At 42.0% G+C, this 121,896-nt stretch overlaps 8 protein-coding genes and 1 long non-coding RNA gene across 10 annotated transcripts; 1 reads left to right on the plus strand and 8 right to left on the minus strand.

The window, feature by feature from the left end:
• Positions 1-1,153: 1,153 nt before the first annotated feature.
• Positions 1,154-3,337, minus strand: LOC139567183 (uncharacterized). The gene is made up of 2 exons (XM_071388686.1): positions 1,866-3,337; positions 1,154-1,737 (listed from the first exon to the last, which is right to left on the minus strand). The coding sequence occupies exons 1-2, from the start codon at positions 3,177-3,179 to the stop codon at positions 1,402-1,404; spliced, it is 1,650 nt and encodes a 549-aa protein (XP_071244787.1). The 5' UTR covers positions 3,180-3,337; the 3' UTR covers positions 1,154-1,401.
• Positions 3,338-10,424: 7,087 nt separating this feature from the next.
• Positions 10,425-12,360, minus strand: LOC139567198 (uncharacterized). The gene is made up of 2 exons (XM_071388687.1): positions 11,140-12,360; positions 10,425-11,011 (listed from the first exon to the last, which is right to left on the minus strand). The coding sequence occupies exons 1-2, from the start codon at positions 12,355-12,357 to the stop codon at positions 10,676-10,678; spliced, it is 1,554 nt and encodes a 517-aa protein (XP_071244788.1). The 5' UTR covers positions 12,358-12,360; the 3' UTR covers positions 10,425-10,675.
• Positions 12,361-16,844: 4,484 nt separating this feature from the next.
• On the minus strand, positions 16,845-19,028 carry LOC139567214 (uncharacterized). Its single transcript, XM_071388689.1, has 2 exons — positions 17,557-19,028; positions 16,845-17,428 (listed from the first exon to the last, which is right to left on the minus strand). The coding sequence occupies exons 1-2, from the start codon at positions 18,868-18,870 to the stop codon at positions 17,093-17,095; spliced, it is 1,650 nt and encodes a 549-aa protein (XP_071244790.1). The 5' UTR covers positions 18,871-19,028; the 3' UTR covers positions 16,845-17,092.
• Positions 19,029-26,118: 7,090 nt separating this feature from the next.
• On the minus strand, positions 26,119-28,302 carry LOC139567222 (uncharacterized). Its single transcript, XM_071388697.1, has 2 exons — positions 26,831-28,302; positions 26,119-26,702 (listed from the first exon to the last, which is right to left on the minus strand). The coding sequence occupies exons 1-2, from the start codon at positions 28,142-28,144 to the stop codon at positions 26,367-26,369; spliced, it is 1,650 nt and encodes a 549-aa protein (XP_071244798.1). The 5' UTR covers positions 28,145-28,302; the 3' UTR covers positions 26,119-26,366.
• Positions 28,303-35,393: 7,091 nt separating this feature from the next.
• On the minus strand, positions 35,394-37,577 carry LOC139544131 (uncharacterized). The gene is made up of 2 exons (XM_071350918.1): positions 36,106-37,577; positions 35,394-35,977 (listed from the first exon to the last, which is right to left on the minus strand). The coding sequence occupies exons 1-2, from the start codon at positions 37,417-37,419 to the stop codon at positions 35,642-35,644; spliced, it is 1,650 nt and encodes a 549-aa protein (XP_071207019.1). The 5' UTR covers positions 37,420-37,577; the 3' UTR covers positions 35,394-35,641.
• Positions 37,578-44,656: 7,079 nt separating this feature from the next.
• LOC139567229 (uncharacterized) lies at positions 44,657-46,294 on the minus strand. The gene is made up of 2 exons (XR_011673277.1): positions 45,372-46,294; positions 44,657-45,243 (listed from the first exon to the last, which is right to left on the minus strand). It is a non-coding gene; the product is annotated as an uncharacterized lncRNA (long non-coding RNA).
• Positions 46,295-53,471: 7,177 nt separating this feature from the next.
• LOC139567240 (uncharacterized) lies at positions 53,472-55,604 on the minus strand. The gene is made up of 2 exons (XM_071388704.1): positions 54,187-55,604; positions 53,472-54,058 (listed from the first exon to the last, which is right to left on the minus strand). The coding sequence occupies exons 1-2, from the start codon at positions 55,498-55,500 to the stop codon at positions 53,723-53,725; spliced, it is 1,650 nt and encodes a 549-aa protein (XP_071244805.1). The 5' UTR covers positions 55,501-55,604; the 3' UTR covers positions 53,472-53,722.
• Positions 55,605-77,343: 21,739 nt separating this feature from the next.
• LOC139544159 (G protein-coupled receptor 137Ba-like) lies at positions 77,344-84,052 on the plus strand. Its single transcript, XM_071350962.1, has 7 exons — positions 77,344-77,940; positions 80,659-80,708; positions 80,865-81,087; positions 81,440-81,589; positions 81,808-81,936; positions 82,438-82,559; positions 83,456-84,052. The coding sequence occupies exons 1-7, from the start codon at positions 77,479-77,481 to the stop codon at positions 83,565-83,567; spliced, it is 1,248 nt and encodes a 415-aa protein (XP_071207063.1). The 5' UTR covers positions 77,344-77,478; the 3' UTR covers positions 83,568-84,052.
• Positions 84,053-86,448: 2,396 nt separating this feature from the next.
• LOC139544139 (ERO1-like protein beta) lies at positions 86,449-111,258 on the minus strand. Of its 2 annotated transcripts, none has more exons than XM_071350929.1 (16): positions 110,745-111,258; positions 107,693-107,812; positions 105,559-105,642; positions 105,122-105,163; positions 97,404-97,486; positions 97,164-97,237; positions 96,375-96,495; positions 94,947-94,993; positions 94,442-94,456; positions 94,303-94,329; positions 93,359-93,451; positions 92,682-92,928; positions 91,363-91,432; positions 90,732-90,818; positions 89,756-89,889; positions 86,449-88,614 (listed from the first exon to the last, which is right to left on the minus strand). In XM_071350929.1, exons 1-16 carry the CDS (start codon positions 110,913-110,915, stop codon positions 88,554-88,556), a joined length of 1,476 nt encoding a protein of 491 aa, XP_071207030.1. In that variant the 5' UTR covers positions 110,916-111,258; the 3' UTR covers positions 86,449-88,553. The 2 variants fall into 2 exon arrangements, with proteins under 2 accessions (XP_071207030.1, XP_071207040.1); XM_071350939.1 differs by lacking the exon at positions 110,745-111,258 and adding an exon at positions 109,565-109,777.
• Between the last annotated feature and the right edge of the window lie 10,638 nt (positions 111,259-121,896).

The raw sequence follows: 121,896 nt of genomic DNA on the forward strand, positions 1-121,896 counted from the left end.
CCATACTCTTTTTGGCCCAGACAACATCAGATACATGCGCTACACATACAGAGACAAAGGGACAATGTTTAGCTCTCACTCAGATGCTTCATTTTTCTTAACTAGCCAAGTCAGTAAGTACAACTTCTTATTTTCAATTACAGGCCTAAAAACAGTGGATTAACTGGGGCAGAACGACAGATGTGTACCTTGTCAGCTCAGGGATTCGATCTTGCGATCTTGCAACCTTTCGGTTGTTAGTCCAACACTCTAACCACTAGGCTACCTGCAGCCCTTTATCGGAGATTGATGCTTCTTTCTGTTTAAATATTGAAATATTTTATTTGGAGGGGCAAGCAAGTATGTTAAGAAAGCATCTTGATTAGCGGTGCATTGCATCATACCATTAAAAAAAAAAGATATATATATACTGTATATTTTCCTATTGACGTACAATCGGTCAGAAGCACCGTACATCAAATTGGCCAGGCCCTGATAGGAATGGGATGGTACGTTACTTCTGAATGTAGTGACTGTGTAAATTCCAATTAGCTTTCATTAAAGACAAACAATATAGGCTACATAAGAGAGATCGATCATCATATGTCGCTTGTCAATTCAAAGCCATGTTTTCTAGTACCTTTCTAGTTTAATTATCATATTATGATGAAATGCTTGAGGTAAACAGCATATCTAGTTTAGTAATAGAAAACGATATGCCATTTTACCAGCAGTTTTTATATACCCCAAAAAACATAGAATCCCTGGTATAGCTGTTGCACATGCAGCATACTCTTGTCATAGCCTAGCCTATATATTTATCAATTACTGTATGATAATATAGGGTGTAATCATTTAGTGTATATTTTACTAAACGTTGAAGAGGAATTAGAGTACACTAAAACACCCGACTTTTCAGGGGTTACACGTGTTGGCATAATACTTTATAGTCACTTGTCTTGCTTTTAGTAATGACACAATTCTAACTGGCTGGACATTACAAAAGTATGTCTTATCCACTATCAAATCATCTGCATTCAAAACTTGGTAATGTCACAATCATCATTTTTTACATAACTCATAAATGTAATGGTTATCAATTGATAATAGACAATTCGTGTAAAACCTGTCTTGTGTTTTAATTTTTTCTTTGAATAAAAAAAATACAACGTTATCAAGTTTCTGCATTTTATTTGTAACACAATTGGTAGGGTGCAAAACACAATGTTGAAACATCACATGCATACAGGAGAATTAGTGGCAATATATCCATGCTATAACACAGACTCGGTTGTTAATTCACTGGAGACAGTATCTTGTGCCTTTGGGATATGCGCCTTTAGCCTAACGCATGAAGTCATCTCTCGTCTTCTGTTGTTCTGGATATTTGCGTGCGCAAGACCCACAAGCAAATCCGTTGCACTACCCACAGCTTTCAGGAGCCTTGTTCCGTGTCGATCTGCGCACCTTGCTCCGGGTCTTCGTTTCACAGACTGTGTCCTGGATGGGTGGGAGGGGAGGAGGCGGTGCCGCACTGGCCCTCATGTGCTTCTCGCGAAGCTCGAATGCCAGATCCATGACGAAATCTCTCCTTGGCACTGTCTTAGCGGTGCATTGCGTGAACAAAACATATGCGTTGATTGCAGCCAGGTCAAGAAGGTTGAAGAATACCGCAAGGGGCCAGCGGTGTGAACCTCCTTTCTCCAACCCTGTCACAACCTCCACCGTACGCTCTCTTGTCATCCTATTTACGTCAACCTATGGGATAGAATACAATTGATTAGCATTACATCCCCAAATGAAAAACAACAACCCATTTGGTAGTCTGCAAGTGCATGACACGTGTATGGCATGATGTTTAAAAAATATCGTACTGTGAAACCTACCCTGTTGCTATTATAGAACGTCACGGTCTCCGGTTCTCTCGTTCGGTCGCTCCCGATGGCGACAGTCGGGTGCATAGTGCTCAGAATACAGACGTTCTTTCTTGGGTTACTTCTGTAAACCGTAAGGGTTGCTTTGTCATGCTTTAGCACGGTAGTGGAGTATAGCTTTGTCTGTGCCTGATTACGCATCACGGGAGGCAGCTCTCGTCCGCAATGACTCACGGCCCCGACCAAGTTGGTATTGTTGGCAATCAACTTATTTGCTAATGGCAGGGATGTGCAGAACTTGTCCGTAGTGACATTTCTCCCCGCACCGAGGTAAGGTTCCACAAGCTTCAATGCCACATTTTCAGGCTTCTGAGATTCATCTTCCCACGAATAAGGAACGACATGAGGAATGACATTTAGCACGTACTTGCTGTCTACGTCAGCGGTCAACGAAAACTTGATGACCTCCCCACTTGTAAGGAACCGTTGCTCCTCAACAGTGATGTTCAACCCTGGCTTGTAACATGCAACGCAGTTCCGTACAAACGCGTTCCAAACTTCTGAGACCACGGCGAATTTGTTAGAATTTGTCCGGGGGCGTCTGATCTCTCTTGTGTCAAAACGCAGGTACCGCATGATTTCTGTGAAGCGGTCCATTGGCATTGTGTCTCGAAAGAAATCTGATTTTAAACATGACCAGTAGCCATCCAAAGACGCTTGTCTATTGCCGTATAGCCCACGGACATACAGGACCGCAATGAATGCTTCCAATTCCTCCACAGACAAGTCCCATGTTGTGTTTTTTCCTTGCGCCCGGTGCGCCTCAGCCACAGTACAGTCCCTGATGCGCTGCAACATCTCCATGTCACACAAACAATGAAAGCTGGAGTAGGCACCGTCGATTCTGTCTTTTGCATATGGTGTAGGGCCTGATTCCACTCTGGTGTCGTTCTGTGTTAATAATCGACCCGTGGCGTTACCAACAGGCTGTTTCACCCAAACTGTGCCGTCCACCCCCTTGTTATCGCTCTCCATCTCAGTTGGTGACGGCTCCACAGTGGGCAACGTAGGGGCTTTTTTGCGCCCATGTTGACTGTAGCAACTGCGGGAGTTTTGCTGCTTGCGTTGTGGTGCCGCTGGCACCCTGGCAGGGATCCCATACGTCTCACAGTCAGAATCGGAATCTACTGAAAAAATGCCATATTTATCATCATAGATCTCTTGATACATCTCATCAAGTTCCCCCCTTCCGTCTGAATCCATGTCATCCAGCTCAAGCACCGCCAAACATTTTAGAACGTCCATTCGCATTTCCCATTTCGCCATTGTAAATTACGCACGCTTCGTTTTTACAGGTCACGTACGGCTCTTCTCCTGCAGGAAGACTCGTCTGAATTCGATCCCACCAGAGTGGACTTTATACACCATACCCAGACCCACTTCAGTTTAGATATTATAATTAGTCTACTGCACCCACAATTGATTGCCCCGCCCACGTCTTCATTCCCATTAAAGATGGGTAATTAGTAATGGATTGTTCATATTGTTAATATGTCTCTCACCTATAGCCATCAGACAGTGGCCAGCACCCCTCAATGTGATATTATTAGGTGTGGGGGGAAAGGCCGATACTAACGCTAGAAAAGTGTCATTGTCACTATACTAAGGAGTAAAAGCAGCCGAATAACAAGATATTTTTTCGTTTGTGATATTGAAATTCTCTAAAACGTCAGCGTCATAAAGACGGGAAGATGACAATTATTATAATTTTATGTTAGTTCTACACTTGTTCTTTATTCAAGGAAAAATCCACAAAAAAACGATATTTTGGTATTTTTTTCCATTAGTCCACTGATCTTTTTTTGTATTTGGGCAGATATTGAAATAGATTTTATCGCAATGATATTGTCTGTATGCCTACTAAAACAAATAGCCTAACTCAACATTAAAGGAAAACTCCATGCAAAAACTATCTTTTGGTATTTTTTATCATTATACCACTGTTGATACAGTCCCAAAATGTTTTGCATGTCAGCAGTCACGTTTTGCAGATATTGGACTTTCAAGAAGTAAAGTGTCACTTGCCACATCATCATGACACTTTGCTTATGAAAATCCTACATCTTGAAAACTATAAAGGTAATTTGAGGTCCGTGCTCCAGAATTATTACCAACACATTGACTGTCCTACCTGTGTAAATTGCAGGCTTGACTACCGCTACATGTCTTTTAGAAACAGGTAAGGCCGTCTCTCGTCCTCCTTTCAGTAAATCTGACAACGACGCCATTTTGCTTATCGCCGCCTGCAAACAAAGACTCAAAAGGAAAGTTCCAGTGGTCAGGTCTGCACAGCGTTGGTCCAACCATTCAGAATCCACACTCCAATATAGCGAAACACAAGCATAGGCACAAAGTAGAGGAGCAATCCAACGGGTCGGATACGAGGCGTATGTGGCAGGGGCTCCTAATGATCACGGATTACAAAAAGAAAGCCAGCCACTTCGCGGATGGTATGCTAATTAAAGTATTTATTTTTCCCAAAAATATGATTCTGCAAACCTCAAGAGGTAAAACTAGTTTATAAGAGTGCATTTTACTTTACTTATACCAACTAAACAAATCTAGTTCTCTTATCACTAACCAAATTCTATCCATTCAAGCCATGTATGGGCAGCTGAAAGAGTCTCCAATGGCTTTTTAATGGACTACAGTGGGATTGAATGAATGAAAGGGAATCAGCCTACTGAGCCATTTTAGTTTTTATCACCACCCCTTCTCACCTGCCCTCTTCTTCCTCTCTTCCCTTATCTCCACCACAGGAAACATCACATCAACACAGATTATTCTGGTATGGACATGCTAATGACCAGCATATAGCTTAAGTCTGAGACATACACATCCCTACATATTCATTTGGACAGTGAAGCTAAAACGTTTCATTTGGCTCAATACTCCAGCATTTTGGATTTGATATCAAATGTTTTTTATATCAGGCTACATGAATGCAATTTAGAAATGAATGCACTTTATGTATCTAGTCCCCCCATTTGAATATGTCTATTAGGCAACTAGGACAAATTTACTTTGAGTGTATTACATTTTGTCAAAAGTTGAGTATTTAGTTCCATTTACCTGAGTGAGAAAATAACAGATGCACAAAGATCATGAACCCAAGATGTGATAACCTCTCACCTTTACCATGGGAGTAACACGGGAGGTTAGCATTTTGGTGGGGGTATAATATTTACGCCTCTGTAACTTTCTCACTCACCATTTTTCATTCCTTTTTTAAATGTATGTTTATTTAACCTTTATTTAAGTAGGCAAGTCAGATAAAAACAAATTCTTATTCACAATAACGGCCTGCCCCAGCCAAACTCTAACGATGCTGGGCCAATTGTGCGCCTACCTATGGGACTCCGATCACGGCCGGTTGTGATACAGCCTGGGATCAAACCAGGGTCTGTAGTGACACCTCTAGCACTGAGATGCAGCACCTTAGACCGCTTTACCACTCGGGAGGCTATGATTATCCGTTATCATGGTAGCATCCACATTAATATAGAAGTGTTCAAAAATATATGAACTCTGAATGTAGTAAAAGTCAGCAGGTGGTAGTCTATGCTTTATTTAGAAAGGAGAACATTGAACCCTCAGGATGAAAGCTGTATTTGCCATAACCTGCTCATTAACTAAATCCCCAATGTTCTCCTCCTCCTCTTTGTATTTAAAGAGGTCCTCCAGCTATTTTTGAAATTGTACTGTTGAAACACAATATCCCAAGTATAAATATAGTAAAGTGAGCACACTAAAGTGTAAAAAAACAATAACATTTTGAGCAAAATAGTGTTTTTTTAGACACAACTTCAATGGAGTAGGGCACAGGTGTCAAACTCATTCCCGGAGAGCCAAGCCTGCGGGTTTTCGCTTGTCCCTTATACTTGACTGATGAATTAAGGTCACAAATTAGTAACTCCCCACACCTGTTTGTCTAGGCCTTAATTCCAAGGAAAAACAGGTTAGGAAAAACCAAAAACCTGCAGACACTATGCCCTCCATTGAATGAATTTGAAACCTCTGGAGTAGGGTATTCAATGAGTTGGTCCTGTTGGGAATCCTCTGACGTCATTGGCCTCCCTCCTATCTTGAGGAACAATAGAGGAGCAATAGAGAACAAAATAGCAAAGGCCCCCCCCCCCCTTCTCTCCACCACACACACACACACACATACACACCTGGACCATCTGTTGAGATGTGCCTTTTGTTAAGTAAACCAGGTGTTAAATGACGTGAAAAGGAGACTGGAGTGCCACTTGACATTCAGCTCCATTGTTTGACTATTTAACCTCTTGGTCCTCCCCTGTGCATGCCACACCCTCTCCCAATGTAGTGTACATGTGAACACATTTCAAACAATGGCTGCATTATGTTCTGTGGTGCTTGAAAATAAAAGGAACACTTGTGGTAGATTGGAGCCATCAGAGTTAAGTTCACAGCTCTTTCATACTGAGCATTTAGGTGATAATGTCTTACCCTGAAAAGGACCATTGATAAACAGCAGAGCTGTAAAAGATCTACATCTATTTGCACAATCAACTGGGTCAGTGATTTCAATGCAGTCTCACACTCAATTTGGAAAAATAACATGCAAATGTGTAAAACACTGCAAAACACCAGAGCAGAACCAGTTCACCTGCTTTTACAATATGATTTGACTAGATGTTCAATGTTTCTTTCGGGGGAAAAATAATTACAAATATAATTGTATTTCCATATTAAAACGAGAGTTCAGCTCACGTCACAGGGTTGACCTTAAACCGGATGGACAAATGTCATTTCATCATTAATCACATTAACCCTTTTCTCAACCAACTGCAGAACATGTTTTGACAGTGGATTTAGAAGTGGATATGAAACCATTCTTCACTTGAACTTGATTGTTCAACTCCCCCTGCACTTTCTTCTTCCTCTCTTCCCTTATCTCCACCACAGGAAACATCACATCAACACAGAATATTCTGGTATGGACATGCTAATGACCAGCACATGGCTGGAAATTAAATACTATGTCCCTGAACAAAGGGGGGGTCAAAATCAAAAGTAACAGTTAGTATCTGGTGTGGCCACCAGCTGCATTAAGTACTGCAGTGCATCTGCTCCTCGTGAACCAGATTTGCCAGTTCTTGCTGTGAGATGTTACCCAACTCTTCCACCAAGGCACCTGCAAGTTCCTGGACATTTCTGGGGGGAATGGCCCTAGCCCTCACCATCCGATCCAACAGGTCCCAGACGTGCTCAATGGGATTGAGATCCGGGCTCTTCGCTGGCCATGGCAGAACACTGACATTCCTGTCTTGGAGGAAATCATGCTCAGAACGAGCAGCATGGCTGGTGGCATTGTCCTGCTAGAGGGTCATGTCAGGATGAGCCTGCAGGAAGGGTACCACATGAGGGAGGAGGATGTCTTCCCTGTAACGCACAGCGTTGAGATTGCCTGCAATGACAACAAGCTCAGTCCGATGATGCTGTGACACATCGCCACAGACCATGACGGACCCTCCACCTCCAAACCGATTCCACTCCAGAGTACAGGCCTTGGTGTAACGCTCATTCCTTCAACAATAAACGTGAATCCGACCATCACCCCTGGTGAGACAAAACTGCGACTCGTCAGTGAAGAGCACTTTTTCCCAGTCCTGTCTGGTCCAGCGACGGTGGGTTTGTGCCCATAGACAACGTTGTTGCCGGTGATATCTGATGAGGACCTGCATTACAACAGGCCTACAAGCCCTTAGTCCAACCTCTCTCAGCCTATTGTGAACAGTCTGAGCACTGATGGAGGGATTTGGAGGGAGTTGTTGTTGCCATCCTGTACCTGTACCGCAGGTGTGATGTTCGGATGTACCGATCCTGTGCAGGTGTTGTTACACGTGGTCTGCCACTGCGAGGACGATCAGCTGTCCGTCCTGTCTCCCTGTAGCGCTGTCTTAAGCATCTCACAGTATGGGCATGGAAATGTGTCATGTTTGGGCTTCTTGTGGTCAATTTGCACTCTACAAATTATTTGTAATTATTTTCCGGCCCGGTGTCCATCCATTCATGAAAAAAATCGTCCCGCAGCTGATGATCCCTGATGTAGAGCTTAAAATCATGTTTTAAAAAAGTATAATTTTGCTCTCATTGGATGTCAAGTATTTTAACTGATTAAAGCATTACAGAAAGAGATATATTCAGAGACATCGGTTCAACAACTGCAGAGTTTGTGCCCCTGTTTAAGGTAGTTGTTGTGAAATTGTTAGATTACTTGTTAGATATTACTGCATGTTCGGAACTAGAAGCACCAGCATTTCGCTACACTCGCACTAACATCTGCTAACCATGTGTATGTGACCAAAAAAATTGGATTTGATTTTTTACTCACTATATGCCGATATACACTGAGTATACAAAATATTAAGAACATCAGCTCTTTCCATGACATTGACTAACCAGGTGGATCCAGGTGAAAGCTATAATCCATTATTGATGTCACTTGTTAAATCCACTTCAATCAGTGTAGATGAATGGGAGGTGACATGTTAAAGAAGGATTTTTAGCCGTGAGACAATTGAGACATGGATTGTGTATGTGTGCCATTCAAATCAAATCAAATTGTATTTGTCACATGCGCCGAATAGAACAGGTGTAGACCTTAAAGTGAAATGCTTACTTACAAGCCGTTAAACCAACAATGCAATTTAAAGAAAATAACCAAAAAATAATTAAAAAGTAAGAGATAAGAATAACAAATAATTAAAGAGCAGCAGTAAATAAAAATAGCGGGGTTATATACAGGGGATATCGGTACAGAGTCAATGTGCGGGGACACCGGTGTCGAGATAATTGAGATAATATGTACATGTAGGTAAAATTATTAAAGTGACTTCAGAGGGTGAATGGGCAAGACAAAAGATTTAAGTGCTTTTGACTGGGATATGGTAGTAGGTGCCAGGCGCAATGGTTTGTGTCAATAAATAAATAAATCAAATGTATTTATAAAGCCCTTTTAACATCAGCAGATGTCACAAAGTGCTATACAGTAACCCAGCCTAAGGCCCCAAAAAGCAAGCAATGCAGATGTCAAAAACTGCAGGGCTGCTGGGTTTTTCACACTCAACAGTTTCCTGTGTGTATCAAGAATGGTCCACCACTCAAAGACATCCAGACAACTTGACACAACTGTGGGAAGCTTGGAGTCAACATGGGTCAGCATCCCTGTGGAATACTTTTGACAACTTGAAGAGTCCATGCCCTGACAAATTGAGGCTGTTCTGATGGCAAAGGTTGGGGGGGGGGGGCAACTCAATATCAGGAAGGTGCTTTGTACTGTACACTCAGTTTATGCAGCCCATGTATCTGATGCTGTCTGGTTAAAATACATGCCATACTCTTTTTGGCCCAGACAACATCAGATACATGCGCTACACATACAGAGACAAAGGGACAATGTTTAGCTCTCACTCAGATGCTTCATTTTTCTTAACTAGCCAAGTCAGTAAGTACAACTTCTTATTTTCAATTACAGGCCTAAAAACAGTGGATTAACTGGGGCAGAACGACAGATGTGTACCTTGTCAGCTCAGGGATTCGATCTTGCGATCTTGCAACCTTTCGGTTGTTAGTCCAACACTCTAACCACTAGGCTACCTGCAGCCCTTTATCGGAGATTGATGCTTCTTTCTGTTTAAATATTGAAATATTTTATTTGGAGGGGCAAGCAAGTATGTTAAGAAAGCATCTTGATTAGCGGTGCATTGCATCATACCATTAAAAAAAAAAGATATATATATACTGTATATTTTCCTATTGACGTACAATCGGTCAGAAGCACCGTACATCAAATTGGCCAGGCCCTGATAGGAATGGGATGGTACGTTACTTCTGAATGTAGTGACTGTGTAAATTCCAATTAGCTTTCATTAAAGACAAACAATATAGGCTACATAAGAGAGATCGATCATCATATGTCGCTTGTCAATTCAAAGCCATGTTTTCTAGTACCTTTCTAGTTTAATTATCATATTATGATGAAATGCTTGAGGTAAACAGCATATCTAGTTTAGTAATAGAAAACGATATGCCATTTTACCAGCAGTTTTTATATACCCCAAAAAACATAGAATCCCTGGTATAGCTGTTGCACATGCAGCATACTCTTGTCATAGCCTAGCCTATATATTTATCAATTACTGTATGATAATATAGGGTGTAATCATTTAGTGTATATTTTACTAAACGTTGAAGAGGAATTAGAGTACACTAAAACACCCGACTTTTCAGGGGTTACACGTGTTGGCATAATACTTTATAGTCACTTGTCTTGCTTTTAGTAATGACACAATTCTAACTGGCTGGACATTACAAAAGTATGTCTTATCCACTATCAAATCATCTGCATTCAAAACTTGGTAATGTCACAATCATCATTTTTTACATAACTCATAAATGTAATGGTTATCAATTGATAATAGACAATTCGTGTAAAACCTGTCTTGTGTTTTAATTTTTTCTTTGAATAAAAAAAATACAACGTTATCAAGTTTCTGCATTTTATTTGTAACACAATTGGTAGGGTGCAAAACACAATGTTGAAACATCACATGCATACAGGAGAATTAGTGGCAATATATCCATGCTATAACACAGACTCGGTTGTTAATTCACTGGAGACAGTATCTTGTGCCTTTGGGATATGCGCCTTTAGCCTAACGCATGAAGTCATCTCTCGTCTTCTGTTGTTCTGGATATTTGCGTGCGCAAGACCCACAAGCAAATCCGTTGCACTACCCACAGCTTTCAGGAGCCTTGTTCCGTGTCGATCTGCGCACCTTGCTCCGGGTCTTCGTTTCACAGACTGTGTCCTGGATGGGTGGGAGGGGAGGAGGCGGTGCCGCACTGGCCCTCATGTGCTTCTCGCGAAGCTCGAATGCCAGATCCATGACGAAATCTCTCCTTGGCACTGTCTTAGCGGTGCATTGCGTGAACAAAACATATGCGTTGATTGCAGCCAGGTCAAGAAGGTTGAAGAATACCGCAAGGGGCCAGCGGTGTGAACCTCCTTTCTCCAACCCTGTCACAACCTCCACCGTACGCTCTCTTGTCATCCTATTTACGTCAACCTATGGGATAGAATACAATTGATTAGCATTACATCCCCAAATGAAAAACAACAACCCATTTGGTAGTCTGCAAGTGCATGACACGTGTATGGCATGATGTTTAAAAAATATCGTACTGTGAAACCTACCCTGTTGCTATTATAGAACGTCACGGTCTCCGGTTCTCTCGTTCGGTCGCTCCCGATGGCGACAGTCGGGTGCATAGTGCTCAGAATACAGACGTTCTTTCTTGGGTTACTTCTGTAAACCGTAAGGGTTGCTTTGTCATGCTTTAGCACGGTAGTGGAGTATAGCTTTGTCTGTGCCTGATTACGCATCACGGGAGGCAGCTCTCGTCCGCAATGACTCACGGCCCCGACCAAGTTGGTATTGTTGGCAATCAACTTATTTGCTAATGGCAGGGATGTGCAGAACTTGTCCGTAGTGACATTTCTCCCCGCACCGAGGTAAGGTTCCACAAGCTTCAATGCCACATTTTCAGGCTTCTGAGATTCATCTTCCCACGAATAAGGAACGACATGAGGAATGACATTTAGCACGTACTTGCTGTCTACGTCAGCGGTCAACGAAAACTTGATGACCTCCCCACTTGTAAGGAACCGTTGCTCCTCAACAGTGATGTTCAACCCTGGCTTGTAACATGCAACGCAGTTCCGTACAAACGCGTTCCAAACTTCTGAGACCACGGCGAATTTGTTAGAATTTGTCCGGGGGCGTCTGATCTCTCTTGTGTCAAAACGCAGGTACCGCATGATTTCTGTGAAGCGGTCCATTGGCATTGTGTCTCGAAAGAAATCTGATTTTAAACATGACCAGTAGCCATCCAAAGACGCTTGTCTATTGCCGTATAGCCCACGGACATACAGGACCGCAATGAATGCTTCCAATTCCTCCACAGACAAGTCCCATGTTGTGTTTTTTCCTTGCGCCCGGTGCGCCTCAGCCACAGTACAGTCCCTGATGCGCTGCAACATCTCCATGTCACACAAACAATGAAAGCTGGAGTAGGCACCGTCGATTCTGTCTTTTGCATATGGTGTAGGGCCTGATTCCACTCTGGTGTCGTTCTGTGTTAATAATCGACCCGTGGCGTTACCAACAGGCTGTTTCACCCAAACTGTGCCGTCCACCCCCTTGTTATCGCTCTCCATCTCAGTTGGTGACGGCTCCACAGTGGGCAACGTAGGGGCTTTTTTGCGCCCATGTTGACTGTAGCAACTGCGGGAGTTTTGCTGCTTGCGTTGTGGTGCCGCTGGCACCCTGGCAGGGATCCCATACGTCTCACAGTCAGAATCGGAATCTACTGAAAAAATGCCATATTTATCATCATAGATCTCTTGATACATCTCATCAAGTTTGTACGGTAGTGTACTTTGTGTAGAAACCTCTAAAGAATAATATTTAATAGGTTATGAACATATTTGGTTTTTATTGTTTTCTTTTTGTTGCCTCAGGGCAACGTTGTGCAGCTAGGCTACTTTTCAGGATAATATAACACTCATTGTAAATGTATGGCCATGATCAATGTTTTTTCCAACATATCCCCTGACATTCACAGGCAATGGACACAGGGACATTCTATGGGCGAAAGTAGCCTATTCGAGCAGTTAAGATGTATCACCCTCTGACTTCAGAGGACATTAATAAATGTTCTGAAAATTCCTCTGACGTCAGAGGGCTGCATTATGTTCTGTGGTGCTTGAAAATAAAAGGAACACTTGTGGTAGATTGGAGCCATCAGAGTTAAGTTCACAGCTCTTTCATACTGAGCATTTAGGTGATAATGTCTTACCCTGAAAAGGACCATTGATAAACAGCAGAGCTGTAAAAGATCTACATCTATTTGCACAATCAACTGGGTCAGTGATTTCAATGCAGTCTCACACTCAATTTGGAAAAATAACATGCAAATGTGTAAAACACTGCAAAACACCAGAGCAGAACCAGTTCACCTGCTTTTACAATATGATTTGACTAGATGTTCAATGTTTCTTTCGGGGGAAAAATAATTACAAATATAATTGTATTTCCATATTAAAACGAGAGTTCAGCTCACGTCACAGGGTTGACCTTAAACCGGATGGACAAATGTCATTTCATCATTAATCACATTAACCCTTTTCTCAACCAACTGCAGAACATGTTTTGACAGTGGATTTAGAAGTGGATATGAAACCATTCTTCACTTGAACTTGATTGTTCAACTCCCCCTGCACTTTCTTCTTCCTCTCTTCCCTTATCTCCACCACAGGAAACATCACATCAACACAGAATATTCTGGTATGGACATGCTAATGACCAGCACATGGCTGGAAATTAAATACTATGTCCCTGAACAAAGGGGGGGTCAAAATCAAAAGTAACAGTTAGTATCTGGTGTGGCCACCAGCTGCATTAAGTACTGCAGTGCATCTGCTCCTCGTGAACCAGATTTGCCAGTTCTTGCTGTGAGATGTTACCCAACTCTTCCACCAAGGCACCTGCAAGTTCCTGGACATTTCTGGGGGGAATGGCCCTAGCCCTCACCATCCGATCCAACAGGTCCCAGACGTGCTCAATGGGATTGAGATCCGGGCTCTTCGCTGGCCATGGCAGAACACTGACATTCCTGTCTTGGAGGAAATCATGCTCAGAACGAGCAGCATGGCTGGTGGCATTGTCCTGCTAGAGGGTCATGTCAGGATGAGCCTGCAGGAAGGGTACCACATGAGGGAGGAGGATGTCTTCCCTGTAACGCACAGCGTTGAGATTGCCTGCAATGACAACAAGCTCAGTCCGATGATGCTGTGACACATCGCCACAGACCATGACGGACCCTCCACCTCCAAACCGATTCCACTCCAGAGTACAGGCCTTGGTGTAACGCTCATTCCTTCAACAATAAACGTGAATCCGACCATCACCCCTGGTGAGACAAAACTGCGACTCGTCAGTGAAGAGCACTTTTTCCCAGTCCTGTCTGGTCCAGCGACGGTGGGTTTGTGCCCATAGACAACGTTGTTGCCGGTGATATCTGATGAGGACCTGCATTACAACAGGCCTACAAGCCCTTAGTCCAACCTCTCTCAGCCTATTGTGAACAGTCTGAGCACTGATGGAGGGATTTGGAGGGAGTTGTTGTTGCCATCCTGTACCTGTACCGCAGGTGTGATGTTCGGATGTACCGATCCTGTGCAGGTGTTGTTACACGTGGTCTGCCACTGCGAGGACGATCAGCTGTCCGTCCTGTCTCCCTGTAGCGCTGTCTTAAGCATCTCACAGTATGGGCATGGAAATGTGTCATGTTTGGGCTTCTTGTGGTCAATTTGCACTCTACAAATTATTTGTAATTATTTTCCGGCCCGGTGTCCATCCATTCATGAAAAAAATCGTCCCGCAGCTGATGATCCCTGATGTAGAGCTTAAAATCATGTTTTAAAAAAGTATAATTTTGCTCTCATTGGATGTCAAGTATTTTAACTGATTAAAGCATTACAGAAAGAGATATATTCAGAGACATCGGTTCAACAACTGCAGAGTTTGTGCCCCTGTTTAAGGTAGTTGTTGTGAAATTGTTAGATTACTTGTTAGATATTACTGCATGTTCGGAACTAGAAGCACCAGCATTTCGCTACACTCGCACTAACATCTGCTAACCATGTGTATGTGACCAAAAAAATTGGATTTGATTTTTTACTCACTATATGCCGATATACACTGAGTATACAAAATATTAAGAACATCAGCTCTTTCCATGACATTGACTAACCAGGTGGATCCAGGTGAAAGCTATAATCCATTATTGATGTCACTTGTTAAATCCACTTCAATCAGTGTAGATGAATGGGAGGTGACATGTTAAAGAAGGATTTTTAGCCGTGAGACAATTGAGACATGGATTGTGTATGTGTGCCATTCAAATCAAATCAAATTGTATTTGTCACATGCGCCGAATAGAACAGGTGTAGACCTTAAAGTGAAATGCTTACTTACAAGCCGTTAAACCAACAATGCAATTTAAAGAAAATAACCAAAAAATAATTAAAAAGTAAGAGATAAGAATAACAAATAATTAAAGAGCAGCAGTAAATAAAAATAGCGGGGTTATATACAGGGGATATCGGTACAGAGTCAATGTGCGGGGACACCGGTGTCGAGATAATTGAGATAATATGTACATGTAGGTAAAATTATTAAAGTGACTTCAGAGGGTGAATGGGCAAGACAAAAGATTTAAGTGCTTTTGACTGGGATATGGTAGTAGGTGCCAGGCGCAATGGTTTGTGTCAATAAATAAATAAATCAAATGTATTTATAAAGCCCTTTTAACATCAGCAGATGTCACAAAGTGCTATACAGTAACCCAGCCTAAGGCCCCAAAAAGCAAGCAATGCAGATGTCAAAAACTGCAGGGCTGCTGGGTTTTTCACACTCAACAGTTTCCTGTGTGTATCAAGAATGGTCCACCACTCAAAGACATCCAGACAACTTGACACAACTGTGGGAAGCTTGGAGTCAACATGGGTCAGCATCCCTGTGGAATACTTTTGACAACTTGAAGAGTCCATGCCCTGACAAATTGAGGCTGTTCTGATGGCAAAGGTTGGGGGGGGGGGGCAACTCAATATCAGGAAGGTGCTTTGTACTGTACACTCAGTTTATGCAGCCCATGTATCTGATGCTGTCTGGTTAAAATACATGCCATACTCTTTTTGGCCCAGACAACATCAGATACATGCGCTACACATACAGAGACAAAGGGACAATGTTTAGCTCTCACTCAGATGCTTCATTTTTCTTAACTAGCCAAGTCAGTAAGTACAACTTCTTATTTTCAATTACAGGCCTAAAAACAGTGGATTAACTGGGGCAGAACGACAGATGTGTACCTTGTCAGCTCAGGGATTCGATCTTGCGATCTTGCAACCTTTCGGTTGTTAGTCCAACACTCTAACCACTAGGCTACCTGCAGCCCTTTATCGGAGATTGATGCTTCTTTCTGTTTAAATATTGAAATATTTTATTTGGAGGGGCAAGCAAGTATGTTAAGAAAGCATCTTGATTAGCGGTGCATTGCATCATACCATTAAAAAAAAAAGATATATATATACTGTATATTTTCCTATTGACGTACAATCGGTCAGAAGCACCGTACATCAAATTGGCCAGGCCCTGATAGGAATGGGATGGTACGTTACTTCTGAATGTAGTGACTGTGTAAATTCCAATTAGCTTTCATTAAAGACAAACAATATAGGCTACATAAGAGAGATCGATCATCATATGTCGCTTGTCAATTCAAAGCCATGTTTTCTAGTACCTTTCTAGTTTAATTATCATATTATGATGAAATGCTTGAGGTAAACAGCATATCTAGTTTAGTAATAGAAAACGATATGCCATTTTACCAGCAGTTTTTATATACCCCAAAAAACATAGAATCCCTGGTATAGCTGTTGCACATGCAGCATACTCTTGTCATAGCCTAGCCTATATATTTATCAATTACTGTATGATAATATAGGGTGTAATCATTTAGTGTATATTTTACTAAACGTTGAAGAGGAATTAGAGTACACTAAAACACCCGACTTTTCAGGGGTTACACGTGTTGGCATAATACTTTATAGTCACTTGTCTTGCTTTTAGTAATGACACAATTCTAACTGGCTGGACATTACAAAAGTATGTCTTATCCACTATCAAATCATCTGCATTCAAAACTTGGTAATGTCACAATCATCATTTTTTACATAACTCATAAATGTAATGGTTATCAATTGATAATAGACAATTCGTGTAAAACCTGTCTTGTGTTTTAATTTTTTCTTTGAATAAAAAAAATACAACGTTATCAAGTTTCTGCATTTTATTTGTAACACAATTGGTAGGGTGCAAAACACAATGTTGAAACATCACATGCATACAGGAGAATTAGTGGCAATATATCCATGCTATAACACAGACTCGGTTGTTAATTCACTGGAGACAGTATCTTGTGCCTTTGGGATATGCGCCTTTAGCCTAACGCATGAAGTCATCTCTCGTCTTCTGTTGTTCTGGATATTTGCGTGCGCAAGACCCACAAGCAAATCCGTTGCACTACCCACAGCTTTCAGGAGCCTTGTTCCGTGTCGATCTGCGCACCTTGCTCCGGGTCTTCGTTTCACAGACTGTGTCCTGGATGGGTGGGAGGGGAGGAGGCGGTGCCGCACTGGCCCTCATGTGCTTCTCGCGAAGCTCGAATGCCAGATCCATGACGAAATCTCTCCTTGGCACTGTCTTAGCGGTGCATTGCGTGAACAAAACATATGCGTTGATTGCAGCCAGGTCAAGAAGGTTGAAGAATACCGCAAGGGGCCAGCGGTGTGAACCTCCTTTCTCCAACCCTGTCACAACCTCCACCGTACGCTCTCTTGTCATCCTATTTACGTCAACCTATGGGATAGAATACAATTGATTAGCATTACATCCCCAAATGAAAAACAACAACCCATTTGGTAGTCTGCAAGTGCATGACACGTGTATGGCATGATGTTTAAAAAATATCGTACTGTGAAACCTACCCTGTTGCTATTATAGAACGTCACGGTCTCCGGTTCTCTCGTTCGGTCGCTCCCGATGGCGACAGTCGGGTGCATAGTGCTCAGAATACAGACGTTCTTTCTTGGGTTACTTCTGTAAACCGTAAGGGTTGCTTTGTCATGCTTTAGCACGGTAGTGGAGTATAGCTTTGTCTGTGCCTGATTACGCATCACGGGAGGCAGCTCTCGTCCGCAATGACTCACGGCCCCGACCAAGTTGGTATTGTTGGCAATCAACTTATTTGCTAATGGCAGGGATGTGCAGAACTTGTCCGTAGTGACATTTCTCCCCGCACCGAGGTAAGGTTCCACAAGCTTCAATGCCACATTTTCAGGCTTCTGAGATTCATCTTCCCACGAATAAGGAACGACATGAGGAATGACATTTAGCACGTACTTGCTGTCTACGTCAGCGGTCAACGAAAACTTGATGACCTCCCCACTTGTAAGGAACCGTTGCTCCTCAACAGTGATGTTCAACCCTGGCTTGTAACATGCAACGCAGTTCCGTACAAACGCGTTCCAAACTTCTGAGACCACGGCGAATTTGTTAGAATTTGTCCGGGGGCGTCTGATCTCTCTTGTGTCAAAACGCAGGTACCGCATGATTTCTGTGAAGCGGTCCATTGGCATTGTGTCTCGAAAGAAATCTGATTTTAAACATGACCAGTAGCCATCCAAAGACGCTTGTCTATTGCCGTATAGCCCACGGACATACAGGACCGCAATGAATGCTTCCAATTCCTCCACAGACAAGTCCCATGTTGTGTTTTTTCCTTGCGCCCGGTGCGCCTCAGCCACAGTACAGTCCCTGATGCGCTGCAACATCTCCATGTCACACAAACAATGAAAGCTGGAGTAGGCACCGTCGATTCTGTCTTTTGCATATGGTGTAGGGCCTGATTCCACTCTGGTGTCGTTCTGTGTTAATAATCGACCCGTGGCGTTACCAACAGGCTGTTTCACCCAAACTGTGCCGTCCACCCCCTTGTTATCGCTCTCCATCTCAGTTGGTGACGGCTCCACAGTGGGCAACGTAGGGGCTTTTTTGCGCCCATGTTGACTGTAGCAACTGCGGGAGTTTTGCTGCTTGCGTTGTGGTGCCGCTGGCACCCTGGCAGGGATCCCATACGTCTCACAGTCAGAATCGGAATCTACTGAAAAAATGCCATATTTATCATCATAGATCTCTTGATACATCTCATCAAGTTCCCCCCTTCCGTCTGAATCCATGTCATCCAGCTCAAGCACCGCCAAACATTTTAGAACGTCCATTCGCATTTCCCATTTCGCCATTGTAAATTACGCACGCTTCGTTTTTACAGGTCACGTACGGCTCTTCTCCTGCAGGAAGACTCGTCTGAATTCGATCCCACCAGAGTGGACTTTATACACCATACCCAGACCCACTTCAGTTTAGATATTATAATTAGTCTACTGCACCCACAATTGATTGCCCCGCCCACGTCTTCATTCCCATTAAAGATGGGTAATTAGTAATGGATTGTTCATATTGTTAATATGTCTCTCACCTATAGCCATCAGACAGTGGCCAGCACCCCTCAATGTGATATTATTAGGTGTGGGGGGAAAGGCCGATACTAACGCTAGAAAAGTGTCATTGTCACTATACTAAGGAGTAAAAGCAGCCGAATAACAAGATATTTTTTCGTTTGTGATATTGAAATTCTCTAAAACGTCAGCGTCATAAAGACGGGAAGATGACAATTATTATAATTTTATGTTAGTTCTACACTTGTTCTTTATTCAAGGAAAAATCCACAAAAAAACGATATTTTGGTATTTTTTTCCATTAGTCCACTGATCTTTTTTTTGTATTTGGGCAGATATTGAAATAGATTTTATCGCAATGATATTGTCTGTATGCCTACTAAAACAAATAGCCTAACTCAACATTAAAGGAAAACTCCATGCAAAAACTATCTTTTGGTATTTTTTATCATTATACCACTGTTGATACAGTCCCAAAATGTTTTGCATGTCAGCAGTCACGTTTTGCAGATATTGGACTTTCAAGAAGTAAAGTGTCACTTGCCACATCATCATGACACTTTGCTTATGAAAATCCTACATCTTGAAAACTATAAAGGTAATTTGAGGTCCGTGCTCCAGAATTATTACCAACACATTGACTGTCCTACCCGTGTAAATTGCAGGCTTGACTACCGCTACATGTCTTTTAGAAACAGGTAAGGCCGTCTCTCGTCCTCCTTTCAGTAAATCTGACAACGACGCCATTTTGCTTATCGCCGCCTGCAAACAAAGACTCAAAAGGAAAGTTCCAGTGGTCAGGTCTGCACAGCGTTGGTCCAACCATTCAGAATCCACACTCCAATATAGCGAAACACAAGCATAGGCACAAAGTAGAGGAGCAATCCAACGGGTCGGATACGAGGCGTATGTGGCAGGGGCTCCTAATGATCACGGATTACAAAAAGAAAGCCAGCCACTTCGCGGATGGTATGCTAATTAAAGTATTTATTTTTCCCAAAAATATGATTCTGCAAACCTCAAGAGGTAAAACTAGTTTATAAGAGTGCATTTTACTTTACTTATACCAACTAAACAAATCTAGTTCTCTTATCACTAACCAAATTCTATCCATTCAAGCCATGTATGGGCAGCTGAAAGAGTCTCCAATGGCTTTTTAATGGACTACAGTGGGATTGAATGAATGAAAGGGAATCAGCCTACTGAGCCATTTTAGTTTTTATCACCACCCCTTCTCACCTGCCCTCTTCTTCCTCTCTTCCCTTATCTCCACCACAGGAAACATCACATCAACACAGATTATTCTGGTATGGACATGCTAATGACCAGCATATAGCTTAAGTCTGAGACATACACATCCCTACATATTCATTTGGACAGTGAAGCTAAAACGTTTCATTTGGCTCAATACTCCAGCATTTTGGATTTGATATCAAATGTTTTTTATATCAGGCTACATGAATGCAATTTAGAAATGAATGCACTTTATGTATCTAGTCCCCCCATTTGAATATGTCTATTAGGCAACTAGGACAAATTTACTTTGAGTGTATTACATTTTGTCAAAAGTTGAGTATTTAGTTCCATTTACCTGAGTGAGAAAATAACAGATGCACAAAGATCATGAACCCAAGATGTGATAACCTCTCACCTTTACCATGGGAGTAACACGGGAGGTTAGCATTTTGGTGGGGGTATAATATTTACGCCTCTGTAACTTTCTCACTCACCATTATTCATTCCTTTTTTAAATGTATGTTTATTTAACCTTTATTTAAGTAGGCAAGTCAGATAAAAACAAATTCTTATTCACAATAACGGCCTGCCCCAGCCAAACTCTAACGATGCTGGGCCAATTGTGCGCCTACCTATGGGACTCCGATCACGGCCGGTTGTGATACAGCCTGGGATCAAACCAGGGTCTGTAGTGACACCTCTAGCACTGAGATGCAGCACCTTAGACCGCTTTACCACTCGGGAGGCTATGATTATCCGTTATCATGGTAGCATCCACATTAATATAGAAGTGTTCAAAAATATATGAACTCTGAATGTAGTAAAAGTCAGCAGGTGGTAGTCTATGCTTTATTTAGAAAGGAGAACATTGAACCCTCAGGATGAAAGCTGTATTTGCCATAACCTGCTCATTAACTAAATCCCCAATGTTCTCCTCCTCCTCTTTGTATTTAAAGAGGTCCTCCAGCTATTTTTGAAATTGTACTGTTGAAACACAATATCCCAAGTATAAATATAGTAAAGTGAGCACACTAAAGTGTAAAAAAACAATAACATTTTGAGCAAAATAGTGTTTTTTTAGACACAACTTCAATGGAGTAGGGCACAGGTGTCAAACTCATTCCCGGAGAGCCAAGCCTGCGGGTTTTCGCTTGTCCCTTATACTTGACTGATGAATTAAGGTCAAAAATTAGTAACTCCCCACACCTGTTTGTCTAGGCCTTAATTCCAAGGAAAAACAGGTTAGGAAAAACCAAAAACCTGCAGACACTATGCCCTCCATTGAATGAATTTGAAACCTCTGGAGTAGGGTATTCAATGAGTTGGTCCTGTTGGGAATCCTCTGACGTCATTGGCCTCCCTCCTATTTTGAGGAACAATAGAGGAGCAATAGAGAACAAAATAGCAAAGGCCCCCCCCCCCCTTCTCTCCACCACACACACACACACATACACACCTGGACCATCTGTTGAGATGTGCCTTTTGTTAAGTAAACCAGGTGTTAAATGACGTGAAAAGGAGACTGGAGTGCCACTTGACATTCAGCTCCATTGTTTGACTATTTAACCTCTTGGTCCTCCCCTGTGCATGCCACACCCTCTCCCAATGTAGTGTACATGTGAACACATTTCAAACAATGGCTGCATTATGTTCTGTGGTGCTTGAAAATAAAAGGAACACTTGTGGTAGATTGGAGCCATCAGAGTTAAGTTCACAGCTCTTTCATACTGAGCATTTAGGTGATAATGTCTTACCCTGAAAAGGACCATTGATAAACAGCAGAGCTGTAAAAGATCTACATCTATTTGCACAATCAACTGGGTCAGTGATTTCAATGCAGTCTCACACTCAATTTGGAAAAATAACATGCAAATGTGTAAAACACTGCAAAACACCAGAGCAGAACCAGTTCACCTGCTTTTACAATATGATTTGACTAGATGTTCAATGTTTCTTTCGGGGGGAAAATAATTACAAATATAATTGTATTTCCATATTAAAACGAGAGTTCAGCTCACGTCACAGGGTTGACCTTAAACCGGATGGACAAATGTCATTTCATCATTAATCACATTAACCCTTTTCTCAACCAACTGCAGAACATGTTTTGACAGTGGATTTAGAAGTGGATATGAAACCATTCTTCACTTGAACTTGATTGTTCAACTCCCCCTGCACTTTCTTCTTCCTCTCTTCCCTTATCTCCACCACAGGAAACATCACATCAACACAGAATATTCTGGTATGGACATGCTAATGACCAGCACATGGCTGGAAATTAAATACTATGTCCCTGAACAAAGGGGGGGTCAAAATCAAAAGTAACAGTTAGTATCTGGTGTGGCCACCAGCTGCATTAAGTACTGCAGTGCATCTGCTCCTCGTGAACCAGATTTGCCAGTTCTTGCTGTGAGATGTTACCCAACTCTTCCACCAAGGCACCTGCAAGTTCCTGGACATTTCTGGGGGGAATGGCCCTAGCCCTCACCATCCGATCCAACAGGTCCCAGACGTGCTCAATGGGATTGAGATCCGGGCTCTTCGCTGGCCATGGCAGAACACTGACATTCCTGTCTTGGAGGAAATCATGCTCAGAACGAGCAGCATGGCTGGTGGCATTGTCCTGCTAGAGGGTCATGTCAGGATGAGCCTGCAGGAAGGGTACCACATGAGGGAGGAGGATGTCTTCCCTGTAACGCACAGCGTTGAGATTGCCTGCAATGACAACAAGCTCAGTCCGATGATGCTGTGACACATCGCCACAGACCATGACGGACCCTCCACCTCCAAACCGATTCCACTCCAGAGTACAGGCCTTGGTGTAACGCTCATTCCTTCAACAATAAACGTGAATCCGACCATCACCCCTGGTGAGACAAAACTGCGACTCGTCAGTGAAGAGCACTTTTTCCCAGTCCTGTCTGGTCCAGCGACGGTGGGTTTGTGCCCATAGACAACGTTGTTGCCGGTGATATCTGATGAGGACCTGCATTACAACAGGCCTACAAGCCCTTAGTCCAACCTCTCTCAGCCTATTGTGAACAGTCTGAGCACTGATGGAGGGATTTGGAGGGAGTTGTTGTTGCCATCCTGTACCTGTACCGCAGGTGTGATGTTCGGATGTACCGATCCTGTGCAGGTGTTGTTACACGTGGTCTGCCACTGCGAGGACGATCAGCTGTCCGTCCTGTCTCCCTGTAGCGCTGTCTTAAGCATCTCACAGTATGGGCATGGAAATGTGTCATGTTTGGGCTTCTTGTGGTCAATTTGCACTCTACAAATTATTTGTAATTATTTTCCGGCCCGGTGTCCATCCATTCATGAAAAAAATCGTCCCGCAGCTGATGATCCCTGATGTAGAGCTTAAAATCATGTTTTAAAAAAGTATAATTTTGCTCTCATTGGATGTCAAGTATTTTAACTGATTAAAGCATTACAGAAAGAGATATATTCAGAGACATCGGTTCAACAACTGCAGAGTTTGTGCCCCTGTTTAAGGTAGTTGTTGTGAAATTGTTAGATTACTTGTTAGATATTACTGCATGTTCGGAACTAGAAGCACCAGCATTTCGCTACACTCGCACTAACATCTGCTAACCATGTGTATGTGACCAAAAAAATTGGATTTGATTTTTTACTCACTATATGCCGATATACACTGAGTATACAAAATATTAAGAACATCAGCTCTTTCCATGACATTGACTAACCAGGTGGATCCAGGTGAAAGCTATAATCCATTATTGATGTCACTTGTTAAATCCACTTCAATCAGTGTAGATGAATGGGAGGTGACATGTTAAAGAAGGATTTTTAGCCGTGAGACAATTGAGACATGGATTGTGTATGTGTGCCATTCAAATCAAATCAAATTGTATTTGTCACATGCGCCGAATAGAACAGGTGTAGACCTTAAAGTGAAATGCTTACTTACAAGCCCTTAAACCAACAATGCAATTTAAAGAAAATAACCAAAAAATAATTAAAAAGTAAGAGATAAGAATAACAAATAATTAAAGAGCAGCAGTAAATAAAAATAGCGGGGTTATATACAGGGGATATCGGTACAGAGTCAATGTGCGGGGACACCGGTGTCGAGATAATTGAGATAATATGTACATGTAGGTAAAATTATTAAAGTGACTTCAGAGGGTGAATGGGCAAGACAAAAGATTTAAGTGCTTTTGACTGGGATATGGTAGTAGGTGCCAGGCGCAATGGTTTGTGTCAATAAATAAATAAATCAAATGTATTTATAAAGCCCTTTTAACATCAGCAGATGTCACAAAGTGCTATACAGTAACCCAGCCTAAGGCCCCAAAAAGCAAGCAATGCAGATGTCAAAAACTGCAGGGCTGCTGGGTTTTTCACACTCAACAGTTTCCTGTGTGTATCAAGAATGGTCCACCACTCAAAGACATCCAGACAACTTGACACAACTGTGGGAAGCTTGGAGTCAACATGGGTCAGCATCCCTGTGGAATACTTTTGACAACTTGAAGAGTCCATGCCCTGACAAATTGAGGCTGTTCTGATGGCAAAGGTTGGGGGGGGGGGGCAACTCAATATCAGGAAGGTGCTTTGTACTGTACACTCAGTTTATGCAGCCCATGTATCTGATGCTGTCTGGTTAAAATACATGCCATACTCTTTTTGGCCCAGACAACATCAGATACATGCGCTACACATACAGAGACAAAGGGACAATGTTTAGCTCTCACTCAGATGCTTCATTTTTCTTAACTAGCCAAGTCAGTAAGTACAACTTCTTATTTTCAATTACAGGCCTAAAAACAGTGGATTAACTGGGGCAGAACGACAGATGTGTACCTTGTCAGCTCAGGGATTCGATCTTGCGATCTTGCAACCTTTCGGTTGTTAGTCCAACACTCTAACCACTAGGCTACCTGCAGCCCTTTATCGGAGATTGATGCTTCTTTCTGTTTAAATATTGAAATATTTTATTTGGAGGGGCAAGCAAGTATGTTAAGAAAGCATCTTGATTAGCGGTGCATTGCATCATACCATTAAAAAAAAAAGATATATATATACTGTATATTTTCCTATTGACGTACAATCGGTCAGAAGCACCGTACATCAAATTGGCCAGGCCCTGATAGGAATGGGATGGTACGTTACTTCTGAATGTAGTGACTGTGTAAATTCCAATTAGCTTTCATTAAAGACAAACAATATAGGCTACATAAGAGAGATCGATCATCATATGTCGCTTGTCAATTCAAAGCCATGTTTTCTAGTACCTTTCTAGTTTAATTATCATATTATGATGAAATGCTTGAGGTAAACAGCATATCTAGTTTAGTAATAGAAAACGATATGCCATTTTACCAGCAGTTTTTATATACCCCAAAAAACATAGAATCCCTGGTATAGCTGTTGCACATGCAGCATACTCTTGTCATAGCCTAGCCTATATATTTATCAATTACTGTATGATAATATAGGGTGTAATCATTTAGTGTATATTTTACTAAACGTTGAAGAGGAATTAGAGTACACTAAAACACCCGACTTTTCAGGGGTTACACGTGTTGGCATAATACTTTATAGTCACTTGTCTTGCTTTTAGTAATGACACAATTCTAACTGGCTGGACATTACAAAAGTATGTCTTATCCACTATCAAATCATCTGCATTCAAAACTTGGTAATGTCACAATCATCATTTTTTACATAACTCATAAATGTAATGGTTATCAATTGATAATAGACAATTCGTGTAAAACCTGTCTTGTGTTTTTAATTTTTTCTTTGAATAAAAAAAATACAACGTTATCAAGTTTCTGCATTTTATTTGTAACACAATTGGTAGGGTGCAAAACACAATGTTGAAACATCACATGCATACAGGAGAATTAGTGGCAATATATCCATGCTATAACACAGACTCGGTTGTTAATTCACTGGAGACAGTATCTTGTGCCTTTGGGATATGCGCCTTTAGCCTAACGCATGAAGTCATCTCTCGTCTTCTGTTGTTCTGGATATTTGCGTGCGCAAGACCCACAAGCAAATCCGTTGCACTACCCACAGCTTTCAGGAGCCTTGTTCCGTGTCGATCTGCGCACCTTGCTCCGGGTCTTCGTTTCACAGACTGTGTCCTGGATGGGTGGGAGGGGAGGAGGCGGTGCCGCACTGGCCCTCATGTGCTTCTCGCGAAGCTCGAATGCCAGATCCATGACGAAATCTCTCCTTGGCACTGTCTTAGCGGTGCATTGCGTGAACAAAACATATGCGTTGATTGCAGCCAGGTCAAGAAGGTTGAAGAATACCGCAAGGGGCCAGCGGTGTGAACCTCCTTTCTCCAACCCTGTCACAACCTCCACCGTACGCTCTCTTGTCATCCTATTTACGTCAACCTATGGGATAGAATACAATTGATTAGCATTACATCCCCAAATGAAAAACAACAACCCATTTGGTAGTCTGCAAGTGCATGACACGTGTATGGCATGATGTTTAAAAAATATCGTACTGTGAAACCTACCCTGTTGCTATTATAGAACGTCACGGTCTCCGGTTCTCTCGTTCGGTCGCTCCCGATGGCGACAGTCGGGTGCATAGTGCTCAGAATACAGACGTTCTTTCTTGGGTTACTTCTGTAAACCGTAAGGGTTGCTTTGTCATGCTTTAGCACGGTAGTGGAGTATAGCTTTGTCTGTGCCTGATTACGCATCACGGGAGGCAGCTCTCGTCCGCAATGACTCACGGCCCCGACCAAGTTGGTATTGTTGGCAATCAACTTATTTGCTAATGGCAGGGATGTGCAGAACTTGTCCGTAGTGACATTTCTCCCCGCACCGAGGTAAGGTTCCACAAGCTTCAATGCCACATTTTCAGGCTTCTGAGATTCATCTTCCCACGAATAAGGAACGACATGAGGAATGACATTTAGCACGTACTTGCTGTCTACGTCAGCGGTCAACGAAAACTTGATGACCTCCCCACTTGTAAGGAACCGTTGCTCCTCAACAGTGATGTTCAACCCTGGCTTGTAACATGCAACGCAGTTCCGTACAAACGCGTTCCAAACTTCTGAGACCACGGCGAATTTGTTAGAATTTGTCCGGGGGCGTCTGATCTCTCTTGTGTCAAAACGCAGGTACCGCATGATTTCTGTGAAGCGGTCCATTGGCATTGTGTCTCGAAAGAAATCTGATTTTAAACATGACCAGTAGCCATCCAAAGACGCTTGTCTATTGCCGTATAGCCCACGGACATACAGGACCGCAATGAATGCTTCCAATTCCTCCACAGACAAGTCCCATGTTGTGTTTTTTCCTTGCGCCCGGTGCGCCTCAGCCACAGTACAGTCCCTGATGCGCTGCAACATCTCCATGTCACACAAACAATGAAAGCTGGAGTAGGCACCGTCGATTCTGTCTTTTGCATATGGTGTAGGGCCTGATTCCACTCTGGTGTCGTTCTGTGTTAATAATCGACCCGTGGCGTTACCAACAGGCTGTTTCACCCAAACTGTGCCGTCCACCCCCTTGTTATCGCTCTCCATCTCAGTTGGTGACGGCTCCACAGTGGGCAACGTAGGGGCTTTTTTGCGCCCATGTTGACTGTAGCAACTGCGGGAGTTTTGCTGCTTGCGTTGTGGTGCCGCTGGCACCCTGGCAGGGATCCCATACGTCTCACAGTCAGAATCGGAATCTACTGAAAAAATGCCATATTTATCATCATAGATCTCTTGATACATCTCATCAAGTTCCCCCCTTCCGTCTGAATCCATGTCATCCAGCTCAAGCACCGCCAAACATTTTAGAACGTCCATTCGCATTTCCCATTTCGCCATTGTAAATTACGCACGCTTCGTTTTTACAGGTCACGTACGGCTCTTCTCCTGCAGGAAGACTCGTCTGAATTCGATCCCACCAGAGTGGACTTTATACACCATACCCAGACCCACTTCAGTTTAGATATTATAATTAGTCTACTGCACCCACAATTGATTGCCCCGCCCACGTCTTCATTCCCATTAAAGATGGGTAATTAGTAATGGATTGTTCATATTGTTAATATGTCTCTCACCTATAGCCATCAGACAGTGGCCAGCACCCCTCAATGTGATATTATTAGGTGTGGGGGGAAAGGCCGATACTAACGCTAGAAAAGTGTCATTGTCACTATACTAAGGAGTAAAAGCAGCCGAATAACAAGATATTTTTTCGTTTGTGATATTGAAATTCTCTAAAACGTCAGCGTCATAAAGACGGGAAGATGACAATTATTATAATTTTATGTTAGTTCTACACTTGTTCTTTATTCAAGGAAAAATCCACAAAAAAACGATATTTTGGTATTTTTTTCCATTAGTCCACTGATCTTTTTTTGTATTTGGGCAGATATTGAAATAGATTTTATCGCAATGATATTGTCTGTATGCCTACTAAAACAAATAGCCTAACTCAACATTAAAGGAAAACTCCATGCAAAAACTATCTTTTGGTATTTTTTATCATTATACCACTGTTGATACAGTCCCAAAATGTTTTGCATGTCAGCAGTCACGTTTTGCAGATATTGGACTTTCAAGAAGTAAAGTGTCACTTGCCACATCATCATGACACTTTGCTTATGAAAATCCTACATCTTGAAAACTATAAAGGTAATTTGAGGTCCGTGCTCCAGAATTATTACCAACACATTGACTGTCCTACCCGTGTAAATTGCAGGCTTGACTACCGCTACATGTCTTTTAGAAACAGGTAAGGCCGTCTCTCGTCCTCCTTTCAGTAAATCTGACAACGACGCCATTTTGCTTATCGCCGCCTGCAAACAAAGACTCAAAAGGAAAGTTCCAGTGGTCAGGTCTGCACAGCGTTGGTCCAACCATTCAGAATCCACACTCCAATATAGCGAAACACAAGCATAGGCACAAAGTAGAGGAGCAATCCAACGGGTCGGATACGAGGCGTATGTGGCAGGGGCTCCTAATGATCACGGATTACAAAAAGAAAGCCAGCCACTTCGCGGATGGTATGCTAATTAAAGTATTTATTTTTCCCAAAAATATGATTCTGCAAACCTCAAGAGGTAAAACTAGTTTATAAGAGTGCATTTTACTTTACTTATACCAACTAAACAAATCTAGTTCTCTTATCACTAACCAAATTCTATCCATTCAAGCCATGTATGGGCAGCTGAAAGAGTCTCCAATGGCTTTTTAATGGACTACAGTGGGATTGAATGAATGAAAGGGAATCAGCCTACTGAGCCATTTTAGTTTTTATCACCACCCCTTCTCACCTGCCCTCTTCTTCCTCTCTTCCCTTATCTCCACCACAGGAAACATCACATCAACACAGATTATTCTGGTATGGACATGCTAATGACCAGCATATAGCTTAAGTCTGAGACATACACATCCCTACATATTCATTTGGACAGTGAAGCTAAAACGTTTCATTTGGCTCAATACTCCAGCATTTTGGATTTGATATCAAATGTTTTTTATATCAGGCTACATGAATGCAATTTAGAAATGAATGCACTTTATGTATCTAGTCCCCCCATTTGAATATGTCTATTAGGCAACTAGGACAAATTTACTTTGAGTGTATTACATTTTGTCAAAAGTTGAGTATTTAGTTCCATTTACCTGAGTGAGAAAATAACAGATGCACAAAGATCATGAACCCAAGATGTGATAACCTCTCACCTTTACCATGGGAGTAACACGGGAGGTTAGCATTTTGGTGGGGGTATAATATTTACGCCTCTGTAACTTTCTCACTCACCATTATTCATTCCTTTTTTAAATGTATGTTTATTTAACCTTTATTTAAGTAGGCAAGTCAGATAAAAACAAATTCTTATTCACAATAACGGCCTGCCCCAGCCAAACTCTAACGATGCTGGGCCAATTGTGCGCCTACCTATGGGACTCCGATCACGGCCGGTTGTGATACAGCCTGGGATCAAACCAGGGTCTGTAGTGACACCTCTAGCACTGAGATGCAGCACCTTAGACCGCTTTACCACTCGGGAGGCTATGATTATCCGTTATCATGGTAGCATCCACATTAATATAGAAGTGTTCAAAAATATATGAACTCTGAATGTAGTAAAAGTCAGCAGGTGGTAGTCTATGCTTTATTTAGAAAGGAGAACATTGAACCCTCAGGATGAAAGCTGTATTTGCCATAACCTGCTCATTAACTAAATCCCCAATGTTCTCCTCCTCCTCTTTGTATTTAAAGAGGTCCTCCAGCTATTTTTGAAATTGTACTGTTGAAACACAATATCCCAAGTATAAATATAGTAAAGTGAGCACACTAAAGTGTAAAAAAACAATAACATTTTGAGCAAAATAGTGTTTTTTTAGACACAACTTCAATGGAGTAGGGCACAGGTGTCAAACTCATTCCCGGAGAGCCAAGCCTGCGGGTTTTCGCTTGTCCCTTATACTTGACTGATGAATTAAGGTCACAAATTAGTAACTCCCCACACCTGTTTGTCTAGGCCTTAATTCCAAGGAAAAACAGGTTAGGAAAAACCAAAAACCTGCAGACACTATGCCCTCCATTGAATGAATTTGAAACCTCTGGAGTAGGGTATTCAATGAGTTGGTCCTGTTGGGAATCCTCTGACGTCATTGGCCTCCCTCCTATCTTGAGGAACAATAGAGGAGCAATAGAGAACAAAATAGCAAAGGCCCCCCCCCCCCTTCTCTCCACACACACACACACACACATACACACCTGGACCATCTGTTGAGATGTGCCTTTTGTTAAGTAAACCAGGTGTTAAATGACGTGAAAAGGAGACTGGAGTGCCACTTGACATTCAGCTCCATTGTTTGACTATTTAACCTCTTGGTCCTCCCCTGTGCATGCCACACCCTCTCCCAATGTAGTGTACATGTGAACACATTTCAAACAATGGCTGCATTATGTTCTGTGGTGCTTGAAAATAAAAGGAACACTTGTGGTAGATTGGAGCCATCAGAGTTAAGTTCACAGCTCTTTCATACTGAGCATTTAGGTGATAATGTCTTACCCTGAAAAGGACCATTGATAAACAGCAGAGCTGTAAAAGATCTACATCTATTTGCACAATCAACTGGGTCAGTGATTTCAATGCAGTCTCACACTCAATTTGGAAAAATAACATGCAAATGTGTAAAACACTGCAAAACACCAGAGCAGAACCAGTTCACCTGCTTTTACAATATGATTTGACTAGATGTTCAATGTTTCTTTCGGGGGGAAAATAATTACAAATATAATTGTATTTCCATATTAAAACGAGAGTTCAGCTCACGTCACAGGGTTGACCTTAAACCGGATGGACAAATGTCATTTCATCATTAATCACATTAACCCTTTTCTCAACCAACTGCAGAACATGTTTTGACAGTGGATTTAGAAGTGGATATGAAACCATTCTTCACTTGAACTTGATTGTTCAACTCCCCCTGCACTTTCTTCTTCCTCTCTTCCCTTATCTCCACCACAGGAAACATCACATCAACACAGAATATTCTGGTATGGACATGCTAATGACCAGCACATGGCTGGAAATTAAATACTATGTCCCTGAACAAAGGGGGGGTCAAAATCAAAAGTAACAGTTAGTATCTGGTGTGGCCACCAGCTGCATTAAGTACTGCAGTGCATCTGCTCCTCGTGAACCAGATTTGCCAGTTCTTGCTGTGAGATGTTACCCAACTCTTCCACCAAGGCACCTGCAAGTTCCTGGACATTTCTGGGGGGAATGGCCCTAGCCCTCACCATCCGATCCAACAGGTCCCAGACGTGCTCAATGGGATTGAGATCCGGGCTCTTCGCTGGCCATGGCAGAACACTGACATTCCTGTCTTGGAGGAAATCATGCTCAGAACGAGCAGCATGGCTGGTGGCATTGTCCTGCTAGAGGGTCATGTCAGGATGAGCCTGCAGGAAGGGTACCACATGAGGGAGGAGGATGTCTTCCCTGTAACGCACAGCGTTGAGATTGCCTGCAATGACAACAAGCTCAGTCCGATGATGCTGTGACACATCGCCACAGACCATGACGGACCCTCCACCTCCAAACCGATTCCACTCCAGAGTACAGGCCTTGGTGTAACGCTCATTCCTTCAACAATAAACGTGAATCCGACCATCACCCCTGGTGAGACAAAACTGCGACTCGTCAGTGAAGAGCACTTTTTCCCAGTCCTGTCTGGTCCAGCGACGGTGGGTTTGTGCCCATAGACAACGTTGTTGCCGGTGATATCTGATGAGGACCTGCATTACAACAGGCCTACAAGCCCTTAGTCCAACCTCTCTCAGCCTATTGTGAACAGTCTGAGCACTGATGGAGGGATTTGGAGGGAGTTGTTGTTGCCATCCTGTACCTGTACCGCAGGTGTGATGTTCGGATGTACCGATCCTGTGCAGGTGTTGTTACACGTGGTCTGCCACTGCGAGGACGATCAGCTGTCCGTCCTGTCTCCCTGTAGCGCTGTCTTAAGCATCTCACAGTATGGGCATGGAAATGTGTCATGTTTGGGCTTCTTGTGGTCAATTTGCACTCTACAAATTATTTGTAATTATTTTCCGGCCCGGTGTCCATCCATTCATGAAAAAAATCGTCCCGCAGCTGATGATCCCTGATGTAGAGCTTAAAATCATGTTTTAAAAAAGTATAATTTTGCTCTCATTGGATGTCAAGTATTTTAACTGATTAAAGCATTACAGAAAGAGATATATTCAGAGACATCGGTTCAACAACTGCAGAGTTTGTGCCCCTGTTTAAGGTAGTTGTTGTGAAATTGTTAGATTACTTGTTAGATATTACTGCATGTTCGGAACTAGAAGCACCAGCATTTCGCTACACTCGCACTAACATCTGCTAACCATGTGTATGTGACCAAAAAAATTGGATTTGATTTTTTACTCACTATATGCCGATATACACTGAGTATACAAAATATTAAGAACATCAGCTCTTTCCATGACATTGACTAACCAGGTGGATCCAGGTGAAAGCTATAATCCATTATTGATGTCACTTGTTAAATCCACTTCAATCAGTGTAGATGAATGGGAGGTGACATGTTAAAGAAGGATTTTTAGCCGTGAGACAATTGAGACATGGATTGTGTATGTGTGCCATTCAAATCAAATCAAATTGTATTTGTCACATGCGCCGAATAGAACAGGTGTAGACCTTAAAGTGAAATGCTTACTTACAAGCCCTTAAACCAACAATGCAATTTAAAGAAAATAACCAAAAAATAATTAAAAAGTAAGAGATAAGAATAACAAATAATTAAAGAGCAGCAGTAAATAAAAATAGCGGGGTTATATACAGGGGATATCGGTACAGAGTCAATGTGCGGGGACACCGGTGTCGAGATAATTGAGATAATATGTACATGTAGGTAAAATTATTAAAGTGACTTCAGAGGGTGAATGGGCAAGACAAAAGATTTAAGTGCTTTTGACTGGGATATGGTAGTAGGTGCCAGGCGCAATGGTTTGTGTCAATAAATAAATAAATCAAATGTATTTATAAAGCCCTTTTAACATCAGCAGATGTCACAAAGTGCTATACAGTAACCCAGCCTAAGGCCCCAAAAAGCAAGCAATGCAGATGTCAAAAACTGCAGGGCTGCTGGGTTTTTCACACTCAACAGTTTCCTGTGTGTATCAAGAATGGTCCACCACTCAAAGACATCCAGACAACTTGACACAACTGTGGGAAGCTTGGAGTCAACATGGGTCAGCATCCCTGTGGAATACTTTTGACAACTTGAAGAGTCCATGCCCTGACAAATTGAGGCTGTTCTGATGGCAAAGGTTGGGGGGGGGGGGGCAACTCAATATCAGGAAGGTGCTTTGTACTGTACACTCAGTTTATGCAGCCCATGTATCTGATGCTGTCTGGTTAAAATACATGCCATACTCTTTTTGGCCCAGACAACATCAGATACATGCGCTACACATACAGAGACAAAGGGACAATGTTTAGCTCTCACTCAGATGCTTCATTTTTCTTAACTAGCCAAGTCAGTAAGTACAACTTCTTATTTTCAATTACAGGCCTAAAAACAGTGGATTAACTGGGGCAGAACGACAGATGTGTACCTTGTCAGCTCAGGGATTCGATCTTGCGATCTTGCAACCTTTCGGTTGTTAGTCCAACACTCTAACCACTAGGCTACCTGCAGCCCTTTATCGGAGATTGATGCTTCTTTCTGTTTAAATATTGAAATATTTTATTTGGAGGGGCAAGCAAGTATGTTAAGAAAGCATCTTGATTAGCGGTGCATTGCATCATACCATTAAAAAAAAAAGATATATATATACTGTATATTTTCCTATTGACGTACAATCGGTCAGAAGCACCGTACATCAAATTGGCCAGGCCCTGATAGGAATGGGATGGTACGTTACTTCTGAATGTAGTGACTGTGTAAATTCCAATTAGCTTTCATTAAAGACAAACAATATAGGCTACATAAGAGAGATCGATCATCATATGTCGCTTGTCAATTCAAAGCCATGTTTTCTAGTACCTTTCTAGTTTAATTATCATATTATGATGAAATGCTTGAGGTAAACAGCATATCTAGTTTAGTAATAGAAAACGATATGCCATTTTACCAGCAGTTTTTATATACCCCAAAAAACATAGAATCCCTGGTATAGCTGTTGCACATGCAGCATACTCTTGTCATAGCCTAGCCTATATATTTATCAATTACTGTATGATAATATAGGGTGTAATCATTTAGTGTATATTTTACTAAACGTTGAAGAGGAATTAGAGTACACTAAAACACCCGACTTTTCAGGGGTTACACGTGTTGGCATAATACTTTATAGTCACTTGTCTTGCTTTTAGTAATGACACAATTCTAACTGGCTGGACATTACAAAAGTATGTCTTATCCACTATCAAATCATCTGCATTCAAAACTTGGTAATGTCACAATCATCATTTTTTACATAACTCATAAATGTAATGGTTATCAATTGATAATAGACAATTCGTGTAAAACCTGTCTTGTGTTTTTAATTTTTTCTTTGAATAAAAAAAATACAACGTTATCAAGTTTCTGCATTTTATTTGTAACACAATTGGTAGGGTGCAAAACACAATGTTGAAACATCACATGCATACAGGAGAATTAGTGGCAATATATCCATGCTATAACACAGACTCGGTTGTTAATTCACTGGAGACAGTATCTTGTGCCTTTGGGATATGCGCCTTTAGCCTAACGCATGAAGTCATCTCTCGTCTTCTGTTGTTCTGGATATTTGCGTGCGCAAGACCCACAAGCAAATCCGTTGCACTACCCACAGCTTTCAGGAGCCTTGTTCCGTGTCGATCTGCGCACCTTGCTCCGGGTCTTCGTTTCACAGACTGTGTCCTGGATGGGTGGGAGGGGAGGAGGCGGTGCCGCACTGGCCCTCATGTGCTTCTCGCGAAGCTCGAATGCCAGATCCATGACGAAATCTCTCCTTGGCACTGTCTTAGCGGTGCATTGCGTGAACAAAACATATGCGTTGATTGCAGCCAGGTCAAGAAGGTTGAAGAATACCGCAAGGGGCCAGCGGTGTGAACCTCCTTTCTCCAACCCTGTCACAACCTCCACCGTACGCTCTCTTGTCATCCTATTTACGTCAACCTATGGGATAGAATACAATTGATTAGCATTACATCCCCAAATGAAAAACAACAACCCATTTGGTAGTCTGCAAGTGCATGACACGTGTATGGCATGATGTTTAAAAAATATCGTACTGTGAAACCTACCCTGTTGCTATTATAGAACGTCACGGTCTCCGGTTCTCTCGTTCGGTCGCTCCCGATGGCGACAGTCGGGTGCATAGTGCTCAGAATACAGACGTTCTTTCTTGGGTTACTTCTGTAAACCGTAAGGGTTGCTTTGTCATGCTTTAGCACGGTAGTGGAGTATAGCTTTGTCTGTGCCTGATTACGCATCACGGGAGGCAGCTCTCGTCCGCAATGACTCACGGCCCCGACCAAGTTGGTATTGTTGGCAATCAACTTATTTGCTAATGGCAGGGATGTGCAGAACTTGTCCGTAGTGACATTTCTCCCCGCACCGAGGTAAGGTTCCACAAGCTTCAATGCCACATTTTCAGGCTTCTGAGATTCATCTTCCCACGAATAAGGAACGACATGAGGAATGACATTTAGCACGTACTTGCTGTCTACGTCAGCGGTCAACGAAAACTTGATGACCTCCCCACTTGTAAGGAACCGTTGCTCCTCAACAGTGATGTTCAACCCTGGCTTGTAACATGCAACGCAGTTCCGTACAAACGCGTTCCAAACTTCTGAGACCACGGCGAATTTGTTAGAATTTGTCCGGGGGCGTCTGATCTCTCTTGTGTCAAAACGCAGGTACCGCATGATTTCTGTGAAGCGGTCCATTGGCATTGTGTCTCGAAAGAAATCTGATTTTAAACATGACCAGTAGCCATCCAAAGACGCTTGTCTATTGCCGTATAGCCCACGGACATACAGGACCGCAATGAATGCTTCCAATTCCTCCACAGACAAGTCCCATGTTGTGTTTTTTCCTTGCGCCCGGTGCGCCTCAGCCACAGTACAGTCCCTGATGCGCTGCAACATCTCCATGTCACACAAACAATGAAAGCTGGAGTAGGCACCGTCGATTCTGTCTTTTGCATATGGTGTAGGGCCTGATTCCACTCTGGTGTCGTTCTGTGTTAATAATCGACCCGTGGCGTTACCAACAGGCTGTTTCACCCAAACTGTGCCGTCCACCCCCTTGTTATCGCTCTCCATCTCAGTTGGTGACGGCTCCACAGTGGGCAACGTAGGGGCTTTTTTGCGCCCATGTTGACTGTAGCAACTGCGGGAGTTTTGCTGCTTGCGTTGTGGTGCCGCTGGCACCCTGGCAGGGATCCCATACGTCTCACAGTCAGAATCGGAATCTACTGAAAAAATGCCATATTTATCATCATAGATCTCTTGATACATCTCATCAAGTTCCCCCCTTCCGTCTGAATCCATGTCATCCAGCTCAAGCACCGCCAAACATTTTAGAACGTCCATTCGCATTTCCCATTTCGCCATTGTAAATTACGCACGCTTCGTTTTTACAGGTCACGTACGGCTCTTCTCCTGCAGGAAGACTCGTCTGAATTCGATCCCACCAGAGTGGACTTTATACACCATACCCAGACCCACTTCAGTTTAGATATTATAATTAGTCTACTGCACCCACAATTGATTGCCCCGCCCACGTCTTCATTCCCATTAAAGATGGGTAATTAGTAATGGATTGTTCATATTGTTAATATGTCTCTCACCTATAGCCATCAGACAGTGGCCAGCACCCCTCAATGTGATATTATTAGGTGTGGGGGGAAAGGCCGATACTAACGCTAGAAAAGTGTCATTGTCACTATACTAAGGAGTAAAAGCAGCCGAATAACAAGATATTTTTTCGTTTGTGATATTGAAATTCTCTAAAACGTCAGCGTCATAAAGACGGGAAGATGACAATTATTATAATTTTATGTTAGTTCTACACTTGTTCTTTATTCAAGGAAAAATCCACAAAAAAACGATATTTTGGTATTTTTTTCCATTAGTCCACTGATCTTTTTTTGTATTTGGGCAGATATTGAAATAGATTTTATCGCAATGATATTGTCTGTATGCCTACTAAAACAAATAGCCTAACTCAACATTAAAGGAAAACTCCATGCAAAAACTATCTTTTGGTATTTTTTATCATTATACCACTGTTGATACAGTCCCAAAATGTTTTGCATGTCAGCAGTCACGTTTTGCAGATATTGGACTTTCAAGAAGTAAAGTGTCACTTGCCACATCATCATGACACTTTGCTTATGAAAATCCTACATCTTGAAAACTATAAAGGTAATTTGAGGTCCGTGCTCCAGAATTATTACCAACACATTGACTGTCCTACCCGTGTAAATTGCAGGCTTGACTACCGCTACATGTCTTTTAGAAACAGGTAAGGCCGTCTCTCGTCCTCCTTTCAGTAAATCTGACAACGACGCCATTTTGCTTATCGCCGCCTGCAAACAAAGACTCAAAAGGAAAGTTCCAGTGGTCAGGTCTGCACAGCGTTGGTCCAACCATTCAGAATCCACACTCCAATATAGCGAAACACAAGCATAGGCACAAAGTAGAGGAGCAATCCAACGGGTCGGATACGAGGCGTATGTGGCAGGGGCTCCTAATGATCACGGATTACAAAAAGAAAGCCAGCCACTTCGCGGATGGTATGCTAATTAAAGTATTTATTTTTCCCAAAAATATGATTCTGCAAACCTCAAGAGGTAAAACTAGTTTATAAGAGTGCATTTTACTTTACTTATACCAACTAAACAAATCTAGTTCTCTTATCACTAACCAAATTCTATCCATTCAAGCCATGTATGGGCAGCTGAAAGAGTCTCCAATGGCTTTTTAATGGACTACAGTGGGATTGAATGAATGAAAGGGAATCAGCCTACTGAGCCATTTTAGTTTTTATCACCACCCCTTCTCACCTGCCCTCTTCTTCCTCTCTTCCCTTATCTCCACCACAGGAAACATCACATCAACACAGATTATTCTGGTATGGACATGCTAATGACCAGCATATAGCTTAAGTCTGAGACATACACATCCCTACATATTCATTTGGACAGTGAAGCTAAAACGTTTCATTTGGCTCAATACTCCAGCATTTTGGATTTGATATCAAATGTTTTTTTATATCAGGCTACATGAATGCAATTTAGAAATGAATGCACTTTATGTATCTAGTCCCCCCATTTGAATATGTCTATTAGGCAACTAGGACAAATTTACTTTGAGTGTATTACATTTTGTCAAAAGTTGAGTATTTAGTTCCATTTACCTGAGTGAGAAAATAACAGATGCACAAAGATCATGAACCCAAGATGTGATAACCTCTCACCTTTACCATGGGAGTAACACGGGAGGTTAGCATTTTGGTGGGGGTATAATATTTACGCCTCTGTAACTTTCTCACTCACCATTATTCATTCCTTTTTTAAATGTATGTTTATTTAACCCTTTATTTAAGTAGGCAAGTCAGATAAAAACAAATTCTTATTCACAATAACGGCCTGCCCCAGCCAAACTCTAACGATGCTGGGCCAATTGTGCGCCTACCTATGGGACTCCGATCACGGCCGGTTGTGATACAGCCTGGGATCAAACCAGGGTCTGTAGTGACACCTCTAGCACTGAGATGCAGCACCTTAGACCGCTTTACCACTCGGGAGGCTATGATTATCCGTTATCATGGTAGCATCCACATTAATATAGAAGTGTTCAAAAATATATGAACTCTGAATGTAGTAAAAGTCAGCAGGTGGTAGTCTATGCTTTATTTAGAAAGGAGAACATTGAACCCTCAGGATGAAAGCTGTATTTGCCATAACCTGCTCATTAACTAAATCCCCAATGTTCTCCTCCTCCTCTTTGTATTTAAAGAGGTCCTCCAGCTATTTTTGAAATTGTACTGTTGAAACACAATATCCCAAGTATAAATATAGTAAAGTGAGCACACTAAAGTGTAAAAAAACAATAACATTTTGAGCAAAATAGTGTTTTTTTTAGACACAACTTCAATGGAGTAGGGCACAGGTGTCAAACTCATTCCCGGAGAGCCAAGCCTGCGGGTTTTCGCTTGTCCCTTATACTTGACTGATGAATTAAGGTCACAAATTAGTAACTCCCCACACCTGTTTGTCTAGGCCTTAATTCCAAGGAAAAACAGGTTAGGAAAAACCAAAAACCTGCAGACACTATGCCCTCCATTGAATGAATTTGAAACCTCTGGAGTAGGGTATTCAATGAGTTGGTCCTGTTGGGAATCCTCTGACGTCATTGGCCTCCCTCCTATCTTGAGGAACAATAGAGGAGCAATAGAGAACAAAAGAGCAAAGCCCCCCCCCCCCCCCTTCTCTCCACCACACACACACACACATACACACCTGGACCATCTGTTGAGATGTGCCTTTTGTTAAGTAAACCAGGTGTTAAATGACGTGAAAAGGAGACTGGAGTGCCACTTGACATTCAGCTCCATTGTTTGACTATTTAACCTCTTGGTCCTCCCCTGTGCATGCCACACCCTCTCTCAATGTAGTGTACATGTGAACACATTTCAAACAATGGCTGCATTATGTTCTGTGGTGCTTGAAAATAAAAGGAACACTTGTGGTAGATTGGAGCCATCAGAGTTAAGTTCACAGCTCTTTCATACTGAGCATTTAGGTGATAATGTCTTACCCTGAAAAGGACCATTGATAAACAGCAGAGCTGTAAAAGATCTACATCTATTTGCACAATCAACTGGGTCAGTGATTTCAATGCAGTCTCACACTCAATTTGGAAAAATAACATGCAAATGTGTAAAACACTGCAAAACACCAGAGCAGAACCAGTTCACCTGCTTTTACAATATGATTTGACTAGATGTTCAATGTTTCTTTCGGGGGAAAAATAATTACAAATATAATTGTATTTCCATATTAAAACGAGAGTTCAGCTCACGTCACAGGGTTGACCTTAAACCGGATGGACAAATGTCATTTCATCATTAATCACATTAACCCTTTTCTCAACCAACTGCAGAACATGTTTTGACAGTGGATTTAGAAGTGGATATGAAACTATTCTTCACTTGAACTTGATTGTTCAACTCCCCCTGCACTTTCTTCTTCCTCTCTTCCCTTATCTCCACCACAGGAAACATCACATCAACACAGAATATTCTGGTATGGACATGCTAATGACCAGCACATGGCTGGAAATTAAATACTATGTCCCTGAACAAAGGGGGGGTCAAAATCAAAAGTAACAGTTAGTATCTGGTGTGGCCACCAGCTGCATTAAGTACTGCAGTGCATCTGCTCCTCGTGAACCAGATTTGCCAGTTCTTGCTGTGAGATGTTACCCAACTCTTCCACCAAGGCACCTGCAAGTTCCTGGACATTTCTGGGGGGAATGGCCCTAGCCCTCACCATCCGATCCAACAGGTCCCAGACGTGCTCAATGGGATTGAGATCCGGGCTCTTCGCTGGCCATGGCAGAACACTGACATTCCTGTCTTGGAGGAAATCATGCTCAGAACGAGCAGCATGGCTGGTGGCATTGTCCTGCTAGAGGGTCATGTCAGGATGAGCCTGCAGGAAGGGTACCACATGAGGGAGGAGGATGTCTTCCCTGTAACGCACAGCGTTGAGATTGCCTGCAATGACAACAAGCTCAGTCCGATGATGCTGTGACACATCGCCACAGACCATGACGGACCCTCCACCTCCAAACCGATTCCACTCCAGAGTACAGGCCTTGGTGTAACGCTCATTCCTTCAACAATAAACGTGAATCCGACCATCACCCCTGGTGAGACAAAACTGCGACTCGTCAGTGAAGAGCACTTTTTCCCAGTCCTGTCTGGTCCAGCGACGGTGGGTTTGTGCCCATAGACAACGTTGTTGCCGGTGATATCTGATGAGGACCTGCATTACAACAGGCCTACAAGCCCTTAGTCCAACCTCTCTCAGCCTATTGTGAACAGTCTGAGCACTGATGGAGGGATTTGGAGGGAGTTGTTGTTGCCATCCTGTACCTGTACCGCAGGTGTGATGTTCGGATGTACCGATCCTGTGCAGGTGTTGTTACACGTGGTCTGCCACTGCGAGGACGATCAGCTGTCCGTCCTGTCTCCCTGTAGCGCTGTCTTAAGCATCTCACAGTATGGGCATGGAAATGTGTCATGTTTGGGCTTCTTGTGGTCAATTTGCACTCTACAAATTATTTGTAATTATTTTCCGGCCCGGTGTCCATCCATTCATGAAAAAAATCGTCCCGCAGCTGATGATCCCTGATGTAGAGCTTAAAATCATGTTTTAAAAAAGTATAATTTTGCTCTCATTGGATGTCAAGTATTTTAACTGATTAAAGCATTACAGAAAGAGATATATTCAGAGACATCGGTTCAACAACTGCAGAGTTTGTGCCCCTGTTTAAGGTAGTTGTTGTGAAATTGTTAGATTACTTGTTAGATATTACTGCATGTTCGGAACTAGAAGCACCAGCATTTCGCTACACTCGCACTAACATCTGCTAACCATGTGTATGTGACCAAAAAAATTGGATTTGATTTTTTACTCACTATATGCCGATATACACTGAGTATACAAAATATTAAGAACATCAGCTCTTTCCATGACATTGACTAACCAGGTGGATCCAGGTGAAAGCTATAATCCATTATTGATGTCACTTGTTAAATCCACTTCAATCAGTGTAGATGAATGGGAGGTGACATGTTAAAGAAGGATTTTTAGCCGTGAGACAATTGAGACATGGATTGTGTATGTGTGCCATTCAAATCAAATCAAATTGTATTTGTCACATGCGCCGAATAGAACAGGTGTAGACCTTAAAGTGAAATGCTTACTTACAAGCCCTTAAACCAACAATGCAATTTAAAGAAAATAACCAAAAAATAATTTAAAAGTAAGAGATAAGAATAACAAATAATTAAAGAGCAGCAGTAAATAAAAATAGCGGGGTTATATACAGGGGATATCGGTACAGAGTCAATGTGCGGGGACACCGGTGTCGAGATAATTGAGATAATATGTACATGTAGGTAAAATTATTAAAGTGACTTCAGAGGGTGAATGGGCAAGACAAAAGATTTAAGTGCTTTTGACTGGGATATGGTAGTAGGTGCCAGGCGCAATGGTTTGTGTCAATAAATAAATAAATCAAATGTATTTATAAAGCCCTTTTAACATCAGCAGATGTCACAAAGTGCTATACAGTAACCCAGCCTAAGGCCCCAAAAAGCAAGCAATGCAGATGTCAAAAACTGCAGGGCTGCTGGGTTTTTCACACTCAACAGTTTCCTGTGTGTATCAAGAATGGTCCACCACTCAAAGACATCCAGACAACTTGACACAACTGTGGGAAGCTTGGAGTCAACATGGGTCAGCATCCCTGTGGAATACTTTTGACAACTTGAAGAGTCCATGCCCTGACAAATTGAGGCTGTTCTGATGGCAAAGGTTGGGGGGGGGGCAACTCAATATCAGGAAGGTGCTTTGTACTGTACACTCAGTTTATGCAGCCCATGTATCTGATGCTGTCTGGTTAAAATACATGCCATACTCTTTTTGGCCCAGACAACATCAGATACATGCGCTACACATACAGAGACAAAGGGACAATGTTTAGCTCTCACTCAGATGCTTCATTTTTCTTAACTAGCCAAGTCAGTAAGTACAACTTCTTATTTTCAATTACAGGCCTAAAAACAGTGGATTAACTGGGGCAGAACGACAGATGTGTACCTTGTCAGCTCAGGGATTCGATCTTGCAACCTTTCGGTTGTTAGTCCAACACTCTAACCACTAGGCTACCTGCAGCCCTTTATCGGAGATTGATGCTTCTTTCTGTTTAAATATTGAAATATTTTATTTGGAGGGGCAAGCAAGTATGTTAAGAAAGCATCTTGATTAGCGGTGCATTGCATCATACCATTAAAAAGAAAGATATATATATACTGTATATTTTCCTATTGACGTACAATCGGTCAGAAGCACCGTACATCAAATTGGCCAGGCCCTGATAGGAATGGGATGGTACGTTACTTCTGAATGTAGTGACTGTGTAAATTCCAATTAGCTTTCATTAAAGACAAACAATATAGGCTACATAAGAGAGATCGATCATCATATGTCGCTTGTCAATTCAAAGCCATGTTTTCTAGTACCTTTCTAGTTTAATTATCATATTATGATGAAATGCTTGAGGTAAACAGCATATCTAGTTTAGTAATAGAAAACGATATGCCATTTTACCAGCAGTTTTTATATACCCCAAAAAACATAGAATCCCTGGTATAGCTGTTGCACATGCAGCATACTCTTGTCATAGCCTAGCCTATATATTTATCAATTACTGTATGATAATATAGGGTGTAATCATTTAGTGTATATTTTACTAAACGTTGAAGAGGAATTAGAGTACACTAAAACACCCGACTTTTCAGGGGTTACACGTGTTGGCATAATACTTTATAGTCACTTGTCTTGCTTTTAGTAATGACACAATTCTAACTGGCTGGACATTACAAAAGTATGTCTTATCCACTATCAAATCATCTGCATTCAAAACTTGGTAATGTCACAATCATCATTTTTTACATAACTCATAAATGTAATGGTTATCAATTGATAATAGACAATTCGTGTAAAACCTGTCTTGTGTTTTAATTTTTTCTTTGAATAAAAAAAATACAACGTTATCAAGTTTCTGCATTTTATTTGTAACACAATTGGTAGGGTGCAAAACACAATGTTGAAACATCACATGCATACAGGAGAATTAGTGGCAATATATCCATGCTATAACACAGACTCGGTTGTTAATTCACTGGAGACAGTATCTTGTGCCTTTGGGATATGCGCCTTTAGCCTAACGCATGAAGTCATCTCTCGTCTTCTGTTGTTCTGGATATTTGCGTGCGCAAGACCCACAAGCAAATCCGTTGCACTACCCACAGCTTTCAGGAGCCTTGTTCCGTGTCGATCTGCGCACCTTGCTCCGGGTCTTCGTTTCACAGACTGTGTCCTGGATGGGTGGGAGGGGAGGAGGCGGTGCCGCACTGGCCCTCATGTGCTTCTCGCGAAGCTCGAATGCCAGATCCATGACGAAATCTCTCCTTGGCACTGTCTTAGCGGTGCATTGCGTGAACAAAACATATGCGTTGATTGCAGCCAGGTCAAGAAGGTTGAAGAATACCGCAAGGGGCCAGCGGTGTGAACCTCCTTTCTCCAACCCTGTCACAACCTCCACCGTACGCTCTCTTGTCATCCTATTTACGTCAACCTATGGGATAGAATACAATTGATTAGCATTACATCCCCAAATGAAAAACAACAACCCATTTGGTAGTCTGCAAGTGCATGACACGTGTATGGCATGATGTTTTAAAAATATCGTGCTGTGAAACCTACCCTGTTGCTATTATAGAACGTCACGGTCTCCGGTTCTCTCGTTCGGTCGCTCCCGATGGCGACAGTCGGGTGCATAGTGCTCAGAATACAGACGTTCTTTCTTGGGTTACTTCTGTAAACCGTAAGGGTTGCTTTGTCATGCTTTAGCACGGTAGTGGAGTATAGCTTTGTCTGTGCCTGATTACGCATCACGGGAGGCAGCTCTCGTCCGCAATGACTCACGGCCCCGCAATGACTCACATGACCAGTAGCCATCCAAAGACGCTTGTCTATTGCCGTATAGCCCACGGACATACAGGACCGCAATGAATGCTTCCAATTCCTCCACAGACAAGTCCCATGTTGTGTTTTTTCCTTGCGCCCGGTGCGCCTCAGCCACAGTACAGTCCCTGATGCGCTGCAACATCTCCATGTCACACAAACAATGAAAGCTGGAGTAGGCACCGTCGATTCTGTCTTTTGCATATGGTGTAGGGCCTGATTCCACTCTGGTGTCGTTCTGTGTTAATAATCGACCCGTGGCGTTACCAACAGGCTGTTTCACCCAAACTGTGCCGTCCACCCCCTTGTTATCGCTCTCCATCTCAGTTGGTGACGGCTCCACAGTGGGCAACGTAGGGGCTTTTTTGCGCCCATGTTGACTGTAGCAACTGCGGGAGTTTTGCTGCTTGCGTTGTGGTGCCGCTGGCACCCTGGCAGGGATCCCATACGTCTCACAGTCAGAATCGGAATCTACTGAAAAAATGCCATATTTATCATCATAGATCTCTTGATACATCTCATCAAGTTCCCCCCTTCCGTCTGAATCCATGTCATCCAGCTCAAGCACCGCCAAACATTTTAGAACGTCCATTCGCATTTCCCATTTCGCCATTGTAAATTACGCACGCTTCGTTTTTACAGGTCACGTACGGCTCTTCTCCTGCAGGAAGACGATCCCACCAGAGTGGACTTTATACACCATACCCAGACCCACTTCAGTTTAGATATTATAATTAGTCTACTGCACCCACAATTGATTGCCCCGTCCACGTCTTCATTCCCATTAAAGATGGGTAATTAGTAATGGATTGTTCATATTGTTAATATGTCTCTCACCTATAGCCATCAGACAGTGGCCAGCACCCCTCAATGTGATATTATTAGGTGTGGGGGGAAAGGCCGATACTAACGCTAGAAAAGTGTCATTGTCACTATACTAAGGAGTAAAAGCAGCCGAATAACAAGATATTTTTTCGTTTGTGATATTGAAATTCTCTAAAACGTCAGCGTCATAAAGACGGGAAGATGACAATTATTATAATTTTATGTTAGTTCTACACTTGTTCTTTATTCAAGGAAAAATCCACAAAAAAACGATATTTTGGTATTTTTTTCCATTAGTCCACTGATCTTTTTTTGTATTTGGGCAGATATTAAAATAGATTTTATCGCAATGATATTGTCTGTATGCCTACTAAAACAAATAGCCTAACTCAACATTAAAGGAAAACTCCATGCAAAAACTATCTTTTGGTATTTTTTATCATTATACCACTGTTGATACAGTCCCAAAATGTTTTGCATGTCAGCAGTCACGTTTTGCAGATATTGGACTTTCAAGAAGTAAAGTGTCACTTGCCACATCATCATGACACTTTGCTTATGAAAATCCTACATCTTGAAAACTATAAAGGTAATTTGAGGTCCGTGCTCCAGAATTATTACCAACACATTGACTGTCCTACCCGTGTAAATTGCAGGCTTGACTACCGCTACATGTCTTTTAGAAACAGGTAAGGCCGTCTCTCGTCCTCCTTTCAGTAAATCTGACAACGACGCCATTTTGCTTATCGCCGCCTGCAAACAAAGACTCAAAAGGAAAGTTCCAGTGGTCAGGTCTGCACAGCGTTGGTCCAACCATTCAGAATCCACACTCCAATATAGCGAAACACAAGCATAGGCACAAAGTAGAGGAGCAATCCAACGGGTCGGATACGAGGCGTATGTGGCAGGGGCTCCTAATGATCACGGATTACAAAAAGAAAGCCAGCCACTTCGCGGATGGTATGCTAATTAAAGTATTTATTTTTCCCAAAAATATGATTCTGCAAACCTCAAGAGGTAAAACTAGTTTATAAGAGTGCATTTTACTTTACTTATACCAACTAAACAAATCTAGTTCTCTTATCACTAACCAAATTCTATCCATTCAAGCCATGTATGGGCAGCTGAAAGAGTCTCCAATGGCTTTTTAATGGACTACAGTGGGATTGAATGAATGAAAGGGAATCAGCCTACTGAGCCATTTTAGTTTTTATCACCACCCCTTCTCACCTGCCCTCTTCTTCCTCTCTTCCCTTATCTCCACCACAGGAAACATCACATCAACACAGATTATTCTGGTATGGACATGCTAATGACCAGCATATAGCTTAAGTCTGAGACATACACATCCCTACATATTCATTTGGACAGTGAAGCTAAAATGTTTCATTTGGCTCAATACTCCAGCATTTTGGATTTGATATCAAATGTTTTTTTATATCAGGCTACATGAATGCAATTTAGAAATGAATGCACTTTATGTATCTAGTCCCCCCATTTGAATATGTCTATTAGGCAACTAGGACAAATTTACTTTGAGTGTATTACATTTTGTCAAAAGTTGAGTATTTAGTTCCATTTACCTGAGTGAGAAAATAACAGATGCACAAAGATCATGAACCCAAGATGTGATAACCTCTCACCTTTACCATGGGAGTAACACGGGAGGTTAGCATTTTGGTGGGGGTATAATATTTACGCCTCTGTAACTTTCTCACTCACCATTATTCATTCCTTTTTTAAATGTATGTTTATTTAACCCTTTATTTAAGTAGGCAAGTCAGATAAAAACAAATTCTTATTCACAATAACGGCCTGCCCCAGCCAAACTCTAACGATGCTGGGCCAATTGTGCGCCTACCTATGGGACTCCGATCACGGCCGGTTGTGATACAGCCTGGGATCAAACCAGGGTCTGTAGTGACACCTCTAGCACTGAGATGCAGCACCTTAGACCGCTTTACCACTCGGGAGGCTATGATTATCCGTTATCATGGTAGCATCCACATTAATATAGAAGTGTTCAAAAATATATGAACTCTGAATGTAGTAAAAGTCAGCAGGTGGTAGTCTATGCTTTATTTAGAAAGGAGAACATTGAACCCTCAGGATGAAAGCTGTATTTGCCATAACCTGCTCATTAACTAAATCCCCAATGTTCTCCTCCTCCTCTTTGTATTTAAAGAGGTCCTCCAGCTATTTTTGAAATTGTACTGTTGAAACACAATATCCCAAGTATAAATATAGTAAAGTGAGCACACTAAAGTGTAAAAAAACAATAACATTTTGAGCAAAATAGTGTTTTTTTTAGACACAACTTCAATGGAGTAGGGCACAGGTGTCAAACTCATTCCCGGAGAGCCAAGCCTGCGGGTTTTCGCTTGTCCCTTATACTTGACTGATGAATTAAGGTCACAAATTAGTAACTCCCCACACCTGTTTGTCTAGGCCTTAATTCCAAGGAAAAACAGGTTAGGAAAAACCAAAAACCTGCAGACACTATGCCCTCCATTGAATGAATTTGAAACCTCTGGAGTAGGGTATTCAATGAGTTGGTCCTGTTGGGAATCCTCTGACGTCATTGGCCTCCCTCCTATCTTGAGGAACAATAGAGGAGCAATAGAGAACAAAATAGCAAAGCCCCCCCCCCCCCTTCTCTCCACCACACACACACACACATACACACCTGGACCATCTGTTGAGATGTGCCTTTTGTTAAGTAAACCAGGTGTTAAATGACGTGAAAAGGAGACTGGAGTGCCACTTGACATTCAGCTCCATTGTTTGACTATTTAACCTCTTGGTCCTCCCCTGTGCATGCCACACCCTCTCTCAATGTAGTGTACATGTGAACACATTTCAAACAATGGCTGCATTATGTTCTGTGGTGCTTGAAAATAAAAGGAACACTTGTGGTAGATTGGAGCCATCAGAGTTAAGTTCACAGCTCTTTCATACTGAGCATTTAGGTGATAATGTCTTACCCTGAAAAGGACCATTGATAAACAGCAGAGCTGTAAAAGATCTACATCTATTTGCACAATCAACTGGGTCAGTGATTTCAATGCAGTCTCACACTCAATTTGGAAAAATAACATGCAAATGTGTAAAACACTGCAAAACACCAGAGCAGAACCAGTTCACCTGCTTTTACAATATGATTTGACTAGATGTTCAATGTTTCTTTCGGGGGAAAAATAATTACAAATATAATTGTATTTCCATATTAAAACGAGAGTTCAGCTCACGTCACAGGGTTGACCTTAAACCGGATGGACAAATGTCATTTCATCATTAATCACATTAACCCTTTTCTCAACCAACTGCAGAACATGTTTTGACAGTGGATTTAGAAGTGGATATGAAACTATTCTTCACTTGAACTTGATTGTTCAACTCCCCCTGCACTTTCTTCTTCCTCTCTTCCCTTATCTCCACCACAGGAAACATCACATCAACACAGAATATTCTGGTATGGACATGCTAATGACCAGCACATGGCTGGAAATTAAATACTATGTCCCTGAACAAAGGGGGGGTCAAAATCAAAAGTAACAGTTAGTATCTGGTGTGGCCACCAGCTGCATTAAGTACTGCAGTGCATCTGCTCCTCGTGAACCAGATTTGCCAGTTCTTGCTGTGAGATGTTACCCAACTCTTCCACCAAGGCACCTGCAAGTTCCTGGACATTTCTGGGGGGAATGGCCCTAGCCCTCACCATCCGATCCAACAGGTCCCAGACGTGCTCAATGGGATTGAGATCCGGGCTCTTCGCTGGCCATGGCAGAACACTGACATTCCTGTCTTGGAGGAAATCATGCTCAGAACGAGCAGCATGGCTGGTGGCATTGTCCTGCTAGAGGGTCATGTCAGGATGAGCCTGCAGGAAGGGTACCACATGAGGGAGGAGGATGTCTTCCCTGTAACGCACAGCGTTGAGATTGCCTGCAATGACAACAAGCTCAGTCCGATGATGCTGTGACACATCGCCACAGACCATGACGGACCCTCCACCTCCAAACCGATTCCACTCCAGAGTACAGGCCTTGGTGTAACGCTCATTCCTTCAACAATAAACGTGAATCCGACCATCACCCCTGGTGAGACAAAACTGCGACTCGTCAGTGAAGAGCACTTTTTCCCAGTCCTGTCTGGTCCAGCGACGGTGGGTTTGTGCCCATAGACAACGTTGTTGCCGGTGATATCTGATGAGGACCTGCATTACAACAGGCCTACAAGCCCTTAGTCCAACCTCTCTCAGCCTATTGTGAACAGTCTGAGCACTGATGGAGGGATTTGGAGGGAGTTGTTGTTGCCATCCTGTACCTGTACCGCAGGTGTGATGTTCGGATGTACCGATCCTGTGCAGGTGTTGTTACACGTGGTCTGCCACTGCGAGGACGATCAGCTGTCCGTCCTGTCTCCCTGTAGCGCTGTCTTAAGCATCTCACAGTATGGGCATGGAAATGTGTCATGTTTGGGCTTCTTGTGGTCAATTTGCACTCTACAAATTATTTGTAATTATTTTCCGGCCCGGTGTCCATCCATTCATGAAAAAAATCGTCCCGCAGCTGATGATCCCTGATGTAGAGCTTAAAATCATGTTTTAAAAAAGTATAATTTTGCTCTCATTGGATGTCAAGTATTTTAACTGATTAAAGCATTACAGAAAGAGATATATTCAGAGACATCGGTTCAACAACTGCAGAGTTTGTGCCCCTGTTTAAGGTAGTTGTTGTGAAATTGTTAGATTACTTGTTAGATATTACTGCATGTTCGGAACTAGAAGCACCAGCATTTCGCTACACTCGCACTAACATCTGCTAACCATGTGTATGTGACCAAAAAAATTGGATTTGATTTTTTACTCACTATATGCCGATATACACTGAGTATACAAAATATTAAGAACATCAGCTCTTTCCATGACATTGACTAACCAGGTGGATCCAGGTGAAAGCTATAATCCATTATTGATGTCACTTGTTAAATCCACTTCAATCAGTGTAGATGAATGGGAGGTGACATGTTAAAGAAGGATTTTTAGCCGTGAGACAATTGAGACATGGATTGTGTATGTGTGCCATTCAAATCAAATCAAATTGTATTTGTCACATGCGCCGAATAGAACAGGTGTAGACCTTAAAGTGAAATGCTTACTTACAAGCCCTTAAACCAACAATGCAATTTAAAGAAAATAACCAAAAAATAATTTAAAAGTAAGAGATAAGAATAACAAATAATTAAAGAGCAGCAGTAAATAAAAATAGCGGGGTTATATACAGGGGATATCGGTACAGAGTCAATGTGCGGGGACACCGGTGTCGAGATAATTGAGATAATATGTACATGTAGGTAAAATTATTAAAGTGACTTCAGAGGGTGAATGGGCAAGACAAAAGATTTAAGTGCTTTTGACTGGGATATGGTAGTAGGTGCCAGGCGCAATGGTTTGTGTCAATAAATAAATAAATCAAATGTATTTATAAAGCCCTTTTAACATCAGCAGATGTCACAAAGTGCTATACAGTAACCCAGCCTAAGGCCCCAAAAAGCAAGCAATGCAGATGTCAAAAACTGCAGGGCTGCTGGGTTTTTCACACTCAACAGTTTCCTGTGTGTATCAAGAATGGTCCACCACTCAAAGACATCCAGACAACTTGACACAACTGTGGGAAGCTTGGAGTCAACATGGGTCAGCATCCCTGTGGAATACTTTTGACAACTTGAAGAGTCCATGCCCTGACAAATTGAGGCTGTTCTGATGGCAAAGGTTGGGGGGGGGGCAACTCAATATCAGGAAGGTGCTTTGTACTGTACACTCAGTTTATGCAGCCCATGTATCTGATGCTGTCTGGTTAAAATACATGCCATACTCTTTTTGGCCCAGACAACATCAGATACATGCGCTACACATACAGAGACAAAGGGACAATGTTTAGCTCTCACTCAGATGCTTCATTTTTCTTAACTAGCCAAGTCAGTAAGTACAACTTCTTATTTTCAATTACAGGCCTAAAAACAGTGGATTAACTGGGGCAGAACGACAGATGTGTACCTTGTCAGCTCAGGGATTCGATCTCGTGCAACCTTTCGGTTGTTAGTCCAACACTCTAACCACTAGGCTACCTGCAGCCCTTTATCGGAGATTGATGCTTCTTTCTGTTTAAATATTGAAATATTTTATTTGGAGGGGCAAGCAAGTATGTTAAGAAAGCATCTTGATTAGCGGTGCATTGCATCATACCATTAAAAAGAAAGATATATATATACTGTATATTTTCCTATTGACGTACAATCGGTCAGAAGCACCGTACATCAAATTGGCCAGGCCCTGATAGGAATGGGATGGTACGTTACTTCTGAATGTAGTGACTGTGTAAATTCCAATTAGCTTTCATTAAAGACAAACAATATAGGCTACATAAGAGAGATCGATCATCATATGTCGCTTGTCAATTCAAAGCCATGTTTTCTAGTACCTTTCTAGTTTAATTATCATATTATGATGAAATGCTTGAGGTAAACAGCATATCTAGTTTAGTAATAGAAAACGATATGCCATTTTACCAGCAGTTTTTATATACCCCAAAAAACATAGAATCCCTGGTATAGCTGTTGCACATGCAGCATACTCTTGTCATAGCCTAGCCTATATATTTATCAATTACTGTATGATAATATAGGGTGTAATCATTTAGTGTATATTTTACTAAACGTTGAAGAGGAATTAGAGTACACTAAAACACCCGACTTTTCAGGGGTTACACGTGTTGGCATAATACTTTATAGTCACTTGTCTTGCTTTTAGTAATGACACAATTCTAACTGGCTGGACATTACAAAAGTATGTCTTATCCACTATCAAATCATCTGCATTCAAAACTTGGTAATGTCACAATCATCATTTTTTACATAACTCATAAATGTAATGGTTATCAATTGATAATAGACAATTCGTGTAAAACCTGTCTTGTGTTTTTAATTTTTTCTTTGAATAAAAAAAATACAACGTTATCAAGTTTCTGCATTTTATTTGTAACACAATTGGTAGGGTGCAAAACACAATGTTGAAACATCACATGCATACAGGAGAATTAGTGGCAATATATCCATGCTATAACACAGACTCGGTTGTTAATTCACTGGAGACAGTATCTTGTGCCTTTGGGATATGCGCCTTTAGCCTAACGCATGAAGTCATCTCTCGTCTTCTGTTGTTCTGGATATTTGCGTGCGCAAGACCCACAAGCAAATCCGTTGCACTACCCACAGCTTTCAGGAGCCTTGTTCCGTGTCGATCTGCGCACCTTGCTCCGGGTCTTCGTTTCACAGACTGTGTCCTGGATGGGTGGGAGGGGAGGAGGCGGTGCCGCACTGGCCCTCATGTGCTTCTCGCGAAGCTCGAATGCCAGATCCATGACGAAATCTCTCCTTGGCACTGTCTTAGCGGTGCATTGCGTGAACAAAACATATGCGTTGATTGCAGCCAGGTCAAGAAGGTTGAAGAATACCGCAAGGGGCCAGCGGTGTGAACCTCCTTTCTCCAACCCTGTCACAACCTCCACCGTACGCTCTCTTGTCATCCTATTTACGTCAACCTATGGGATAGAATACAATTGATTAGCATTACATCCCCAAATGAAAAACAACAACCCATTTGGTAGTCTGCAAGTGCATGACACGTGTATGGCATGATGTTTAAAAAATATCGTGCTGTGAAACCTACCCTGTTGCTATTATAGAACGTCACGGTCTCCGGTTCTCTCGTTCGGTCGCTCCCGATGGCGACAGTCGGGTGCATAGTGCTCAGAATACAGACGTTCTTTCTTGGGTTACTTCTGTAAACCGTAAGGGTTGCTTTGTCATGCTTTAGCACGGTAGTGGAGTATAGCTTTGTCTGTGCCTGATTACGCATCACGGGAGACAGCTCTCGTCCGCAATGACTCACGGCCCCGACCAAGTTGGTATTGTTGGCAATCAACTTATTTGCTAATGGCAGGGATGTGCAGAACTTGTCCGTAGTGACATTTCTCCCCGCACCGAGGTAAGGTTCCACAAGCTTCAATGCCACATTTTCAGGCTTCTGAGATTCATCTTCCCACGAATAAGGAACGACATGAGGAATGACATTTAGCACGTACTTGCTGTCTACGTCAGCGGTCAACGAAAACTTGATGACCTCCCCACTTGTAAGGAACCGTTGCTCCTCAACAGTGATGTTCAACCCTGGCTTGTAACATGCAACGCAGTTCCGTACAAACGCGTTCCAAACTTCTGAGACCACGGCGAATTTGTTAGAATTTGTCCGGGGGCGTCTGATCTCTCTTGTGTCAAAACGCAGGTACCGCATGATTTCTGTGAAGCGGTCCATTGGCATTGTGTCTCGAAAGAAATCTGATTTTAAACATGACCAGTAGCCATCCAAAGACGCTTGTCTATTGCCGTATAGCCCACGGACATACAGGACCGCAATGAATGCTTCCAATTCCTCCACAGACAAGTCCCATGTTGTGTTTTTTCCTTGCGCCCGGTGCGCCTCAGCCATAGTACAGTCCCTGATGCGCTGCAACATCTCCATGTCACACAAACAATGAAAGCTGGAGTAGGCACCGTCGATTCTGTCTTTTGCATATGGTGTAGGGCCTGATTCCACTCTGGTGTCGTTCTGTGTTAATAATCGACCCGTGGCGTTACCAACAGGCTGTTTCACCCAAACTGTGCCGTCCACCCCCTTGTTATCGCTCTCCATCTCAGTTGGTGACGGCTCCACAGTGGGCAACGTAGGGGCTTTTTTGCGCCCATGTTGACTGTAGCAACTGCGGGAGTTTTGCTGCTTGCGTTGTGGTGCCGCTGGCACCCTGGCAGGGATCCCATACGTCTCACAGTCAGAATCGGAATCTACTGAAAAAATGCCATATTTATCATCATAGATCTCTTGATACATCTCATCAAGTTCCCCCCTTCCGTCTGAATCCATGTCATCCAGCTCAAGCACCGCCAAACATTTTAGAACGTCCATTCGCATTTCCCATTTCGCCATTGTAAATTACGCACGCTTCGTTTTTACAGGTCACGTACGGCTCTTCTCCTGCAGGAAGACTCGTCTGAATTCGATCCCACCAGAGTGGACTTTATACACCATACCCAGACCCACTTCAGTTTAGATATTATAATTAGTCTACTGCACCCACAATTGATTGCCCCGCCCACGTCTTCATTCCCATTAAAGATGGGTAATTAGTAATGGATTGTTTATATTGTTAATATGTCTCTCACCTATAGCCATCAGACAGTGGCCAGCACCCCTCAATGTGATATTATTAGGTGTGGGGGGAAAGGCCGATACTAACGCTAGAAAAGTGTCATTGTCACTATACTAAGGAGTAAAAGCAGCCGAATAACAAGATATTTTTTCGTTTGTGATATTGAAATTCTCTAAAACGTCAGCGTCATAAAGACGGGAAGATGACAATTATTATAATTTTATGTTAGTTCTACACTTGTTCTTTATTCAAGGAAAAATCCACAAAAAAACGATATTTTGGTATTTTTTTCCATTAGTCCACTGATCTTTTTTTGTATTTGGGCAGATATTGAAATAGATTTTATCGCAATGATATTGTCTGTATGCCTACTAAAACAAATAGCCTAACTCAACATTAAAGGAAAACTCCATGCAAAAACTATCTTTTGGTATTTTTTATCATTATACCACTGTTGATACAGTCCCAAAATGTTTTGCATGTCAGCAGTCACGTTTTGCAGATATTGGACTTTCAAGAAGTAAAGTGTCACTTGCCACATCATCATGACACTTTGCTTATGAAAATCCTACATCTTGAAAACTATAAAGGTAATTTGAGGTCCGTGCTCCAGAATTATTACCAACACATTGACTGTCCTACCCGTGTAAATTGCAGGCTTGACTACCGCTACATGTCTTTTAGAAACAGGTAAGGCCGTCTCTCGTCCTCCTTTCAGTAAATCTGACAACGACGCCATTTTGCTTATCGCCGCCTGCAAACAAAGACTCAAAAGGAAAGTTCCAGTGGTCAGGTCTGCACAGCGTTGGTCCAACCATTCAGAATCCACACTCCAATATAGCGAAACACAAGCATAGGCACAAAGTAGAGGAGCAATCCAACGGGTCGGATACGAGGCGTATGTGGCAGGGGCTCCTAATGATCACGGATTACAAAAAGAAAGCCAGCCACTTCGCGGATGGTATGCTAATTAAAGTATTTATTTTTCCCAAAAATATGATTCTGCAAACCTCAAGAGGTAAAACTAGTTTATAAGAGTGCATTTTACTTTACTTATACCAACTAAACAAATCTAGTTCTCTTATCACTAACCAAATTCTATCCATTCAAGCCATGTATGGGCAGCTGAAAGAGTCTCCAATGGCTTTTTAATGGACTACAGTGGGATTGAATGAATGAAAGGGAATCAGCCTACTGAGCCATTTTAGTTTTTATCACCACCCCTTCTCACCTGCCCTCTTCTTCCTCTCTTCCCTTATCTCCACCACAGGAAACATCACATCAACACAGATTATTCTGGTATGGACATGCTAATGACCAGCATATAGCTTAAGTCTGAGACATACACATCCCTACATATTCATTTGGACAGTGAAGCTAAAACGTTTCATTTGGCTCAATACTCCAGCATTTTGGATTTGATATCAAATGTTTTTTTATATCAGGCTACATGAATGCAATTTAGAAATGAATGCACTTTATGTATCTAGTCCCCCCATTTGAATATGTCTATTAGGCAACTAGGACAAATTTACTTTGAGTGTATTACATTTTGTCAAAAGTTGAGTATTTAGTTCCATTTACCTGAGTGAGAAAATAACAGATGCACAAAGATCATGAACCCAAGATGTGATAACCTCTCACCTTTACCATGGGAGTAACACGGGAGGTTAGCATTTTGGTGGGGGTATAATATTTACGCCTCTGTAACTTTCTCACTCACCATTATTCATTCCTTTTTTAAATGTATGTTTATTTAACCTTTATTTAAGTAGGCAAGTCAGATAAAAACAAATTCTTATTCACAATAACGGCCTGCCCCAGCCAAACTCTAACGATGCTGGGCCAATTGTGAGCCTACCTATGGGACTCCGATCACGGCCGGTTGTGATACAGCCTGGGATCAAACCAGGGTCTGTAGTGACACCTCTAGCACTGAGATGCAGCACCTTAGACCGCTTTACCACTCGGGAGGCTATGATTATCCGTTATCATGGTAGCATCCACATTAATATAGAAGTGTTCAAAAATATATGAACTCTGAATGTAGTAAAAGTCAGCAGGTGGTAGTCTATGCTTTATTTAGAAAGGAGAACATTGAACCCTCAGGATGAAAGCTGTATTTGCCATAACCTGCTCATTAACTAAATCCCCAATGTTCTCCTCCTCCTCTTTGTATTTAAAGAGGTCCTCCAGCTATTTTTGAAATTGTACTGTTGAAACACAATATCCCAAGTATAAATATAGTAAAGTGAGCACACTAAAGTGTAAAAAAACAATAACATTTTGAGCAAAATAGTGTTTTTTTAGACACAACTTCAATGGAGTAGGGCACAGGTGTCAAACTCATTCCCGGAGAGCCAAGCCTGCGGGTTTTCGCTTGTCCCTTATACTTGACTGATGAATTAAGGTCACAAATTAGTAACTCCCCACACCTGTTTGTCTAGGCCTTAATTCCAAGGAAAAACAGGTTAGGAAAAACCAAAAACCTGCAGACACTATGCCCTCCATTGAATGAATTTGAAACCTCTGGAGTAGGGTATTCAATGAGTTGGTCCTGTTGGGAATCCTCTGACGTCATTGGCCTCCCTCCTATCTTGAGGAACAAGAGAGGAGCAAGAGAGAACAAAATAGCAAAGGCCCCCCCCCCCTTCTCTCCACCACACACACACACACATACACACCTGGACCATCTGTTGAGATGTGCCTTTTGTTAAGTAAACCAGGTGTTAAATGACATGAAAAGGAGACTGGAGTGCCACTTGACATTCAGCTCCATTGTTTGACTATTTAACCTCTTGGTCCTCCCCTGTGCATGCCACACCCTCTCCCAATGTAGTGTACATGTGAACACATTTCAAACAATGGCTGCATTATGTTCTGTGGTGCTTGAAAATAAAAGGAACACTTGTGGTAGATTGGAGCCATCAGAGTTAAGTTCACAGCTCTTTCATACTGAGCATTTAGGTGATAATGTCTTACCCTGAAAAGGACCATTGATAAACAGCAGAGCTGTAAAAGATCTACATCTATTTGCACAATCAACTGGGTCAGTGATTTCAATGCAGTCTCACACTCAATTTGGAAAAATAACATGCAAATGTGTAAAACACTGCAAAACACCAGAGCAGAACCAGTTCACCTGCTTTTACAATATGATTTGACTAGATGTTCAATGTTTCTTTCGGGGGAAAAAGAATTACAAATATAATTGTATTTCCATATTAAAACGAGAGTTCAGCTCACGTCACAGGGTTGACCTTAAACCGGATGGACAAATGTCATTTCATCATTAATCACATTAACCCTTTTCTCAACCAACTGCAGAACATGTTTTGACAGTGGATTTAGAAGTGGATATGAAACCATTCTTCACTTGAACTTGATTGTTCAACTCCCCCTGCACTTTCTTCTTCCTCTCTTCCCTTATCTCCACCACAGGAAACATCACATCAACACAGAATATTCTGGTATGGACATGCTAATGACCAGCACATGGCTTAAGTCTGAGACATACACCCCCCTACGTATTCATTTGGACAGTGAAGCTAAAACGTTTAATTTGGCTCTATACTCCAGCATGTTGCATTTGATATCAAATGTTTTTTTATACAATGCAACTTGGAAATGAATGCACTTTATGTATCTAGTCCCCCCATTTCAATGTGTCTAGTAGGCAACTAGGACAAATTTACTTACAGTGTATTACATTTTGTCAAAAGTTTTGTATTTTGTTCCATATACCTGAGTGAGAAAGTTACAGATGCACAAAGATAATGACCCCAAGACAAGATAACCTCTCACCATTACCAATAACAGGGGAGGCTACACGACTAACTAGATGGAAATTATATTTAGCGATCTAGCTAATAGGTTTTGAGTTTCCTCTTCCTCAAATGGTGAACTTACTCCCAAATGAATTAGCCTATAGATATTTGTACACAACAAAAATATGTAAACAAATTCCATTCTGCAATTCTGGAGCCTTATTTTTACAGTAAAATGATAGCAACAATGCCTAATTGTCGAACCAAAAAGTATGCCAATCATTGGTTTAAGTGTTGGGACATAAAAATCTATTTGTCATTATTCCTGCTTGGACATTTTAGATTAAATGTAGGCCAATCTGAAACGTATTTACTGAATCAAACCAGCTCAATAGCACTGTGAATGACTGTATAACATTACTCCCCATTTTTCTATTGTTTGAAGCCAATGACCACATTTTGGTGGGACCAAATCTTGGGTCTGTGCCAACCACTGAAAACGTTAGTGGCACCAATCCTACATCTTGAAAACTATAAAGGTAATTTGAGGTCCGTGCTCCAGAATTATTACCAACACATTGACTGTCCTACCCGTGTAAATTGCAGGCTTGACTACTGCTACATGTCTTTTAGAAACAGGTAAGGCCGTCTCTCGTCCTCCTTTCAGTAAATCTGACAATGACGCCATTTTGCTTATCGCCGCCTGCAAACAAAGACTCAAAAGGAAAGTTCCAGTGGTCAGGTCGGCACAGCGTTGGTCCGACCATTCAGAATCCACACTCCAAGGCGGTTTTGATCATGTGGACTGGAATATGCTCTGGGTCGCCTCTGCGGATAAGGTCAATGAATAAGCCGATTCAGTCACCAGTTTCATTTAAAAAATGCATAGATGATGTGATACCGACAGTGACTTTCAAAACTTATGACAAATTTACTTTGAGTGTATTACATTTTGTCAAAAGTTGAGTATTTAGTTCCATTTACCTGAGTAAGAAAATAACAGATGCACAAAGATCATTAACCCAAGACGTGATAACCTCTCACCTTTACCATGGGAGTAACACGGGAGGTTAGCATTTTGGTGGGGGTATAATATTTACGACTCTGTAACTTTCTCACTCACCATTATTCATTCATTTTTTAAATGTATGTTTATTTAACCTTTTATTTAAGTAGGCAAGTCAGATAAAAACAAATTCTTATTCACAATAACGGCCTACCCCAGCCAAACCCTAACGACGCTGGGCCAATTGTGCGCCTACCTATGGGACTCCGATCACGGCCGGTTGTGATACAGCCCGGGATCAAACCAGGGTCTGTAGTGACACCTCTAGCACTGAGATGCAGCACCTTAGACCGCTTTACCACTCGGGAGGCTATGATTATCCGTTATCATGGTAGCATCCACATTAATATAGAAGTGTTCAAAAATATATGAACTCTGAATGTAGTAAAAGTCAGCAGGTGGTAGTCTATGCTTTATTTAGAAAGGAGAACATTGAACCCTCAGGATGAAAGCTGTATTTGCCATAACCAGCTCATTAACTAAATCCCCAATGTTCTCCCCCTCCTCTTTGTATTTAAAGGGGTCCTCCAGCTATTTTTGAAATTGTACTGTTGAAACACAATATCCCAAGTATAAATATAGTAAAGTGAGCACACTAAAGTGTAAAAAAACAATAACATTTTGAGCAAAATAGTGTTTTTTTAGACACAACTTCAATGGAGTAGGGCACAGGTGTCAAACTCATTCCCGGAGAGCCAAGCCTGCGGGTTTTCGCTTGTCCCTTATACTTGACTGATGAATTAAGGTCACAAATTAGTAACCCATAGGTAGGCGCACAATTGGCCCAGCGTCGTTAGCGTTTGGCTGGGGTAGGCCGTCATTGTGAATAAAAATGTGTTTTTATCTGACTTGCCTACTTAAATAAAGGTTAAATAAACATAAATAAAAAATTAATGAATAATGTTGAGTGAGAAAGTTACAGAGGCAAGAAAAGTTTGTGACCCTTTGGAATTACCTGGATTTCTGCATAAATTGGTCATAAAATTTGATCTGATCTTCATCTAAGTCACAACAATAGACAAACACAGTCTGCTTAAACTAATAACACACAAACAATTATACGTTTTCATGTCTTTTTTTGAACACACTGTGTAAACATTCACAGTGCAGGGTGGAAAACGTATGGGAACCCTTGGATTTAATAACTGGATGACTCTTTTTTGGCAGCAATAACCTCAACCAAACGTTTTCTGTAGTTGCGTATCAGACCTGCACAACGGTCAGGAGGAATTTTGGACCATTCCTCTTACAGTTACAGTTACAGTTTACAAAACTGTTTCAGTTCAGCAATACTCTCGGGATGTCTGGTGTGAACCGCTCTCGAGGTCATGCCACAGCATCTCAATCGGGTTGAGGTCAGGACTCTGACTGGGCCACTCTAGAAAGCGTATTTTCTTCTGTTGAAGCCATTCTGTTGCATCACCCAACTTCTGTTGAGCTTCAATTGGCGGACAGATAGCCTTACATTGCAAAATGTCTTGATAAACATGGGAAGTTTCATCTTTAGTTTCATCTGTCCACAGAATATTTTGCCAGTAGTGCTGTGGAACATCCAGGTGCTCTTTTGCGAACTTTAGATGTGCAGCAATGAGAGATATTTGGCGAAATATACCAGCATGCCCCTTCATAGGAAAACAATGGGGGGAGTTCAGCGGTCCAAGGGCAAAAAGTATTTTAGGGCTAGCGATCGATGACAACGAGATACACTGCCCAGCCTTAAATAATTAGAAAGAAGAGATTATCCTGATTAATATGGGGAGCTCAACAGCGCCTCTTCAACCTCAGGAGGCTGAAGAAATTTGGCTTGTCACCGAAAACACTCAGAAACTTTTACAGATGCACAATCGAGAGCATCCTGTTGGGCTGTATCACAGCCTGGTACGGCAACTGCTCCGCCCACAACCGTAAGGCTCTCCAAAAGGTAGTGCGGTCTGCATAACGCATCACCGGGGGCAAACTATCTGCCCTCCAGGACATCTACATCACCCGATGTCACAGGAAGGCCAAAAAGATCACCAAGGACAACAACCACCCGAGCCACTGCCTGTTCACCCCGCTATCATCCAGAAGGCGAGGTCAGTACAGGTGCATCAAAGCTGGGACTGAGAGACTGAAAAACAGCTTCTATCTCAAGGCCATCAGACTGTTAAACAGCCATCACTAACATTGAGTGGCTGCTGCCAACATACAGACTCAAATCTCTAGCCACTTTAATAATTAATAATTGGATGTAATAAATGTATAGTCACTTTAAACAATGCCACTTTATATAATTTACATTTACATTTAAGTCATTTAGCAGACGCTCTTATCCAGAGCGACTTACAAATTGGTGCATTCACCTTATGATATCCAGTGGAACAACCACTTTACAATAGTGCATCTAACTCTTTTAAGGGGGGGGGGGGTTAGAAGGATTACTTTATCCTATCCTAGGTATTCCTTAATAATGTTTACATACCCTACATTACTCATCTCATATGTATATACTGTACTCTATACCATCTACTGCATCTTGCCTATGCCGTTCAGCCATCGCTCATCCATATATTTCTATGTACATATTCTTATTCATCCCTTTACACTTGTCTGTATAAGGTAGTTGTTGTGAAATTGTTAGATTACTTGTTAGATATTACTGCACTGTCGGAACTAGAAGCGCCAGCATTTCGCTCCACTCGCATTAACATCTGCTAACCATGTGTATGTGACCAATTAAATTTGATTTGATTTGACACCATTGTTGAAATGGTACAGGATGTTGTTAATAGTGGTAAAACAGAGTTTTCACGCGATCATCACTTCAAAGACATGTCTACAAAAATAACAAACTTAATGGGTGTCAGAGCGAGCGTAGAGAAAACATTTAATGAGATTCTATCCCAGTTCAGGTCAAACATATTACCAGATATTGTAGATGGGTTCAATGACTTAGATGACACAGAAAAGGCTAGACTTTCTCTTGTCAATGAGCTATTTTGCGGTATGCACGTTATTGATGGGCTGGCACATCAGGCGGGTACAACATTAGCTATGTGGGAATCCCTTATTTTCCAACAGGACAAGGTAGGTAGTGCTAAAGTAGATCCCACACACACATCAGGCTGTGAGAGTGGTACAGTTAGGCTTATCCGAACTGTATGTAAAGCGGTACAGGAACGTGCATGTGAGAAGAGTGGCAAGCCAGTCGAATTCAGAACATTCTTGCTTAACCAGAATGGTTCTGACGACGTTCCTTAAGTTACTTTCAAAGGAAACCGCATAAATGTGATGTTCCACAATGCAGCAGGTGTTTGCTATCTCTACACTGACTTGTTGGACTTCACGAGACTCACCCAAAATGAAAACAGGTTAATTCAAGCCATTCATGCTGATCTGAATGTCATTCAGTTCATTGCGGGATGTAGGGCATTATGCCTTATATCCAAACAGGTTACAGAACCATTCTGGAGAGTTCTTGGAAAGAAAGAACATTTCCTTGCAATGAACAACAGGTATAGTGCTTGTTAGAAAGCTCACAGAGTGGCAGGCAGACAGCAGCACTTTCATTAGAGGTGAGGTCACTTTGTTTGACGGCGTAGACGTCCACAGGGGACCCATCTTCGACAAACTTATAGCACAAGAATCAGAAGAGTTGGATGACATGACAAAACAAGCTCTGGAGCAAAATTTTGCTAGTCTAGTGAAAGCATGGACGGTACGACAGTGTATCTGACGAACAGTATAAAGCATTAGAATCTGCTCCAGAAACACACGTTGCGTGTGAGAGGGATCTTGGGATATTTAATCAGTTAATAAGATTAAAGACTAGGGCAAGGAAGGTAGCATTAGAGGGCATGATCATGTTTAAACAGAATAGGTCTTGGGAATGGTTGGCTAGTTTAGGTCCTGAGAGGAAAGCTGAGGTCCTTGAAACATCTAGGGCATCAGTTAAAGGACAGAGCGCAATATATTGTGAGCGCATGTCAAAATAAGAGAGACTGCAGGCACTTAAAGAGAAACAAGATAGACAAAAGCAAAACGACCTTCAGGGAGTCAGTAAAAACAACAGATTACTGTAGACATGGGCAAATATGGTGGGTTCTGGACCAGTGTGGAGGAAGTGGATGAGCAGATAGCTAATTTAAGTGATGTGGACAAAATACCAGCCGTGACAGCACAGTTAAAAATTAGACGCTTTGTTATTAGGCCAGAAAAACGAGAATTCAATTTTGACCTTGTCAAAATATGGGAAACGGCTGTCATTGGATCAGCTCATCAGTAACCTGAAGAGTGTAGTAGTTGTTGCAACCAGCACACACTTCCATCCTCACTGCTAATAAACATGTGTTCAATTTTTCCCCCTACCAGATCCTTTGCACAAACTAGGATTAGTTGTGTACGGTTTTCTTGATATTCTTGACCATAAGAGCAACCAGGGCATATTACAAATTTTGTCATATTTTATTCTAAACTCATAAATGTCATCTGATGTTCTAATGTCTACCACTGTTGCATCATATTCTGTATCTCAAACGTTTCCACTAAACGTATGCTGAACACGTTTTCCAAGTAACTGCAGTGGCATTTTAATACTTGGTAATCTAACCACATCTAAATGTCCTCTCGTACATCCCAGATCTTGTGCTTTAAGGTGCTGTTTGGTAGCATTTCTCAAAAATACCTCTTTCCTTTGAGCAACAGGATCAGCTGGCGCAGTCATGCGATGCACGCAGTCATGCGTGCATCGTCTCACTCAGTTGCCGGGTAATGTAATTAGTTCTAAAGGAGATACATTTGTAATAGACTATGAAGAAGAGGAAGATGAAGAAGTGAGTAGTCCTGTATCAGAATATGCACTTCTATTCGACCGTTATGAAAATGAGGTTAGAATTCTTTCATAGAATTGTGTTCGTTCTAATATATAACTCTGTTGCAATACAACGTAGCTGCTTTAAGAGGGTCGTTACAATATATATATATGTGTGTATATGTAAAGTAAAGATGAACCATTTGAGAAAATCATGGGACAAATAGTATTTTGTTGCATGCTATTTTATGTCAATCAGGGTTAGGTTTAGGGTTAGAAAAATGGTGATCATTACAGCATCGTGTTACAAATCAGGGTTAGGGTTTAGGGTTAGGGCTAAAATAGATTATACCTAGGGTTAGGGTTTTTAAGGCAAAAAACAGTATGGGTTTATAGCTCTCTTGCTCCTCCCTGTGGCCTTCTGTGGGTACTACATAACTCATTCGTGACACTTTTAGGTTCATAATCTGAAGTAGCAACTGCGTCAGATCTACCAGTCAATGAGCTTTTACCTATCCATTTTGTTTGCAACTCAGTGAACCTGCGCAGCATTCGCTCAAAATGTATTCTGGCTGTTTAAATCGGCCACATCGTGAAATCATTTGTTCAGGTTTACACCTATTTCTGAAAAAAAATATGGTTAACCATGACCAAATGTTTAACGTTTGATGGCTATGCGCCAGTCATCGTGACGCTGTGGGACACAAAAACGTGTCGCCAGGCGAACAGTGAGCTTGCGCACAAGGTAGCCGTAACCTTAAGAATAATAATAATCACAATCACATGAGGTAAGCCTTCGAGTTCAATGTGGGCAGGTCTCAGTGCCAGCGATAGCGAAGCAGGCTATATGACGTAGAACAATGGGCTGGGAATACAGGCTTTGTGACGTAGACTAATGGCTGGGAATATAGAGCGTTCAGAAGGCGAGTTGATGACACCGTGCTCAGTAGAACTGTCATTACAATTGCTTCACGGTGACCTGGTAAAATTATGTTTGCAGTTTGGCTAGACACCAAATGTCTCTGAATTCACACTGAGCATGCAGTTAAAGCTATAACCACTGTTGGAACAAACTAGTGCTCTCAAATCATATCCTGATGTCGACAGCAGATGGGAGTTGTATTAATAACATGGATAACTTAGCTAACATACATTTAGAGACATGTTTAAGTTATATTTAGTTGCTAGTTAGCTAGCAACGTTTTATGATGGTTAATGTGACTGAGCTAGTTAACCAGCTGAGCCAGCAACCTATGGAACAAAATACTCCAACAGGCTCTGAATTTCAGGAACCACAGTAGCAAGTACCGCTGGTGCACTGTTCGATTATTTAACCATATACAAATGTTCCTCACTGGCTTTCGTGCTTTTTACACATGAGCTTCTTCTTCTGTGGGGTTTATAGCGGACTACAACCCAAAAAGGTGTATTGCCGCCACAAACTGGACAAGTTGAAACCCACAAAAAATAAGTCTATACGTAATCGTGAAACTAACTTAATCCACCCCAATAAAAATAGTACATTGCCAAAACAAACAGAACTTCCACTTCTTCCTTCTTTTAATTCTCCATATCTCCCTTCTCATGCTCTAGGACCTGAGAGGGTGGTACGACTTGTGCCAATATTCCATGTAACTCCTTCGCTGAGAAATCTTTCAGACCCAGGAACCGCTCCGCCGCATCCACTATGATTTCTATCTTCCTGGACCTTCTCTCCACCTTGGCACTGCCATTAATTACCATTGCTATAAAGGCCACAAAGTTCACCTTAACCTTTAAAATGTCTGGATCCTGCTGGTGAACGGCAACCCCTGCAGCCTGCAGTATAGGCCTATCCACCACCATGGACTCTTCTGGTGCACCATTCAAACCCTCAACCCCTTTCACAGCTGCTGCATATGAAATGCTCTGTACAGCCCTGACTTTGGCCACCTCATTCTCTTTCACCCTTGTGGGGCATTCGAAAGTGGCTTCATGGTTCCCACCGCAATTGCAACATGTCACATATTCATCACTTTTATATAACACAAAGTATGATCTTTTCCACAACTTGGACATCTCAGCTTCTCCCTTTCGCAAACACTTGATACATGACCAAAAGCTTTAAAATGATCACGCTGCATTGGTCGATGAAATAAATGCTCTGACTAGTTATTATAAACTAACTGCACTTGAGTAGGGAGAGACTGCATATAAAAAAACAAAAGATCAGATAGACTCTACTTTTTCACCATTCACCACAGGATTCATCCGATGTGCTTCAATCACTCCAGGAATATTTGTAATCTCCTCAAAATCGACTTCCCACGAGACACCAGATATAACCCCTTTGAGGGGTTCCCTAATCCCGAAGAGACACACACGACACTTCAAACTGATCAAATCGGTTAAGACACAACGCACGTTCCTTCTGATCCACAGAAGCACAAAAAATCAAAACAAGCCCGCCTCTCGTAATCCTCACAGCCTTCACTTTACCCAGCACTCTCTCCACCAGTTTGGATAACTCAAATGGTGTCTTCAAGATTGGTACTCTGCTCAGCTGCTCCTAATTAACAAACCGTACTCCTACAAGATACGAAGGGTCATTCTCATCACTGTACACTACTTTGCTCTGTTTTCCATTCTTTTGGACAATACTCCAATTCTCCTTGATTCTACCTCCATTGTATTCAGATAATCCGCTTCCGCCATATTTCCTGGTCGTCATCCGTGCGTTTCTCCAGATCTCCAACTCTTACACATGAGCTTGTGTCTGACTTGATGACAGTTGCCATCCATTGGAGCGCTGCGATTGGTTGCCCAAAATTCCAGGGCGGGGGTTGACGAAGGGTCAAATTGACCAGTCCTTTATCAACACTTGGTTGTTCTTGTATTTTCACAACTGCATTTCTTAAGTAAAATAAAGACTATGTTTGGGTTAAGACCCTACCTGTTAATCGGTGTTGCCATTATTTTGTAAAGGTCACTACTGTAGGCTAGCCTGGTTGCCATCTATTCAGCTATTACATTCCACTCCTTGCCACTCCTGTCATTTGCCAAAGATTTAAAAAAGGAATGACAGGAGTGGCAAGGAGTGGAATGTAATAGCTGAACAGAGACTGCAACCAGGCTAGCTTACAGTAATGACCTAAAAAGACTGGAACCCAGACTAACTGTAGGCATGTTCAATGGTAAAAATTAAAGCAATGCTTTTTTCTTTGCTTCTTGCTGGACATGTGGCTGAAGAGGTAAATTGGTGTTGAGATCTGATTGGCCCGGTAAATGATTGTACACATATGATTGGTCAATTGCATTTGATTGGTGTGTGACCAAATGAAAAGTACAGTTCCCACCAATGGTTCTTGCACTCTGTAAAATGTAGTCTCCAACCCTTTTCTGCCTGAGCAGAATGTTACATTTTTTTGCTGGTTCATGACCTCTGTGTTCATTACTGAGTATAATTTGCTGGTGACAAACTATATATGAAAACATGATACATACAGCATTTTGAAAGCTGAGAAAGAGCTTTTTCAAATGATATGACATACAATAGCACCCCATCAATCAAATTGTAATCATTCAAGAAAAAAACACCTGTGAAAATGTGTATTTTATACGAAAATCACTGCTTTTCCCCCAAACAACTGCCATTTAAACAAGATATTGAGTCTTTATTATTCTGTTAGGCTTAACAATCTGAAATCAGAATAGAAATACCTTTTACTGTGAATAAGTTACAGCTATTTTAGTGGCCCACGGTATTGTTCCGTGAACAGACAATTTCTGGAGGGATAATCGTTTATCATCTTTCAACGCTAGGGCTGCTTTTCAAATCTAGGACTGCTTTTCAATGCTAAGGCTGATTTCCAAATGGCACCCTATTCCCTAAACAGAGCATCAGTTTAGACCTCAATGATAGCTAACTTTACTAGTGCCTACTTTCGCAATGATTCACACTCACTGGAGTTCCACAACCTAGAACATTTTCGGTCCCCTACGATGTATAACCACTTGCCCTCACATTCAGGTGCTACACAAACAACCGCCTCCTACTTCCTGTAACAAAGCCAACAATTACACTAGTCATCCAGTAAATCAAAGTTTCACATTTTCTGTTCTGACAAAAAGCCAAATGTAAGCGTGGTCTTTGATCTATTTGTGCCAGATAGCCAACTCCTATGTAAAGCCAACTCCTATGGTAACATGGCATGACAACAGTCATACAGTAGGACATGGCAAAACAGCATAAACAGATCTGGGATCAGGCTAGCCAAATGTCGATTCTCTGCACTCTTAGAAAAAAAAGGGTTCCAAAAGGGTTCTATATGGAGGGATAGGGTTCTACTAAGAAACACGTTGATCGGAATAACTATTTTTGGAAGACAAGTGTTCTTTGTAAGGCAAAGGGTTCTACCTAGAACTTTTAACACCCCAAGAACTGTTTTTGGAAGAAAGGGTTCTTTGATGATTCTTTGGAAGGCAAGAAGGATTCTTTGGGAGGCAAGAAGGGTTCTTTGGAAGGCAAAAACGGTTCTATATAGAGCCATATCGTATTTTCCAGCATGCACTATAGCAGGTTGATTTTTTTGTTAGTTGTAATATCTGTATTTTTGCATGTACGTTGATTGGTTGATTAATTGTATGCTACACAAAGATAAATAACCTACATTTTTCTAAACTAATCCAATCTGTTGGTAGTTGGATCCATTTCACTCGTTACTAGGATGGTTGTTCCAGTTTAGATTATTGAGGTAGTCTCAGTATTCAATCTTCCCTACCCTGGCAGTCATTCTGAATGCAGGTTGGGTGTGATAAAAAATTCCACTTGTTGGATATCGTAACTCTGGCTGGATTCCAATAGGAATTACACATGACTTTGCATGCCTGCATAATGTGACTTGCAGGCCTGATGTGGCCTGTAGACCTGGAGTTCCTCACAACCCTGTGTTAAGGTATAACTAGGCCCTCAAAGAAAGGCCTTATGGTATGTACTGTAATTATACAGGGGCTACTATGAACAACCATACATAGGGGGTTCTAGGTAGAAACCTTTGCAAATGGGTTCTACATAGCACCAAAAAGGCTTCCCCTATGCAGACAAACTGAAAAACCCTATATGGTACTACTTAGCACATTTTTATCTAAGAGCGTGCCAGTCAATGTTAACCTGCCTGTCCTCCTCTGTCCTCCTCTTAACCTGGCCTATTGTATTGTGCTCACCTGGGCTGTGAAGGTGTGTCCTGTGAGGTCTGGTTGTCCCTCAGGCCTGTCTGCAGCATGTTCTCCACTCTCCAGTCCTTGCCTGTCCTTGTCACCGTAGGGACAGATTCAATTGACTACCTGGTGCACAGGTGATATGTCTACAGTGTCCTTCACACGATGGTCCACCACAACATCATATAGAGAGAGAATGAGAGAGAGGAGACTATTTAAAAAACATAGACCTAATATATATGCATACTGTATACAGTTGAAGTTGGAAGTTTACATACACTTAGGTTGGAGTCATTAAAACTAGTTTTTCAACCACTCCACAAATTTCTTGTTAACAAACTATAGTTTTGGCAAGTCTGTTAGGACATCTACTTTGTGCATGACACAAGTCATTTTTCCAACAATTGTTTACAGACAGATTATTTCACTAATATTTCACTGTATCACAATTACAGTGGATCAGAAGTTTACATACACTAAGTTGACTGTGCCTTTAAACAGCTTGGAAAATTCCAGAAAATTATGTCATGGCTTTAGAAGCTTCTGATAGGCTAATTGACATAATTTGAGTCAATTGGAGGTGTACCTGTGGATGTATTTCAAGGCCTACCTTCAAACTCAGTGCCTCTTTGCTTGACATCAAGAGAAAATCAAAAGAAATCAGCCAAGACCTCAGAAAAAAAATTGCCTGAAGGTACCACGTTCATCTGTACAAACAATAGTACGCAAGTATAAACACCATGGGACCACGCAGCCGTCATACCGCCCAGGAAGGAGAAGCGTTCTGTCTCCTAGAGATGAACGTACTTTGGTGCAAAAAGTGCAAATCAATCCCAGAACAACAGCAAAGGACCTTGTGAAGATGCTGGAGGAAACGGGTACAAAAGTATCTATATCCACAGTAAAAGGAGTCCTATATCGACATAACCTGAAAGGCTGCTCAGCAAGGAAGAAGCCACTGCTCCAAAACCGCCATAAAAAAGGCCAGACTACGGTTTGGAACTGTACATGGGAACAAAGATTGTACTTTTTGGAGAAATGTCCTCTGGTCTGATGAAACAAAAATATAACTGTTTGGCCATAATGACCATCATTATGTTTGGAGGAAAAAGAGGGAGGCTTGCAAGCCGAAGAACACCATCCCAACCGTGAAGCATGGGGGGTGGCAGCATCATCTTGTGTGGGTGCTTTGCTACAGGAGGGACTGGTGCACTTCACAAAATAGATGGCATCGTGAGGTAGGAAAATTATGTGGATATATTGAAGCAACATCTCAAGACATCAGTAAGGAAGTTAAAGCTTGGTCGCAAATGGGTCTTCCAAATGGACAATGACCCCAAGCATACTTCCAAAGTTGTGGCAAAATGGCTTAAGGACAACAAAGTCAAGGTATCGGAGTGGCCATCACAAAGCCCTGACCTCAATCCCATAGAAAATTTGTGGGCAAAACTGAAAAAGCGTGTGCGAGCAAGGAGGCCTACAAACCTGACTCAGTTACACCAGCTCTGTCAGGAGGAATGGGTCAAAATGTATGCAACTTATTGTGGGAAGCTTGTGGAAGGCTACCCGGAACGTTTGACCCAAGATAAACAATTTAAAGGCAACGCTACCAAATATTAATTGAGTTTATGTAAACTTCTGACCCACTGGGAATGTGATGAAAGAAATAAAAGCTGAAATAAATCATTCTCTCTACTATTATACTGACATTTCACATTCTTAAAATAAAGTGGTGATCCTAACTGACCTAAGACAGGGATTTTTTACTAGAATTAAATGTCAGGAATTGTGAAAAACTGAGTTTAAATGTATTTGGCTAAGGTGTATGTAAACTTCCGACTTAATCTGTAATTACAAACCCCTGCCTGACCTCGACCTGCCCTTTGTCTGCCCCGTGTTAACAATAAATAATCTGAGAACCGCACTATCTGCCTCCTGGGTCTGTATCTGGGTCATATCCTGAGTAGGTATACAGGTCTTTACCTCCCAAAAGCAAGAAGTACAGTTTTGTACCAGCATCAGTAAGCTTTTAATTGAAAATCGATTTGTGTTACTTATGTTCATCTTGTATAGCAAAATGCTTTAATTAAATCGTTTTTTGTGACATACATTTATCTTGTATTTACCATTTGTATTTGTCAATTGTGAATGTTGCTGTTTACAGTGCCTTCAGAAAGTATTCACACTCCTTGACTTTTTCCAAATGTTGTTGTGTTAACAGTAAAAGGCCCAACCTGAATCGGCAGTCACTCTTTTGTGTTGACACAGCAAAGACCTTGAAGTCATCAGCCACTCCAAACCAGAAGGTGGCAGTAGCGTTGTTTGGCAATGCATGTCCGTGTGTGTTGCTTTAAGATCTAGTCAATGTTTGCTAGCGGCACGAATGTTGCTGTTGTACAAAGCCCTTGTTGATACTAGCCATATGGCCACAGCTAGATAACAAGCTAGGAAGATGACAAAGAAACAATTTTATTAATTCTCCATAATCGCATACTGCCCATAGATGCATTTTTAGCTAGCTGGCTAACGTTAGCTAAATGGTTTAGCATGATTCGTTAGCAAGCTGTTGTGCTAGCTAGCTAGGTAAAGTAAAGACACTTCATTGACTCTCGGCAGCCAGCAACGGCAGATGCTTAATGGAAACGAATCCATTGTGATTTAATTATAATATTACTTGCTACAGAGAGAGCTAGATTGGTAACGCATTTAGTGCTACATTGTGCTGCACTTGCTCAGTAATCGCTAGGTAACTAACCTAACAAAAAATCCCCCCATGCAGCACAAAACTCCATAGCTAGATGTACAGTTTTGCTCTATAAAAAAATATGCATTATGCAGTTTTATTGTTTTAGAACAATTAGATTAGGCCGGAAAAAATGGCCTGGTTTTTCCTTTTTACTTGTCACTCCTGTCGGCTACCCCACATGGATGTTCGAGCTCTCTGATTGGCTCAATGTCAAGTTATTGGCCACTGCCGATTCTACAAGTAGAAACGGCAGGTTCATCGGTAACAGGTCAGCACATAGCAGGTAGTCTTTTGTTCTAGCAAGAGAAGGAACAGCCTCTTACTGTGATAAGTACCTATTGACAGGGCCGGCATTATGGTCGGACCTTAGAGGCCTTGCCCGCCTTACCTTACCTCATTGCCCGTCCTAATAAAATATTTGACTATTGATAATTTATTTGACCGAGTCGTGCTGTGTGCTTAGGGTTGTTGTTCTATTGAAAGGTGAACCTTCGCCCCAGTCTTTGGTCCTGAGCACTCTGGAGTAGGTTTTCATCAAGTATCTCTCTGTACTTTGCTCCGTTCATCTTTCCCTCGATCCTGAAAAGTCTCCCAGTCCCTGCCACTGAAAAACATCCTCACAGCATGATGCTGCCACCACCATGCTTCATTGATGGTGCCAGGTTTCCTCCAGACGTGACACTTGGCATTCAGGCCAAAGAGTTCAATCTTGGTTTCATCAAACCAGAGAATCTTGTTTCTCATGGTCAGAGTCCTTTAGGTGCCTTTTGGCAAACTCCAAGCGGGCTCTCATGTGCCTTTTACTGAGGAGTGGATTCCCTCTGGCCAATCTACCATAAAGGCATGATTGGAGTGCTGCAGGAAGGGTCTCCCATCTCCACAGAGGAACTCTGGAGCTCTGTCAGAGTGACCATCGGGGTTCTTGGTCTGACCAAGGCCCTTCTCCCCCGATTGCTCATTTGGCCAGGCGGCCAGCTCTAGGAAGAGTCTTGGTGGTTACAAACTTCTTCCATTTAAGAATGATGGAGGCCACTGTGTTCTTGGGGACTTTCAATGCTGCAGAAATGTTTTGGTACCCTTCCCCAGATCTGTGCCTTGACACAATCCTGTCTCAGAGCTCTACGGACAATTCCTTCAACCTCATGGCTTGGTTTTTGCTCTGACATGCACCGTGGGATCAGCAGTGGGACCTTATATAGACAGGTATGGCTTTCCAAACCATTTTCTATCAATTGAATTTACCACAGGTGGACTCTAATCAAGTTGTAGAAATATCTTAAGGATGATCAATGTAAACAGGATGCACCTGAGCTCAAATTTGAGTCTCATAGCAAAAGGGTGTGAATACTTATGTAAATAAGGTATTTCTGTTTGAGTTTTTTTATCAATTTGCAAAATGTCTAAAAACCTGTTTTCGCTTTGTCATTATGGGATATTGTGTGTAGATTGACGAGGGGAAAACATTTATTTAATACATTTTAGAAAAAGAGGAACATAACAAAATATGGAAAAAGGGAAAGGGTCTGAATGCACTTTAGGTAGGTAAATGGTGGTTTCTTCCCTGTCTTCTCTCTCTCTCTGGCGGTGGCGCAAATGATGAATACTGTAGGCTTGTGTGCAGAGGCCAGTCGATCGGTCGGACCAAATCCGATGTAACAAGACCATCCACAGAAAACTCTACGAGGTGCTAGAAATGGCTGTCCTCAAAACAATTCATTATGGGCTTGGGGCCCATGTACGACACACTTGAACTCGCCCTACTGTCTGAGTGCTTAGCTTACAGAAACGCACCACCTCTATTGCGTATGCAGACGAACTGATCCACCACATGAACCTTATCATCCCACCAACGAGTTCTAGGATCCAAATTCACTGCGTGTCTGCCTTGAAGTTCATATAACTCCACCGACCCCCTCTTGCACAGTGGAATTCAGAGCGATATGTGAGCACTTGGTTACGGTGCTGTCCTTTCAGCACCATGATTCTGAGGGCGCTTACATCGCTTAAAATAACCCTCATCAAGTTCTGTTGCCTACGCCTAATAGTCATACTCATCAATTATTATTATTATTATTACAAATAGACGATTGTCCATTCTCACAATGGTGCTGGTTTAGTAAAGTAAGAATAAAGCTGAATCAATGTTTCGCAAGACCACAATGATTCATTCGTATTTTGCATAACAGAATATAATAGCATACATTATACTGTAGCATAGAGTTCAGGTGGGCCTTCGCGCTTCAGCAAACAAAAGAAAGGAAGGGTGCTCAACAACAATGACAAAAATCACGAGAATGGCTTACCAAGAAAATCATCCAAAAGGACTAATTCGAGGTAAGAAAGGCAGAGATTGATTTCTTATTGCTCACTTTAATCCATTGTACAGGATGTGGACAGGTGACTAACGTTTCAGGCTGATGTCTTCCTCAGTGACCTGAATATTGCACTTAAATCCTATTTATAGCCTAGTGGCTCATTGAGACACAACAATATAAAGAAAATCACAACGATAATATGTTTCAAAAGTAAATGGCAAATTATAGCGCATAATAAAAAGAGAAATAATCAATCAAGAAAATGTATTTATAAAGCCCTTTTTACATCAGCAGATGACACAAAGTGCTTATGCAGAAACCCAGCCTAAAACCTCAAACAGCAAACAATGCAGGAAGAACCGTAGAGAGAAACCAGGCTCTGAGGGGTGGCTAGTCCTCTTCTGGCTGTGCCGGGTGGAGATTATAAGAGTAGATGGCCATTAAGGCCAAATCGTTCTTCAAGATGTTCAAACGTTCATAGATGACAAGCAGGGTCAAATAATAATCACAGTGGTTGTAGAGGGTGTCTCGTGAATCAATAGGACATGTCAGAATATACATAGGTGACATATGGGTGTCTGTGAATCCAGAGACACAGAGAACCAAAAAATACTGTAGCATAGTAGGCTTATAATATGTTATACCAAAAACACATCCTCAGTCATTTCTTATCTGAAGCTGAATAGTCAAAAATATAATCATCATGCGGCCAACGCTCAATAGTGCCACTAGGCAGGATATATACTGAGTGTACAAAATATTGAGTTACACCCCGTTTTGCCCTCAGAACAGCCTCAATTCGTAGAGGCATGGACTCTACAAGGTGTCAAAAGCGTTCCACGGGGATGCTGGCCCATGTTGACTCCAATGCTTCCCAGAGTTGTGTCAAGTTGGCTGGATGTCCTTTGGGTGAAGCACCGTTCTTGATACACAAGGGAAATTGTTGTGTGAAAAACCCAGCAGCGTTTCAGTTCTTGACACACTTAAACCGGTGCACCTGGCACCTACTACCATAACCCGTTCAAAGGCACTTAAAATTTTGTCTTGCTCATTCACCCTCTGAATGGCGCACATACAATCCATGTCTCAATTGTCTCAAAGCTTAAAAATCCTTCTTTAACCTGTCTCCTCCCCTTCATCTATACTGATTGAAGTGGATTTAACAGGTGATATCAATAAGGGATCATAGCTTTCACCTGGATTCACCTGGTCAGTCTGTCATGTTTTGTACACCCAGCGCATAATAGAATTGTGGGTAGATTTGTGGACAAAATTCTTACTCAGCCAAGTGGTTAACTGACATATTTAAAGCACGAACCACTGTGATGCATCCATTACACAACCTTCTGTATGGATGGAGGAAATAAGAAATGAGGAGAAACAAATGGGGGAGGGGCGAAAAACAGTTGGCACCGGCTGCATGATGATGCTGTCTATGACAGAAGAGGGGGGCGGGAGCAGATGACAGGTCCCTCCAGCACGTGGTCTAAGGTACAGTCAGTGCACCTCTCGCTTCCTCCCTCCCTCTCTCTCTCGCTCTCTTTTTCTCGATCCATCTGTACCCTCCCTCCATCCTCTTCAAATGCATCACAGCCTCCTGCCGAGCCCCCGGCCAATGAAATGCTCCGAGCCACGGTCATGTGACATTGCCTCCAACCACTCTCCGAGGAGCACCGGCAAAAAGAGGGGAGTGTCTCTTTTCCCCCTCTCCTCCCTCCTTTGTCTCCCTCCCTCTCGCTGAGTCAGACAGCAGAGCTGTGAGTCTGAAGCAAAGGCTCCATGGAGAGGAGATATCGTCTCTACCAGCCACACATTGCCTGAGAGAGAAGAAAAAAGAAGGATTCCCTTCTTTCTCTCCCTCGTTGAGGAACAGAGGATGAATGGAGAAGCGATGGACATGTCCCTGGAGTCATCATCCCAGGTGGTGGAGAAAAGCACCGTCGGGGGGATGTCAGCGGCACCTGAGCCGGCATTCACGACGGCAGCAGCCGGTAACGGCTCCCTGCCTCCCCCGCCCACCATGACCCCGGCCATCCCGCCCTACGTCAAGCTTGGCCTTACTGTGGCCTACACCGTCTTCTACTCTCTCCTCTTTGCCTTCATCTATGCCCAGCTGTGGCTGGTGCTCCGATACCGACACAAGCGCTTCAGCTACCAGACGGCCTTCCTCTTCCTGTGTCTACTGTGGGCCGCGCTGCGCGCCCTCCTCTTCTCCTTCTACTTCCGCGACTGCGTCACGGCCAACACGCTGGGGCCCTTCGCCTTCTGGCTGCTCTACTGCTTCCCCGTCTGCCTGCAGTTCTTCACGCTGAGCCTCATGAACCTCTACTGCGCCCAGGTGAGGATGCGCTCCCAGGGGCCACATTGAGGGAATGGGGGGTCTCAGGAGGCCACAAGAGCCATATTGGGGCCATTTTGAGGTTCCATTGGGGTCCAAATTGTGGATTACGGTTGGATGCTATATGTTGTATATACCAATCTGTCCTTGTTTTCAGCCTCAGTGTCTAGGTAGTAGTTCAGAGTATGAATATGATTATACATTGATGTGTGAGTGTTGTGTATACAGAATAGCTGTGGACTGTTATTTCCGATATTGTTGAAATGGTGGCATCCCCAGTAGCTGGGATATACAATCCAATGGGGAAAGCTCCCCTAGAAGAGGTAAGTGGTGGTAGGGTCGTGAAGGCAGTGGGAAGGAGGGGGCGGTTCAACAAAGACAGGAGTGTTAAGGTATGAGGCCCCCGCAAAGGAAGATTAGCAACGTTTTCCTAATTTAGTAGCTTAGCACAGCCACCTCATTGTGCAATGTGCACACCGCATTTGGCAATTATATATTCATACAGCTAGTTATTTACAATATATCATAGCGGGCGTTGTGGTGAGGTGTGGGCAATACGGGTCAGACAAGAAGTCATGCTGCTTTTAGATACAGGGAACAAAAATATAAACGCAACATGTACTGAGTTACACTTCATATAAGGAAATCATTCAATCAAATAAATTCATTAGGCTCTAATCTATGGATTTCACATGACTGGGAGTATATATATCCATCTGTTGGTCACAAATTCCTTTGAAAAAAAAGGTAGGGGCGTGGATGAGAGAACCAGTCAGTATCTGGTGTAACCACCATTTGCCTCATGCAGTGGGAAACACCTTTGCACAGAGTTGATCAGGCTGTTGATTGTTGCCTGTGGATTATGTCCCACTCCTCTTCAATGGCTGTGCGAAGATGCTGGATATTGGTGGGAACTGGAAACGCTGTTGTACACGTCGATCCAGAGCATCCTAGACATACTCAATGGATGTCTGGTGAGTATGCAGGCCATGGAAGAACTGGGAGATTTTCAGCTTCCAGGATTTGTGTACAGATCCTTGCGACATGGGGCCGTCCAAGCATTATCATGCGGAAACAGGAGGTGATGGCGGCAGATGAATGGTACAACAATGGGCCTCAGGATCTCGTCATGTTATCTCTGTGCATTCAAATTGCCATCGATAAAATGCAATTGTGTTCGTTGTTATTAGCTTTTGCCTGCCCATACAATAACCCCACTGCCACCATGGGGCACTCTGTTCACAACGTTGACATCAACAAACCGCTCGCCCACAAGACGCCATTTGCCCGGTACAGTTGAAACCCGGGATTCATCCGTGAAGAGCACACTTACCCAGTGTGCCAGTGGCCATCGAAGGTGAGCATTTGCCCACTGGAGTCGGTTACGACATCGAACTGCAGTCAGGTCAAGACCCCGGTGTTGACGACAAGCACGCAGATCAGCTTCCCTGAGACAGTTTGTGCAGAAATTCTTCGGTTATGCAAACCCACAGTTTCATCAGCTGTCCGGGTGGCTCTTTTGAGACCATCCCGCATCTGAAGAAGCCGGATGTGGAGGTCCTGGGCTGGCATGGTTACACGTGGTCTGCGGTTGTGAGGCCGGTTGGACGTACGGCCAAATCCTCGAAAACGACATTGTAGGCGGCTTATGGTAGAGAAACTATTGAATTCTCTGGCAACAGCTCTGGTGGACATTACTGCAGTCAGCATGCCAATTGCACACTCCCTCACAACTTGAGACATCTATGGCATTGTGGTGTTTGACAAAAATGCACATTTTAGAGTTACCTTTTTTATTTTTTATTGTCCACCTGTGTAATGATGATGCTGTTTAATCAGCTTCTTGATAGGCCACACCTGTCAGGTGGATGGATTATCATGGCAAAGGATAAATTCTCACTCACATGAAAGTAAACAAATTTGTGCACAAAATCTAAGAGAAATATGCATTATGTGCTAAACATTTCTGGGATATTTTATTTCAGCTGATGAAACATGGGACCAACACTTTACATGTTGCATTTATATTTTTGTTCAGTGTAGATGATGAATCATTATCAGAAGCACAAAATTAAATTGTAATAAGACTTAAATAGAGGATCTAGTGTTTTATAAATTATTTGATATAGATTCTTCGCATCAGCAGTTATCACAAAGTGCTTTACATTTACCCGGCTTAAACCCCAAAGAGCAAGCAAAGCAGAAGCGAAAGCACAGGGCAGGAAAAATTCCCTAGGAGGAAGGAAACCTAAAGAGGAACCCGGCTCAGAGGGGTGGCCCACAATAGAGACTTACACAGCCCTGGTCTGCAGACACCAGCAATCACACACTTGCTTGACATTCTCATGCCCACTGTTCTGTATAGCCAGTTAGAGACACAATGCTACATCTATTCGCAGCATTTGTTTCCCTTCACACATGACTATTAAATATAATACAGTAGGGCCTCGTTTGTCTGCTGTTGACATCACATCATGGGTTTGTTTTGGTGCTATTTACAGTAACTGATAAGAGCTCAGTCTACATAGTGAAAAAGGGGTCCAATTTGTTTGGATTTCTTCGGGATCCCTTCAAATATATCTGCTCTGGAGACAGAATCAATTCATTAACTGGTTCTTCAGCTGAGGGGCCACATTGTTGATTGTTTGTTTTCTTGGGAGCAAATTCTTAAAGAACATTGGGAAAATATAACTTGCTTTCTGATGTCACTCAAAACAGGTTTACTTCAAGGCAAAGTCCAAGTATACCCCAGAGCTCCTTAAATACAAGTAAGTAGGCTGTTTCCCCCTCTCTTCCTCTCCATATACAGAACCCTCACATAGCTCAAAGGCTGTAACTAGGGCCCAGACATTTTATTCATTTCATGTGGTATGTATTACAGTGTTTTAGACCCCCCTCCCCCTTACATATTTTTCCTTCTGCAGGCTCCCTCTCTACCTGGTGTTCTTGGCGGTCAGTCTTCTCTTCCTGGTGGTCAACCTGGCCTGTGCCCTGCTGGTTAAGATGACCGCCACCGAGGTCAAGACCATTGTCCTGGTCAGAGTCACCATCAACGATACGCTCTTCGTGCTCTGCGCCGTCTCGCTGTCCATCTGCCTTTACAAGGTGGCTAAGATGTCCCTGGCCAGCATATACCTCGAGTCCAAGGTAGGACCTTCAGAACTTGTAGATACAGGGCTGTATCAAGCATCTCAGAGTAGGATTGCTGATCCAGGATCAGGTCTTGCCTGTCCATGCGATCCTAAATCAGCACTCCTTCTCTGAGACACTTGATACATACAGCTACATACTTAAGATTGTCTAGGTCTGCTCCATGGTTTTCTTGAAAGTAGGACACAACATATAAGATTTAAGGTCAACTTAAAAAGCAGTTCAATTTAATTGAATGTCTTTATTTATTTTGGAGGTGGGAAATTGTGTGAACCTGGTAGCACTAAATTGTGCTCGGAAATACTAATGCTGATTGGTAGTTCATGACCTCCCTCAACATTGGTTGCAGGGAACGTCAGTGTGTCAGGTGACTTTGATTGGCGTCCTGGTGGTTCTGCTGTATGCATCACGGGCCTGCTACAACCTGGTGGTGCTTGCTCTGACCGACATCGAGACCATCAACTCTTTCGACTACGACTGGTACAACGTGTCCGACCAGGTAAGGATGTTGCGCTATCCCAGACACAGAATGAGGAAGAGCGACAGAGAGAAAAAAAAGAATGTGACAGACACACCGAGACAGGCAGACAGACACAAACACAGTATATGTGGGACAAGTCAAATACATTTCGCCAAACACAGCCTAACACCAACGAGCCACAAATGAAGACCCTCTGGAGGGATAAACACAAATGCACTCTCTCTCTCTCTGTGCAGGCTGACTTGAGGTCCACTCTGGGGGATGCTGGCTACATCGTGTTCGGGGTGATCCTTTTTGTCTGGGAACTGCTGCCAACCTCCCTGGTGGTCTTCTTCTTCAGGGTCCGCAGGCTGCCACAGGACAGGGTGAGTGTGTGTTCAGATGACAAGGAAAGAGAAGCTTGGAAATGTTTGATTGATTTGTAAAACTCTTTAATTTAACCAGCTAGTTGTTTAAACAGTAAATACCTAATAATTGCTTCGCACTTTTTATTTTAACCTTTATTTAGCTAGGCAAGTCAGTTAAGAACAAATTCTTATTTACAATGACGGCCTACCGGGGAACAGCGGGTTAACTGCCTTGTTCAGGGGCAGAATGACAGATTTTTTACCTTGTCAGCTCAGGGATTCCATCCAGCAACCTTTGGGTTACTGGCCCAATGCTCTAACCACTAACTGCCGCCCCAAACCAGGGACCTTCTACACATCGGTTTCACTGGCGCTCGTGTCACTATGTAAGCCAATACCATTTGATGCCAGGTAGTTACTAATTATGTTGAATTCTGAGGTAAGTACTAGCTTAAACTGGATTCTTAAATAAAGCGTTACCGATTTCTTTAGCTTATTCGGTATGCTCTGTCTTTGCAGAGTGGATCAGGGATCCCGAACCACGTGCTCTCGTCCAGAGGTTACTTCTTTGACAACCCCCGTCGGTACGATAGCGACGATGACCTGGCGTGGAGCATCCCTCCTCAGAACAACTCCACAAGGTACAGTACAGTTAAGACAGGGAGAGGTTACTTTTCAGTATGGTTTTAGATTTAAAAGATATACTGAAATAACTACACTGAACAAAAATATAAACACAACAGGTAAAGTGTTGGTCCCATGTTTCATGAGCTGAAATAAAAGATTCCAGAAATGTTCCATATGTATTTCAAATGTTGTGCACAAATTTGTTTACATCCCTGTTAGTGAGCATTTCTCCATTGCAAAGATAATCCATCCACCTGACAGGTGTGGCATATCAAGAATCTGACTAAACAGCATGATCATTACACGGGTGCACCTTTTGCTGGGGACAATAAAATGCCACTCTAAAATGTGCCGTTTACTCACACAACACAATGCCACAGATGTCTCAAGTTGAGGGAGCGTGCAATTGGCATGCTGACTGCAGGAACATCCACCAGAGCTGTTGCCAGAGAATTGAATGTTAATTTCTCTACCAAAGTCATTTTAGAAAATTTGGCAGTATGTCCAACAGGCCTCACAACCGCAGACCACGTGTATGGCGTTGTGTGGGTGAGCGGTTTTCTGATGTCAACGTTGTAAACAGTGCCCCATGATGGTGGTGGGGTTATGGTATGGGCAGGCAGGCATAAGCTACGGATAACGAACACAATTGCATTTTATAGATGGCAATTTGAATGCACAAGAAAACTGAGATCCATTATGAGGCCCATTTATTTTTTAAGGTATCAGTGACCAACAGATGCATATCTGTATTCCCAGTCATATGATATCCTTAGATTAGGGCCTAATGAATTTATTTAAATTGACTGATTTCCTCATATGAACTGTAACTCAGTAAAATCAAGGAAATTGTTGCATGGTTGGTTTTTATTTTTAAACTAAAGTATTTGTTTATCTTTTGTTTCTATAGCCTAGTTACAGACGGCTATGACTGGGGCAGCCACAACAGCAGTTTCACTGTCCAAAAGGGGACGGACGAACAACGGTTGGCACCGGTGACGGGAGAGCTTCATCCATACTGAGACATAAGTCCAGGGTCGGGGTCAATTTCATTTCAAATCAGGAAGCAAAAATTCCAATTCCGATTTTCCTAATTGAAATGCAAAAAAAAATGGAATTGACCACAACTCTGAACCAGTCCACACTGCACTGTACAGCACCGCAATGCACTTTGTAAACTTTGACACTTCTCGACAGCATCCGTATTTTGTCCATCATCAGCCACCGTACTGCATTAGTCACTTAGTGATAATGTAGACCAGTGGTTCCAAAACTATTTCACTTGGGGCCCCCCTTCCATCATTGGGGAACATCCCGTTAGCCGACATGGGCTAGTTGATCTGGACATTTCTGACAAGTTATCGAAGGTATGCAATTAATGGCAAGAGGAAAACGGATGATACACTACCCAAAATTGTGCCTTGTGCATTCTACTATTACAACTTTCAAGAGTACGTTGTAAGACTGACAGTTCCTCAAAAAAAAAAAAAATGTGTCCCCCGCCCCACAGTTTGGGAACCACTGATAGACATTTTAGAAAGTCATCGAGAAAACCCATGAAATAAACCCATACTATAAGCTAGCACAAACATATACATCAAGGTTGTTGACCTTAGACAATATCCTAAAGCCTGTATATAACAATGATACAAATACAGAAACAAAATCATGTCATATCTATATCCGGAGTAAATATGACTATGAACATACAGTGGGGAGAACAAGTATTTGATACACTGCCGATTTTGCAGGTTTTCCTACTTACAAAGCATGTAGAGGTCTGTAATTTTTATCATAGGTACACTTCAACTGTGAGAGACGGAATCTAAAACAAAAATCCAGAAAATCACATTGTATGATTTTTAAGTAATTAATTTGCATTTTATTGCATGACATAAGTATTTGATCACCTACCAACCAGTAAGAATTCCGGCTCTCACAGACCTGTTAGTTTTTCTTTAAGAAGCCCTCCTGTTCTCCACTCATTACCTGTATTAACTGCACCTGTTTGAACTCGTTACCTGTATAAAAGACACCTGTCCACAACCTCAATCAAACAGACTCCAACCTCTCCACAATGGCCAAGACCAGAGAGCTGTGTAAGGATATCAGGGTTAAATTGTAGACCTGCACAAGGCTGGGATGGGCTACAGGACAATAGGCAAGCAGCTTGGTGAGAAGGCAACAACTGTTGGCGCAATTATTAGAAAATGGAAGAAGTTCAAGATGATGGTCAATCACCCTCGGTCTGGGGCTCCATGCAAGATCTCACCTCGTGGGGCATCAATGATCATGAGGAAGGTGAGGGATCAGCCAGAACTACACGGCAGGACCTGGTCAATGACCTGAAGAGAGCTGGGACCACAGTCTCAAAGAAAACCATTAGTAACACACTACGCCGTCATGGATTAAAATCCTGCAGCGCACGCAAGGTCCCCCTGCTCAAGCCAGCCCCGTCTGAAGTTTGCCAATGACCATCTGGATGATCCAGAGGAGGAATGGGAGAAGGTCATGTGGTCTGTTGAGACAAAAATAGAGCTTTTTGGTCTAAACTCCACTCGCCGTGTTTGGAGGAAGAAGAAGGATGAGTACAACCCCAAGATCACCATCCCAACCGTGAAGCATGGAGGTGGAAACATCATTCTTTGGGGATGCTTTTCTGTAAAGGGGACAGGACGACTGCACCGTATTGAGGGGAGGATGGATGGGGCCATGTATCGCGAGATCTTGGCCAACAACCTCCTTCCCTCAGTAAGAGCATTGAAGATGGGTCGTGGCTGGGTCTTCCAGCATGACAACGACCCGAAACACACAGCCAGGGCAACTAAGGAGTGGCTCCATAAGAAGCATCTCAAGGTCCTGGAGTGGCCTAGCCAGTCTCCAGACCTGAACCCAATAGAAAATCTTTGGAGGGAGCTGAAAGTCCGTATTGCCCAGCGACAGCCCCGAAACCTGAAGGATCTGGAGAAGGTCTGTATGGAGGAGTGGGCCAAAATCCCTGCTGCAGTGTGTGCAAACCTGGTCAAGAACTACAGGAAACGTATGATCTCTGTAATTGCAAACAAAGGTTTCTGTACCAAATATTAAGTTCTGCTTTTCTGATGTATCAAATACTTATGTCATGCAATAAAATGCAAATTAATTACTTAAAAATCATACAATGTGATTTTCTGGATTTTTGTTTTAGATTCCATCTCTCACAGTTGAAGTGTACCTATGATAAAAAATTACAGACCTCTACATGCTTTGTAAGTAGGAAAACCTGCAAAATCGGCAGTGTATCAAATACTTGTTCTCCCCACTGTACGTTAATTTATTGGTGATGTAATGGTGAAAAAAATTGTATTCTATATTTCTAAACAGGAAGTTTTTTTTTTATTGTAATTTGTAATGAAGAAAGTTTCACTGATCAGATGCTCTATTTTGTGTCCTCTTTTCTGTCTGTATCGTGGTCGGTATTGACACAAACATAAATAAAAGGTCATTTGTGGTGACAGCTTACTTCCTGTTCTTGATTTAGTCACTAGCTGAAACAGAATTGACCCCAACATTGTCTACAATTTCGTTTATGATGAGGTCAGAACAAGTACAAATAACACAACAGAACCCTTTTCAGGGATTGTTGCTAAAAATTACTTAAAAATATTAAATTAAACGTATAGAGCAGGGGTACGAGGTCCGGAGCCTGCTGGTTTTTGTTCTACCTGATAATTAATTGCACCCACCTAGTGTCCAAGGTCTAAATCAGTCCCTGATTAAAAGGGGAACAATGACAAAACAACACAGTGGAACTTGCTTTGAGGGGTGTAAAGTATACCTTTGTTACAGTGAGGTCAAATAGTATTGTTCCGAAAGTGCTTGCACATAATAGATCATGGTACAAATCTGAAAAGATGCACAAAGTTTTGAATGACAACCAGAAATATTTATTCAAATAAATATAATCAAATAAGAATACACATCAATACAGGTGCAACTATATATATATAGAGATTTGAAAAAAGTTCAGTAATTTTCCTTTTACAAATAGTACAACTTTCTGGGTAATCTGAATATGTTACAAAGGCAGAGCTAGCAGAAGAGCGTTGAGATCATTGGAGACAAAATGGTGGATTTCATCCAAGAAAGCAGGCTCAAGCTTTTTTTATGATGATTTTTTTTAAACACTTTTTTGGAATTTAAGGCAGACAAGTGGATTGCACAGGACGTTCTGGTGTTTTTGAAAGCATGCGAGGCTCAGTCAGACACACACACATGCACGCACGCTTTTCCTCTAAGATAATATTTTATCTATTTCCTTCATTTTAAGCAAAGAAGGAACAGCTTGTTCAATCTCCATAGCGTTCACTTTCAAGGCGACATTAGCGTTCCTATTTATGTTAGCATAAGCATCCGGCAGCTTCCACTGACTCAATTCCTACTTACTGGACCCCATGTCTACCTTTGTTTGATTGGATAGAGATCTTTCTTTTACAAAACATGTGTTACAAAGTATTACACAGGTATTGTATGGCTACCGATTGTTTGATCTTTGCACACAAGTCAATCTTCGCTTGCGACATTTTCTAACCAATGTTACTCAAGGGGGTGAGGATGCACAAACTAAAAATGTATCTGGCGGAAAAACTCAAATGTGCTTTGACATGATAGAAAAAAAGGCAATGTAAAATCTTTGGTCCACATGGTGAAATAGCTACTTCAGACAGAAATAAAACATGTATAGTGTGTGGAACGTTAGGGCTGTTTTCCTAAAGAAGTTAAATCCGCTTTGTGTTTTGTTTCCTTGCCACGATACTAACGAGTATCGCAATACTGGTATCGTCCAAGCCCTAAAGGGTATGACAGTATAAAAAGGTTGTGTGACGTTAAATGCCATTACACGTATCCATTTTGAATTGATTTACATGGCAAGCTCACCAAGACACCCCAGTGAACTTGACCATCACGGGGGAACAAATCCCACTGCTTGTTTCGAGTTGCTTCTTTTCACACCATTGGCTGCATTCTCCATTATACTTTAACAGTACTCTTCTCCCTCATGGCAGTTTCACAGGATGACGGCTTATTTCAGTGAACTATGAAACAAATACTGGTTTCGCTTTTTCATTGCCATGAAAACACCTCTTACACATTTGGGATTGCCGTCACCCTGGCAAGTCTCGTCTCTCATAAAAAACTATAAAATAATAGGATAAGAATAAAACACCATGAACCGTTCTGCCACCAAATAGAATAGGCTTGAGAGAAGTAACGCAAGCGTATCGTTGTCAACAGATGCACAATTGGCAAATTGTTCCTTTTTCACATTTAAATTAGGCTTTATATAATACATTTGTGATGCGCAGAAAGACTGGATTGCCACGTGGAGATGATGTTTAAAAACACCGCTAAACAGTTAAATGCACAGACAAAAGCAAAAAGCAGACAGCCGCTCACATAGACGTTCGTTCAATACATGCACTCACACAGAAAAAAGCTTACACCTCTAGGATATCAAAACGCAGTATGCTTATCAAGTTTGTGGTCGTAAAAGTATGGAATGAATCCTAGTTCTCGTTATCATTTAGCTGCAACTGGCGATCAACGACAAACAAGTACTCTCTCACAAACACACAACAATAACAAAAAAAACACACACCAATAACACACACACACACACACTCACTCACTGATGGGTCTAGTTCACAACTAGTATGCCTGAAATGGTGAACACTTTCACCCACAAAAGTAAAAACAAACATTTAAAAACAACTAAATTAAATGAGGTACAGATTTCTCACATTGAGCGCTATGCTCTATGGAAAGACGAGACCAAGATTTAGAAAGAAAGGGAGAGAAGGAGAGTTATACATAGAGGAAGAAGGAAGGAGGGAGGAGGGGATGGGGGTTCAGTGTCTGTCCTGAAGTCCCTGAACTTGGTCTTATTCTGGGGAGGAATAAGACTATTGCAGTTCCCTCTGGGCTGGCTCCACCTGGTGGCTAGGAGGTGGTAGTGCTGTTGGAGGGTGTTACCTCTTCTCCTTCAGCAAGGCACGGAAACTATGGAGCTGGTGGATGCTTGTGGAGAGCCTAAGGGGAGAAACAGAAGGGGGAGGAGATGGGGAGAGAAATAGATTGAGAAACTATTTATGACAATGTATGCAGTATTTGGCAATATTTACTAAATGTATGTTATGCTAATAGTCATTTGAAATGGCAAGACAGAGAAAGCGCGAGAAAGAGTGTGAGAAAAAGAGAGAGATGCTAACACTACTTGAATGTACCAATTCCATAGCACATGGTTTATGAACTGATACGCAAAACGATGCCGGATTCAAAACTTCTGATTTTTCAATTCTTGCAACCAATAGAATGTAATATATATGGGGGACTGTCCATATGTAGCTTGTTTTTGGTCACAGGTCCAGTAATGGTTGAAGAATTGCAACATTTACCTGGAGCTAACGCTGCAGATAGTGATTTGAAAAGTCATAATCAATAATAATAAAACAATTTTTTTTGCAAATAGTATTATATTATACTTTTAGCAAAAAAATGTATCTTTAATTTACAATCTGTAGAAACTATGAGAATAGAAAGGTTCAGAACTTTTGTGAAGCATCACAGCACAGTTGAAAAATATATGGCAAATACATATCCAATATGGATGGTGTTAAGAGATAGATGGGAGGAGTTGAATGGAGCAGAAGGGTGGGACTAATAACAACAAGATAACAAATGCAAAATATTCTGTGTCTGTAAAATGTATATAGGTTCAGAACTTTTGTGAAACAGCACAGTAAAAAATATATGGCAAATAGAAAAAATCTAAATCAAAAATAGATGGGAGAGGTTGAGGAAGGACAGGACTAAAAACAAACAAAATATAACTATTGTAAAATTGATTGTGTCTGTAAAATGTATATAGTGTATATACGCTGGAAGTAGAAGCCTGAGTGTTGTTTTAGTTTAATCCAATTTGGGGAGGGGTGGTAGGGTTAGTGGGAAATAATATGAATCCCCCATCATGAGGCCAACTGTGTTCATTACGCACCAAAAGGAGCAAAACAGACTGAAACCGAAGGACTATCTGGATTTTTCCAGCATGAAATTATCATTTTTGTTTTCTGTTTTAAAACGTTTTCCATTGTGTGCCCTAATGAACACCACCCAGTTTCCAAGGCAGTAGCACCAGCCATAAAGACACAACGTGTATAAAAGTGGTATCAACCTCCCAAAACCGTTGAGCAAGGCCACTATCTCCTGCCGTGTCAGCTGGAAGCCCTTAGAGGGGCTGTGTTCCGGTAGATTCTTGATCTCCTTCTCAGAGAAGAGGATCTTCAACGCTGTGCCCAGCCCTTGGGTCTGCAATGGGGTGTTGGGAAGCAATGGGTTTATCATGTGAGAAAGCCTGAGATCGCACACACGCCAATCCATGATCCCACGTGGTTTATTGGTGATAAGGTTTCATGAGCGTCTAATTGTTTTAACGTTTCTCATACCTGGTCCTGCACACTTTTGATTCAACTAATCATCAAGTCTATGATTAGTGGAATCATGCGTCTTCTTATTAAGGCAAAAACTCAAATATGCCCTGGGTCCCCAGGACCAGGATTGAGACACTGACAAAAGGGTTGAAACATTGTCGCCCATGAACCACATGGGAGCGTAGATTTCAATGTTCAGAGTCTCTTTTTACCTTATGAACATATTTGATATCCAGTAAATGCTCAGAAACATTGGATGTGGATACTGGTATGTAATATTTTCCTGTACATCATCAGATCTAACACTGTCCCACGATATAGGGTACAATTCCATATTGCTTCTTCCTCTTGACTTTACTCAAAATTGATTGGTTTTGGTTATTGTTCTAAGGGTATTATTACTGCTTATAAATGGTGCCCGTGTTATGTGCCCGGATCAGTTTGAAATCAGAAAAGTAGCCTTTTAATTAAGTCTTCATACATCAAGAATTTAATATATATTTTCTACAGTATGTATTAAACTGAAGCAAGTTGCACTGTAATTTGCAACGTAACTAAATAACCCTGATATGAAGAGAAATAAATGAAAAATCGTCTGATCACATCCACAAATAGCACTCATTGCATAACAGCTAACTACAGCACAGCACAATAGATAATGGGTAACTACCGCTAAAAATAACCACGGTGACACAGGACAAGAGGCACAAAATGGCGTACCTGTAGCTTCCCCCACAGTCGACATTTACTGCAGCCCACACAGTCCATGATCCGGGAGATGTTTTTAAAATGTAGCCGGAATTCCTCCTGGTAAAAACGGGGAGAGAGACGGGAACGTTTCAGCCTTTGCTTCCTGTGGGGGTATGAGCTAGGCTCAATGTGGATAAATAGCCTGCAAACACCTGCATTCATTCAGTATAATTTGAACAGATTTAGTCATAATCAGTGAGGCTGAGGAATTAAACACACACACACAAAGTCAGTTGTCATTAGCTTAGCTATTATGACTTCATGTCAGCCTAAATGTACAGTATGTAGGTCTACTAGGCCATAACATGGAAGTGTCAAGTCAAGATCAATGGACATAGTGCATAAAAAACACTGTCTGTTGACCGAATACTAGCTCCTTTAGTTAGCCACTCGTGCAGTGAGCTAGCACAAAAATCTGCATAGACACATCTGCTCTCCACAGTCCAAATTAAGTCCCACTGTACAAAGCTATGGTAGGGACCAAACCATTGAGATACGGGTCAAACCTATTCTACGATTTGCTTATGGCAAATATAAGCATGTTAGTTAGCATTGCTATGTGGTACTAATAGTGAAATGAAAGTGAGATGCATGGACTCACCTTCAACATTTTTGCTTCGATCTTCTGCCCAGCAAACATGGACTTCTCGTCAAAGTGCATTGAGAAAGCTCTGGGAGACGAGAATAGACGGTTATTTCAAAGCCAAGACAATATCCGCTCGAATTCAGTCAAAACCGACCACTTGAACTGAAACTCATGGTCTCATTGAAGCCCTAGAGTTCAGTAGGGCGAAAGATCCTTAAGACTCAATTGGTCTTGTGGCCTGGTTGGTCTAGCTGTAATGCTGCAGCCTCTGGCGCATGTCTACAGTGTCGGCATAGGTTTGAATCCAGCCTACGGCAAATCTATCCACCTTCTCTCGATCTTTCTTCACTGTCACCCTCCTCTCTCAACATCTCTTCTATAAATATTTAAAAAATATATACTACTGTTCAAAAGTTTGGGGTCACTTAGAAATGTCCTTGTTTTTTAAAGAAAAGCACATTTTTGTCCATTAAAATAACATAAAATGGATGCTGGCCTTCTAGGCAGAGTTCCTCCGTCCAGTGTCTGTTCTTTTGCCCATCTTAAAATTAGATTTTTATTGGCCAGTCTGAGATATTGCTTTTTCTTTGCAAGTCTGCCTAGAGGGCCAGCATCCTGGAGTCGCCTCTTCACTGTTGACATTGAGACTGGTGTTTTGCGGGTACTATTTAATGAAGCTGCCAGTTGAGGGCTTGTGAGGCGGCTGTTTCTCAAACTAGACACTCTAATGTACTTGTCCTCTTGCTCAGTTGTGCACCGGGGCCTCCCACTCTTTCTATTCTGGTTAGAGACAGTTTGCGCTGTTCTGTGAAGGGAGTAGTACACAGCGTTGTACGAGAGCTTCAGTTTCTTGGCAGAATAGACTGACGAGTTTCAGAAGAAAGTTCTTTATTTCTGGCCATTTTGAGCCTATAATCGAACCCACAAATGCTGATGCTCCAGATACTCAACTAGTCTAAAGAAAGACAGTTTTGTTTCTTTAATCAGTACAACAGTTTTCAGCTGTGCTAACATATTTGCAAAAGGGTTTTCTAATGATCAATTAGCCTTTTAAAATGATCAACGTGGATTAGCTAACACAACGTGCCATTGGAACACAGGGGTGATGGTTGCTGATAATGGGCCTCTGTACGCCTATGTAGATATTCCACAAAAAATCTGCCGTTTCCAGCTACAATAGTAATTTATAACATTAACAATGTCTACACTGTATTTCTGATCAATTTGATGTTATGTTAAAAAAAAAATGCTTTTCTTTCAAAAACAAGAACATTTCAAAGTGACCCCAAACGTTTGAACAGTAGTGTATGTAAAATAAATAACAAAAAACTAACTTGGTCTCGTTGAAGAACTGCAGCAGTAACTCTTTGGTGGCTCGGTCCTCTTGACGGTCACCCGTGTACAGGTTGACGAAGGCTCGATCAAAGTAGGGCGCCACCTTGGAGAGGGCGCGCAGCTCGATCAGGTAGAGAAAGTAGAGGTTCTTGAGGCGCCGCGTACCCTCGCCCTTGGTCTCGGCCGGGTCGAAGCGCTGGCGGAACTCCTGCACATTGGGGCCCCACAGGGACTTGTCCCAGCCCTCTGACGAGAGCAGGAGTGAGTGAATAGTGAGGGTTACATTGATGTTGGCACAACGTTATGATGACGTTAGGGTGAACAATTGGGACCACTGATTTAGAAACCTTTATGCATTGACGTTACAAAGTAAACACAGTGAATCAGTTATACAATGATAAAACAGACCCATATGAAAGTATCCCAATACAACACCACTTACAAAAGTAGAGTAAATATACAGAAAATGCTCAATTGGTTTCACAAAAACACCAATACACCACACACATTACTACAACCAGAGATCGAATCCGCCACCCAAATTGCCATGGTTCATCATCAAAATTGCCATAGACTCGAGGTGCTTCTTCTATTCTAAGAATTATAATTATATGACCATATAACGCTGGTGACTGTTTTTGACATCTATGGAGAGGAAGTGGTCTGTTTTTCCTACCGTCCAATAGGTACTCTGCACACAGGTGGATGTTTATGCTGCTGTGGAGACCAGAGATGAGCCGGTAGAACACCCTCTTCTCCAAACACAGACCTAGAAGGGAGGAAGGGGCGAAAGAGACAGAGTGTGTAGAGGGGTGATGGGAAGAGAGAGGGGGAGAGGGTGAGAGAAAGAGAGGAGAAAAAATGAAAGCTTGAGACATACACACACACACACACACACACACACTCCTAGTTCAGAAAAATTCTGCCATCACTGTGTATGCGTGTGTTGTCGACTCATCACATTTGAGTGACTAGAGTCCCCTCCTCTTGGTCCAGTAAGGGTGTCTGCACGTCACAGGACATTCACAACAAAGGCTTATTTCATAGTCTTCGCTATACTAGAGCCAAGGAATGGAACTGTGTAGCCCACCCCAATAGGTTTCCACCCCTACTGTCTGCCTGAGAAAAAAAAAACTTAATGAAGGCATACAAAGTGGCCACTTTTTTCCCTATATTGTGCACTGCTTTTGACCAGAGCCCCCAAATGTAGTGCATCATGACATAGGGAAAGTATGACATTTGGGATGCAACCTGAGAGATGTTGAAAACCCATTGTCAAGAGAAAAAGTTGAAGAGAGAGAGTGTCTCGGCTGAATTAGTTTGGATGCGAGTGGCTGTTCTGAGTGGTGTGGTTAAGGGGCATTCGACGATGACACGTAACATTCAATTGATTCTGAAACGACTAAATAACCCCTTTCTAGTGGAATTCATTTAGAAGTTTCTACCTGTCCTGTGGTGTCTTATACAGGGAAATGACTGTAGGTTGTAACAGTGCTGATACAAGATGTACCACTGCTTCATTCCAAAATATATTGTGTATTTGAAGTGAAAATAATGCTAATTCGAAGAGAATTTAAAAAACATTTGATGAGATAAAAAAAATAAAAAATTAAAGTTTACCTTCCAGCCAGTTGTAGAAGCCTTCGCCTGCACGGATACAAGACGACAATAGGCCTTGTGTCAGTTTGCATTCATTAAAGCATATTATAAATAGCACAATTCAATATACATAGATTAACATGCATAGATTCCAACTTACCGTCATCATCTCCTCCTATGGCAATGAAAAAAAATACAAAAGAGAGATGAGGACAAAGGCATGTTATACACGTACTGTGGGCTATTAATATTACACATGCACGAGGACACGCATTCACACAAACTTCTGGGAGGGGAAAACTCTACAGTTTTTACTTATGAATAACTCAAGTAACACTACAAGGCAAACATGAACAAAAACACTGCTATAATTATTACCATCAACGATCTATTACCAGCAGGTAAGCTGATAGAGAGGACAATATCTATTACACAGAAGCTGAATATGCACACACACATTTCTAGAAATGATTCTGGAAATAATATAACAACTATTATTATAACCTAATAGCGAAGTGAAAGCATGTGAATACAGAGGGCAAATGTAAAACAAAAATAGCTGTCGGTTTAAGTGTGTAAAATACAGGCCATCCTGACAAGGACAATGGAGACAAGACAATCCATGATGGTGAATACAGGCTGCAAGCTAGAAGAGCATTCCTTACCTCTGGGCGGAACCAATGGGTTAAGGGGCCGGTACACTGATCTGGGCCTGCAAACCACAAACAATGCACAATCAGACCCTATACTGGATTTATCACAAGACATACAGTCAGGTCCATGATTGTTGGCACACTTGACAAAGACGAGCAAAACAAATTGAGAAACAAATACTATAAAATAAATTTGACAAATACTGAGCTATATTGTATCTTCAAGGTAATTGGGAAATTATATTATTTTACACTAATACAATTGATGATTGGCACCCCTGTTTAATACTATAGCACCCTCCCCTTTTTCTAAAATCCTTTGAGATTAGAGAACACAGTAGCAGGGATCTTAGACCATTCCTCCATACAGAATCTTTCCATATCATTCTCCTGCTCTTATGGACTTGCCCTCTTCAATTCAAATGACAGGTTTTCAAATGGGGTTCAAGTCTGGAGACAGATGACCATTGCAAAATGTTGATTCTGTGGCTAACCATTTCCTTGTGGATTTTGATCAGTGCTTCGGGTAATTGTCTTGCTGGAAAATCCACTTGAAGCCAAGGCAGAAGCAAGTTTTTTGGCTAAAATGTCCTGGTACTTGGTAAAGTTCATGATGCCGTTGACCTTATTAACAAGGGCCTCAGGACCAGTGGAAGCAAAACAGCCCCATAACATCAAAGATGCACAACCATATTTTACCATAGGTATGAGGTACTTTATTGCATATGCTTCCCTTTTTTGATGCCAAACCCAGCACTGGTGTGCGTGGCAAAATAACTATATTTTCATGTCATCTGACCATAGCTCCCCCTAGAGTTTGATAGGAACCTGTGCTATGGTCAGATGACAGAAAAATAGAACTCTTTGGCCACGCACACCAGTGGTGGTTTTGATGTTGAAAAACAGAAGCATATGCAGACACGTGCCTTGTAGCTGCAGTAAAATATGGTGGTGGATCTTTGATGCACACACAAGATTCTGCACACACAAGACTCTGTATGGAGGAATGGTCTAAGATCCCTGCTACTGTGTTCTCTAATCTCAAAGAATTTTAGAAAAAGGGGAGGGTGCTATAGTATTAAAAACTGGGGTGCCAATCATCAATTGTATTAGTGTAAAATAATATAATTTCCCAATTACCTTGAAGATACAATATAGCTCACTATTTGTATAATTTATTTTACAGTAGTTTTTCTCCTATTTTTTTTTGCTCGTCTTTGTCAAGTGTGCCAACAATCATGGACCTGACTGTACATCAGCCCATCGAAGCGAGGGAAGAAGCTGAAATATTTCAGCTGGCTACAGATTAGGGAACATGTCCCTCGTGGTGTATGTGAGTGGACTGTGCGCAAGGAGGCATGTGTGAGATTGAGTTAATGTGTGTGTAAAACTGCATTCAGAGGCATGTGCACAAGTTTCTTTTGTGTGTGTGTGTCTTACTTGAAGCAGTTTTCCTCGTAAATGCTGTTCCACACTCTCCAGGCTGAGGGGCCCTTGTAGCCAGTGTAGCGCTCTGGGTTTAGGAGCAGGTCCACATAGTCTGCATCTGGTGACGTCTCATCTGACAGAAGAAAGGTGTGAGAAAGAATGAGAGAACATTGGGATGGATGGATAGATGAATCACTTTCACCATTGAGATACACCTTATAAAATCTCTCTTGTCAATGTTAAAGGGGTATTTGACCCCAATAACAAAATTTGTCAGATGTTTTCACACCTCAAAAAGTGACTGTTACACTAAATGCACACTATTTGCGGAGACGCTCCTACTAATTTGAATGAAACCTGGATGTAAGGCGCGCATCTTCACGAGAGGCTGGCGTTGCTGAGTGTATAGTCTCAGACACCCAGAACTAAATATTTTCGTAATTTGATCAGATGCTTGATTATGTTCTGGGGGGGGGGGGGGGGGGGGAACGTGTTAGAAAATACTCTAACGAGACTAGAGAAGTCTCCACCTCTCTAAACATATACTCTCAGACAGTCACATGCATTTGTCCATCATAGATTACTGAGCGTGTAATTAAGTTCTGGTTCTATTTTCAAGATTTGTAGCGTAGCTCACGCCCAAGAACAATTGATAAAAGTGGTTCTCACACACTTGCCCCTTCCAGTCTTAGAAGAAATACACCAGCCTCGATCCCATATGAATGGAAAATATAGACTTTTTAGACGATGCCTATAAGTCTCTTAGGTGGAGAATTGAAGTGGAAGAAAAGTGGGCCTTACCATCTAGCTCACAGAAGTGGTCCTGTGCGTCATCATGCCGGGCCCAGTCCTCAAAGGCCTCTTTACTATAGTTACTATAGGAGGAGGAAAAGTAATACAGAAAACCACTCTCGGACAATGCTTTCATTCATCTGAAATAACCACCATGTTTTGCAGTGTTGGTTTAGTGATTTCTTATCAAAAACAGATGCCCATGTATGTATGAGGCCTTTTAGGGAAGTCGCATGCGTGTGCTCTTACCTCAGGGTGTTGTTAATGGCCCCCAGGTCTTGGGCTTGTTCACAATCTACTATGTCTGTGTTGGAGTTGGCCACCTGGGAGTACTGGCCACAAGGATAGAAAGAGAAAATAGCATTAGCATTAGCTAGAAGAAATAAAATAACTTTAAAGAAAAACTCTGTAGCCTAAGAAAAATGCTCCAGCTGGGTTGTTCAATTGGATTTAAATCACTTTTTGATGGCACCCCTTCTGATTTGAACAAAACTTTCCATACATATTTGCCCATGGTTACTTTTTGGACCTGAATGCCAAAACAGATAGACGTGCTCAATGTTGAACCACTTCGCATGCTCTCACTACTGGTGTCACCCAGGGCTCGGTTCTAGGCCCCATCCTCTTTCCTCTCCATACACCAAGTCACTCGGCTCCATCATATCCTCTTATGGTCTCTTCTATCATTGCTATGCAGATAACACTCAACTACTTTTCTCATTCCTCCCTTCTGACACCCAGGTGGCGACACGCATCTCTGCCTGCCTGGCAGATATCTCAGTTTGGATGTTAGCCCACCGCCTCAAGCTCAACTTCGACAAGACAGAGCTGCTCTTACTCTCGGGGAAGACCTGCCCGCTCCAAGACGACTCAATCATGGTCGACAACTCCACGGTGTCCCCCTCCTAGAGTGCACAGAACCTTGGCATTACCCTGGACAACACCCTGCCGTTCTCGGCAAACATCAAAATAGTGACTCTCTCCTGCAGGTTCATGCTCTATAACATCTGTAGAGTACAACACTTCCTCACACAGGAAGCGGCGCAAGTCCTAATCCAGGCCATCGTCCTATCCCGTATGGACTACTGCAATTGTCTGTTTGCTGGGATCCCAGCTTGTGCCATCAAACCCCTGCAACTTATCCAGAACACTGCAGCCCGTCTGGTGTTCAACCTTCCTAAGTTCTCCCATATCACCCCACTCTCCGTAGACATTGGCTACTTTTTAAGTAAATACCTGTAGTCAACTTGTGCATTACGTTAGGACAGGTATTCCCAAACTGGGGTACGCGCAATGCCGTCGAGGGTACGCCAAATAAAAATGTGATTCACATTAAATAAATAAAAATCTTCACATTTTCAAACAGTACATTTATATTTTCCAACGCGGCTATACATTTGGGTGAAGTTTTTCCCCCTCGCCTGAGTTGCCTCGTTTCACTGCCGAAAATAAAATCAAACCATCTAGTGTTCAGCGAAATAACAACAAGATGTCAAATACAGGTAGCGTAGTCAAAAATTGTACATCCAATCACATTAACCATTACTCTCTCACGGGAAACCTTCACTCTTGCGCAGACATTTAGAAACGAAACATAACAATTTGAAAAGAAGGCCACAGGAGTTTTTGGAACGAGAATAAAGACGACTTTCAAATAGTAAGACATGTATAAAAGCAACAAATACCATTAATAAGAAGGGGCTAGAAGCGTCTTATATTGTGAGCTACCGAATGGCTAGGACAGGCAAGCCCCATACTATTGTGGAGGACTTAATTCTTCCTGCTGCTGCAGATTTGGCTGGGACAATGTTGGGGGGGAAAAGGCCCAAAAAACTATACAGACAATGCCTTCATCAAACAACACTGTTTCACGACGTATCAGTGACATGGCAGGAGATGTTTTGAAACAATTACTGCTTCGCATACAAGCCAGTGAATTATATGCGTTACAGCTGGATGAGTCAACAGACGTGGTGGGCCTGGCACAGCTCCTGGTATATGTCCATTACGTTTACGGGGGGGGGGGGGGGGGGGTCAATTAAGGAAGACATCCTCTTCTGCAAACCATTGGAAACCAGGACAACATGAGAGGATATTTTTAAAGTACTGGACAGCTTTGTGACATCAAATGGACTTTTGTGGCCAAGATGTGTTGGTATCTGTACTGATGGCGCAAAAGCCATGACAGGGAGACATAGTGAAGTGGTAATGCGCGTGCAAGCAGTTGCTCCCGACGCCACTTGGGTACATTGCATAATCCCCCGAGAGGCTCTTGTTGCCAAGGGAATGCCTGACAGCTTGAAAGACGTTTTAGACACTACAGTGAAAATGGTTAACTTTGTTAAAGCAAGTCCCCTGAACTCTCATGTATTTTCTGCAGTATGCAATGATATGGGCAGCAACCATGTAACACTTTTACAACACTGGTTATCAAGTGGCAAAGTATTGACACATTTTTTAAATTGAGAAACGAGCTTGAAGTTTCCATTCTGACCATAACTTTCACTTGTCTGACAGCTTGCATGATGACAAGTTTCTCACACGACTGGCCTATCTGGGTGATGTTTTTTCTCGCCTGAATGATCTGAATCTAGGATTACAGGGACTCTTCGCAACTATATTCAATGGGCGGGACAAAATTGAGGCTATGATTAAGAAGTTGGAGCTCTTCTCTGTCTGCATTACCAAGGACAACACACAGGTCTTTCCATCATTGTTAGATTTTTTTGTGTGCAAATGAACTCAAGCTTACGGACAATGTCAAATGTGATATAGCGAAGCACCTGAGTGAGCTGGGTGCGCAATTACGCAGGTACCTTACCGAAACGGACGACACAAACAACTGGATTCGTTATACCTTTCATGCCCTGCCTCCAGTCCACTTACCAATATCTGAACAAGAAAGCCTCATCAAAATTCCAACAAGAGGTTCTGTGAAAAATGTAATTCAATCAGAGGCCGCTGCCAGATCTCTGGATAGGGCTGCGCTCAGAGTTTCTTGCCTTGGCAAATCGCGCTGTTAAGACACTGATGCCCTTTGCAACCACATACCTATGAGTGGATTCTCGGGCCCTCACTAGCATGAAAACTAAATACAGGCACAGACTGTGCGTGGGACATTATTTAAGACAGACTCTCTCCAATACAACTCAATTCAAGCACACCCTTCTCATTAACCTGTGGTGAGTTATTCACAATTTTTTATGAACAAATAAGGTTTTATATGTAAGATGGCTAAATAAAGCGCAAAATGATTGATTATTATTATATTATTATTTGTTCCCTGGTCCTATAAGAGCTCTTTGTCACTTCCCATGAGGCGGGTTGTGACAAAAACTCACACTTATGTTTAATAAATGTATCATATAGTGTGTGTGTGGCAGGCTTACAATGATGGCAAAAAACAACATTTGAGAGTGCGCTGACCCTGGTGCTTGAAGGGTCATGTTTGAAGGGGTACGGGACTATATAAAGTTTGGGAACCACTGCGTTAGGAGATAAAGAACATTGCGTTCATCATTTCATTTGTCACATTATTATGTAGCTTACAGTAGTCCCCAGTCACGTGTCACGTGGTGTTTGTTTAAAGCACACAACGAGAGACCCTTGTGAGTCCCTCACTGTCATGCAGCATGCGCCAACTAAATGTTTGCCAACTAGATATTTTATAACTATTAAGTTAACTGTGCTAAATACTCTGCATTTGGTTTTTAGATGGTTTAATTTTATTTTTGGCAGTGAAACGAGGCTACTCGGGCGAGAAAAAAACCTCAACCAAACGTTGGAAAATATAAATGGACTGTGAACATTTTTTTTTTTTTTTCTGTTTTGAAATGTGAATCACATTTTTATTTGGCGTACCCCAGTTTGGGAATACCTGTCTTATAGGGAAGACAGTACGACTAAAGGAGTCTGTATTGAAAACATGCCCATGTCAAGGGAGATACCCATTTAGGCCATCCCTAGCTGCTGGGCTGCTCAGTCCTGGCCCTGGGGGTGTGCCGTCCTGTGGGTTGTCACTCTGATCTTGGCCTAACACAACCGAAACTAATAATTTATTGTTTCGCTAAGATCCTAAAGCTGAGTGGGGTGTGTTTGGGGACTGCAGGGTGTTGGACCCCTAGGGACAAGACAGGGCGACATAGCTATATTGTGTGCAAGTAAAAAGAGCTCACAGTACTATTAGTCAGAGATTGAGATTAATGAGATTAATTATATGGAAAAGTTGCGGTTTCTGTGTGTTAATGTATATTTAAGGTGTATGTGGTTTTTTGTTTTTTTGTTTTTTTGTTTCCAAAACTTTTCCTTGGAATTAAGAAAATTAAAAAGGTGTGAACTGGGAAGGAAATTGTGTTGAGAGTTGAGTTATTGACTAGACTGGTGGGGGTCAGGCATGCAGGTGGCTCGGCCTGGTTGGTCGTTCTGGCTGAAATTTGATATAGAGGATTTCTTAATGAAGACAATTCAAAAGTCTGTGTTTTTTAAAGAGTTTGTTCGGTGCAACACAATATTTATTATTGAATTACCTTCGATCTAGCTCGTCTTATTAATCACTTCAATTTAATAATGATCTCCTACCTAGCTTGATGACTGTGGGCATTTTTGCTTACTTTTTTGTTCTAAATAGAGATGGCATATTGAATTGTGTAAAAATGCAGGCAATTAGCTTTAGATGCCCCAAACAACTTCACCAGGTTATGTCCCCCCCACTTCTAAAACTAAAGTGGTGACCCTGCATGCAACAAACTGTGAGTAGCGTTTTTGAGTTACTTGTATAGTTTAGGTAAGAAACTGTACAAAATGTGCTCCTTTATGAGGATCCCTTAGTATTTGTTCGCATGTTGTTAGCATACTGGCGAAGTGACGTTTTTTTATATATATATAAATACCTGCAGTCAACTTGTCCACTTGGTAATAGATAAGCCAGATTGCGTTCATCATTTCGGCCATTAAATAATTTCTCATTATGAAGCTTACCAGTACTAGTTCCCCAAAAACAGCAGTTTGAGCCACTCGTGTTTGTTTACAAAGAAGCACAACGAGCAACATGGGTGAGTCACTCCTGCAGCACAACGTAAGTGAGGTGATCAAGTTACACTTGTATGAAATTCACTACTGTTTGCCAGCTATATATCCTATAACTATTAAGTTATCTATAAATAAATTCTCTCCAGCTGGGTTTTTACTAACTTATTAATTTTGATAACTTGCTAATGTTAGCTTGCAAGATCAAGCTTCTTGGAGCAGCAGAGAACATCCCCTCCTGTATTAAGATCCCTGCTGCCTAATATTTGTTTTGTGCGTGCTACAAACTGTGTTTTTCAATATTTGCATAACTTTGAGCTGGGTTGTCTGTCCTAATAGTAAATGTTTGCATGCGCTCATTAGCATTTACCTAGCATCCGCTATGAGTATTCCTTAGTACTTGTTAGCATTTTGTTAGCAATTTTGTTAAGTGACATTTTAGGAGCTTTTTTTACGTTATAATTATAAAAGCGCCCCTTGGGGGCACTACCGGTAATACAGTATATCCCGGATGGCACAAGCACGGTGTGAAGGTATGGAAATCTGGATACTGCTCAACACTAGGACATATCCCTGCAATTTAACTGGTGCATCGTTTATATGTTAATTGAAATGTTTACTTCCAATTACTACCACAAAGATGGCCACTAGTCCACCCACCATCAAATGTCAATTGAAATGTCTACTCTATTATCTCTATTTCAATAGGTTTCCTATGGAAGATTGGCAGTATAATTTAAAACAAAATATATTCTTATTTAAGTCTGATGTGTGGACCTCCAACCATCCTTGTGCTACCATTTATTTGAAAGTTGACATTTCAATTGTATTGCCATTTAAGATCATGTATCACCCAAAACACGACACACAACCTGTATTCAAGACCATGCAGATGCTGCCACAACACAAACACCTCAGATGATATAAAATCGGGTCTAAGATAAATTTTGTTTTACCTAAATGTTGTATGTCATTGTCACAAAATTATACAATAGTTTGACAACCCTGTCTATAATTTAAAAGCTTATATCAAACTCAACCTATCTTTTCCAGTGATGAAGACATGGATGTCTCATGGTAGGGAGGGGTATGCAAAATGGGTCATCTTTGAGCACCTCTATCTCCTAAATGTTTTTGGCATTCAAGCCCAAAAAGCTACTTTCTGACCACTTCTACCATAAATATGTATTAAACATTTCGTTAAAATCAAAAGGGGTGCAGTCAAAAGGTGATTGAAATCAAATGGAACGACCCATCTTTGTTATCAATTAGGCTAGGCTAAATCCGTCATTTAGGGCTCCCTACTCTGCATACTTCAACTTGAGTTCTTCACACACTGTCTGCAATAGGACTAAACTTTTTTAATAAAAAGTCAGTCAAGAAATTAAATGCCCGAGGGGCTAAACAAATTGGTTAAGCTAATGCCACTAGCAACGAAGCATTAAACGCTAAATAAACAACTCTAATGTGCACAGTCAGCTAATGTTTCGTCACGACCTCACACACAAGCACCTGCTGTGCTTTTCCTGCGGCATGGCCACGTCGCCAGCCACATAGCGTCTCTAGCCAACGCTGCCTAGAATATGCTAGACAGTTCTCCCTCTGTGCCTTCAGCTGTGGGAGAGCCCCACCACACCTCTAACTGTGAATTAAATCAGCCTTTTGCCTCACACGTCTCCAGTAGCACACTTAGCGCTAACCCCTAACACTGGGGGTGATGTGGCAAAAATCCTCATACAACAGACCACACAATAAGGGACCAGAGACCTCGGGAGGTCAAACCAGATGTGGCTAATGAACTACTGTACAGTTTTGAAGAGCTGTCTGGCTTAACGCTGTTGGTCGAAAATCTATGAGATGGGGTTGATTTCATTAAAAGGTGAAAAACAAACCTTGCCCTGTACATAATGTAGCCTATAGCCATGTAACTATCCCTATTATGGGTATAGCCCCTCCTGGAGTGGAAAGTGTGAAAAAGCCATGGGACTAAATACACCAAACTAGGAGCCCATTGAAAAGCTCAACCGACGTGTCCAAACATCAACTTTTCCCACTAACTAAAGATACAGCAGGATTTGACCTTGACTGGCAATCAGTCCAGATGTCCAACAAACACTGGTGGGTCATTACAAGATAAACAGAAGGCACTACGCCAGGGTCGTGTTCATTAGGGCACATAAAAAAAACACTTTGCAGAAGAGAACAAAAACAAGCATTTGTAATTGGACAAAATCAGATAGTACCTGCCGGTTTCACACCTTTTCGTGCCTACTGAACACGACCCAAGTGTTCGCCAACAAACATGTCCCTCGCTTACCCCTACCACAGGAGATAGCCAGGAGGACAGAGAGTAATGAGCGATTTCAGTGGCCACTAAGTATGGAATCAGCAGCCAAGACAGACAGAGACTGCATCCCAAATAACAACCTATTCCCAAAGGCCCAAAGGGTTCTGGTCAAAAGTAGAGTATTATATAAGGAATAGAGCGCCATTTTGGACATAACCTATTCAGAAAGTGCTTGAGCAAGCACACACACTATTTACCTGGCCACACTGTGACAAGGCAAACAAACGCTTGCTTCTCTTTCCTATTTCTGTCTGCTCTCTAGAGGTAGCCTAGCCTACATGTACATAACACTCCAGAGACCCTCAGTTAAATCAGATATAAAATAGAACATGTTTTAGAACATATCCAACTATTATAAATCCTTCCAACCATCAATTTACACAGTATTATCTGTTTAACTTACTCCTTCGCCCTAATTCTTTTAAAACATAGTAAGCACACTCCTGTTTCTTTGCCATATTGCATGAAAATCAAGAGTGCATATGGTACATTCTCTGTCCTTTCATTTTAACGTGTTTGTAGAGTGTGTTTGTATTCATTACAGTTGAATGACTAAGTGAAAGTTGCCTGTCTGTCTGGGGAGTGACCGCCTTACCCTATTGTAGTTTCCAGACTTAATTCCCACTGGAATCTTGCTCTGTAAACAAACACACACAAAGAAAACCAATGGGACATGTGAAAATCACTGTCAACAACGCAGAACGCAGGTCATAGAGGCTAAGCTATAACTAACAGAAAACACAGATTAGAATACAAAGACTCGGGAAACAGTATATTAACAATTGTAAATTAACCCACTAGGGGTTAGGGGCCCTTGACCCAGTCTCTTCTTGTAGTCCTAGAACTAAAAGAATTAGAGTGATTAGCAATTTACTAATAATATCTCCACCTTGTTGTAGCCTACGTGGAATTTTCACCACATTGCCAATACTTATTTAACCATTTCAGACCTACGGGAGGTGCCTGTGGGTAATTAATACTAGAAGTCGATTTGGGGACCAACGTAGATAATTGTGGGTCGGTTGAACTGACCTCTGGGCAGGGCTCCACTTGGCAGTCCTTGATGGAGCAGTGGCCATCGTCGGCCCAGAAGGGACAGGGCCTATTCAGGTTGACCTGTGGAGAAGAAAAGAGAAGAGTTGGGATGGCATGGTATATGCTATGAAAGTGACTGCGTCACACAGAGATGTGATGTGTTGGAGACAGGCAAGACAGAACAGCTAGGCTAAATTCACTGTTTTCCCAATTCAGATTTCTATGTATGAGCATAAGTGTCTCAAATAACGATGTTAACAAATGACTCAGATTCTCTTTCCGTTGACGCGTTCCAGAGACGAGCTCCGTCGTATACGCCACAGGGAATAGTCGCTGCTGGTGACCTTTTTCCAGTCGTGCTCGTCATTGGATACGTCGACCTCATACGAAGGCGACGGTGTGAGGAGAATACTTCATAATTATAAAAAGGTGACACTGTCTGTGGGTTCAAAAGTGTCGCTCAGTCAATGGGATGGTGACTAGTAGAGCAGCAGATTACTAACCAGCGGTAGACAGAAACTTAATCGGATCATCACACTAGGGGCCAGATGAGTATTCTGAAAATATTAATGATGTTCCTAAGAGTCCATTCTTCCTTTTCAGAGTTCCTGATGGGATGTTCACAGTGGGAAAAGGGCAATACACACTGCCTTTAGAATGAGGTGGCTTGGTGTGTATGAATGGTGTATGAACGCAACAGCCGGACTCACACTGAGTGATTGTTTTTTTACTGCCTTTGTGAAAAGATTAAGTGACTCAATGGGCCTCAATGTTTCTTATGGATGCAGGTGTTGGGAAAGCGTTCGAGCAGTTATACAAATGTAACAGCACTCTGTCCCCTGTTATCAGAGAGAATGATATCATATTTGCATCAGGTTCTACATATGTGCAACTCGTAAGACTGTCTAGAGAAGCAAAAGAGGATGATTGGGAAAGAGGGATGACAAGGTTTGTCAGCACTGGACTGGACCTACTGTATTTCCCTTTAGGATTCAGTTACATCCACACGGTGATGTCATCCTCATGCATTCTTTCTAATACCTAGGTTTCAGTATGAGGAGCATCTAATTTTCACACTTCCTGTACCTGACAAGTATCACATACCATGATTAGAACACACGATTCGTTTTTGCTGTAACAAGGGCCCAAGCAAGTTTTTCCTGGTCAGGGTGTATTCATTAGAGCACACTGTTTTGCAATGGAAAATGTTTTGCAACAAAAAACAAGCCTTTCTTATAGAATGGTTAGCTTACAACGTCACAAAAATGATGCATAAGCATCAATGAGGCAGAAGGCCGTGTGGGGTTATGATTCTGAACAGTCAGATAGCTAGCAACAATAACAAGAAGCTGCCATGTTGGGAATCGTAGGTGGCTCGTTTTAGCTCATGTCATGCCTATGCTAATATGGCTAAAATTAGCTAGCTAGCTAACCAACAAACGATTTATTTGAGACCATAAGTGCTCATTTATATATTTTTTTCAACAATCTAAGCTAACCCCGTCTGTTTTGCTCCATAGTTGGGCACGCATTGGTTTTGTTGCTAAACAACCAACCCTATGGGACAAGTTCAGGTTAGTCCCGTCCTATTTCAGACCGTTTGCATCCATTTGGTTCCGAGTGAATACACCCCTGGACATTATAATGTAAACAAGAGTAGCACAATTCCAACAAGAACAGTAGTCCCAAGCGGAGACATCCTCTGCAAGACTAACACCATCATTAAGTTTCCTGATGACACAAAAGGGGTAGGCCTGATCACCGACAACGATGAGACAGCCTATAGGGAGGATGTCAGAGACCTGGCCGTGTGGTTCCAGGACCACAACTCCTCCTTCAACATGATCAAGACAAAGGAGATGATTGTGGACTACAGGAAAAGGAGGACTGAGCACACCCCCATTCTCATCGACGGGGCTGTAGTGGAGCAGGTTGAGAACTTCAAGTTCCTTGGTGTCCACATCACAAACAAACGAACATGGTCCAAGCACACCAAGACAGTCGTGAAGAGGGCACATGCCAGATGTGTTGTTACCTACCCTTACCACCTGGGGGCGGCCCGTCAGGAAGTCCAGGATCAAGATGCAGAGGGGTGTGTTTAGTCACCTCTGCAAGTCTATTTAGTACTTACCCTGTAGTACCTGAAGTAGTCTCTCTCGGTCAGCTTCTGAATGCGGGGGTAGATCTTGAAGTTGTTGAAGACATCGATGCTCTCGATGTCACAGAAGCAGTCATCCAAGACGCCTGTCAACTGAGGGAAACAACACGGAGAACGCCTTAAGAATTAAGGTTGTACACCAGTGTTAAAAAAATATATAACACAAAAATAGTGACTAAAATATTAATCAAACAACAATTTTTCAGTGGCAATTGACTACACCATAACTGACTAAATAGACCCAGGGAAAACAATAACTAAACAAAAAATATTGTTAATTTCAGTTGACTAAAACGAGACAAGACTAAATTATCTCTCTACATAAAATTAGACTACTAAGTGGACTGGACAAGTGTTTTTGGAGAGATTGAGAGCTTTTCAGTGATAAGCACAATTAATACTAACAGTATAGATGCTCAGCACGGCTCTGTTCAGCAGTGAGAAGAACCTGCCACACACACACCCTAGCCTACATCAGCTGGTGAGCTGCAGGTGAAAAAGCGATGAGTGTGGGCAGGTTAGGCAAACAGGCTCCGCTCAAGCGCCACCGCCGATTATACACATCGCACAGGTGACTCTTTTTGTTTCCCTGTAGCTAACCAGTCATCACCAGACACCCTTTGCCTGGTTAAGAAACACATGCTGCTTTACGAAATAAAAAACAATAGCAGCATTAAGTTTAATAGTAAAACTAGTCTAGCTTGTTTCTAGCCATTACCGCTCAAAATAAATTATCCATAATAACCGTGCTATTATGTTCAATCGTGCATTGGCGGGCCGCATTTTACATTCATAAAGCATATCATGGGCTATTTTAAAACTAGGCTACTTGCAGACCGGACCGTTAACCATTTGTTTAGGCTACACCTTGTTGGGGTGAAATTGCACAAAATAAAATAACACTCCGCCCTGAAGCAGCGTTGACTTGTCAAAGTGGCTATCGAAGGGTCTAATTAGGCCCTAAACCCTCCAAAATATTCCCTCATTCAGCTTTGGGACACTTTGGTGAAAATGGAGGGCCGTGGGGCGAGTGGGTGATATGGGATTCAGACAAAAAGGGGGGGGCAGAGAGAGGGACAGAACGAGGGCAAAAGATGGCCTGCAAATCTTAACTTCCTCGTACACACATTTAGCCTACTTTAAAACTGCCACATACTCTCAAACACCACAAAACACTTAAGCAGCATGATGACGTTTGTCCCAGCTGCCGGTTGAGGTTGTTGGCCAAAATTTGGTTACCAAAACATTTACCATTCTCCCTCCACCTTTTCATACATTTGATACCTGCAGACAACCGGCTTAACTCCCCCATGCATAATGAAATAGACAAACTGCGTTGGTCTGGTCCAGAAGACACCTAAGTCTTCCCACTCTCTCTCGCTCATCATAAAGTATTCAGGTCTAGACCCAATCAATGCAAATGGTGTTACAGAAAATATTTGTTAAACTCATTTCAGGAGTATATTCTAACTACAGTCGTATGAAAGGTATGTGGGTCACTGTCACCAAAGCAGAGACATTCACTATTTTTCAAGAACAAGTTGCACAAGACTGTATGTTGCAAGAATTCTATGAAATTAAGTTCTCTTAGCACTGTGTAGACTATTCAGTCACTTTCACATCAATGGCTGTGTGTCATGAGGAGAAAACCAAGTAGCCTATCTGACCAGCTGTTACTGACAACTAGTTTCACAAACTGGCTACTATACAAAGAGCAGAAAGACATTTCTCTTTCAGTTTATTCTATGTCATTGTGACAATATGTCAGAAATGTAACTAACAGTTGTACATTGACACAAGCATCATCATATAGCCCACAGCTAGAAACATAACCATATATCTGACCTCTGAGTGTAGCTGTCCAGAGAATGTGATGGGAAGCAGTGAAGCCATCCATAAGTAACAAAGTCCTCTGAGCATGCCGGAGAATTCAAAACCATTGAGTGGTTTCCCTGGTTGTTGTTTATTAAAATTATAGTTTAATTTGCCTATTTCTCTGAGGAGCTGCTATCTTTAACAGTAGTTTTAAATTACAAAACTAAGACCAGCCTTATGGACTGCTGTATCCTACTTCAACAGACAGGTGAGAGTTTGCCAGAGTTGATGGGACGACTCTGACCTAACCTGGGGATGAGCTGTCATTTCAGACCACTTATTTTCCTCGTGCATAATTCTCCTGCCCAGGCCTAGCCTCCAAACAAGTTTGTCTGCAGCTGTCAAACTTAGTCCCGCCTCTATACCTGACATTTGTAGTCTTCACTTCGATTCAAGGACATTTAAAACAAGTATTACTCACGGAAGAGAAGACTACATGTCCCACAAACTCATTGGAAGGAAACTTTAGTATGGCCAATCAGACGATACCACGTCTCGGGTCTTCTCATATTACTCATGTGAGTGCAATTTGTTAGAAATAATAAAAGGCACGTGCCATAGTATAAAAAAATGGATTGCAGTATGTGGGTCAAGTCAGCCGTCGATCACATACATTCATCTCAGTAGCTAACTAATTTCAAAAGTTGGCATGAATGACAAACATCAAGAAAACATACATAGCAATATAACATTGCACGACATAGGCATACAAACACGTGTGGGACTGGAAGTGGCAGATTTGGTGAATTAAAATCAGATATTCGCATGATAAGGGAAAGTTCGACAATGACAGGGGTAACGTTATTGAGTGGAGATGCGCACAAGCACGAGATATTGGTTGTGTCAAATTACACCATACAGCAATTACAAACAACTGTTGAATTCAGGAAATAGCTGGCTAAGAGTATCTTTATCCAGCCATTTTAACAAGTCAGTGTGTTTCGATGTGCAAGGCAAAATAAACCATATGATTAGGGTTAGATGTTATGCCCGGTTGTCCATAAAGTTGGATGTTAGGGCGCCAGCAAGCTATATTGGTATGATGACGTCAAATTAACGTGACAGTAGAAAACGCTAGAAGAATGTTCCTCCAACGCAGTCATTTAGCCTTCCTAAACGGACATTGATATTGCAAGTTGAATGTACTTACGTGACAAAAACAGCTCTGGTCTTGACTGTCAGGAGCATCTTCTTTGGAAGAGTATTGGTTGTTGTACGTTTTGACTCTGTTGTGAAACCAACCCAGAACAAAGACAAAGTCCCCAAATAACAACCACAACAAAACCAGAAGTCCGGCAGATTGTCTCGTGTTTTTTATCATCACTGATGCAAATGCAACGCGCCACGAAAAACAAAAACAAAGGACAGTTTTGAAATATAGATGGATAGTTGGCAGGCTAGCTAATGATGATGTGCTACTAGCTAACGTCGTTGGGTAGTGCGCACTAGCAACAACAAACAGCGGAGAAAAGCTTATTCGCTTGTCGTAATGATAAATGAAAGTCTCCAACCAAAGCTGACAGCTGTACGACTGTATCTTCAGAAGTAACTTGTGATAATGTCTAGTATCACCAGTAATCGTTGTAAATAATATTTACATATCCGAAAATCCCAAGTTTTGCCATCTAAAAAAACAGTTGTCGACCCGAGACGATTGAATAAAAAATCAGCTACGGAAAGCAAAGGGGTACAGGTGAAGGACGTACAGCAAAAATGAATAACATGTTACTGCGTGTTTTACATCCTGTGTGTATACATGTGAAACGCATTCATGTGACTTGTTATAATAGCCTAATGAAAATACACTGTAATTTGAGGCAGTGCAATTTTTGCAGTACTAGCTGATTTTCCTTAGGCCCTAAGCTTTAAAACATTGTCAGTGATGATTTGCACTGAGTTGGAAGAGGCTGGCCAAAGAGACAATATCGAGATCTCTGCATCAGACCCTCTTGGGGAAAGGCTGATTGGCTGCAAGGCTGTTTGGTGAAAGGAGGAAGATGCTGATCCCTCCTCAGAGAATGGAGACTCTTCCTGGTCCTTTGCCAATTTTCCGAGGTGTGAGTAGGAGGTCCTCACTCTGAAGGAGGAAGGAGTTCCTGTAGAGCAGAAGCCAGTCCAGGTCAGCCTCCCCCTGTCCAACCAGCTCATCACAGAGGACACTCTGCTTGAAGTGGCTGAAGTGGAGGACCATGATGATGCCGATGACACGGAAAATGAGTCTTTCTCTACTGCAAAGCCAAAGTTCTCTGCCTGGAAGAGGTTCCTCAACTACCTGAGGAAGAAGACGAGATCTTCCTCAGAGCAGACCCCAGGGTGGAGAACCTGGACCAGGACAGGCTGCTGGATGCCCTACTGGCAGTTGTTTGAACTGTTCTGCAAGAGAAAAATAAAATGGCATTCTATTTTGCCTTGCACATAATAATAAATAAAAAAGTGCCCTTTCCCACCTGGACAAAAGAAACACCTACATGAGAATGCTATTCATTGACTACAACTCAGCATTCAACACTATAGTGCCCTCAAAGCTCATCACTAAGCTAAGGACCCTGGGACTAAACACCTCCCTCTGCAACTGGATCCTGGACTTCCTGACAGTCTGCCCCCAGGTGGTAAGGGTAGGTAACAACACATCTGCCACACTGATTCTCAACACGGGCCCCTCATGGGTGCGTGCTCAGTCCCCTCCTGTACTCCCTGTTCACCCATGACTGCATGGCCAAGCACGACTCCAACACCATCATTAAGTTTGCTGATGACACAACAGTGGTAGGCCTGATCACTGACAATGATGAAAGACCTGGCAGTGTGGTGACAGGATAACAACCTCTCCCTCAACATGATCAAGACAAAGAAGATGATTGTGGACTACAGAAAAAGGAGGAACAAGTACACACCTATTCTCATCGACGGTGCTGTAGAGGAGCAGGTTGAGAGCTTCAAATTCCTTGGTGTCCACATCACCAACAAACTAACATGGTCCAAACACACCAAGACAGTCGTGAAGAGAGCCAGACAACGCCTATTCCCTCTCAGGAGACTGAAAAGATTTGGCATGGGTCCTCAGATCCTCAAAAAAGTATACAGCTGCACCATCGAGAGCATCCTCCTGGTTGCATCATTGCCTGGTATGGCAACCAATCAGCGTCTGACCGCAAGGCACTACAGAGGGTAGTGTGTACGGCCCAGTACATCACTGGGGCCAAGCTTCCTGCCATCCAGGACCTCTATACCAGGCAGTGTCAGAGGAAGGACCTAAAAATTGTCAAAGACTCAAGCCACCCAAGTCATAGACTGTTCTCTCTGCTACCGCACCACAAGAAGTACCGGAGCGCCAAGTCTTGGTCAAAAAAGGTTTCTTAATAGCTTCTACCTCCACGCCATAAGACTCTTGAACAGCTAATCAAATGGCTACCCGGATTATTTGCATTGTCCCCACCCCACCCCCATTTTTACGCTGCTGCTATTCTCTGTTTATTATCCATGCATAGTCACTTTACCTCTACCTACAGTTGAAATCAGAAGTTTACATACACTTAGGTTTGAGTCATTAAAACTTGTTTTTCAACCACTCCACAAATGTCTTGTAAACAAACTATAGTTTTGGCAAGTCAGTTAGGACATCTACTTTGTGCATGACACAAGTAGTTTTTCCAGCAATTGTTTACAGATGTCACGCCCTGGCCTTAGTTATCTTTGTTTTCTTTATTATTTTAGTTAGGTCAGGGTGTGACATGGGGGATGTTTGTGTGTTTTTGTCTAGTCTAGGGTGTTTGTATTGTATAGGGTTTTTTGTAGAGTTCATGGGGTTGTGTTCAGTGTAGGTGTTCATGTAAGTCTATGGTTGCCTGAGTGGTTCTCAATCAGAAACAGCTGTCTATCGTTGTCTCTGATTGGGAGCCATATTTAAGGCAGCCATAGGCATTAGGCAGGTTGTGGGTAATTGTCTATGTTTGACGTTAGTAGCTTGTGTCTGCACTTTCGTTTGTAGCTTCCCGGTTGTTTTTGTTTAGTTTGTATTAGTGTTTCGTGTTCGTTTCATCTTCTCAAATAAATAGAAGATGTATCTATATCAAGCTGCGCCTTGGTCCTCTCTTTCACAGAAAGACGATCGTGACAGACAGCTTATTTCACGTATAATTCACTGTATCACAATTCCAGTGGGTCAGAAGTTTACATACACTAAGTTGACTGTGCCTTTAATAAACAGCTTGGAAAATTCCAGAAAATGATGTCATAAATTTAGAAGCTTCTGATAGGCTACTTGACATAATTTGAGTCAATTGGAGGTGTACCTGTGGATGTATTTCAAGGCCTACCTTCAAACTCAGTGACTCTTTGCTAGACATCATGGGAAAATCAAAAGAAATCAGCCAAGACCTCAGAAAAAAATGGAGACCTCCACAAGCCTGTTTCATCTTTGGGAGCAATTTCCAGACGCTTGAAGGTACCACGTTCATCTGTACAAACAATAGTACGCAAGTATAAACACCATGGGACCACGCAGCCGTCATACCGCTCAGGAGGGAGACGCATTCTGTCTCCTAGGGATGAACATACTTTGGTGCGAAAAGTGCAAATCAATCCCAGAACAACAGCAAAGGACCTTGTGAAGATGCTGGAGGAAACAGGTACAAAAGTATCTATATCCACAGTAAAACAAGTCCTATAATCTACATAACCTGAAAGGCCGCTCAGCAAGGAAGAAACCACTGCTCCAAAACCACCATGAAAAAGCCAGACTACGGTTTGCAATTGAACATGGGGACGAAGATCATACTTTTTGGAGAAATGTCCTCTGGTCTGATGAAACAAAAATAGAACTGTTTGGCCATAAGGACCATCATTATGTTTGGAGGAAAAAGGGGGACGCTTGCAAGCCGAAGAACACCATCCCAAACGTGAAGCACTGGGGTGGCTGCATCATGTTGTGGGGGTGCTTTTCTGCAGGAGGGACTGGTGCACTTCACAAAATAGATGGCATCGTGAGGTAGGAATATTATGTGGATATATTGAAGCAACATCTCAAGACATCAGTAAGGAAGTTAAAGCTTGGTCGCAAATAGGTCTTCCAAATGGACAATGACCCCAAGCATACTTCCAAAGTTGTGGCAAAATGGCTTAAGGACAACAAAGTCAAAGTATTGGAGTGGCCATCACAAAGCCCTGAACTCAATCCTATAGAAAATTTGTGGGCAGAACTGAAAAGCGTGTGCGAGCAAGGAAGCCTACAAACCTGACTCAGTTACACCAGCTCTGTCAGGAGGAATGGGCCAAAATTCACTCAACGTATTTAAACAATTTCAAGGCAATGCTACCAAATATGAATTGAGTGTATGTAAACTTCTGACCCACTGGGAATGTGATGAAAGAAATAAAAGCTGAAATAAATCATTCTCTCTACTATTATTCTGACATTTCACATTCTTAAAATAAAGTGGTGATCCTAACTGACCTAAGACAGGGAATTTTCACTCGGGTTAAATGTCATGAATTGTAAAAAAATAAAAATGAGTTTAAATGTATTTGTCTAAGGTGTATGTAAACTTCCGACTTCAAATGTACATGTACATGTACATATTTCCTCAATTACCTCGACTAACCGGTGACCCTGCAAATCGACGCTGTACCGGAACTCCCTATATATAGCCTCGCTACTGTCATTTTATTGTTGCTCCTTAATTACTTGTTATATTTCAAATAGTATTTTTTTCCTAAAACTGCATTGTTGGTTAAGGGCTTGTAAGTGAACATTTCACTGTAAGGCCTACACATGTTCTATTCGGCGCATGTGACATAACATTTGCTTTGGTTTGATTCACTCAGACTCCTCTGAACAGTGTATGTTGAGATGTGTCTGTTACTTGAACTCTGTGAAGCATTTATTTGGGCAGCAATTTCTGAGGCTGGTAACTCTAATGAACTTATCCTCTGCAGCGGAGGTAACTCTGGGTCTTCTTTTCCTGTGGCGGTCCTCATGAGAGCCAGTTTCATCATAACGCTAGATGGTTTTTGCGACTGCACTTGAAGAAACTTTCAAAGTTGTTTAAATTTTCCGGATTGACTGACCTTCATGTCTTAAAGTAATGATGGACTCTCTCTTTGCTTATTTGAGCTGTTCTTGCCATAATATGGACTTGGTCTTTTACCAAATAGGACTGTCTTCTCAATACCACCCCTACCTTGTCACAACAAGACTGATTGGCTCAAATGCATTAAGAAGAAAATAAATTCCACAAATTAACTTTTAACAAGGCACACCTGTCAATTGAAATGCATTCCAGGTGACTACCTCATGAAGCTGGTTGAGAGAATGCCAAGAGTGCAACGCTATCATGGCAAAGGGTGGCAACTTTGAAGAATCTCAAATATAAAATATATTTTGATTTGTTTAACACTTTTTTGGTTACTAAATGATTGAATGTGTTATTTCATATTTTTTATGTCTTCGCTATTATTCTACAATGTAGAAAATAGAAAAAATAAAGAAAAACCCTTGAATGAGTAAGTGTGTCCATACTTTTGACTGGTACTGTAAGTATTCAGACCATTTACTCAGTACATTGTTGAAGCAGCGATTACAGCCGCGAGTCTTCTTGGGTATGACGCTACAAGCTTGGTACACCTGTGTTTGGGGGAGTTTCTCCCGGTCTTCTCTGCAGATCCTCTCAAGCTCTGTCAGGTTGGATAGGGAGCATCGCTGCACAGGTATTTTCAGGTCTCTCCAGAGATGTTCGATCGGGTTCAAATCCGGGCTCTGGCTGGGCCACTCAAGGAAATTCGTAGACTTGTCCCTAAGTCACTCCTGTGTTGTCCTGGCGTAGGGTTGTTGTCCTGTTGGAAGGTGAACCCTCGCCCCAGTTTGAGGTCCTGAGCCGCTCTGGATCAGGTTTTTATCAAGGATCTCTCTGTACTCTTTGCTCTGTTCATCTTTTTCTCGATCCTGACTAGTCTCCCAGTCCCTGCTGCTGAAAAACATCCCCACAGCATGATGCTGCCACCACCATGCTTCACCATAGGGAAGCAAACTCCAAGCAGGCTTTCATGTGCCTTTTACTGAGGAGGGGCTTCCGTCTGGCCACTCGACCATAAAGACCTGATTGGTGGAATGCTGCTGAGATGGTTGTCCTTCTGGAAGGTTCTCCCATCTCCACAGAGGAACTCTGGGGCTCTGTCAGAGTGACCATCGGGTTCTTGTTCACCTCCCTGACTAAGACCCTTCTCCCCTGATTGCTCAGGTTGGCCGGGCGGCCAGCTCTAGAGAGAGTCTTGTGGGTTCCAAACTTCTTCCATTTAAGAATGATGGAGGCCACTGTGTTCTTGGAGACCTTCAATGCTGCAGAATTCATTTGGTACCCTTACCCAGATCTGTGTCTCAACACAATCCTGTTTTGTACCTCTATGGACAATTCCTTCAACCGCAAGGCATGGTTTTTGCTCTGATATGCGCTGTCAACTGGGGGACCTTATATAGACAGGTATGTCCAATCAATTGAATTTACCACAGTTGGACTCCAATCAAGTTGTAGAAACATCTCAAGGATGATCAATTGAAACAGGATGCACCTGAGCTCAATTTCGAGTCTAATACCAAAGGGTCTGAATACTTTCTGGATGTGCTGTATACATCCCCAGGAAGAATAGGACAGTTTAAAAAAAAAATCTGACAAGCAACCACTTAAATGTGCTAATTTTCACGTTGTCATACATTCTTAGAATGTTTGGGAATTACTTATATTAAGGCATATGTGAAAATTCTATAGCAATATAGAGTGGGAAAGCGGCCGTACATTTGGACAATTAATAGACCACGGCAGTAAATAAAACCGGGAAAAAAACATCTATCTTGTCCAGGACTGGAGTCTACACAGACGGTGCGCTATAGCCAATCAGCGCTACAGTAGAGCTTTATACAAACAAGCCATTTGCCACACGGGCCTGCCATCATTCACTTTGAACTGGACTGTGTGTTTTACCAGGCAGAAATGTAAAAATGTAAACACCACGAGAGTCCTCTTACATTTGGGAACTTTACAGTCCTATTGATCAAATAACCATGACAAGGTAGGCTCGTCTCCCTAGTTATGCACATCAACAACAAGGTCAACATCTATTGCAAGCCAGAACAAGATGAGCTAAAATCTAACGAAGGAACACTAGATAAACCCTCTGAAACTTATTTTTTTATCTATTTGGCCGTCAAAATTGCACTGATAAACGATGGAGAATTCTGGAGCTTGCCACAACAAAGCACCCAAGCTAACTGTCTAGAGTTGGCTAGCTTGATAGCTAACTACTTCCAGAAACAAATGAGAGAACACCTCATTCTGACCATTTTACTCACCGTAGCAGAGCTGGTTGGGCTGTTTTCAAGTTATCTACAGTAGAGCGTTTTTTTGCCTATGTTTACTGACACTGTCATTTTCAGCAGGTGATGCGCGTTTGTAAATTCATCAGTTGTTCAGTGCTATGTGGAGTATATAGTCAGAGTGAATTTACGAATGCAAGATATATGCTAATTGTATCACAGTATAAGAGTTATTGCTAGCTAACCAAATGACACCTGCATCTCTCGCTGTGTATAGCCACCGAAAAATGATATGAGGGGGGAAAAGTCACACTCACCCACTCCTCCAATGGCATGACATCCTCCTAGCAGCTAGCTAGCAACTCTAGTCTAATGTTAGGCTCTGTGTTTTTAGCTTGCTACATAAATAGATACTCTAGCCTATTAGCCACGTTGACTGACTTGTGATCATTGCCTTTGCTAGTTTGATTGTATTGACCTTTCCAGCCTTAGTTACATTCATTCGTTTTTGTCCAGAGTATTGAGTCATTGAAACTGAAACAGTGCATCCCGAATGGAGGCAGCAAACAATGTACCAGCAGCAAACAATGTACCAGGCCAGCTGTGATTTACAACCCGATAGCAATATTTTTTTGGACTACCAAGAAATGTATTGGTGAATTATATTAATCATGCATTGAACTGCATCCATCTATTCAGCCAACATTGCCTTAGTGTAAGTCATGGAACGTTGAGTCAAATAGAACCTATTTTTAAAACCTCTTATAAAGTTGGTTTTGTAGCTTAAACTGGAAATTTGATATTTTTGACTGATATTATGATTGTCTGTTTGTTTCTGCAAAGTAGTTCAAATGCTATACGTTCCACTTTAAACTTTAGGCCAGGTTACTGTGTGCTAAACGTGAAATGTTTTTTGCAATGGGAAGTAATAGTTGTACATTTCGATTGTGAAATGCTTAATGGTTGTGTTTTTGTAAACTTATGATTGGAACCTACTGGCTTATTATGTCCGAGTTTATGGACTGCTTGTCCTTTAACATCATGCTGTGTGTGACTGCTGTCTTTCCATCGGCCCTATGCGGTGGTGTAGTGGTGCCTAGAGAAGTGGGTATACTCAAATTTTGCCAAAACGTTCCCAGGCACCATGTGTGAAAAATACTATGTTTTCCTGTGTTTTTTTTTCTTTCCCCAATACATTTGAAAGATTTTCACTCTCAAAATCACACATTCTCTTTATAGAAAAAAAAAATGTGATGGTCTAAATCTACAACAATGCTTAATTAAAACCTCTAACGAGTCACAAACCCGGATCCGGGATCCCCCCCATCAAAGAAGCTGACTAGCATAGCCTAGCCTAAAGCCACAGGGATATCATATAATAAAATGTTCATGAAATCACAAGTCCAAGACACCAAATGAAAGATACACATCTTGTGAATCCAGCCATCATTTCTGATTTTTAAAATGTTTTACAGGGAAGACACAATATGTATTTCTATTAGCTAACCACCATAGCAAAAGACACAACTTTTTTTTTCACCATTTTCTTCCTGCATAGGTAGCTATCACAAATTCGACCAAATAAAGATATAAATAGTCACTAACCAAGAAACAACTTCATCAGATGACAGTCTGATAACATATTTATTGTATAGCATATGTTTTGTTCAAAAAATGTGCATATTTCAGGTATAAATCATAGTTTTACATTGCAGCCACCATCACAACTCTCACCAAAGCAACTAGAATAACTACAGAGAGCAACGTGAATTACATAAATACTCATCATAAAACATTTATGAAAAATACACAGCGTACAGCAAATGAAAGACAAAGATCTTGTGAATCCAGCCAATATTTCAGATTCTTTAAGTGTTTTACAGCGAAAACACAATTTAGCATTATATTAGCTTACTACAATAGCCAACCACACAGCAGCATTGATTCATGCACGTTAGCGATAGCGAATAAACCAGCAAAAGATATTAAATTTTTCACTAACCTTCTCAAAACTTCATCAGATGACAGTCCTATAACATCATATTACACAATACATATATTGTTTGTTCGAAAATGTGCATATTTAGCGGCACAAATCGTGGTTATACAATGAGAATAGTAGCCAAGCTGTCAACAAAATGTCGGGAGAAATCTTGGGAGAGGCACCTAATCTAATCAATAACTAATCATAAACTTGACTGAAAAATACAGGTTGGACAGCAAATGAAAGATACATTAGTTCTTAATGCAACCGCTGTGTTCGATTTTTAAAATTAACGTTACTACGACATACAGCGTGCGTTAAAGCGAGACCGCACCGAAATTAATGGCGGAATAGTAGTGTAACATTTTTCAACAGAACAACGAATTAACATCATAAATAGTTCTTACTTTTTGATGAGCTTCCATCAGAATCTTGTGCAAGTTGTCCTTTGTCCAGAATCATCGTTGCTCGGTTGTAGATTGTCGTCTTCAACTTAGGAATTAGCAGCAAACATTAGCTATGTGGCCCAGACGTGTCCAACTCTTCATAACGCAGCACAAAGAAAATTCCGAAAATCGCAATATACTGATATAAACTGATATAACTCGGTTTAAAATAACTACATTATGATGTTTTTAACACCTATATCGAATAAAATCAGAGCCGGATATATCTAAGGCCTATAACGAGAGCTTTTCAGAATGCCATCCTGAGGTCTGTCTTGCGCCATGACGAACGTTGAAAAGAGTGCACCCCACGTTCCAAGAGCCTTTATATGGCCTCAGATCTACCTAGCAACCCCATTCCAATTCTCACTGCTTACTGACATCTAGGGGAAATCATATGCAGTGCATGTCGACTCATAGATTACATGCAAATTAATAAACTGACCCTGGAACAGAGTGCCCGATTTCAGATTTCTCACTTCCTGACAGGAAGTTAGCTGCAACTTGAGTCCTGTTTTACTCACAGATATAATTCAAACTGTTTTAGAAACTAGAGAGTGTTTTCTATCCAATAGTAATAATAATATGCATATTGTACGAGCAAGAATTGAGTACGAGGCAGTTTAATTTGGGAACGAATTTTTACAAAGTGAAAACAGCGCCCCCATATTGACCACATCAATGTGATTTGATGGGCCTGTCAGGGCCTGGCTTCCCAGTGGGTGGGCCTCTGTCCACCCAGGCCTATCCATGTCTACGCCCCTGATACAAACAATGGATGATGACAATTGCGCATCACAAATAGCCTACTAACCAACACTTTGGACTAAACTTTTACAATAACTTGTTTGCATACCCATTGTTCCTGAATTAGCATTTACTGGTAGAGATCATACATTGAAACGTCTTTCTTACCCTACCGGCTACCGATGTTAAAACCAGTTGAGAGCTGCACACGCTTGCTGCCTGCAGATTATATTCCGTTGAAACTAGGCTGTGTGTGATTTGAGTTTAAATGTATTTTTACAGGGACAGTGCACATTAATCAAGGTTTCAGTAAAAGTGCCGGTTTTAGCCAGCCGGCTCATTTTTAACCGCAGTCCATGGGCAGGTTATTAAAAACAATTACAATAACAATACAGACAATCAATCGGCAGTGAGCACACTTAGAGCAACATAGGACAAGCAAGATGTAGTATGCAGACAAAGCAACATAGCACAAAAAGCAACACGACAAAATCCATAAAAGCAACGAAGTGTTTCCACACCTCACAAACTACAGACAACATTGAAAGCGGCAATACACAACCAGGGATTATATTCACAAGTCTGATTGTCCTTTAGCGATGTATTCATGAGTTTTGTGAAAGTGTGATAGGTGGTGCAGTTGTGTGTGTCTGATGGCAGTGATTTCCAAACATGGGCAGCACTCACAGAGAAAGCAGATTGACTAAAGGTGCTTTTCCTTAAGGGAACTATACAGTCACCTCTCATGGCAGGCCTTGTGGATCTGCTGCCATATGTTTGTGTTTTCTGTTTAACAAAAGTACTGAGTAGAGGGGGAGCC

This window comes from Salvelinus alpinus, chromosome 2, assembly GCF_045679555.1.
Source record: "Salvelinus alpinus chromosome 2, SLU_Salpinus.1, whole genome shotgun sequence".
NCBI classification, from domain to species: Eukaryota; Metazoa; Chordata; class Actinopteri; order Salmoniformes; family Salmonidae; genus Salvelinus; species Salvelinus alpinus.

What these genes read in the sequence shown, in the direction of transcription:
- LOC139544131 (XM_071350918.1), bottom strand. Translation starts at nt 37,419, where the DNA reads ATGGCGAAATGGGAAATGCGAATGGACGTTCTAAAATGTTTGGCGGTG. An exon ending in CGTTCTATAATAGCAACAGG is followed by an intron (nt 35,978 to 36,105) that starts GTAGGTTTCACA and finishes TCTATCCCATAG; the next exon opens with GTTGACGTAAATAGGATGAC.
- LOC139544139 (XM_071350929.1), bottom strand. Translation starts at nt 110,915, where the DNA reads ATGATAAAAAACACGAGACAATCTGCCGGACTTCTGGTTTTGTTGTGG. An exon ending in GCCATTAACAACACCCTGAG is followed by an intron (nt 97,238 to 97,403) that starts GTAAGAGCACAC and finishes CTCCTCCTATAG; the next exon opens with TAACTATAGTAAAGAGGCCT. An exon ending in TCGAAGCAAAAATGTTGAAG is followed by an intron (nt 90,819 to 91,362) that starts GTGAGTCCATGC and finishes CGTTTTTACCAG; the next exon opens with GAGGAATTCCGGCTACATTT.
- LOC139567240 (XM_071388704.1), bottom strand. Translation starts at nt 55,500, where the DNA reads ATGGCGAAATGGGAAATGCGAATGGACGTTCTAAAATGTTTGGCGGTG. An exon ending in CGTTCTATAATAGCAACAGG is followed by an intron (nt 54,059 to 54,186) that starts GTAGGTTTCACA and finishes TCTATCCCATAG; the next exon opens with GTTGACGTAAATAGGATGAC.
- LOC139567222 (XM_071388697.1), bottom strand. Translation starts at nt 28,144, where the DNA reads ATGGCGAAATGGGAAATGCGAATGGACGTTCTAAAATGTTTGGCGGTG. An exon ending in CGTTCTATAATAGCAACAGG is followed by an intron (nt 26,703 to 26,830) that starts GTAGGTTTCACA and finishes TCTATCCCATAG; the next exon opens with GTTGACGTAAATAGGATGAC.
- LOC139567183 (XM_071388686.1), bottom strand. Translation starts at nt 3,179, where the DNA reads ATGGCGAAATGGGAAATGCGAATGGACGTTCTAAAATGTTTGGCGGTG. An exon ending in CGTTCTATAATAGCAACAGG is followed by an intron (nt 1,738 to 1,865) that starts GTAGGTTTCACA and finishes TCTATCCCATAG; the next exon opens with GTTGACGTAAATAGGATGAC.
- LOC139567214 (XM_071388689.1), bottom strand. Translation starts at nt 18,870, where the DNA reads ATGGCGAAATGGGAAATGCGAATGGACGTTCTAAAATGTTTGGCGGTG. An exon ending in CGTTCTATAATAGCAACAGG is followed by an intron (nt 17,429 to 17,556) that starts GTAGGTTTCACA and finishes TCTATCCCATAG; the next exon opens with GTTGACGTAAATAGGATGAC.
- LOC139544159 (XM_071350962.1), top strand. Translation starts at nt 77,479, where the DNA reads ATGAATGGAGAAGCGATGGACATGTCCCTGGAGTCATCATCCCAGGTG. An exon ending in CCAGAGCTCCTTAAATACAA is followed by an intron (nt 80,709 to 80,864) that starts GTAAGTAGGCTG and finishes TTCCTTCTGCAG; the next exon opens with GCTCCCTCTCTACCTGGTGT. An exon ending in GCAGGCTGCCACAGGACAGG is followed by an intron (nt 81,937 to 82,437) that starts GTGAGTGTGTGT and finishes CTGTCTTTGCAG; the next exon opens with AGTGGATCAGGGATCCCGAA.
- LOC139567198 (XM_071388687.1), bottom strand. Translation starts at nt 12,357, where the DNA reads ATGTATCAAGAGATCTATGATGATAAATATGGCATTTTTTCAGTAGAT. An exon ending in CGTTCTATAATAGCAACAGG is followed by an intron (nt 11,012 to 11,139) that starts GTAGGTTTCACA and finishes TCTATCCCATAG; the next exon opens with GTTGACGTAAATAGGATGAC.